At 44.7% G+C, this 144179-nt stretch overlaps 1 protein-coding gene and 2 long non-coding RNA genes across 4 annotated transcripts; 1 reads left to right on the top strand and 2 right to left on the bottom strand.

The window, feature by feature from the left end:
• Positions 1–39757: 39757 nt before the first annotated feature.
• Positions 39758–45887, bottom strand: LOC143688164 (uncharacterized). The gene is made up of 3 exons (XR_013177861.1): positions 45492–45887; positions 40115–40187; positions 39758–39856 (listed from the first exon to the last, which is right to left on the bottom strand). It is a non-coding gene; the product is annotated as an uncharacterized LOC143688164 (long non-coding RNA).
• Positions 45888–47681: 1794 nt separating this feature from the next.
• LOC143677134 (uncharacterized) lies at positions 47682–68155 on the bottom strand. Its single transcript, XR_013172399.1, has 3 exons — positions 67169–68155; positions 53829–55163; positions 47682–51280 (listed from the first exon to the last, which is right to left on the bottom strand). It is a non-coding gene; the product is annotated as an uncharacterized LOC143677134 (long non-coding RNA).
• On the top strand, positions 65809–113186 carry JCAD (junctional cadherin 5 associated). Of its 2 annotated transcripts, XR_013172396.1 has the most exons (5): positions 65809–65872; positions 81472–81809; positions 98930–102543; positions 108092–108262; positions 109164–113186. XR_013172396.1 is itself a non-coding variant. In XM_077152756.1 (4 exons), exons 2-4 carry the CDS (start codon positions 81529–81531, stop codon positions 108124–108126), a joined length of 3930 nt encoding a protein of 1309 aa, XP_077008871.1. In that variant the 5' UTR covers positions 65809–65872; positions 81472–81528; the 3' UTR covers positions 108127–113175. The 2 variants fall into 2 exon arrangements, 1 of the variants encoding a protein (XP_077008871.1); XM_077152756.1 differs by having other exon boundaries at positions 108092–113175.
• Positions 113187–144179: the final 30993 nt, after the last annotated feature.

Below are 144179 nucleotides of genomic sequence, written 5' to 3'. Positions count from 1 at the left end.
AAAATACCATGGACTCCTACCACCCACTCATGCATGCCAGTAATAACTGTTATTAGACAAAATTAGTATCTCTTCAGGTTTTATAGAGTTTTCAAAGTTAAAGAGCACCTTTGCATCTCATATTTAGTTGATTCTAAGGTATATAATTTCTTACATTTTAACATTTCTGAAATCTATGTGCATCTTACAATCAGTGTTTTGCAATCACTATGGCCAAGGCAGCAGGTGTTACCTAGTTGTCATTGCCAAAGTTTTAAAAATGCCAGCATCAAAATCCACAGAATGGGTGGCAGCAGCCTGGAAAAATCAGGGGCAATAGCAGAGCATTCTTATAACCCTGGGGACCAAATCTTTTGGGGAGGAGGAAAAGGAAGGAAATGTGGTGAATAAAATTGATTTGGCAATTTTTAAAGTGGAAATCAAGAGAAGGATAACTCTAAATAATTGCAAAGCTGGTTTAATTGATCAGCATCAATAGCTTTTAGCTCTTTGATGAATTCTTTTAAGAGATGTGTCATCATTAAAACTCTTCATGGCACAGAGAGGTTTATGTAGAACACTGCAGAGACCAGCAACTCTGAGTTAAAAAACGATTCAGAAGAGTCATACTGTGAATGTGAAAATGTTTCCATTTATTTCTCTTATATTTTCCTTTATATATGTATAAAAGTGATATATGATAAAGCCTATATCCAAATAAGACTAAAACAGCTCTTTCAAAATGCTCTACACAAAAATTCTACCTGATAAGAAAACATCGTCTTGCAGCTTTTCTTTCTTAGAAAGGGTTTGTTTTACAATGACTCTCAAATCACTAAAGGTGATGCGGCATTTTGTCATTGCCAGGTAGAGGACACTGCCCTTTTGTGTGCCCCCCTGTTCCCACTTTTGACGTGATATGGATTCTTTCTTGGGAGGGATCCAGCAGGAATGGTATTGGTTTCCTTCTGCTTTGGTAGGTTGACTCAGTTCTGACCAGAGATCATTCCTTACTTTTCTGTCTTGGAACATGCACAGTAGCTATCCACAGCAGGATCTGGGTTGATAAGCATTTATAATATCCCTCTGCCTTGTGAGAAGCCCGGCTCTGTGATGCACTTGTGACAAATAGGCCAATGTACAAAACAAATGCCAGTGTTCACAGTGCAGCCTGGGAAATGCACATCAGGAATGTCAAGCAGCTCATTTCTCAGCCAGCAGCCTTGAGACATGCAGAGAAAGTGTGATGGGATATGTTGTAAAGTGCGTAGGAAGCAAGCTTAGTGGGTCCATAGCTACCCTTCAAAAGTTCTGCCTGGGTGCTTGCAAAAGTTCTTACTACACAGTGCATGTGGCAGGATTTGATTGTAGCCACAATATGCGACCCTTATATTCCCTTGGTGGAAGAGGGGGAAAGCACTGACATCTTACCATTTTGGGCTATCATATAGCCATTTTCCTCCCCAACAGCCACCCACTTCCTTTATTGGGAATTACGTCCTCCTGTTGAGGGTTGTCTTGATGAGAAGGCCATCCTGATTCCTGCTTCCCTCTGCCTCTCCGCACTGTGGAAGCCAAGAGGACCAAATACCAGATATTTCCTCTATCTGTCTCTGGCTCCAGTCAGATTGGGTGGGCCAGTGACCTAAGCTTGACCAATGAGATACTTGCACTTGGGACTTTGGATTTTGTGCAAGTGACCCGGGGGAGTTTCAGAGGTTAATTTATCTCAGTAGAGCCTGTCATGGTGTCTTTTTTTTTTCGTACTTTCCAATTTCAATACTTACTACAAAACTACAGTAATCAAACCAGCACAGCACCAATACAATGACAGACATATAGACCAATGAAATCAAATTGAGAGCCCAGAAATAAACTGTCACATCTATGGCCAATTGTTTTCTGGTTTTTTTTTTTTTGGTAAAATGTTTTTATTGACAAATCTTCACACACATACAGTCCATACATGATGTACAATCAATGGATCACAATATCATCACACTGTTGTGTATTCATCACCATGATTACTTTTAGAACATTTGCATCACTCCAGAAAAAGAAATAAAAAGAAAAACATACATCTCATACCCCTTGCCCCTCCTTCTCACTGACCCACTAGTATCTCAATCTACCCAATTTATTTTACTCCTTATCCCCCCTATTGTTTATTTATTTTTTATCCATATATTTTTAGCCATTTATCCATACCCTGGATAAAAGGGATCATCAGACACGAGGTTTTCACAATCACACAGTCACATTGTAAACGTTATATCTTCATACAATCATCTTCAAGAATCAAGGCTACTGGAACACAGCTCAACAGTTTCGGGTACTTCCCTCCAGCCACTTCAATATACCATAAACTAAAAAAGGATCTCTATATAATGCATAAGAATAACCTCCAGGATAACCTCTCAACTCTGTTTGAAATCTCCCAGCCACTGAAACTTTATTTTGTCTCACTTCTCTCTTCCTCATTTTGGTCAAGAAGGCTGTCATCATGTCTTGGGTGATGCTGTTTCTACAAGGCCATCCATTTGTTCTGTGCATCATGAACCTTCCGTGCAGTCCTTCCTTGGTTCTCGCTGTTCCAAACCTGTTCTTTTAACTTTCCATCAATTCTTAGAGCCCCAAATACTACCTCTTAAATCCCCTTTGCTTCAAAGAGCCACAGCTAATTTCTGTAATTTGATACCAAGAACCCTGGACTGATTCAATGGTATCTCTTATGGGCCAAGTGGTACCAAAAAGGAGAGAGGCTACAGATTTTTTCCCCCCAGATTGTCCTCTTTTGTGTCATTAGAGGGAAGAGATGAAAGAATTGAATCTTTCTCTGAAGGTGTTTCATCTAATGTACGGTAGTCCTACCAAAGGTAGGGGGTAATAGATAGGACCTTTAATGGATTCCCCAGGAATTAGTTGCTCATATGTGCTACAGAAGCTTAGCAAAAGAATCAAGGCTAAGAACATAGACATGTCTATGTTCAATAGCTTCCATTTTGGCACTTTGAGTACTAAAGGAGTGAAAGACTGGTTAAATATTTTAAAACTAAAGTTCCTTTCATAATTTTGTACATATCTTGCTAGACCAAGAACCTTAAAAAAATAAAAATACATTTTTTTCTTGGAAGCAATTCAAGGAGGCATGCAACCCAGAAGAAGGCCATGTGGTATCGTGTGCTTTAAAAGAAAAACATTTTTTTATTGTGAAATATGGCATATATGCAGAAAACTGATAAATTTCAAAGTATACTTTAACAAGTAGTTATAGGGAAAATTTCCAAGTATAGTATGGGTCACAGTTCCACAATTTAAGTATTTGCTTCTGGCAGTTCTAATATAGTAGAAACTAAAAAGAAATTATCTATATAATGATTCATCAGTCGTAATCATTCGTTACATCCTAACATCTCTGTGACAACTCCTCCCTTTCATTATCATTCTCTCAATCTTCAGGGACATTTGGGCAATGGCTACTCTAACTCTTTCATGTTGAAAAAGGATGTTAACATTATGGGATGGGGGAAGCAACTGGTTGATGTTCTGTGAAAGACTAGTACCTCTAAGTTTCAGAACTTATCTGGCATAGGAGCAATCTGGAGGCTTTAAGTTTCTGAAAAATAAACCTAATAAGTAAAAATGTTATAGAGTCTTAGATAGAGCCCTTGGTACTCTTTAGGGTTTTCAGGGATACTGTTGGTTGGGACTTGACATACCATGGCAATTTGCAATATCTGGCTGAAGCTTGCTTAAGAATAACCTCCAAAATAGCCTCTCAGCTCTATTTGAACTCCCTTAGCCACTGAAACCTTATTTTGTTATGTTTCTTTCCCCCCTTTTGTTCAGGAAGCCATTCCCAATCTCATCATGCCAGGACCAGGGTCGTCGCACATTGCCAAGGAGTCTTACATCCCTGAAAGTCATATCCCATGTGTGGTGTAGGGAGGGTAATGAGTTTATTTGCAGGGTTTGGCTTAGAGAGAGAGAGAGGCCACATCTGAGCAACAAAAGAGATTCTCTGGGGGTGACTCTTAGGTGTGTTTATAAGCAGGCTTAGCTGCACCATTACACTTTTTTTTTTTGTATGGGCAGGCACCAGGAATCGGGTCTCTGGTTTAGCAGATGAGAACTCCACCACTGTGCTACCGTTGCACTGCCCTGCACCATTACAGAAATAAGTTTCATAAGGGCCAGCCTCAAGATCAAGGGCTTGGTTTATTAAATTTGGTGTTCCCAATGCTTGAGAGAATATCAGGAATTTCCCAGGTGGGGAAGTTTAATAATTCCATACTTTTTCTCCAGTCCTTCAAGGGACTTTGCAAATAGTTTTTTATTATCTGCCCCAAATACTCTGGAATGTATCATGGTATTACTTTACGCTATACCCAATCACCAGATCTCTTCCCTATTGTAGGCTCTAAGTACTTAGGCCATTTAAATAAACTAGCCAGACAGGTTACATTAGATAGTGTGCTGCAGAAAATTTAAATTTTAGCGACAAAGTAAGCATCTCTTCCTTTGGTCTCATACAGAAGTTGAAATTTCAAAATAAAGACAATATCATCCTTTTCCCTGTGTTCTGATTTACCTTAGTCCCACCAGATCAGCTTCATTCATACCTCTAATTGAAGCCTAATCAGTTTTTCATCTTCTTTAACCGCTGCTAAATGGAGTAACGCTGACATTCAGAGCTGCAGGCCTCTAACTCTGAGTCTCAGGTGTCATACAGGTACCCATAGATCCAGGAACTACCAAGCTATACACAAAGAGCACAGTATCTCAGAATTTAGAAATCAATTAAAACTCAAGAATAAATGTGACTGCTATAAGAGCTTACAATCTAGGCCCCAATTTTCTTACAAGTATTTTCTAAATGAGATCAGACAATATTTATTCTTTTGTTTCTGGCTTATTTTGCTCAGCATAATGTCTTTAAGGCTTTTTCACTTCATTGCATTCGGCTTCATTCTTTTCTGCAGCTGCATAATATTCTATCATATGTATACATTACAGCTTGCCCTTCCACTCACCAGTTGATGCACCCTTCAGCCTCCTCCATCCATTGGCTATAATGAATAATGGTACCATAAACATCAGTGTGAAAATGTCTATTTGTGTCCCTGCTTTCAGTTCCTCTGAGTATATTCATAGTAATGGGGTTGCCTAATTGTATGTCAACCCTATATTTAGCCTCCTGTGGATCTGCTACCTTACGCTCAAGAGGGGTGTATATGTGCTTTTTTGTGGTTTTCAAAAACTCTGCCTCTGATGATTAAATCATCCTGGGTTTTCATTTCACATTTAATGGAAACAGGCAGAATAGAAGTGGCAATGAATGGCAGATCAGAGAAGAAATATTGGTATATGTCAGTTTCTAAAGTTGACTTATTTGGCACCCTGGGGACAGGTGAATGGAGCTATATCCAAAAAAGGCAGTTTATTTATCCATAAATAAAGATTCAGAAGTGTTAGTTTCTGAAGGTGGTTTTAGAGACTCCCAGCAGAACTGCCCTTGATGTATAGTGCTACATGGGTGAGCATACAGGGGTGGGGGTGCAAGGAGGGGTCTATTGTCGTGATGTCTTTTTTTAAAAAACATTTTTTGTGAAATATAACATATATACCACAACAAATTTCAACATACATTGGACAAGTACTTATAGAACACATTTCAAAGTCTGATATGGGTTATAGTTCCACAATTTTAAGTTTTTCTTTCTACCTGCTCCAAGACACTGGAGACTAAAAAAAATATCAATATAATGATTCAGCAGTCATGCTCATTTGTTAAATCCTATCTTCTCTGTTAAAATTCCTCCTTCTCCTGTGATCCTTCTCCCAATCTTTAAGGATATTTGGACTATGCCCATTCTAACTTTTTCATGTTGGAAAGGACTATTGACCATACGGGATGGGCGATGGAAGTAATTGATGTTCTTAGAGAGACTGGCACCTCTGGGTTTCAGGACTTGTCTGGCCTAGAAACCATCTGGAGGGTGTAGATTTTTGGTAAGTAATCTTAGTGCATGAAACTTTGTACACTCTCAAATAAAGCCTGAGGTGTTCTTTAGGATTAACAGGAATGGTGTCAGTTGGAGTTTGGCAAACTATGATATTTAGTAATATATAGCTGAAGCTTGCATAAGGGTAACCTTCAGAATAGCCTCTCAACTTTATTCGAAGTCCTTAACCACTGATACCTTATTTGTTAGATTTCTTTTCTCCCTTTCAGTCAGGAAGGCATTGTCGATCCCACATTGCCAGGGAGACACAGCCCTGGATGTCATTTCCATGTAAGGGGCAAGGTAATGATTTTCCTAGCAGAGTTGAGCTTAGAGAGAGAGAAGCCACATCTGAGCAATAAAAGAGGTATTCTGGAAGTAACTCAGGTATAACAATAGGTAGGCTTAGTTTTTCCGCTATAGAGATAAGCTTGTCATGGTTTCTTAGAGCCCCAATGCACATGCTTCTCCAATTAGGGGCTGTTCCTCCTGTGGAAATTAGACTTCTGAATCCCCAGTAGAAAAATCCAAAATATATGTTATTCTTTCTATGGGAGTGATGTATTTGACTGAGTGGGCATACTTTTTATGCAGTTGGCCAGGCTTAGCAATACTAGTTAGTAGTCTCTGGAACACTCAGCAGGTGTTAGCACTGCGGTACCATCCAGGGAAGTCCAACATGCCACCATCCTCCTCCTTCTTCCTGGTATTATAAGAAATGAGTGTGAAAGAAATTGCCTAGTAACTCTTGCTGTAAAATTGGGCAGGAGAAAGTAAGGAAAAGGTGCCATGTTCACTTGCCCAGTGGTGAATTTTTCTATCAGTTGTACATTAGGTAAGGGAAGATTAAAAGTAAATATGTCCAAAAAAGAGATAAAATCATAAAAGAAATGGAATTTAATGGCAAGCATCACAGATGAAAAGTAAGGCTAAGGTAGACAGTTTCTGGGCAGCACTTCTGAGTTCCACAGTTAGAGATTTATTTTGAAATGAAACATGAGACCTTAAACCTTATTTCATTTTGGGAAGGGTTACCAACTGGACAAAAACAAGATCTGTCATAGTGTGAAGTAGGAGAGATGGCGAGGAGTTGGAGAACCCAGTCAGGAAAGGGATAAGCTACCCTGATGGTAGGTGGAAAAATGTCAAAGACAGATGTAATCTCCTTCCGCTTTTGGTCTAGAGCTGTGGTGGGTGAACTCAGCAGGCATCGGTGCTCTCAGAGGGCCAGTTAAAACCCAGACTGCTGGGCTCCAACCTAGGAGTTTCTGATTCAGTCAGCCTGGGTTGGGCTCCAGAATTTGCATTACTAACAGGTTCACTGGTGAGGCTGCTGCTGCTTGTCCAGAACTACACTCTGAGAACCACTATTCCAGAATATTTATGGGTTAACGCAGAGTGTGGATGGAATATGGAGTCTCATGATAGCCAGTGTTTGTAAGTGCCCAGTTCTCTCTTAACACCTGGTTTGCAAATGCAAACTTACTTAAGGTCATCCTTGGGCTCAACCTCAGAGAAACTCTCTGGGTAAATCTTGGATGAAAGGAAGTCAATAATCCATCTTAACTGTGTAGAACATTTTCCTTCCCTTGGACAATCTTTCCTCAAATAGGAGATATTAGCAGGACCTTTCTCCTAGAGACTAGAGGGACACTTCAGAAGAAGAGTCCAGGCAAAGTTATCCTTGGGATTCAGTAAAGATTGGGAACTTTGGCTCCAAGAGCTGAGATTGTACAATAGTTCTTATAATTCAGGTCAATACTGGTATCAGCAAGGTACTGACAATATTCATCTTTTGAGTCTCAAATTTCTGCTCTTTGACACGCTTCTCTAGCCTGCCCTGGCTGGCTGCTGGTGGGGTCACTGTGTAGTCGTGTTATCTGGTTCTTGTTAGTTTACTTGGGCTGGTTTATGAGTTCTTCTCATGAACTGCTCAGGGATTTCTGCTTCCCAGAGAATTAAGCGAGATGTTGTGGCCTGGAAACAATGGAGGAATTTGTGTGTGGACATCTGTTTTCAACTGTTTTGTTCCAAGAGGACCCCTTGACCCCAAAGAGCTTTTCCGTATTTGGGTTAGAGCCATTATTTACCATATTAAAAATTAACACTGAAAAAAAGTTAAATGTTGATTCATTTAAAATAGCTACAATAATACATGCTATATTTTAACATATTTTAATAAAATAACTACATTTTCAAAACCAAACTGTGAGAAGAGTGTGGTGTCATTTTACATTTTTGCAAACCTTTTTAATGTCTGGCTTAAGGATAGCTGGATACAGTAGTTGAAAAATGGAGGGGCACAGTACTGACCTTTTCAGATAAGCATAGATCTTCTTCTTTGTTAGTATATCAAAACTCAACAAGTGGTAATTTCTTAAAGGTTAGTTGCAACGTGAAATCCAAAACCATATCAATGAACTACTCATACCTTGTTACATTATAATCCGTTGGTCTTTCTTGCACTTTGGATGGATCTTTTTCCATACTCATTGTTTGAGATGTAACAAAATTAAGAATATTTACTGCTTCATCTATGGTGTTCTTAAGCAACTTTTTTTTTTCTTCAGCTCTGAGTGTATTGTGATGACAAACATAATGGCTACTAATAGTTTGGTGCTTCTGCTTTATCTTATGCTAAAACACTGTCAGTTTTACCCACCACTGATTTTGCATAATCACTGTGAATGTCAACACAGTGAAAATGGCAAATAACGTGTTAGTATCTTCAAGAGGATAGTTTTGGATTATGGACACCCTGAAAAGGGGTAAAGGACTCCAGAAGCTTGTGGACCACAGTTTAAGATCCACTAATTTTAGGAGAAGGAAGTAACAGCTACATCCTAAATTTTATCTTGCTGACTTTCTGATCCTTTCACCTTTCATCTTTCAGTGTGATCGTTACAGAAAATCCCAAGATCATATTAAAACTCTTCTAATTTATTCACGATATTGAATTACAAGGCAAAACAAATCACCAAAAAAAGAGTAAAATCTCTTAAGTGTAGTAAAAATAGTAATTAGCAACCTGATGGGGAATTACCCTCCTGGCAGTCAGATAATGATCTACAGAATTCTCTAGTACACACAGAAAACTATAGACATAAATTTATTGTGCTTACAGGAACTATTATGAGAAAGTCAAGGAAAAGCAATGGGATGCAATGTTGTCAATCAATTTTTTTGTTTTTGTTTGGTGGAAGTGCCAGGCATAACTGAGAGGTCTGAAAACTGCGTGGTGCTGGGAGCTGAGGCACAGGAGGGTCAAGCACAGAGCTAGGGGTTGGGGAGGCTCTCTTGGAGAAGCCCTTACCCTCTCCCCTCTAACCTAGCCAAATTCTGTGCTGGGTTCCTCTCCAGACTCTATGATCTACATGCTGACTTAGGAAAGACTGGAAGGTAGTAGAGCTTTGTACCTGCTTCCTACTTACTCCTCTCTGCATCCTACCTGATCCTAAACCTTTCTCTTCACCTGGCTTCAGAGACTCGGAACCCCTCCTTTTGTCTCCTTGTTCTCCAGACCCCTGACTATGTGAATATATACTGAGTAGCCCCAGGCTTGGCTTGGGTTTTCAGGTTCCCAGACCCTTTGTTCACTCTTTTCCCCTCATAAATGTGGTCTTTGGTCTCAGATTTGAATTGGAACCTGGCATTTCATTGGTCTTGGCCCTGAAATCAGACTCTCTGGACTGTGGGTTGCTTCAGTACAAATGCCCTGACAACACCACAGGTTACTTACAATAAAAACCTTCCAGTACTAAAGGGATTCGTTTGGAGCCTAAATATACCAAGAGCCCCATGCTGTGGCCCAAGGGTGGCGGTGTGTGCCTCCATTGCACCAAGGGTGCTATTTGGCAGCATCTTCTCCGAGAGTATTGACGCGTTCATGCTGTCAATATTCAGAATCAGGGAAACTGAGGCTGTCTAGTCCAGTTTCCCATCAGCCTTGTCCCAGTCTGAACAGAAGTGACCGCCAGGTCCTTTCTGAAGAACCAGCTCAGTGTTTGGGCCCTCAGGCAAAGCCTGGAGTGAGTGTGAGAGAGTGAGTCAGCAGCTAAGAGGGAATTTCTTTAGAAATGAAAGAATTACTCAGACGGAAGCATGACCAGCCAGCAACTTGTGAAGGAATCCGAGATTGCGGGATGAAGCTCCATGGCAGCTGAGACTGTTTCCCCTTACCCCCACCCCAGTTTGTCCATTGGCCTCCCCACTGACGAGCATCTGGAAGGTGTGAAGCTCTGGTGAGCAGATGGATGAATTAATGGATCATCTGGAGAAGAGCAAGAAGATCTTTGGGTGTGAGAGAGATGGAATTCCTGTCTCTCCAGAGCTTCTTCTCATCAGCTTGGATCTGAGGTGTGGAACATGACTGATGGTGCTTCCGGGCATTGAGGATGGCTCCCACCCCTTGAAGGCAGGCAGGGGGCAGGAGGGAGGCAGACATCCCAGGACGGGTGAGGTGGCAGTGCTTCGATGACAGGTTCTCTGGAATAGTTTCTTTGTTTATTCCTTTTGTTATCTGAAAGCCTCTAATTTTATATCCCAGCTCTATTGCAGTTGTGTTGTAGGAGATGCACAGAAGCTGTTCGTGTTCACAGTTGGGCCAGAGCTTGAAAGAAAAAACAGATCCTTCAGAGGCTGGCCTAAAATAGCCCTAAAGGAAGATGGATTTCAAGATTACAAGAACCCATCTGTCCTTCTTTGGAGAGTCTTACCTCATCGATTCAGTTTCTTGAAGAAAGCCTAAGTTTTGCCATCCTTGACCAACCAAGCCTTGTTACTTTTTATGGCTCAGCAGGAAATGGAGCATCTGAGTGAATTCAGTGTGGTGTCTATCAGGCATGTACCTGTCTTTGACTCTCCCACTAAATCTGACTGCAGTAAATCAGGGGGCTTCCCCACTAGATCACCAACCTCAGGGTGGTGGTGAAGGAGAAGGAGCCACCCAAGTGGCAGAAGCAAACGCCTTCAGCAGCTTTGGAAACATATCGTACACATGTGTCCTATTTGATGCCCATGTTGCTGGGTGGCCACACTAACAAACAGCCTCAAGGGCATTCTGACCTCCGCCAGCTTATACTCAACTTAAAAACCATCCAGCTGGTCCTTCAGCAAACAGGCATTTTTCAAGTAAGTGGACTCCACGCTGGAAAGGTGGAGCTCTCCCTGTGGGCCAACTGAAACAGCCACAAGGAACTCTAAAGCTAATCCAGTTCTGTAGTCGGGTCTCTGCATTGATATATCTGCAGAGGCAGCCTGAATTTTGATAACTCTGAGAAATTGGTGGGTGTGACTGGTATTTAAAAACATTTTTTTATTTGGCAACTTAGGAAATAATACTATGCTTTAAGTTTTTATATCAGATTTAATTAGAAACAAATTTCATACCACATTCTTCTGCTTGATCTTACCCCCAGACTTCCATTTGTACATTTTTTTGTATTTCCTCAAAGGCACCTATAACTTCCCAACACAATAGAAGTATCCTTTGGGAGTAAAGAATTTAAGATCTGGAATTAGAGAGACCGTTCAAGCCTAGCTTTCACCGTTTGTGCCATGTCTTAGGCAGGTTTCACAACCACCCCAGGCCTTGTGTCCCCATCTGGAAAATGGGAAAGGTTGTCCCACCTCACAGAGGAGAGGGGGCGCGGCGAGACCACCCATGGAGTGCACCTAGCCAGGTGCCTGGCCCATGGGGAGGATGAGATAATGACGAACTTTGCTTTTGAAAATAATGTATTATTCATTTGTGTCGTTACATGTTTTCGCTTTAAAATGTATGGCTCCATTATCAGAGCAGGTGACAGAATGTGCCATGCCCTGTGTCCCTCCCCTGGTCCCTGGCCTCCCTCCCCCACCTCAGGGTCTCATGCTCCAGGCAGCCCCTTTGTGGGACCCCACGTGGGCCGTCGGAGGTGGGTTTGGCAGAGGGCTCTGTGCCCACGGGCAGGGGCAGGTCCTGGGTGGGCCCTCCTGTGGAATGCACCCTCTGCCCTGCTCCTCGGAGCACCTTGCCTTATACAGTTGGCCTTGAGTCCTTTAAAATCAGGCAGTCGAGAAGGACAGCAGGACGCAGGCTGTCTCCACGCAGCCACGCCTGGTGCTGCGTAGTGCTGGCTACTTCCACTCCTGGCCTCCCCCTGCGACGCAGGGACAGCCCAGGGGACATCCTGAAGCAAGCGGACTCGCCCTGGGGCCATTGTGTCCTTGTTCTGAACTCTGGCCAGCAGCAAGCGCTCAGACCTTCCTGCAGGACCCCACGGGGTAACAGCGCGTCCTGGGACCTGGGCACCGTGGTGGCTTGCTGTCCCGGCCCCTGGTCCTGCCGGCCGGGCTGTCCACGGAGGCTTCTCAGGAGGCCTGGTCCCCAGGGCAGGGACCGACTGATCACGGCTCGACCCGCGGCCTTCATGAGCGCTGGGGCCGGCTGTCCCCGAGCTGGGCTCCTCCAGCGGGGCCTCAGAGCACAGGCACAGAGGGGAGAGGGCGCCAGGCTGGCTCCCCACTTTGATTGGTTTCTAGAAGCTGAATATAAGATTATTTTTTTCCTGAAGAAAACCAGGCTTCTGCTTGAAAAGTGGGAACAATCAGGCTGAGACATGTTAATAGCGTCATAACTTTAAGGTCAAGAGCGTAATAATGGAAACATGCCATTGTTAAAAGATGTGAGTGTGCGTGGAGTGCGCATGTGTGTGTGTTGTGGGTATGTGGTATGTGTGTGTATGGCGTTTGTGTGTGCATGTGTGTGGTGTGTGTATATGTGTTGTATGTACGTGGTGAGTGTGTGGTATGTGTGTGTGGTGTATGGGGTGTATATGTGTGGTGTGTTTGGTGTGTTTATGTGGGGGGCTGTGTGGTATTTATGTGTGTTGGTGTTTGTGTGTGGGGTGTGCTAATATCTCTTGTGTGTGATGTGTGTGCATATGGTGTTTGTGTGTATATGGTATGTTTATATGGTGCTTGTGTGTGTGATGTTTATGTGTGTGGGTGTTGTGCTTGTATGTGGCATGTGTGTGATGGTGTATATGTGTGGAGTGTGTGTGGTGTGTTTGCTGTGTGTGTATGTGGTGTTTGTGTATTGGTGTGTATATGTGTGCTTTTTGTGGTATGTGTATGTAGTGTGTGGTATTTCTGTATATGTGTTGTACGTATGTGCTGTGTGTGTGATATGTGTTTGTGTTGTGTGTGGTGTTTGTGTGTAGGTGTGATATGTGTGTGTTGTATGTATATGTTTTGGGTGTGGTGTGTATGGTGTTTATGTGTGTGTGATATGTGATGTGTGTGTGGTATCTGTGTGGTATGTGTGGCATGTGTGGTTTTTGTGTGTCTGTGATATGTGATGTGTGTGATATGTGTGACATTTGTGTGTGTGTGATGCTTGTGTGTGTGGTGTTTGTGCACAGTGTGTGTGGTGTACATATATGTTGTGCGTATGTGGTGTCTGTGTGGTATATGTGTGTAGTGTGTGTGGTATTTGTGTGTGTGATATGTGATGTGTGTGGTGTCTGTGTGTGTGCTGTGTACATGTGTCATGTGTATGTGGTGTCTGTGTGATGTGTGTGTGGTGTTTGTGTGTGTATGTTATGTGTGTGTGATCTTTGCATGTGTGGTGTATGTGTGGCATAAATGTGTGTATGTGATGTTTGTGTAGTGTATGTGATGTGTGTGTGGTGTTTGTGTATGTGTGTGTATGTGATGTGTGTGTGGTGTTTGTATATGTGTGCATATGTGATGTGTGTGTGGTGTTTGTGTGTGTGGTGTTTGTGCACAGTGTGTGTGGTGTACATATATGTTGTGCATATGTGGTGTCTGTGTGGTATATGTGTGTAGTGTGTGTGGTATTTGTGTGTGTGATATGTGATGTGTGTAATATGTGATGTGTGTAATATGTGATGTGTGTGGTGTCTGTGTGTGTGCTGTGTACATGTGTCATGTGTATGTGGTGTCTGTGTGATGTGTGTGTGGTGTTTGTGTGTGTGTGTGTATGTGATGTGTGTGTGGTGTTTGTATATGTGTGCATATGTGATGTGTGTGTGGTGTTTGTGTGTGTGTGTGATATGTGATGTGTGTGTGGTGTCTGTGTGTGTGTGGTGCTGGTGTGTGCGTGGTGTGATGCGCTTGGCTTTGTCCAGAAGGTTATTCCCGGAGGTTCCTAACGCAGCCCCGCACCCCTCTGTCCACCCCGCCTCTGCGGCCGGCCAGCCTTGCTCACAGCTCCAGCGTCTGGCACCTGTGCACCTTGGCTCTCGGCTTAGCGTTGTAGAGAGAGGCAAGTCTGCCCTGAGAAGGGAAGATGCCAGCTGTATTCCGCACTTCAAAAGCAGACCAGCATTTCCTGAGTTCCACAATGTGAGGCCCCACCTTTTTCCTGGCCTGAGTGTTTCCTCCTTTCTCTCAAGTGTCCAGAGGCTTAAGTTGAACTGTCTCCACTTAAACCTCTTCAGTAGTGGCCTGGTTCGCACTCCTGTCCAACTCCTTGGCCTCCCCAGCTTTCACTGCTCCCAGACCTGGGAGGGTCCCCCGAATGTTAAGGACAATTACCATCGGAACTTAGGGCATTTGTGTATATATGTAGTATGTATGTGCTGTGTGTGATATGTGTTTGTGTTGTGTGTGGTGTTTGTGTGTAGGTGTTATATGTGTGTGAGTTGCATGTCTATGTGTTGTGGGTATGGTGTGTGTAGGGTCTCTAGACTAGTCCTCCCCATGTCTGCCTGGGGTCAGCTGAGCATTCTGTGACTAGTTTGTCTGCAGAGAGCATTTGTGCTGTGGCAGAATCCTGAGGCCAACAGCTAGAATAGTCATTGTTAAATCCCCTTCTGTTGGGGACACAGCACTAGCACAAGGACACTAGGACAGGGGTCTGTGAGTAGGCTCACTCAGCAGTGAACTGTCTCTTTGCTTCCTGCCCTGGCAGATTTCCATCCAGGGTAATTTTTTTTTTTTTTTTTTAATATGGCTCTCTTGCTTTTCACTTTCTAGCTCACACAAATATGCAGTTTAAGGAAGCAAATGTGCAGTAATAGAAAGGACATCAGATTTTAAGTCAGAGAAGCTGGGCTCAAATGCTAGTCATGCCACTAGTTAATATATATATTTTTAATTATTATTATTATTTTCATCTTTTTCTCTATATTAACATTCTATATCTTTTTCTGTTGTTTTGCTAGTTCTTTTCCTAAATCGATGCAAATGTACTAAGAAATGATGATCATACATCTATGTGATGATGTTAAGAATTACTGATTGCATATGCAGGTAATTTTCAAAGCAGGAAAATAGGCAGAAGATGTTTCGTATGTACTTAGAGTCCAAGGGCATTACTGCTGAACCTGCACTAAAAAATCTCAGGAACAAAGTCACAGCAACTCCAAAACATACAAAATAAATGATTTATACCAAAACTGGAGGTGGGAGGCATGCTTTCTTTTTGGTCTCCTCCCTCCCTTAACACTGGACTTACTCCTAGGCTGTAATATGCACTGAGTGCTAAATATGCCGAATGCCAGGCTAAGCATTCTGTGTGTGCCTTTTCATTGAATGTTCAGGACAAGATCCATGATATAGGATGGCTAGCATCACCATTTTTTCAGATGAAAAAACTGAACTGAGGTTCAGACAGGTTAAGTCCATTGACTAAAGTCACGCAACTGGTTAACTGAGCTTCAATCTGGGTGTGTCTCCAAAACCAGTGTATTATAATTCTCTCCAGGACAGTAAGACTGCAGGACCTAGAAGTCAACACTGGAGAAGGAGGTCTACACAGCGAATCCCACCATTCTACCTGCCTTCCCTGGGACAATGCGTCTAATCGTGGTGTGCAGGATTATTGGCAGGGTTCTTGGTGATAGCCATAGCTGGGCTTTGGGATGCCCATAGAAAAGCCCCTGAGACTGTATGCCACAATTTTGTGACTACATCTGGTGTGTTTTAATTGGGGGAAAGGAGGCATTACTTCAGTGATTCTCAAAGGTGACCCCAAAATCTTAAGGACAATTACCATTCGAACTTAGGGTCCCATCAACTTACCACCTTGCCTGAGTCTCTTTTAGGATTTTTTTGGGTCCCTTTGTCCATCCTGCCACCCACCTCATTTTGTTTAATTTATAGGCATCCCATCAGGACTGATTTGATGGTGATGTAAGGTAGGCGACAGCACATTTACTCCTGGCTTATTCATGTGGGCAGAGCTGCCTGGTTGCCATGTTTCTCCTGATGTGTCACCAAAAACTCAGTGGATTCTGGACCACCTCTGAGTGGAGACCACTAGGCACAAAGCCTTAAGGGCTCTTTGACAGCCCATCTAGAGGTTATTTACAATAAAGTAGGTGTGTCTGGTTTACAGGGCGAAGGGCTACTGGTCCAGCATGTCAGTTGAGCCAGTGGTCCTGCCTCCCTCTGCTGGCCTGGCCCCTCTTTCAGGCAGGGTCCTGAACTTGAGGAGTCCACCAGTGACAAGACTGATGCCATCCTGCTGAGCAGACAGGAAGCAGGAGAGGGCAGAAGTAGAGGAAGACCTGGTCCTTCTCATTTATTTCCTGAAATAAGAGGTGAGAGATGAATTCTTACCTGGAGCAGACCTACACAAGTCACTTTGGGCAGGATTGAGGACTCCAGAGATGCAATCCCCAGACACCAAATGCTCCAAAATTATAAATAGATTTCCTCCGACTACCTCTCATGTCCTAAAGAAAGACCTCTGAATTATGGATAGTCACAAACATCCTGGAACCAGGTTCTTATGAACCAAGTTAAGGGAAACCTTGACTAAAACCTGGGCTTTCACTCCCCAAGATCTCTTTCTTTTTTTCTGGAACTATCCAAAGAGCCATGAAATCTGCAATCAATTTTCCATTTCTCTTTAACTGAGAAAAACTGGGCTGAATACTTGAGGAATAAAGTTCCCTTCACTAATTTCTTCCTTCTTTCCCATCCCCATCTCCAACCTGAAAATAGCCTTCCTTTGGTCGATTAAGGCCACTTCTCAACAATTACCAAAATATAGACAGTTTGTTCTTTTGCTCAACTTGTCTGCTTATATCTGAAATTCAGTGAGAGCTGATTTTTCAGGCAGCATTTGGTTAACACTGGGTAAATATATCAGAAAGTCCTTTAGTGGCCTAGAGTAGCAGAATTATTGGTTTGCTTAAAACTAAAAAAATTATTTTAGCCTGAGCTCCTTGAAATCCTTTTGGAACAAGGCAGGTAGAGGTAACAAAGGCTGTGCAACCTGGCTCATAATAGGAAGTGGGTCCTGTTCCAGAAATGGGCTAGGAGGTGGGTCTAGAAGCCTTGGGCCGCTGGCCCCAGCACCCACTAAGCCATGGGTCCTAGGGTACACTGCTGTTGTGTTTACTGTTTGGATGCAAGCAGGAAGATCCTGGGAAAAGATCTGATCTTAAAAACAATCCTTGCTCTGAACCACAAGTTTTCAAAGTTATCAAGCATAAGATAGAGTTCAAATAAAATACTCCAACTGTGGTAGCTCGGAGATATGTACCCTAGGAAAAAAACATGTTCTAAATCTTAATCCATTCCTGTGGGTGTGAATGCGTTGTCAATAGGACTTTTTGATGAGGTTACTTCAGGTAAGATGTGGCCTAAATGAATCGGGATAGATTTTATCCTATTATTAGAGGCCTTATAGAGAAGGCCAAAGAGAGAGAAAGCGACGGGGAGCAGCCAGAAGCTGGAAGTCAATGGAAACCAGAAGAGAAAAGAAAAGATGCCACCATATGCATTGCCGTGAAAAGCCAAGGAACCCCAGAGATTGCCAACCAGCCAGAAGATACCATCCCAGGGAGAAAGCCAGCCTTCTAGCCTCTGAAACTGTGAACTGATAGATTTCTGTTGATAAGCCAACCCATGGTGTGGTTATGTGTTTTGGCAGTCAGAAAACTGAAACACCAACTTCTTGATCTTGCCTTCCAGAAGAACCGTGATTCAGAGATGAAAAAAGGTATTGCTTTTATAGAGCCAGAAGGGAGATACAGGACCTCGTGGTGGGTAAGCATGGAACCTTCAGAAACAGACTGCTGGGCCTCCACCCTAGTTCTGTACCTTGCTAGACATGTGACCTTGAGCAAGTGACTTAATCTCAGTTGCTTTGTCTGTAATATGCAGATGACAGTGATAGTAACCTGCCTCATGGTGTTGTCATGAGGATCAAATGAATTAATATGTAACATATTTTATATAAAAGTGAGTCACATTGGCTTGTGGTAAGCACAAGATTAGCTAGTTATGGCAGCTGCCATTATCGCCACTTGTAGCTATGAAAAACACCTTCTTAATTCTGTCGCAGACCAGAGGCTGAATTGCTAGACATATAAGTGGTCAGAAAGTCCCATTTTCCTTTCTCCATTCTGTGTAAAAGACTGTTTCTCCTCATTGTAAAGGCCTCTAAGAAAGGAAAGTCCACCAGTTCCCCAGTTACCTGATTTGCAACAATCCTTCTAGTCAGAAATTTTTCTTTATAAGTAAATGAAACTTTCCTCTTGAAATTGAAACCATTTCCTCTCCTTTAAGCCCCTGTATGATAGCAAAGCACTTTTCTCCTTAGAATAACTTTCCTCTGTGTTCTATTAGATCTCTTTTTTGGCTTTTCTTCTCCTGAAAAAAATGGAAATTATTTAACTTTTTCTCTGGTGTTCACTTCTATTACCTACTCAAATTGTTCTGGCCTCCTTGGGTGTTTTTTTTTTTTTTTTTTATGTCTCCCAAAAAAAGCAAAGCCAAAACTGAAATTAGGACAAGTTTTTCTGATGCCACAGAGATAGAAGAGGTTACTTCTAATATTACCCTTTCCATTCCTATTCAGTCTTGGTATCCTCCTTGTTTACTTGGCTATAGTCAAAGATACTAATCAATGGTTTCCATTTCTCAACCAAGGGCCCATATTTGACCACCTTCAGTGTCTTATCTTCTACTTATCATTCACCTTTTCCAGATCTTGTGCTCTGTTTGAGCCTGTCCGAGGTGCTATCCCACTTCCAACTTTGGATTCATACTTAAATCTAATGAGTAAGAAGATGAGTTCCTTGAGGCAGAACATTCGATACTCTATCTTGGTCCTCTGCATGATGCCTGGCCCAGGGTAGCTTCTCCAAGTGCACTGTTAGACAAATGTTCTAAGTCACCTCTAGCAATATTAAGTAGCTTCAGGACTAGGGTAGGCCCTAAAGTGACATTCTTTGATAGGCTTCCTCTCTCTCCTTTTCCCGCAAGGTCATGGCTATACAATGTGTCTGACTGTGACTTCTCCCAAGTGGAAATGTGGTTCTTAGAGTTTTAACCTCAATGGTATTTTATCTTAGAGTTGGAAATTCTCAAGAAGCACTTGCAAAGCCTCACAAAAGAAAAACTTGATGTACTTAGGGTCTACATACCTTTCTGGTGATGTCTTTGAAAAGACATGGAGGAAAAAAGTGGGGCATTGTGAAATCAAACCAACAATTACAGTGTCTTCTAACTCCAAACTGGTTGGGAATTGTTGATTCAAGGCACACTTTCACAATCTGGAACACTGTCTGGGAGTAGTGCTGTTCAAAGAGTGCCTTCCTAAGAGGCACTCCTTATACAGTCACTTGCTAAATATCCACAAATCAGATTTATTTCCATCACTCCCATTTGTGTACCCTCCACCCTAGTTGGCTTGGGTTCCTCCCTGCTCCCCATTTAGTCTTATTTCTGTGGCTTGCTTGTGTTGATTCCTTGCCACGAATGCTCTGCCCCTTCTCCATTCTTGTGGCTTCTTTTGCAACATCTAATCTACCCTGATTGCTCCTTTCTCACTGTGATTATTCTCTCCTTATTCATATTTGTCTTTCCAGTGACACAGCTTTTAGGGTAAACCAGCCCTTAGTGTCTGGCCAGTGTGATATAAAAGAAAGAGCTCTATACCGGTGGATTTCCAAGCCAGCCAATCCCAGAGTCACCTAGGTCATTATTGAAAAGATCTACTGAATTGAAATCTCTGGGGGTCAGGCCCAAGCATCTGCATTAAAAAAAAGAAAAGATTCCAGGAGGTAAATCAGATGATAGATCAAGACTGAAGACTACCAATACAATCTGAGAAGAGTTTGTATCAAGTCAGGTTCTCAGTACTTAAGTGGTAGAGTTGCTAAGACTTGGGCTTGCTTGCATGAACCCCAGAAGTCCTTCTTCCTAAGAGGCACTCCTCAAGTACATGCCACTGATGTCTGTAGGAACATTTGACTATTCAGACACTGTATACATTGAGATACTGGGTTTTTGTTCATCAGAGGCATTTAAGTATTTGCTTACTTTTATATCCTGCATCACATTCATCTCTGAACTGAATTCTACCACTCTTACTAGTGAATCAATTTTGCATTGAGATAAATAAGGCTTTGCTTGGCAATTATCATTTCCCATTACTTCTGGTTTTCAAGAAGCCTCTGCCTTGGCCAATGTACAGGGAAAATTGTATTCAGCTTGGTGCTTAGTGATGGTTATTTCCAGAAAGGACAGCCCCAGTCACTCTCGTCACCACACTCATCACACTTTTCCAGGCAGTTCATTCAGGTACAATCTAGGCTGTGGGTGCCAACCTTTAGATCTCACAGTCAGCTCTGCTCTGGCATTTGCTTGTGACCCTACTAATTTGTGTCCAGAATGTCCGTTCAGCTTCTAATGCTTGGCTGTTGACTGTGCTTTCATATGTGCATGTGACACATTTTCCCAAATCTGAAGGCATCAAATTCCACCTCTCATGTACTAACCACTTGTTTTATATTGAATTACCTGAGTGATGTGCTCTCAATATCAATACAAGTATTTGCTGAGAAACTAATATGTGTAGGGCAATGCACTGGGTGGGCATTGGGGTTTCAAAGATGAATAAGATAAGGTCCTGGCTATGGGGAGGACTAGACTCTGATGGGAGGACAGAACACCATTCATAAAAAAACAATTTACAAAACCAGGCAGCAGATACCCCGTGTCAGATGAATGACCCAGGCACTAACTGCCCTCAGGCTTGGGAGGAAGGCTTGGGAGGAAGGCTTGGCCACTGAGGACCTGGAAACTTCATAGGGACCTACTATAGCACAGGTCGTAGCATATTGCTAGTGGCCAGTGGATACCTGTCACATGAATAAATGAATGGATGATGGTAAGATATGAATTGTGCCTTGTAATACAGGGACAGTCTAGCCAAAAAAATAAACACACACACCAACATGCACATACACACACACACATTAGGATTCTAAACCAAAGAAGGATGGGTCTGTTTTATTAGGGAATAATGCAAGTGAGAAATTTGGGAGAAGGCACCCTTTTGATTATAATTCATCTTTGTATTGTCGGGGGGCAGTTATTTATTGAGGAGTAGCTCAATTAATAGTACTTAGTAAATATTGTTTATCTTTGGTATATAGAGAAAACGCTCACTTTGTAAATTCATTGACTTGCACATAGGAGGGAGACAAGAGAGATGATTGTTCAATCAGCTGAACTATGTATAGTAATTACCTGATTTATTTTGTCATCAACTAATTTACATTTTGCCTTCTTCCTAAACAGATTTGATGTCAAATAATTTACAAGACTAAATATTGGAAGCGACATATAAAGGGAGTGAGGGACAGGGCAGGAAAAAAAAAACAAACTAAAAGTCTTCTTGCATCTTGGGCTAAAAAGAAATCAGATTGATTACTCAGCACACTGAAAGTCAAAGAAGTTTGTAGAAGAAGAATGAAAAACCTTTCTCTTGGTCCTACCTTCTGAAGGAACTTTTGTCATGGGGCCATTTCTAACTTTGGCCCAAGAGTTACTTGTTACTTTTCATGTTTTACTATTGGTAACACGTTTACAACCAGGGAGACAGCGAACTTGTCATGTGCCAGTCACAAACACGCTTCCTCATGTCATTGTTTGAAAAGCCTGCAACTGCCCTGTGAGCAGGACCCACTATTGCCCCTCTCTTGCAGGCAGGCTTCCTAAAAGCCTTAACAAGATCCTTAACAAGAACAGATCTGCTGTTGGGCTGGGAATCAACATGAAGGAAATGAGCAGGCTCAGCTGACAGGAAGATTGCCCAATGACAGATAAGAAGTTCCTGTTTCAGAGACAACTTTTATCTAGAGAGGGAACCAGGCACAGAGGGCCGCGTTTTGCCAAAGCAGCCAAGGAAGACTTCTGGGGAGGTCTTGAGACTGAACGAGGGAAAGAACCATCTTCTGGTCATTGGAGCCATTTGGGGCTCATTTGTGTTGATCAGCTATTGTGTTAGGGTTCTCCAGAGAAATAGAACCAGCAGGATAGGCATAAAATATATGTAAGTACTAAGAGGCTTACTAAAGGAATTGGCTCACACAGCCGTGGGAATTGGCAAGCCCAAATTCCGTAGGCCAGACCACAAGTTGGAAACTTGATGTTGATGAAGATTTCCCCAGGAAAAGCTGACTAAATAGAAGTAAAAACTCTTCTTTCTGACTGCTGAAATCATCCACCCTCCCTATAAGGCCTTTACCTGACTGGATGAGATTTCTCTCATTGCTGAAGACAATCTGCTTTGTTGGCTGTAGATATAATCAGCCAAAGATGCAATCAATTGACTGATAATTTAAATCCATGAAATGCCCTCAGTAATAATCAGGTCAGTGCTTGCTTAACCAAACAACTGGACACCATAACCTAACCAAGCTGACACATGAAATTAACCATTTTAGTTATTTAGAAACAATCATGGTGTGGAAGCCAAAGCACTAGGGCTAGAATCAAAGAAGATTATGAGTGCAGCTTTACCGTTGCCTGCTCTGTCATTTTGAGTAGGTTACGTAACCTCTCTTTGCTTCAGTTTCTTCACCTGCTTATTATGGCAGGAAAGGAGCTCCACCTTCTATCATGCTGACTCCATGGGGACAGATGTGAATGTGTCCATAAAATGTTGAAAATAAAAGCTACAATATATTATTTAGTCCAAATTTAAAATATTAGGTGTTTTTCCTGTTTCTACTCAGGTCCTATGACTCGCTAAAACTCTGTATTACCCAGCACTTTAGTATTTCCCATTTTATTCACATTAATACTATTCTATGACCTTCATGTCCCCTTCAAAGTGTCCCCAAATCTTGGCAATTGACTGCCTCTCAGCCCTGCATTTCCTCTTCTCATCATTCCTTATGCTACCCTAGATTGGAAAGAAAAAGAACATAATATTTCACTCCTCCCATCTACTTCCAGTTTGTCCGTAGGCATTGAGGATTTTCAGATGTCTGTGATCACAAGTTTGACATATTATCTAACTCTGCTCTTTTCATTTATTTAACACTGCCGTAATCATTTCTCAAGTTACTACACTGCCTTCATAATTATCTCTGTTATTGGTTGTAAACTATTCCATGGGGTAATGCATAATGATGAAAACCATAATTTTCTTACATTTGGACATTCCGATTTATTTTAGTAAATAATGCCATAATGAATATCTTTGTGACATAGCTTTTGTTTTGTTGTTTGGTTGGGTTTTGTTTTTCTTTTTAGCTAGAGGAAAAAGTGTTTACAATTTTTTTTCCCCCTAAAAGCCAGGCAATTTTTTTTTAATTCCCTAAAGCTGACTATTTATCAGCCTTCACGGACCCATCTTTGCTTTATCGTGCTTTAGCCCTCATGGAATCTTCTGGTCAGTGAGGCGAGGATTTAGCTGCTGTTTCTAATCATGACTTTTCCTGTCAATGAGTCTCTTTTGAACGTTGTTTCTTGTTCTCTGAAAAGGCCAGAAGAGTTACGTAGATGGCTTGATAACACTTGCCTCATTGTAATCAACTTTGTAGACAGTGATCTTGTCCAAAGCAGTAAGAAGAATTCTACTCAACAGGACAAAGGCTCTGCCCCGAGAATCCAACCTTCAGCCTGTGGGCGGGTGGTGAGTTTGCCCTGGAGCTGAAGTGGTATAGAGTGCTGTGCCAGTGTCCCTTCAGGAAAATGAGAACCACCCTAAGCATTTAAAACGGAGGAAATGTAATGCAGGGAATTAGTTACACAGATGATGGAAAGGTAGAGACACCAAGTGAGGAAGGTGAAACACCTGGGAGATCTGAAGTACAGGGACCTGCTCCTGCTTCTTGGCTGAAAGATAAAGAGTCAGAGTCCCAGGTGAAAGAGGACCCCTGGGGTCCTGTCCTGGCAGAAATGACATCACAGAGGTGAGGGGTAACCCTGCTGGAGATGATAGCTGAGGCAGAGAAAGGGGGGTGAAGTACCCTGGCTTCTCCCTACCTCCTACCTTTCAGTCTCCTGTGGTACCTCCCATTGGCTGAACTCAGCTGGAAACCAGCTGACACAGAGCCTGTAAAACACAACTATCAGAGGTGAGACCCCTACTCTCTCCCCTACACTCACCCCCATCCTCCCCATCTCTGGGATACCCAGTAAAGTAGGGAGAGTGAGGAGTGAGTTCAAGGGCAAATGAGTGGAGGGTCAATACAGAATCACACTTCTAAGTGCTCATTCAAAATAGCATGGGGGCAAGAAAGCCCAGGGAGCAAAATGTTTTAGCTTAAAGTACCCATGTCAGCCATATACATCTGAGTTCTTAGTCGCAAATAGTACATCTAGCTGCTGTTAGCAAAAAATAATATATTAAAGGGTATCGTCAGCTCATAGAATCTCTGAGAGACCACACACAGGCATGGGAGCTCCACAACCAGCAGCAAAAGAAACATTATACCCCAGGCCCCTGTAGCAGATTCTCCAAGCAAAGGAAGAACATTCACGAGATGCTGGGTGGCCACAATATGATCAATATTCAAATCACCCACATCACTTTTAATCTTTGTTTGCACAAAGTGTGACCCATTGTTGTCATACTTGTAACCATTAAAGAGAATAGGAATCAGGAGAGGTGGTCCTTCTGCTGGCAGGCAGAGTGCAATGCCAGTGTCCCTTGCCATGCAAGGGTTGGCTCCTTTTATACTGGGAGCCTTATATTGATTGGCTTAAATCTGATGGGGGCAAATCTGTATTCTGTAGTCCAGTGAGATAATCTAGACTATTTCCAGAAATAGAAGGGTATCCTGGGACATCTGACCCCCTTCCTACACAATGCCAGACCCTTCAACAACCCTGAGAGAACTCAAGTTATTAGAGAGTTGATCTTTTTCTAACTGCCATTGAAGTATATTTCTGCAATGAGTCTCTTCTCCAAATTCAAAATTAGATGACCAACTAAGCCTGGGATTTGTAGAAGTCAGCCCCACCCAAGGCTAAAGTTAAAGGGATAAGGCCAGGGTCAACCCTGGGAAAGACATTTTAAGAAAGCTTAGTTTACAGAGAATATCAGGCAACACTTTCATTCATTTCCTTTGAGTTTACCATCTGATAGAGTAAGGCTGATTGAGATACTTTTGTAATAATCATTAATGGAGTACCCCTTATATGTCTTTCACTGTTTTAGGTGCTGGGGATAAAAAAATTAATAAGATATGATTCTTACTCTCAAGAAATTCACATTCTAGCAAAAAAGGCAGGCCCATAAAGAGATAAGTAGGTATAACTGAGGCAAGAATACTAGGGGAGAATGAACGAAACATGATGAGAACCTGCAGGAGGGGTAACTACCTCTGCTTGGGGAGCACAGGGGGTGGGGGTGGGGGCGCCAGGGAGGCTTCCACTTGAGAGACCAATTGGATGGACACACCTGCAGTAGGTTGTGGGGTTGAGGCTAGGCAAGCTGGGTCAGACTGGGCAGGTGTGGAGGCTACATGGGCACAGGAGTTCTCTCATGGGTACAGGAGGTTCTCTGGTGAAGGAATAAAGACGTTGGAGATGTAAGATCTGAATATGGGGTTGGTGGTATAAGAGGATGTTTCTTCCATAGTATGTTCTTTAGGGCTATTGAAAAAGCCTCCTCGTTCCTTTCTTCCACTCTTTTAAAAACACAAACAGTGCAAAACAAAAAAGAATCCCCAAACCCTCTATAGCTGGGGTTGGCAAAATTTCCTGTAAAGAACCAGGTAGTAAACAGTAGGCTTCACGACCCATACATACAGTCTTCATTGCAACTACTCAACTTGGCCATGTAGTGCAAAACCAGCATAGACCATGCATAAACGAATGAGCATGGCTGTGTGCCAATAAAACTTTTTTTTTTATGAACACCATCAGTGGGATGTTTTAGCCCAAGGTTTGCAGGCCCCTGTTCTACAGGATCAAATGGGAAAACAGAGCCATCACCTACCCTTTAGATTCCCAGATGCTTTCCTGAGTGCACATTTTGAGTTTGCACAAGCGTAGGTGGGTATAAGGAGCCACTGGGCAGCTCAGAAGACAGTGCACAAAGGGGAAGCCACTGCTAGCTCTGTGGAGGCAAGGAACCAACATTCAAAGGGCAGTCCCACTCATTCTTCCTCACTGAGTGCCTCCTGGCTGCTTTCTGCTGTCTCAACTGTGGCCCTGAGCAGAAGGCCTGCATTGCTGCCAGCTGCTGCCAGGCAGGAGCTGTATTTCATCCCCGAAGTGACTGTGCACATGATAATTTATATTTTGGCATAAAAGCACCCTGAGCCTCTTTGACATAAACTGAGTTATGACCCTGATTAATAGGAGTTCTGCTGAGTTTTTCCAAAAGTGGAGTTCAACCTCTTTGGCGTCCATAAGAGGTTGGCCATAACAGGCTGTTGGACATTTCAGCGGCTCTAGTTTTTGCTGTCGATTCTGCGTGCAATAAATTATTCTCCTCCTCCAAGTCCAAAGGCAACATTTGTATTTGCCAAAACACTATAGAGGAGGACCTGCAAAAGGAAGACCTCCAAAAGGCTGAGGCCCAGCTTTTGTTCTGTAAGTTGTTTAGGAGATGAGGACCACCCAGCCCGGCTGATTCTTCACAATAGTCCAGACCCAACTCGCCTGTAACTTCATATGCATCTGCCAACCGAGGCTTTGTTTTCACCCAAAAGATTTTATTTGGTTACACTCTATGGTATTTCTGTTGTTGTTTTTAAGTCCCCAAAGGTCCACTTTATGGAGCAAAGCTATCCACAGGTGTAACTGTTTGCTGCCCAGGGGCCTGGGGCTCCACCAGCCTGTTGGCCAGGTCACTGCTGGGCCTCCCTTTGGATGATATGTGACAGGACATTCCAGGATCTCTGTTTTTTAGAGAAGATGTAAGTGTCTTATCTAACTCCTTTGGAATTTTCCATGGTTATTTTACATGTAGCTCAGGAAAAGTTGGTTGGAGGGTTCTCATCTCCCCTAGCTCTTACAGCAGCCTGGAGGAGCTCATTTTGCTGGAGGTGGATGTGCACGTTTGCCCGTCAACGTACCTCATTTCCATCTCTCCTTCCTACTGCCTAGAAATCTGGTTGTTAAAATAATACACAGCCTCTTTTCAGAGCTCCAACTTACAGCAGCTGTCTGAGGCAGATTTGGGATTGAAGGAACTTGCTGCCGATGAATCCAAGCTGCTTTTCAAACACTCAATTTTAGATTCTCATGAAGAAATCAAGAAAACAGGGCTTTCATCAGGTAAACAGCTTCTTTTTCATTGTTTTGTTGGAAAGATGGGTAAGAAAGCAGTGTCAGTAGGAATTAGAAGGAGCCAGCTGCTTCCTAGCTCCTTACCCTTGAAAAGGGCTTGCATCTGTTTCTGTAATAGGGGAAGAAAATGATGAAACAAGAATCCCATGGATAGAAAACTGCAGTGGCAATTTGCTGTTCGTAGAGAAAGAGCTGGGTGTTGGAGAAAGGTTTGCTTTGGTAGAGCCACCAAACTGCATTGTGTTGTGCCCAGGTTACAGAGATATGAACCCACTGCCTGGCTGGTTTTAGTCACTGTCTAGTGTAGTAGCCCTGAGGTTGGGCATGTAACCAGCTCACACAGGATCAGTTCCCAGGGTGATCTGATTGAATAAAACTAAACTCGTTCTCTTTCCCTTGCCACTTTCTCTTCAGATAATTGGGTGCTACGATATATATTCTATTTTTAGACTTTTGTGTAATACAGCTCGAGTAGTCTCATATTTTTACATCTTTTACTCATGTGTTTCTCTAGTGATAGATCATTAAAGATTTGTCTTAAATCTTTATGTAAAATGTGCTAAAATTTTTTTTTGAACAGTGATACTTTCGCCTCCCTAAATAAAACGGCAAACCGTTTACAGAATGAACCATTTTTTTTCTGAAAAACCTGATGTTACTCTGGGTCTTTCATCATTTGTGCAATTTCTTTTTGCAAACATTTGTGCCTACGAAATCTTTCAGTATATCTCGTCCTGGCTGGATCAGGCATTTATTTGTCAATTCCATAACTCTGTCTCTCCTTCTCTCCCCAGAAATCATTATTTCACCTTTAAAGCTTTCATTTCAAGGGAATTTTATTCCTATTTGATGGTGTAGCCAAATCAGTCAATCAAGCAATCCATCAACCAAACATTTATTCAGGTTCATTCCATATGTTCAGCTTTGGAGTAGTCACTGGGGTGGGGAAGCTGCCCCAAAGAGTACGAATAGTGTCCCTGGTCTTTAGGAGTTTGCCATGTGTCTTGCGTCCTGCCTATTCCCTTAACCACCAAACATTATCCGAGGGTACAAAACGAGCAGGTAAAGTCAATCTTCAGCAGACAGGGAAAGTCGAAGTTCTATTAGAGCCCCCGTTTGCTGGGCACTCACGCTGCATCAGGTGCTAAGCTGAGCGCCTGGCCAACACCCTTTACTTGCCCCGCTGCCTTCATTTTATGCAGGAGGAAATTATAGGGGGGCCGAGTGCCAGCTACGCCTGCTGGTCAGTGGTCGGTGCAGCGCCCAAGCCCTCACCTGGACGGCCTCAGGAGTTGTACCTGGACATGCCCCCAGGCTGGGCCTGAAGGGTGGTCTGGCTTCCAATGGCCAGGATGAGCAGCTTTGCAGGCCTGTGGGCACTGCCGGGGGAGGGCCGGGGCCAGGCTGTATCTGGGGGACATGGCAGCAGAGTGACGCGAGGGGAGGCAGGAGTGGGTGTGGGGAGAGGGGGCCATGGGGGTGGGCTCCAGGGGATGCCACCATGGTTTCCAGAGGAGGAGCAACAAGAGGCAAGTGGGGAGAGGTCTGCGTGCCACTGCCCAGGGCCCTCTCCTGCTCCTGCCAGAAGGCCTTGTCCCCAGAGAGCTCCCAGGCCCATGCCTACTGGTCCGGGGCTCTGCCCAGGGTCACCCCAGCAGAGAGCCTCTCCTACAGCCTCCTCTTCAAGGCATACCCACAAGACCCATTGCTCACTTTTTATTCTCATTATTTGGGTTTATTTTTTTATTGTAGCAACATATACATAACCAAAAAAAACCCCTACATTTTAGCCATTTTTATGTGTACACTTCAGACACATTAATTACCTTTTTTAAAAAATTATTTATGTATTTATTAAACATAACAACATACAAACACAAACATTCTTACCATATGATTATTCCATTCTTGATATGTTATCAGTAACTCACAATATCATCACACAGTTGTCTATTCATCATCATGATCATTTCTTAGGACATTTGCATCAATTCAGAACATTAATTACTTTTATAATATCATGCCACCAGCACCACCATCTATTACCAAAACTTTTCCATTTCCCAAAACAAAAACTCTGACCCCGTTAAGTAATAACTTCCATCTCCTCTCCCAGTCCCTGTAATATACCTTCTGTCTCTAAGAATTTGCTGATTCTAGATATTTCATACATAGAGAATCATATCCAGACAATAAAGAGGGCGTTATTTGTCCTTTTGTGTTTAGCTTATTTTACTTTACATTATGTTTTCAAGGTCCTTCCATGTTATCACATGTATCAGAACTTCACTTTTTTTTTATGGTTAAATAATATTCATTGTATGTACATTCCACATTTAGCTTAACCATTCTTCTGTTGGTAGATACTTCGGCTGCTTTCACCTTTTGGCAATTGTGAGTAATGCTGTTAAGAACACTGGTGTGCAAATCTGTCTGAGTCCCTGCTTTCAATTCTTTGGGGTATATACCTAAGAGTGGGATTGCTATGTCATATGATAGTTATGTATTTAACTTTTTGAGGACTGCCAACATGTTTTCCACAGGAGCTGCATCGTTTAAAAATTCTCACCAGCGGAGCATGAGGTTTCCTATTCCTCCACATCCTTGGCCACACTTGTATTTTTCACTTTTTAAAAAAACAGCTACTCTGTTGGGTGTGAAGTGATATCTCATTGTGTTTGGCATTTCCCTAGTGGCTAATGATGTTGCACATCTTTTCATTTGCTTTTTTGGCTTTATATTTCTTTATATATAAGTTCTATGACTTATGACTAACTGTCACATTATATCTTACTCTTCTTCTATGATTATGTATTTTTATTAGATTACATTTTTTTTTATTTATTTGCCATCTATTTCCTCCTATGATTATGTAATCTTCATGAGGACAGGGACATTGTCGTTTTGTTCATTCTTGTGTCTCAATACCTCAGACAGTATTTGGCATTGAAGGCCTAGCAAATATATATATATATAGGCAGAATAATTGAAGAGCAAATTAGGATTTTCTCCCTAGGTTCTGGGCCTAGGGTCCTCCCTGCTCCGCAAGTGAATTAACAGGGGTTGATTCCCAAGCATTGCAAGGGGAGCCATACAGCTGGTCCATACGTCAGCCCCTGACCTCCTTCCCCATCCCCAGATGCTGCTGCTAAGGCAAATGGACTGTATTGCCCTTCCCCCATCCATCCACCCCTTGGACTGTGGGGAGAAAAGCTGAAGCACAAAAGCTTTTTATTGAAATAATCTACGTTTGAGGTAATGAGAGGTAGGCCTAAGTCTAGTGGGAGGACAGATATGAGGGAGGAACAGACACTAGGCAGATACTGAAGGAAAAATCAATGAGACAAGGTGGACTGGCTGAGATAATTTAAAGATTTTCAAATTCCATGGAAGCCTGGGAAAATGATGGCACCATTAACAAAGATAGGGAAGTTGTGAGAAACAGACCATTTGAAGTTTTGTTTCCTCTTGAGTTTGAGAAGACAACAAGAGATCTGCCTATATGCGCCCAGTGGGGAGGCAGCAGCTCCTCCCTGGAGCTTGAAGGGAGGATAGGACTTGAGATCCTGGTCAAGGGAAGCCTTAAGGAGACAGAGTGGGAAACCAAACACTGAAGGACTTCCATGCTTAGGGGTTGGCTAGAAGAGGAGGAGTACATGAAGGAAACAGAGGCAAGTGGAAAGGGGTATAGTCTCTAAACCAGAGGAAGGAGGTGTTGGAGCACAAAGCAGAGAGAATAGGTGAGCTAGGGCACAGACAAAATAGAGAACAAGGGAAAAAAGGAGAAAATGAGGAGGAGAATGAAGGGCTTGGGAAGAGAGGAAAGCAGTGGGAGGGTGTCACAGAATACTTTCCTTCTGTTCAGAAGATTGAATAAGAGAAAATGAGAAGGAGGAAGGGAGACAGAAAGAGCATTTAAGAACCAACAAGACTGTCATTCCATTCTACTTCTCCTCACCTTGAATGCTGAGTTGAAATCAGGCAATTGTCTTGCCAGTGAACCTTCTTACTCTGCCCCCTTGCCATCTCCTGATATGTCCTACAACTAGCCTTGCACTTTACCACCTGACAGCCATGGCTCTCTGAGTGGAAGGTCGTTGGTGAGGTCCAGGCTTTCACCTGGAAAGGTGTAATGCTCTTCCCTCCATACAGCTAGGCTTTGAAGCCTAACTTGGCCTCTTGGTCATATTGTGTGAAATTCTGCTGGGCTAGTCAGTCTCCTCCCCTGCTTTGTGAAGTTGGCTAGGGAAGGGCCTCCATGAATACAGATGGGAAGTCTATTAAGATAACTGAGCACAGGGCAAGTGAGAGAGGCAGCCTGTGAAAGAGTGAGAATGCACAGAGGCAATGAGACAGGGAGGGCAGATCCAGCTGATGTCAGTTCACCTGGCAAGGTGGCCAAAGATTCCAAGCTCCACTGCACAAAGCTCAGGACAGAAAACAGGTTCTTCCCCAAATGTTCATGGTGGAACCTGTCTATGGTAACTTGCTAAAAGCATATAGAGTTATGCGTTTTTTTCTTTTAATGTTGCGTCCATAAGGAACCCTTGAACTTTGTTGGGCATTTCCTCTCCCATTGAAGCCCAGGCTGAAATGTGAGTTAATGAAGAGGGCGTTTGTTAACTAGGCTATTACCTTGACTTGAGGAAGAACACTTAGTGGCCACCTACCCAGATTTTCCCACTGAAACGTCCTCCCGTAGACTCAGTTAAAACTCTAGTGAGGGGCAATTGGTACCTCCTGCTGTGGCCACCAAGCCCAGTGCTCATGAGTGTTGGGGACAACGGGAAACCTCCCTGACAGCCTCTCCCTCTAGTAGTATTGTATTGTCCTCCTCCTGTAGTCTTTCCCTCTGATGGAATTTTCATCTTCCCATTGCAAAGCCGTGCTCCCCAGTCATAAGGCAGGATGCTTGTGCTCCTCCAACTCTGAGCTTGAATAAGGAGAACGCTGTGAGAGCCAACATCACTGTTCTGACACCCTGACAGCCACCCCCGAAACTCTGCTACTTGTCACAAGACAGAGCTCACACCATATTTCTGGAACAACCCATTGACTAAGGGCATTCCAGAAAGTGGCCGCACGAGTTAAATGTTACCCACAGTTAGCAGGACCAGCCACAGATGCAATCACCATCAGCCTTTGTCTTCTCACTGCCCTTTTCAATATCAGCCACGTAGGGATTTTTAAAAATTATTTTCAGGTGGAAGCCCCTCAAACAAAACAAAAACAAAAACGTTGCCAATAGGGTTGGAGTCAGCAGTACAGGGCAAGATAGGTCCACATTTAAGTGGACGGATTTAGGAATAAAATTGACCCTGTTGGTTCTCCAGCCACCTCTTACTAACATGTCGCTTAACCTCTCTAGGCTTCAGTTTCCAGATCCATCAAACAGAAGTAATAAAAGCTCCTAGCTTATGAGAATGTTGTGACAATGACTTGAGCTAATATTTGCAAAGCCCTTAGCACATTCATTCAGTGTTAACCGTCATTATCACAGGCAGCATGTGACTAATAGGCTGAGCCACCACTTTCCCCAGGACCTTCACTTTTACCCAGGATGATCCCACTCTCCTGCCACTTTAAACATAAGATGCTGTCTTAATGAAGTTACTCCCCTGCTCGAAAATCTGTGACAGAATCAAGCCCAACCTCCTTCACCATGATGTCTGAAGCCTCACAGAGGGGCTTCACTCTCCCTGCCCACCCTTCTCCACTCCAGGATGCCTGAAATTATTTCCTTTTTCCTTAGCAAGCCTTTAGGCAGGCCTCTGTGAATTAGCTTAGGAGTTTCCTTGTCGCTAATGTCCTTTGGTCCCCATCTCTGCCTTCAGGCTAGTTCCAATGAAAACTGATTCCATGCTGGAGCTAATTTCTTTGGGTGTATTCCTACAATACTTTCTTCATGCCTTTATCATAGCACCTACCACATTCACTCTGTTATGTTTTCTATGTGGCAAACTCCTTGTAAACTGAAACCTCATACTGTTCATTTTTATACGTCCTATAGTCATGTCCAAGTTATTTTATTCATAAGTAAACAGCAGGAAAGGTCAATCTAATTGAATTGGAAAAGTTGACTATTAAATGTTTTTTTTGTCAATAAGACATTATTGTGCAATGGAGAGGCAGCTTGTATGGGATCAGAAGGACCGGCTAAAAGTATATACATATAGGAATGTGTCTGTGTCCACATAATACACATATGCATAGTGGCACACACACACACGCACATAGAGAGACACCTTAAGTCTTCTCATCTATAAAATTAGCTCTATGACATTTGAAGCTACTTCTAGCTCTAAATCTATGAACCTGAGTTACCAGTCTTTACCTCCTTACAACACACCTTTAAATATTATTATAACACAAGCCCCACCAGGGCTCTACCACCGAAAGCCATAAGAACTTGAGCAGGTGAGTGGCAAGTGAGGGGTCAGACACCAGCCTCCTCTGGCTCTTGCTGGCCTTTTCCCTGTCAAAGCCAGAGTGGAGTCTCCTCTTCATCCTTCTTCTGAAGTCAGAATGTCTAAGGTTTCCTGCTCTTTATTGTTCCATGTCTCCTGAGTATTAGGATCTTGCCCTCAGAAAACACCCCATAAATGCCCCTTCACTGAAACAAAATAAAGCTAAAATAAGACTATGAATATGTTAATGACAGGACGCTGTTTAAAAAAACAAAGTAGCAATTTCCACTGAGAATCACAAACTCCCCATACAGTAGAATACATTTAGATTTTTCATTATATAAGCATTTCTCATATAGCATTTTTCATAGCTCTCATCATTATTTAAAAGTATATGTATTTTGGTATGTTTATTATACCTTTTCCTTTAAAATGCAGTCTCCATGAAGTCAGGGACTATTTTTCTTTTTCTTTTTCTTTTGTATTTATTGCTGTTTCCCTAGTACAGAGCCTGGTACATAGTAGATGCTCAACAAATAATGCTGAAGAGAACTATGATTTATATCAAGAAAATTGGTTCTAATTAAGCTCTACTAGAAAAGAAAATAATTTAATGGTGAAGAAAGCTCATTCAAAAAAAAGGGGGGGATAAGAGTAATGGGAGATTTTCCCCTGATTTGTTTAGAAGAAAATGGAATGAGACAGAAAATGATAAGTTGAGAATCCCTTAAAGACTTTAGAAATGATTAATTTAGACCTTTCTTTTAGAGTCGTGTTTATGTTTCAAAGGTAGGTGGTAAGACGAGTTGGGGATAGGTTTAGGTTTCATTTTCCCCACTTTTAAAGAATTTTCTTTAAAGGGGAAAACCACTAAATAGAAAGACTGAAAATTTAGAGGAAATCTGTGGAGTAGATAATAGAAACAGCAGAGGATAAACTAAAAATCCCCAAAGACAATGCAGCGATCCTGGCAGAAAAGTAAATAGGCATGGGATTCAGAGGCTGTCGGGAAAATCAAGTGAAGGAAACAGTGAAAAAATTGAAGAAAATCACATTGCTCACATTGCTAAGAAAAGAACCACAGTCCAATTCAGCTTGGCAGCCTGGCAGCATACGTTCCAAAGGTCTGAAGGAAACAAAGTGATTTGGAGGGATGTAGCAAGTGAACCAAATAAGGGAGAAGTGGGTGGAATTTGAAGATTGAAGCTTTCATGATGACAAGTTAGTGGCCAGTAACAACTTCTGAATGGTGCTTACAGAACATAAAAGTCATGCTAGAGACTAAAGAGACTTTTAGATATAAAGTGATAGGACAGAGGCATGCACAGTTACATAAGAATTAAAGCATCAGAGGACACTTGTCATGTAGAAAATTTTAGAAACAAATTAGAATTCATTCATTTTCTTTCTTTTCACACGTATTCACCATCAACTGGCACTGGGAATACAAGGGTGAAGGAATCAGGTCAAACACAGTCCCTGTGTTCTTTGAGTTTACGGGTGAATTAAGCAGACAAACTCATTGGAGAAAACATAATTTTGAAGTCATGGAAATGCTCTGGAGAGAAGGACTTTGTGATAAAGAATGAATGAAAGAGGCACCACAAAGGATCCAAAGTGGTGGGGAGGGGCAGGCCACGGTGGCTCAGCAGGCAAGAATGCTTGTCTGCCATGCCAGAGGACCCGGGTTCGATTCCCGGTGCCTGCCCATGTAAAAAAAATAAAATAAAAAAACAAAGTGGTGGGGAGAGGTTTGGATGTCAGGAAGGCTTTCCAGGAAGCAGGGCATTGTTGAGAGTAGAGGAGGGCAGGAGCGGCTAGAGGAGAAGGAGGGGCGAAGGATGGAAGAATCTTTCCAGATAGAGGGAGCAGCGCATGCCAAATCTTTCTCAGGAAACAAAAGGAAGCCCAGAGAAGAGGAGAACAGAGGGTGGGAAGCAGGGAAGTGACTACACCTGGAGGGAACTATGGGTCAACCCAACAGCCCTGAGGGCCACTGGATCAATATTTGGGTTTTTATCCAAGAAGAAATAGGTTATCCTGGGGTGCTTCCATTCCTGGCTCATAGGTGAAATGAGATGCAGCCAGTTCCTGGATACTCCAGATAACTGAAACTCATTCATTTTGGGTCCCAGAATGTTTTTGGTTTTCACATAAGGTCTAGACGAGACTGGCTCATTTTCCCTCTGTCTCTTTCTGAAGCCTCTTTCCCTGAACTCTTAACATTTTTTGTTGGTCCAAAGCATCACATACTATATACTTGAGGTATAAAGGCTATTTGTCTGTATACTCAGTAATCCTACACCATTTTGCTTTTTTGAGTTCTGATCTGTTTCAAACTTTTCATTTCTGAGCTGTTGTCATTGTACCTACCTCCCATTCTAATTGGCTGCTTCCACTCTGTTGTGGGGTGAAAAATCAGATGACTAAATTAACAGGCTTCCCAACTCATGGGGCTTGGTGACAATTGCTCATGGACACCTGGCTGCCTTCTGGGAGTCCTCTTAGTACTCACCAGTGCACCAGATGATTGAGCTGGTGGCACTGAGTTGCAATTGTTATCTTAGAACTGTACTGTCCAGTATGATAACTCCTAGCTCCCATGTGGCTACTTAAATTAAAATTAAATAAAGTTAAAAATCCAATTCCTTTGTCTCACTAGTTACTTTTCAAGTGCTTGAGGCCACGAGTGGCTAGTGGCTACCATAGCAGATGGTGCAGATCAGAATATATTTATTATTGCAGAATGTTCTACTGGATAGTACTGGCTGGAAATATTGGTGAACAGCATCAACAAAATGATCTACATTTTTGTCATGAATATTGTTAAACATCTGTTTGACAGCTTCTCTTGGCATGCATCAAATTCAGAACTGGATGTGGCCTCCCTTGTTCCTCTAAGCTTACAAAAATACCTCTTGTAAATTATTCTGCTTAGAATGGTTACAATTGCTGAAATGCTATTGAAGAAATACTCAGAGATTTGCTATTTCCAGCAGAGAAATGGATTCAAAGCTAATTAAAATGCTGCATTTGTGTGGGGATTGAAGCATATCCCCTACAAGGGCATGCTCGAGTCTTAATCCATGGCCCTGTGGGTGTGAATAGGAAAGTTCCATGTGTAAATAGGACCTTTGAAGATGTTATTGGTTAAGGCGTACCCAAAATGAAAGAAGGTGGGCCTTAACACAGTATGACTGAAGTCCTAATATGAAAAGGAAATTGGACACAGAGAGGAGGCCAAAGTGAGCAGCCAGAAGCTTAAAGTCAACAGAACCCAGAAGAGAAAGGAAAAGATACTGCTGTGCATTGACATGTGATAGAAAAGTCAAGGAAGTCCAAAGATCAGTATCTTCTGGTCAGCCAGAAGACACCGAACCCAGTGGGAAAACACCTTCTAGTCGCTTAATCTATGAGTCAGTTAATTCCTGTTTTTAAGCCAACCCATAACATGGTATTTGTATTTGTTTTAGCAGCCAGGAAATTAAAACAAGTTGCTTGCTGGAAAATCTAGGCTCTTGCTTGAGTCTTTTTTCCACATGTCTCCAAATAAATACAAGTCACATACATGTCATGCAGCCTAATAATCTACTGAGAAATTTCATGACATGGGTGAGCCGTGTCTTCTCATATTTCAATCTCAGAAGACCAGGTACATTTAGGAACTGGAGACCTTGCTGCAGATGCTCATTAAAAAAAAAAAAAATTCAGCTCAGTGAACTGATGAGCTAGTTATCCTATGTTCTGAGCTCAGAATAGAAAATGAAGAAGAAACAGAAGATATTTCAGCTGAATGTTATATAAAAGTCATGTCAAGGGATGATGAATAATGCATTACCAATTCCTTGATTTTCCTTATATACTAGCTTGAGAATGTGATCTGTGCCTATAAGTTTTCATAATAATAACAATAATGATAGCACTTTTACATGATTGCTAACCCCTGTAACAACTCTACAAGGTAGGTGGTATTTTCCACATCTCACAGATGAGGAAACGGAGGCACAGGGAGGTGGGGCTCTACCGCGGGAGCTCAGCTCTAGGCAGACCTGACTTTGTGTTGCACCCACGGTGCAGCACATCCTGACATCCCTCTCCAGATCCGCACCCGTGCTTCCCACCCTGTGGCTGTGGCAGAAGGTGGTGAAGGGGGTCAGAAAGACAAAGTCAGGCAGTGGAACTGGGAGAGGACACTTTCATCACCTAGGTTGGTAGTGTGTTTCCAACAGCATCTCCACACACACAGCTCCTCTGAGATTGCTTGAGCAGCCTATATGGAGTGAACTTTTTATTTTTACTGATAATGATAAAACACAGTGGAACACAGATTTTTTTTCTGACTGTTATGGTCAACTGCCATTGACACAAGTTTCCAAGAGAAGTTTCATGTTAGTGAGAAATGAATAAATAAGCAAGTAGAAACAAACAAATGAGCCGAAAGCCTGCAAAAGTCAGTAGGATGAAAATGAACACCTTGTCTCATCCTAATTTGGTCATTTTCATTACCCCTCCTCTATGAATAAAGTGCTGTCCCGGTAAGACTAGGGTTATAGGGTACTGTAAGCTTCCTTCCCTGCTGAACCTTGGCTGCTAACCTAAGTATTTCCTGGGTGCCCCTCATGTGGCAGGCACTCAAGATTTAAAGACAAGCAAGATGCAGTCTTTGTTTGTAAGGAGCCTGTAGTTCAGTATGAGACAACAACAGATAAGCACATCATTAAAACATAAGAAGATAGAAGCCATGATACTGGGTTGTGTTGTGTATGAATCAATAGAGGACTAAATGCATATTTGCAACCATAATGCTATGTTATAGCAGGTCTTGGGGAGATGCAGGCTTAGAAATGGATGGAATGGCAGTGGGCAGTCTATTATTGCATGGAGCTGAAGCAATTCAGGCACGGTGTCTGGGACACTGTTATTGAAACCACAGGGCCACTGGTAAGACTGGCCCACAAATTTAATTTAGAACACTAGGTTAGCAAGCCATGATTCACCCAGGTATAGAATCATATTTAATTGTTGACTATGCAATATATATCAGCAAAACTGAACAGAAATGGAAAAATGGATTAGGGATCAGAAAATAACTTCAAGGGATGAGGGCCATTGGACTCCCCAGAAGAGGCAAACTTGGGGACCTCCAGGCCAATGCAGGGTGATTTAACATCCAGAGGCAAAATGTGGGGGGCGCTGGGCCAGGCAAGGACCCAGAGTTCTAGAGCAGCAGAGAAAGGGCATAAAGTTTATCCTGAGGCCACAGGGAGTACTAGGGAAAAGACTGAAGAAGAAATGCTGAAATGGACTCAGGACCATACCCCAGTTGATGGTGCACCAGCCCAAATCCACCCGTGATTGAAATCTGAATCTCTTGGCCCAACAATATCCTACTCAGACAATTTGAATGGGACTAATTTCTGATGAGAACTAAATGTCCTCCGTTGCACTCCCATTAGGGAAGAATTTGTGTGCTAGTTCAGAGAGAATGTGGGAGGAGGAAAAGATGGCAAACTACCCCACACTTGGCAGGATTACAGAGAGAGACACTCGGGCAGAAGATTGGTTAATGAAAATGACAGGGAGTGAGTGGGCTAAATCTGTGAGGTACGTGGGAAAGAAAGAAAAGAAGGTAGGAGCAGGTGGCTGGTTTTGACAAAGGCCAAGAATGGTGCCTCCATTTAAAACAGGTGAAGAACCTGTTTCTTCCCAGAAGGCCACCATTCAGCTCCCCCAAAATAATGAAAGGGAGAGTGCGAGCAATGGTAGGCTCCTCTGCTTTCACAAGAAGGTGAATTGAAGTGCTATTCCATTTAGCCTAGCAACCCCCAGGGCCTGTGCGTCAGACTCACCCACCTTTGTGATCCTGATATTTCATAGTAACCCTCCTGTAAATAGTTGAATTTTCATCTTGACTTCAGGAGCAGTAATGACAAAGCAGGAAGGCATGTTTCTGATGACTTCCTATGACAACCCAAAAAGAGAGATTGCATTATTTCCTTTCATATGGCATCAACCATCATATACTAAGTCCTTGTAACACCTACCAAAATGCTGTGCATTAAAGGCAGGCTCCTATGATGGCCCCAACCTCTTACTAGCAGATTGTCAAGTTCTTAGGCAAGGAGCTAATTACTATAGGCAATAGTCAATAAGCCAAGGTATTCTACACAAAGAGTTAGTAGAGTTTACCTTGGAGATTTGTCCTGCAAGAACTTTTACCTGAAAATCCTTGCTGAATCTTCAAGCTGCAACTCTAAGCTGGTGGTTCCTTGGGGCTCCCTGGGCTTCAGTGCTGCAAAACAGAGTTTAAGCTTCAACATCAGGGTGCTGATCTGATAATACAAGAGGCTACATGCAAGGGGGGCTAGATTTCAGAAGGTATTTGCTGAAGCTCAGGAATGGAAGGCACTGAGCAATTCTATTAGCAGACAATGGATGCAGCAAACTACCCACTCTTTCTCTATTCACCTAAGGCCTTATGACTGCTTTATACCTCCCCACAGGCAGCACGTACAATTTCACTAAAATGCCAATTCTAAGTCACCCCAATTTGCAGAAGTGTGCATATGAGGAAAACAAAGGACTTGTAAGCAACACAAATAAGAGTACCCAGAGAGAGTTGTTATGGAATCAGTTGGCCATTGGATCTACACAGAAAAATTAGATGATTAATGGCTTTATCCAAATTTAAACCATGTCCATTGCACATAGCCCCTTTGTTATAGCCAGAAATATATTCTCTTGTTACTCGGTCTTGATGTCTACCTAGATTACAACTCTTTCACACCCCAAACTTTGAAAGTGCAGTGGACTCAACACCCTCTCAACACTCAACACTTTACATATCTGCAAATTTTGAACACTCCCTATAGTACAGACTTTCCATTAACTTTTAATTTATCTAAAACTCTAATTTTCTATCCAAAATCCTTAACTTCCTTAAAGCATTTTGTATTCTTTTCACTTTCAAATCTGCACAACTAGTTGGCTTTCTTTTTTGGGACCTATCCCTACAAAGAAACAATTTATTTTTCTATAAGAGCTCACAACAATCATTGAGCAGAAAAAGGACAAAACCTGAGTTGAACTGTGGATGCTAAGCAGTGACTTAGGCTCATTCTCTAGCTCAGTGTCTTGCTCTCACCCCAAACATTGCACTCGCAGCATTCTAATCTGAGCCTCAGCAGAAGGACAAAGTATTACATGGCCCAGGCTTGGTGGTGGTGGTGGTGGTGGTGTGGCTCATAAATGGTCAAAACTAGGGGCAAAAAGCTGCAAATGCAGCATCTAGCACACTGGCTCTGGCATCATATCTGCCCTCCTCTTTCTGCCAGCAGGGAAGAGAGTAATTTTTCTTGACACCTCTAGGACACAGTGATAATAAGGCATTCGTCATGGGGTCATGTCATACACAGCATTGTGCTTTGTGCTCTGTGCTCTGCGACAAGGCTCTGACCGGGATGTTATCCACAAACACAGGCGTCTCTGAGGAAGGCCACCAGGTGTTTCCCCCGTGGGGGTAAGCAAAGAACCACACTTTGGTTGCTGGCTCTGGTTGGCAGATCTGTGGGTTGTGAACTGTCCCGACCGCTCTGGCAGCTCCCACCTGCTTTGCTTTGCCTGTCACCCTTTGCCAGCAGCTGCGGGTTGGCACTGACATTCCAATAATTGTCATCAGCCCACCCTGCTTATGGCCTTATTGAGTCTCCATCTGTGACAACCCTCTGCCCATCCGGTTTCCGTCTCTCACCCTTCTGCCTCCTCCCAGAGTGCACACTGTGGGCTCCTTGATTTTAGACCTTAGGTAGATTCACTTGAGAGAACTTGAATAGAACTTAAAACATAATTTTAAATTAGATTTCTATGAGGAAATCCAAAAGGTTGATAAAACCATCTTTTCACATCTTTCCACCCCCCTAACTCCTACGTCCCTCCAAGAATATCTGACGTCAGCTCCCATGTGTTAGCACCACTTATCTTTAACCACAGACCCATCCCTGTTTTTGACAGAAACTTCCTTTAAAGATAAATTTATACAGTAATTCCCTTATGCTATTAGGGTCTTATCCAGAATCACATCTATTTTTGAGGTTTTTTTCTTAGCTCTGTTTAGTGATCTTTGAATTATGCCAAACAACTGTCAAAAATCATATTGCAGAGCTTCTCACAAATGCACCAGCAAGTTTTCTTTAAGTCACCATATTGTTACTCCTCCAGGATTTTAGTGACTTTATTTAGCCATGAAGGGTAAGCTGTGCCTATGCATCTGTAGTCTAAATAAGTCAGTTGGCCCGAAAGGAAAAGAATGAGCTTGGCCAGTCCTGCTAAGTGCGTTCAGAGCAAACTCGGACACTGCTCTGTGTTTGCTGAGGCTTTGTCTATATCAGAATGACATTTCTAATCTTGCCATGTGGTTTGGCTCCAATCCCCCACCCCCCCAGCCCCGGTTTATTTATCAGTAGGATGTGAATTAAGCAGGGGCTAATAAGCAGCTCATAAGCCCACTGGGTACAGTGGTACAGTGACTTGATCTTCAGTTTCCAAAGTCCTGCTTGTCATGGTCTGATTGGACCTTTGATTGAGTATGGTAGGAGAAGGAGAGGTAGACAAGGATGAGATGCAGAATGTTCACATTTTCTTCTCTTAACCACCTCTACCCACCTCTTCCCTGGGGTTTGCCATCACTTTGTGAATATATTTTCTCCTAAAGCATTCATCAAGCACCCAGCAAGTAAGTGGGTAGTGCCCAGGAAAAGAGTTGGATCCTGATGCTTTATGTGTTAACTATCTGGTACTCTTGGGGTATTTTTAATGTCATAAGCTTACAAGGAATCAACATTGCTGGGCTCAGCAGCCTTTTGGATTTTTTTTTTTATAATAACCCTAAATTAAAGATGAGAGCATTTACTTAAATAAGTTTTCATTCGGTTGAGAAGGATAATATCAACACGTTCTCTAGTTGTTGATGAAAGTTAACCAGGTTGTCGACCCTTGATGTTAGCAGGGACATAAATATTCCTTATGGCCATTTTCAAAAACATAATTGGAAACAAAACAAATCAGTCATTTTGAAATTATTTTAAAACAGTCATGTGTTTGTTCACATATTTGTGAATAGCTTCTAGACAGCAGAGTTGAAGAGTGTGAGTGTTTGTGCACTGCGTGTGCTTTAAAAACCTCAAAACACAGAGACGCCTTGCTGTTCACTAGACATCTGGCATCTGCTGCTCTCTTCCAAGTGATTAACTCATTCACAATGACTTCTTGCCTTTTTGGAATCATCAGGCAGTATCACTTGCCACAAGAACGATGGCAGCCCTCCTACGTTCTACGAAACAATTATCTAGTGAATTCAAGATATTTTTAGGTATTTCCAAAGGGGTTTCCAAAGAGGTCATCCAACATTTCTGTCCACAGACAGCCATTAGTAGCAACTAAGAAAGTATAGAAGAAGCAGCCACATTTCACACCAATGATCTCTGATGTTCCTCTGAGATTTGGCAGATGGAGGCACAGCAGTAGTTTCAGGAGTGGCTGCCAAACAGGGCAACCAGACCAAGCAGGGAAAGAAGAGGTGCTGCTCAAAATGCTGGAAGATAGATGCTCCTCTCTCAGCTCCTGCTTTCTCTCAGGTAGCCATTAGCTGATGGCACTGCAATTCAGTGCTGCTGGCCAGATGAGGGCTGTCAGAGCCAGGAGGTCCATCCTCACCACCAAGAAATGAAAGCACAGAGAGGAATGTGCCTCCACCAAGGCCATGGAATGGATTGCAGGAGATGCTGGCCTTGAATTCCGGTTTTTTGTCTCCTAGCCCAGTGCTCATCCCACCACTCAACCAATGTATTGTTTCCACTACAGAACCTCAAGGGGACGGTAAGTCCTTTTGCCATCCTTGGCTTCTAAAATCTGACCAGATGAGGGAAAGTAAAACTTCTCCAATGTGGTCAATGAGCATTATTTTGTACATAGTCTCCTTCCTTGGGATATAGACAGATTGTCTGTGTTGTGTCTTCTTTCCTTTCCATAACAAGGCCTTGAAGCCAAATGGACTTCATCCAGTTCCTGCCTCTGGGTCACTGTGTTTCTGAACCTTATTATTTTTAAGAGAGAAAGAGACTGAAATTGAACTGGGGTCTTTATCTTCCTATCTCCTAAACTATTTGATTTAAAATCTGAAAACTGAGCTGGCAGATCTTCCCACTTGCTTTAAGTAAACAGATGAACCATGGGGTGGAGCCATAGGCAAGAGTGAAAGTTCTTCCAGCTTTCTCTGAGGACAAGGACAAGGACTTTGAGAATGGTGGTGTGTTCTGGAACTCCTAAGAGTGACTTTTCATCCTGAACTTCCTATGGGGAGCATAAGTGCCCTGTGTTGTTCTAAATCTAATTGTCTGTCTTTGGGAGTTGGAAGCTGCATTGATTGTCAAACTGCCTATTTATAATTTTCACACCCAGCCTACTCTGCCTTTTTCTTCCAGACCCACTCTCCACCATCACCGATTTGGAGCAAAAACTGACTAAAGTCCAGTGAGGTGCCTGGCACTGTGCCAATGGAAAGAATAAATAACATACTCCGCCTCTGCTCTTTTCCCTTCCCAGGCTTAGATTGAGTCAGGCAGTTTTGTTGCTGACAAAATGATATTGAGGAATATGGCTTCAGTCTACTGGCTAAGTGGGCTTGCTAATACCTTGCCCCTAAAATAAACATATTTTCCTAGCCATTGACAGTATGGTTGATCAACCACCTTGAGAATGGGCCAAACATGTGTGCTGACTGGTAGGTTCAGAGGAAGGGTGGGAGGTGCTGGTTGAGTGTGTCCTGGTTGAGTGTGCCCAGTTCCTCTTCCATCCTGGGCAACTAGACGTGACTTCTCATCGGCAGCGCTGCACAGGGATGGGGTGGTTGTGGTAGTGGGGAGACGGGGAAATGAAGGTGAAGGGGCAGAGAAGGCTTGGGGCATTATTCTATGTCATCAGTGGGGAATAAGGCTCTCCTCCATCAAGGTGTGCCTAAGGTACCCCAGGTTATGGAGCTGTCATGTGAGACAATCAAGTTTCCCACCCAAGGTCCCGGGCCCCAAGCCTGGGGTTCATTTCCCTATACTAATCATCCTGCTATTCTGACCGGTTGTAGCAGGAGTTCTTCAGCAAGAATTAAAAATCCACCAAAACCAAGAAATTTGCACTATGCTTCAAAAAGAGAGAGAAATACCAGACCCCTTTTAGGAAATTATCTCTGACTTCCTGGGATTGATCTGATTTCTTTGCTTTTAAGAAGTATGTGAACATTTTCAAATCATACCTCTCAAATTCAAATGAGTTCAGATATCATGGTCCACAAATGCTGGATGGGTGTCCCTTCCTCTCTTCATTCAGTACATAATCTATTGGAAATAACGTGGCTACAAAAGTGAAGCTACCTTTTTGTCAGTTGGAACAAAGCATTGAACTATCTTTTTCAATATTGGATTGGATTTCCATGCAGGCAGTAACTACTCACTGAATTTGTGACGTGGCTCTCAGCAGGCAGAATTCACTATTGAAAATTCAAAGCTAAGATGACTGGCAGGGTCCAAACCTAGATAGAACTTCTCACCTTAGGCTTACCAATTTCATCTCCCAGGCAGCTGCAAACAGAAACAGCTCTCGATTAGATGGCCCAATGCAGTTCATTTCTAACTCAGTAGTAGATTCTATTTTCTGCCCTGTTGGTATGGCGCATTCTTTGGTTTAATGCCTTGTCCAGCCAACGTGCCTTTTGTACTGATTTGTCTGCCAAGACTTTGGAGGGGAAAAGTTCACTCTACAAAAGGAGGCCAGACAAAAAGTAGACTTTGTTTCAAGCTGTTTCCCCGGACAGTTAATTTTTAGGGCACTTTGTACATGTAATTTTTCCTTGAGAAAAATCTTTTTTAATATATAATTTAGTACTCTGTGTTATTTTTTGGAGACAATTTAATGCTAAAAATATTTCTAAATTTCCCATTTTTCCCAGGAGATACAGAATTTTCTTAGCGTTGTCTTAACCCATCCAATCTGTCATGTCATTTCCATTTTTAACCCATAAAACGAATTCATTTAAACAAACAGACTTTCTAAAGGAAGTATTGGATCAGTCTTAGAACTTGACTAAACAGAACTCTCTATGATGTCATAGATTCCTGCTGTGCAGATAAGCAGGACGTGTGGTTGGAACCCCATGCACTGGACAGCATCACCATTAATCAATGGGCACTCTTAAGTAGAGCAAGGGGGCCAGGTCATCAGGATGCTAGAGATTACAGCTTTGGGGCCTCTTTGCCTCTTCAGTGTCAGCCCATCACTCCACAACTCATATTGCCCCTCACTTGGAAGCCAGACTTGAAACCCATACCACATAATATCATCTTTTCTCTCTAACTAGGTGGCAAATTGATTGAAAGCAGGAGCCATGACTTGTATTCATTACAGAATCCTTGGGCGAGGAGGAATCTTATAGTAAGGACTAATTGACCAATGTAGAAATGCCTTTGCAATGTAAAGACCAATGGAAGGTCACATAAAAATAATGGTAAAGAAAGCAGATGGTCCATGCAGAAGAGGGCCTCAATATGTGCCCATTCTATAGTGAATCAATTTATTTGGCCCTTGCATATCCCCTGATCTGTTTAACACCAAATGTAAAAATTGAGCTTTTGTTTATGAAGAAACCAAAAGATTAAAACAAAAATGGCTCTATTTCTGGATGAAAAGAGAATAGTGAATAGCAGGATGCCAACTGTTTTCATAATCAGGATTGTTACTTTATTTTTGTGGGGGTAAGATACAAGGCCAAACCAATGTGATCACTGTGTGAAAATATGACAAAGAATGAACACAAGTTAGGTGATTGTGATGATTTCTAGAAAACAAGTAATTGCTACATTTTGTATTAATTCAATTTCTTTTACCTCCTCACCTCCTGAGTAAAGAAGTTTTCAGATTCTTTAAAATTGCTTCCCCCTTTGTGTGTTTTCTTTCCTATGACTTATATGCCTGAGTTTCAATTCTGACTCTTGACTGACCTATCCTAGGGCTGATAGACAGAAGTTTCACTTCATTCACATGTAAAATTAAGGATTCAGTTATTTAGAAAAAGATTTGCTAAATCAATAAATAAACATTTAAACTTCACTATTAAAGTTCTACTAGTTGTCTCTAGACCCCATATTCTGAGGTATACAAAAAACTCTGCTGTTTCCATTGAGTAGAGCCGAATACCCACAAATATGTTTATTTATTGTCTTTATAAATAAATAAACATTTTATAAACCTTAAAATGATTTACAGTCATGTAAAAGATGATTAAAACATCTTTTATCAAAATACTTTCATTAGTAGATCCACACAAACATACATATTCAGAAAATCTGATATGGGTTGCTTGTAATGGTTAATTTCATTTGTCAGCTTGGCTGGGGTATAGTGTCCAGTTATTGGCCAAACAAACACTGGCCTGATTGTTTCTGTGAGGGTATATCATAGATGGATTGAAATTGTCAATCAGTTGATTACATCTATGATTGATTGCGTCTACACTAAATAAAGGAGATGGCCTTCAGCAATGAGAGGTGTCTCCTGATCCAATAAGCTGAAGGTCTGAAAGCAAGAACTGAGGATTTTAGAAGTCAGAAAGAAAAATTTCTGCCTCTTCTTAAGCCAGCCACCTTACCCAAGGGATCACAATTTCACCTTCATTTGAGTTTCCAGCTTGTGACCTGCCATATAGAGTTTGAATGTGCCAATTCCCATGGACAAAGGAGCCAATTCTTATAATAAGTTTCTTAATATTTAAATATAACTATAAATTATCTCCTGTTGGTTTTATTTCTCTGGAGAATCCTGACATACAAATTTTGGTACTGAGAGTGGGTACTGCTATTACAAATCCCTAACAATGTGGAACAGGTTTTAGAATTGGGCAATGGGTAGAGGTTGGAAGAATTTTGAGGCACTTGATAGAAAAGGCTTTGATTGCTTTGAAGAGACAATCATTAGAGATATGGATGTTAAAGCTGCTTCTGAAGACTATAGAAGAAAATGATGAATGTGTTATTGGAAACTTGGAAGGACGGTAATCATTGTTATAAAGTGGCAGAGAACTTGGCAAATTTGTGTTCTGATGTCAGATTGAAAGCAAAACTTGTAAGTGATAACTATGGGCATTTAGTTGAAGAGCTTTCCAAGATAAACATGAAAGGGATGGCCTGGTTTCTCCTTGTGGCTTATAGTAAAAAGAAAGAGGAAAGGAATAGGCTGAAAACTAAACTGTTAAGCACAATGGAACCAGCATTTGATGATCTGAAAAATTCTCAGCCTATCCAGATAGTGTGCTCTGAGACTAGAGCCAGAAGCAGCAAGCAATAACAGTGTCCTCCTTTAACTTCCAGGAAGTGAGTCCCCAGAGAACAGGGCTCCATGTGAGGTTGTTAACAGAACAACCCTTTGCTAAGGAGGGTTTCGTTGAACATGGATCCAGTCAGCCATTCCAGAGGAAGTCAGGATTGGAAATACTGTTATTCAGATAGGCTCAGTGAAAGTCCTTCTTTCTGGTTGGGACCCCCTCAAACTGCATGCAAAGCCAACAAGTGTTTTGCAAAATTTGTACGAATGGAAGCAATGCCAACTTGGACTGAAAGGGACAGAAAAGGGGAAAATTGAAGAAAGAGTGACTTCAAGGGCAGAAACATGGAGGCAGAGGTCTGGACCATAAAGATCTTCTCAGGCCAAGAAAGAGGGCCCACCCACAAATTTGGAAAGGGAGCTCTACCCCTGCACTTGAGGGGACTAGGTCTTCTGCCACTATGTTTGGGGTGAGTTAGGTCACCACCCCAATGCATAGAGATAAGTTTTATATCCCAATTTTTGGGCAATGGAGACTGCCATTGCAGTGCTCAGAGAGGGTGGAGCTGAAGCTTTAGCATTTGGGGAGGGCATGGCCACTGTGTGAGTGCTTGGAACAGCCTCTCCAGCTAGCCCAGAGGATGAATTATCAAACCACAGGTGACTGTCAGATCTTGAGATCTAATGGGCTTTGCTCTGCTGGGTTTTAGTCTTGCTTAGGACCCACAACTCTGCTTTACTTCCAATTTCTCCCTTCTGGAATGGAAATGTCTACCCTATTCCTGTCCTAAAATTGTGTTTTGGAAGCAGATAACCTGTTCTCTAGGTTTCACAGGTCCAGCAGATGGGGAGGAATTTTGCCCCAGAATGGACCCCACCCATAACTGATTTTAAAGAGATCTGGACTTAGAGTTGTTAGGGAAATGGCTTGAGACTATTGCGATATAAGAATAAAGTGAATGTAATATTTAAAAAAATTGTTATGAAAAATATCCACTTTCAGTCCAACCATATTATACAATCAATGGCCCACAATATCATCATATGGTTGTGTATTCTTTACCATGACCATTTTTAGAACATTTACATCATTTCAGAAAAAGAAAAAAAGAACTCTTTACATTCCATACCCCTTACCCCTCCTTCTCATTGATACACAGTATTTCAGTCTACCCAATTTATTTTACCCCTTTCTCGCATATTTATTTATTTATTCTCCTTTTTTTTTTTAACTCATTTGTTCATACCCTGGATAAAAGGAGCCTCAGAAACAAGGTTTTCACAATCACACGGTCACATTGTAAAAGTCATATAGTTACACAGTCGTCTTCAAGAATCTAGGCTGCTGGGGGCGGGCTACAGTGGCTCAGCGGCAGAGTTCTCGCCTTCTATGCCCGAGATCTGGGTTCGATTTCTGGTGCCTGCCCATGTTAAAAAAAAACAAAGCAAAAGAATCAAAGCTGCTGGAACACAGTTTAACAGTTTCAGGTACTTCCCTCCAGCCACGCCAATACACCATAAACTAAAAGGGATATCTCTATAATGCATAAGAATAACCTCTAGGATAACCTCTCGACTCTGTTTGAAATCTCTAAGGTGAATGCATTTTGCAGGTGGAAAGAACATGCATTTTGGGAGTCCAGAGGGCAAATTTAGACATGTTCTTAATCTTTATCTATGTTTCTGTGGGTGTGAACCCACTGTAAGTAGGATCACTTGAAGATATTATTTTTAGCATGGCCCAACTAAATGAGGTTGGGTCTTAATCCAGATGATTGGAGTCCTTTATAAATAGAAGAAATCCAGATAGTCAGAGGAAGCCACAGGGAGGAGCTGGAATTCCCCATCAATGGAACCTGGAAGAGAAGAGAGGATATGGACATATAATGGGAAAGCCATGGAACCCAAGGATTGCTGGTCAACCAGCACACTACTGCCCTGGGAAAACACAAACCTCCCCAACCATATGCCAAAAAACTCCCCTTGCTTAAGCCAGCCCAATATGTGGTTCTGTCCTAGTAACCTGGAAAACACAAGCAATAACTATTTACAGAAATATTCCTTTAGAAAATGATTTTTGTTGGGGGAGAAAGGACACTTGAGAGACTTGACTTCCAATTCCAGCTCCATCACTTCATAGTTGTCTGACCTGGACAAGTCATTTGCTTCATCTGTAATGACTTTCAAGCATTTTTCCAGTTCTGGAAAACTCTACTTTTGTAAAATAGGAGATTGTTTCTTCCTCCTTCTTATGTTTAACATAAGAGATCAAATGGGGACAGGGAGACTATACTTGGAAAACCCTGGAAATTTGCGTTATTTGGTCATAAATCAGCTGCATCATCTTTAAAATATTTTGAAATGGATTTCATATCAATTGATCAGAGAAGCCATTTTCTTTTTTGCAGTTTGTGATATTTATTAATAGTGAGCTGTCATAGTCTTTTCATGCCAAAATTTTTACAAAAGAATCCATATCCTAAGGTATTCAAGTAAGTGAGAGCTTTTCTTAGCACTACCTGAGAAGTGACTGTATTTTCCATCCTACAGGAAGCTGGATTTGACAGCTAATGAATGTTTTGTTCTAAAACTACCATCTGTTCGAAGGCAGTTTTTGAGATTTATATCATCACCAGTATGTATGCAATATAAAAATACATTTTCATTTTTATATATGAAGAAGGTAAAGGCACAATTATACATAGACTTAAAAGATTTAATATTTAAACAAATGTGGCTCAGTTTAAATTTTAGCAATTTAAGAAATTCAGAATACTCTCTGACCGTGTAACGATACATGCATTTGATATCTGCAAAAACTGAAAGAATTTTTTAAGGCAACAGAATTGTAGGCGATGCTGGAGGTGATAGTACCGCACACAGTGTCCACACAAGTCTTCTAATTCCAGTAGCTGCTCGGCACCAGACGGGTATTCTCTCCTCAGGGGCATGTCTCAACAACACTGGTTTATTTTCTAGTTAGAGGCAGGCTGGTACCACTGGAAGTGTTGCTTGAGTAATAACCTACTTGAAGGATAAACAAAAGTTCACAGTATTTGAAAATGAACTAGCACATTCTAAAATTGAAAAAGAAAGTCAACCCTTCTCTCAAGTTAGGAACCTTATGATTTAAAACTCGGAAACTCTCAGCAGTCATGAGAAGGAAGGATGTGTATATAGAGAGAGAACGTTGCTTCCACCAGAGAGAAACAGAGATAAAAGACACACAGGCATGTTATATGGGAATTTTAATTTTGTGCATGATTGTTCTATAAATCCACAACTTCTCTAATACGGAAAAAGAAAGGAAGGAAGGAAGGAAGGAAGGAAGGGAGGGAGGGAGGGAGGAAGGAAGAAAGGAAAGAGAGAGAGAGAGAAACAGACTCCTGCTGACATTTGAATCCCTGGTTTGTTTCAACACCATGCTTCACTTCATCTAACTAGTTCAACCATTTCTTCAATTTGGTACTCCAGTTAAATCTCCCTACATGACCAAGCTAGTTCAAACTGGGTTTCTGTCATTTTCAACCACACGAGGCCTGACTGATGTTTAAATAACTAAATACATGGGGGTGCGAGGGTGGTTCAGTGGTAGAATTCTCACCAGCCATGCAGGAGACCTGGGTTCGATTCCCAGTCCCATGCACTTCCCAAAAAAAACAAAGAAAGAAAAAACAAGCAAACAAAAAATCAACAATTAGTGCTGCAATAAGGGATACACACATGGAGAAAGGGTGAAATGTGAACCCAGGCATATAGCAAAAGAAAAAATATGTATTATATATATCTATATTATATATATCTCCTTACCCTTTGTCCTACTTCTCTATTCCTTATTCTCCAGTTAATCTGGTAACAATACACAGTTAAGAGCACACTAAGTGCCAAGGATGTCTTATACTGCCAGGGTAACACAGATACACTTTTCACTGGGACCTTGGGAGGCATTTGCCTTAATTTGAGAGCCAATTGGTAGTGGGTAGTGAAGAGATCTGGGCCAGGGCAAGACATGTCTCATCGTTCCTTAAGTCAGATTTGGTATCAAACACCTGGTACAACTCTTAAGAACAGCTGGCCCTAGTGAAAAAAAGAGAATTTGTTTCCCTAAGCAGAGGACAAGTCTTGGTAGATGCCTAGTCTCCCACAGGAGAGGAGCTTAGGAAGCCAATTAAGCAGCAGACATTCTGGATGAGAAGATGCTGGCCAAGCCATAAGGGGACATTTATAGGAGAACGTCGAGCATGCGCAAGCCTATGGCATAATGCTGGGTGTTGACTCCCGGAGCTGGAAGTGAACAGGGCCCAAGAGGGTCCGCTTGGGAGAGAAGAGATGAGGGAGAACATTCTAGATAGGGAAATACCCTGCAGAAAGCCTGAAAGGAGGAGCAGGTCGAGAGAGGTGGGGACATCCTACAGAGGAGGGGGTGGCGGTGTGATAATCTCTGAAGTTTCTGATTAGGAGTTTAAATGTAAGAAGAATGTGCTTTAGGGAACTGAATTTGACATAGGCTTTACCATGGATTTCCAAACAGCAGAGCGATGTGATCCAAAGAAGATTTTTGTAAGATTGTTCTTTGCACTGTGTGAAGGAAATCTGAGAGAAGAGAGAAAGGCCAATGGCAGAGCCCCAGATGGGAGACGGTTGCCAACATTGCGGGAATGTATTGGAAGGGGTAGATTGAAAAGGATACAAAGACAGGCCTTGATGACTTCCTGCTGGGAAGAGGGTAAGACTCAAGTTGACTCAAAGGAACAGAGAGGAGAATCATTTTAGGCAGTTATTGAAAGGTGGGGAGGAGGGAAGAGGTAGAGGGAAAACTGAGACTGAATCTTTCAGAAGAAAAATGCAAGTGATGCTTTGAAACTTGGTAAATCTCCTAAGACGAAAGTTTCCAAATGGGGAAAGAACCTCCTCCTCCCCTCTGCCTCCTCCACTGACTGTTAGAGCAGACCATGGGGCAGAAAGAACACTGGCTTACTCTAGGAAATAGGTAAGCAGCTCAAGTCAGGTAACTTATTAAGGAAACCACTTTATAGATTTTCTGCCGAGAGATTTATATGGAGATTCTTTTTCATTCTTGCTTTCTGTTTGTGGGGAGGGCTTGTTTGAATAGTTAAATCAATGATGAATAATGACAATTGAGAATAATTGAGCAAGTAAGACCAGAGCTAAAAATGTATTCTGAAAATCTGCAGAAACTGTTCAGTTTTGAACAGGGGAGACACATCTGAAATCCTAGTGACTGGTTTGTATAAGTTCTGAGTTACGAATGCATGGATTGGACCTATTGATCACAGGTCCATTACGCAGTCCCCCCATGGGGGAGCTCTCTCACTCACTGCCCTGTACTCTTTGAATGGAGATGGCCATTTTCTGTATCAGGTGACCCAGCTGATCAGAGCCTGGTGAATGACCTGACCCAAGAGGTTTGGCAAGGAAGCTCTGCACAGAGAGAGACCATGGTGATTAGCTAGGCTAATCCGGTTCTTTCTCTTGGAAACGTTGCTTCCTACAAACTCAAAGAACCCATTTAAAAGAGTCATATGTCCATCACTCCAAAGTTCAAGTTTACCTTTTTTGGTTCTGCTCCCCATTAGCCAGCAGCTCCCATATGACTATTCTTCTTGACTTTCTAACAAGGTAGGGCAGATCCCCTGACCAGCTCAGGTAGGCTGAATTTCACTCAGGTAGGCTGTAACTGCCTTACCAGAGTTGGACAAGTAGAGACCGAAACCAAATCTGTGGGGCCCTCGTGTCCACCACTCATTCTCCCCATCTCCAGAACATCAATAACACCCCCAACTGCAAGGGTATGGAAAAGAAGATGGCAATGACAGGGACGTCACTGTGACCCTGACTGTCCTTTACCAATGTATTTAAGAACAACAGCCTTCTCTCATTAAGTTTGCCAGCATCAGGGGTTCCAACACTCCTAAGTGTCACAAGGTGCTATCTGTGCTACTGTGGCAGCACCGACAGGTCTAGCTCTGGAGAGGAGTTTGCTATTGTCCCATGGCTTTTTCATGTAAGAGCATAGAGGCGGGGGGTTGAGGGGCTGCCACCACCAATCATTAGAGAAGTGACTTCTCTGATGGATGTTTCAAGATCCAGCTCTTTCCAATTATTGCAGATGTAAGTTACTGGTCTTGCTGTCAGGTCAGAGCAATCAGCTTTTTCATCCAATGCAGTAAGCCCAGAAATTGTAGCATTTGTCCAGCTGTCTGGGCACCCAAGCCTCTGCTTCCATCATCTTCACAGGCCTGCAGGGTGAATTGCCTGGTTTGTACTAAGTGGCAGTCCTGTGATGCTGCTGTATTTTTTAATAAAATGAAACTCTTCCTCCTGTCCCCTAGAGAGTGCAAAGTGCCTTCTTGACTCAGGCTTTAGCTTTCTACAATTTCAATTAGTGTCTGGGTGTCGTGTGGGTGCAGCAGTTTCAAGGTGAGATGCCTGCAGAGCAGCTCTGTGAGATATGTCAGGAAATAGTCACTTGCACATAGTTTGGCTGGCAAGGGGGAGCCTCTGGGATTTCAGAGGAAACACCATACCTCATCCTGTGTGACTAAATTATAAAAAACATGGGAAAGTAAATTTCATTTCTCAATCCCTGGCCAAGTGTTCAGGCAGTTAAGTTCACAGATACCACACTTATGCACAGGACCAGTTTGTAAAAGCAGTCTACATCCTTGAGTTGCTACTGGACACAGAGAGTTCTGGAAGCTCTTCCTCCTTTTGCCCAAGGAGGCAAGTTTCTTTGGGCCTGTGGCCCACTCAAGGCAGGCTTGATATGCTCTGTGATTCCAAATGTCTTGATAATTTTTTCCAAGTTCAAGCAAATACAAGTCCATGTTTTCTGGCTGCTATTCTGGACCAATGAGTTCTGCTGGGAATGTGTCTTCTCCTCTCCCTGAAAAAAACATCAAAAATGAATAAAAACAGGGGCCTGAGCAATCTGACCTTCCCAGCTTGTTCTCTCCAGCTTGTAGTATGTCTTTTGTTTCCTTCTACCCTTGACCAGTGTGATGACTTTGCTCTCATGCTGACTCTCATGCCTGTGATGTCATGGATAACAGACTGTCTGGCTGTCCCAACACACCAGAGTTTAATTTAGATTCTCTAATGATTGGCGATGGCATGCTATCCAGGCGATATTGCACAGCCTTATATTGTGCTAAATGCACACAGAAAGCCCTTCATAATTTCATCACAAAATTAGGAAAGGAATGACCTGACAGCCACTGGATGCCAACCCTCACTGAAGAGGTCACCACATTTTCATATCTGGCTGTGCGTGGTCCACAGCCCTGGAGGACCAGGACTTTGAAACTCAGCTTCGGCTGTGGTTACTGCAACCAACAAATACCTTGTACACTGCGACTATTTTGAAAACCTTAATATTCTAGCTTTCCGGAAAGAAATAACTCTGTCAGATTTCTGTGTAGGCACCAAATAGCTAAAAAACATTCTCTGTACCATATTTATACTTTAGAAGTGAAAACATGTCTGCCCCGGCAGGGTTTAGGCTAACTGCGCTTGTCATCTCACTCTAGAACATTCAGAACAAATGGCAACGCTTGCAAGTAAGTGCTACCATCTAATTAAGGTACAGTCATGGCAGGCTGTGGAAAGCTGAGCAGACACAAATCCATGACAATTTCTTTGCTTTTGACCCTAATTCTTCCAATGGACTTTTTATTCTCCTTTTGCAGCTATTAGTTTAAAGAAAAACAAAACTCTAATTTTGAATGTGTTTTTCCCCTTCTCACTCACGTCACATTTTTCCAGTGTGTGCTGTTCCACATTCTGACAGCATAGTTCTGACAGGTTGGCATCGACTAGTGTTTGCTGTTAGGCATTTCTGATGTGACATTGGCTTCCCTTCATGCAAAAAAATTTTTCCAAAATGAATGTAGGTTGTTAGGGTAAAACTTCTGATCAAAACCTAACATATTTGGAGCAAACGTTGGTGCCTCTATCTCCTTAGCTAACCAGTGGCTCATTTATTACACAACAATTGTCCATTGTCATTAATATGGACACAAATGTTGTCAATTAGGCCATTCCATGGATTGGGATAAAATGTCACCAGTTTGGCAGGCTTACTGAGGAGCACATGCTATTTCTAAAGAACCTACTCCAAACATATTGGAAACAACATGAACAGTGTGTGTGAGGGAACTCCTTCATGGTCTCAGAGGAGAGCTATGATCGCACTGGATTCTCCATTACCAAGGCACACACATTCTCTTAAGAGAATAGGACCACCCCAATGCATTCCATTCTCAATTCCAAGGCCTTTTTCCTCATGGAAGAATAAGAAGGCTCCTAGAAGTCCATAGACATTTCTTATTTGTGTAATCAGAATCTATTTGAAACCATTAAAAACTAGTTTGATGTTGGGATGGAAAAGAGGGGTCCGAATTGCTTAAAATAAGCAGTTTTTTCTTCTTGTATGGGAAAACAATTATTTGTTGGGATGGAATAGAGAAAGTAAAGGAGATGGTGGGTATGCTACTGGCAGCATATGCCCCATAACCTTCCCCACTTACCACCCTGCTCTGTGAATTGTCTTCATGCCCTTCTCCACCGTTTCTGGATTTTCTTTCCATGTGGGGACCTCTGGCAGCTGGAGGTAAATACACCTGCATATCCTGCTGCCTTGCCCTGGAACAGTGGCCATTGCATGTTTGGGTGGGTGCCGAGTTGTGAAAGCCAGCGCTAGCCCTGCTGTCACCATCTGATTTGGGCTGTGATATTATCACCTTGTGAACATAAGGAGGCGAATCTCAGAGAGCCAGGCTAGGTTTTTGGGACCTCCAGGCAGAGAATTTGGATCAAGGTACATAGAGAGTACGTGAAGTTGAAATTGCTAAGACTTTCCATGAATGTATAATATAGTCACATTATTTTCTGCTTGACCAGTTGTCTGCTTGGCATTCTCTCAGTGAAATTTGGAAGAAAAGGGTGAAAGACAGGGGAGTAATTTCCTGTCCACAGGTATAATACATGTTAATATCTAATGAAGCACAATGCATGCCAATATCTAAAGATAGAGCCATGAAAATATATCATGCTTCCATATGCCTCAAAGAACTGCTTCCTGATTGAATACCAGATTGTTATTTTATCCATGGCATATATTTTATGATTTCCAACACAATTGTTCTTTTCCACTGGGCACAAACTACTCTTCTAAACCCTGAAATCCAATGCTTTTACTGCTCTGTTGCATACATATATGTATGCACACACATATACACACATACACACACACAGCCATATACTCAGATCCAGCCCTAACTAAGACTTCATATTTTACGTTCAATAAATAGTTTCTCTTTAAAATGCTGTCTTAGAATCTTGTGCTATCTTGACTCACTCCATGGCAGGTTGAAGGTAGCTCTAAATATGCATTCTTAGATGGCATCTTGACTAAACTCTTTATGATATTCCAGTAGCTTAAAGATGCTCTCATTCTTTGTTTTAACCTGAAATGCACATGCTCTTTTCAATAGCCTTCTTTTTTCTTTTTGTCTGAAAGAAAGAGAAAGAGAGAGAGAAGCAACAGTCTTGCTTTCCAACCCAGAGTCTATGTAGAAGGTTCCTTCCTAGAACTTGTGAATCCTCTGTTATCTCTGTAACACTTTTTCCACCAAAAGCAAATGAATATGGAAATAGTTTCCTGCCTTCTCAACAAAGGAGGGAACTGTGCTCCTAAGTTATATTTAGTCACCAGAAATTGAAAATCCTAATAGCTCCCGTGTGCAGAGGGCTCTGATGTGCCAGGTGCTTTGCATTTCTCTGTGAACTCACACGTGAACCCCACAAACGGTGCAGTCATAAAGACAGCTCACACTGATGGGATGTGCATGTGGTACTGACTGCTTCCAAGCAATATCGCATTTAACCTTCATAACTGGACTTTGGGTTGTAATTGTACAAGGAATCAGAGGCTCAGAGAACAGAAGTGCTGTGCCCAAGGACACACAATAAATGGCAGGAATAGGAAGCAAAAGAAATCTGATTCCAAAGCCTGTGTGCTCTTCCTCCAGCTTATTTTACCTCCTGACGAGCACTTTCCCATGAATTCATTCAGTTCCCTAAATGTGGCAGCAAATTGCTTTGTAGTTCATGAGATCTACGGAGCAAGTGAACAGGTGTTTCTAAGAAAACATGGTTAGTATCAAATTATGTCAGGGTTGGTCACAAGCTGTGGCTCTTGATCTCTGGTGCATGTAAGAATTAGGGGAACATGTCTGAAACGCAGATATCTAGGCCCCACTTCTAGGTTTCTAGCCAGTCACTGGCTAACAGCTAAGTTTGTTTTCCAAATGGTCAATAAATTTACTGATTCATACTTTAGTAGATTGAGACTATGCCATTTCTAGTTCTAATGGTTTATTTCATGAATGGAAGTTGTCACCAAATCTCTTGCTATTAAGAAATTTACAATCTGGCATGGCGCATGAGGTCTTTACGCTTATAGGTATGTGGCAAGATGACCTTATTTTGAGATATTAGTAGAAATAGTATCTAACATGGCATGAAACTTGAAATAAATCTTTAACCTTGAAAATAGGAAATTTAAATGAGTATACTTTACTGAGTAGTAGAGTTGATTACAAATGAAAGATGTTTTGTGGCCTTTGATTTAAATGCCAGGTGAGTTCTTATGATATCAGCCTCTGGCCAAAAGCCTCTATGAGGAAGAGGAGAGTCTTGTTTTCCCAAAGAAATGATGTACAGAAGACTGTGGCTTCTCTCTCTCTTTCTCTTTCTTTCTTTCAGACAAAAAGACAAAAGAAGGCTATTCGAAAGAGCATGTGCATTTCAGGTTAAAACAAAGAGTGAGAGCATCATTAAGCTACTGGAATATCATAAAGAGTTCAGTCAAGATGCCATCTAAGGACAGATATTTAGAGCTACCTTCAACCTGCCATGGGGATACTTTTTAATTTTAATTATATTGGTGTTTCAACTTGATTTGTTAGTAAATCCACCTTTTAACCTTTTTTTTGCACGGTTCTGGCACCGGGAATTGAACCCGGGTCTCTGGCATGGCAGGTGAGAACTCTGCCTGCTGAGTCACCGTGGCCCACACTTAACTTATTGAAATATTACCTTAAAAATACAATTATAAGGCTTTAACATTTTCCATCAGATGGCTGAAAATCAGATTTACCATCCTGCAATTGCTTCAGAATTAGAACATTTTTGAATTCATCTTCTTCAGGCTGACATATCATCATTTCCCATGTTTTATTACCCTGTTTACATCGCGGTTAATTAAGAAAGTTGGTAAATGTTAGAAACTAATACCCAAACAGTGAGGCCCATACTTATTGTGAAGTAGCAGCAAAGGACTAACAAGGGGAAGTGCTCCACATTTTAAAATTAATCTTGCAATATATAAAATCCATCATAACCCCTTATTCAGAAAGAAAAAGCTGTGCCTTCTCATTAAATAAACAGGTGGCCCCTCACGGTGGAGAGGGCAGTTTTCTCTGGAAAAGTAGCCATTTTGTTTATGAATAGCATCAGTTCCAAGAACTCTACTATCAAGGCTCCAGTGTGTGTGTCATGCAGAGAGGAGAAAAAAGAGGATTGGATTTAATCCTACATCTGTGACTAGTTATGGTAACCTCCAGGTCTTTGGTGGTTTCAGCAAAAGATCTAATACACATTCCAGGCATCAAAAACTATAAGGGAAACTGTACAAATATTTAAACAAAGAATTAATGCTTTCACTAGTTTGAGAAAATGAAAAAGTACACGCAGTTCCCCACTGACTTGGAAGCTACCTTCAATTCATCCTTTCACTCGGCCGTGGCTGAGCTTCCACGTGGGGACAGAGGCTCTTCTGGTGGCTTGGGTGGAAATGTGGAGTCCTGCTGACCCTTATCAGTGCTGATTTGGAAAATGCACCAAGTTCTCTGGGGAGGTGGGAGGGGGCAAAGGAAACATGGCAACCGTTATGTAGGAGCTTAAAAAAACTAACAAATTTTTCCAGCTAGATGAGACGCTGGGTTTAGGCTTTCTTAATATTTTTCAACTGTTGCTGATGAAAAGTTGACTTTCACTTGACTTAATTCCTCATCTCCGACTCATATTTCATGGTAATTAGCTGTCTTCCTGCAAACCACTAATTATTCTCTTTGGTCTCTTTTGTTCACATGTTTTGATTTTATTTGCTATTAGAAAATTTAATTTTTGATGAATTAAGCAAAACTCACAAATAGCATGAAATCTTCTTGATAAACACATCATCCAGGTACTTAAGAGGCAAACAAATAGAGTTTTAGGACAATAAGTAGTGTTTAATGTCGAACATAGAAAAAGCAGAAATAAGACCCCAACAGACTTAAAACAAATAGACAAGAATTCAAGAAAATCCAGACAGTTTCTTTAAGTGTGAGCCATTTTGTGTCTTCTTCCTTTGGTAACCCTTGGACCTCAGCTGATATTCTTTCGATCCCACTCAGTTGATGAGGATTTATAACTCAGCATTTCCACAGTGTGAGTTTAAGTGGCCAGTTTTACTTGAGAGATATAAAACAATTCAAGCCAAAAGATAGTGTGTCATCTACCTTTTTAAAGGTATGATGACGGGTTGCAATAGACAGAGGGAAGGGCAGTGCCTTCCACCAAGGAGCTCAGCACCTATTTGCAGAACTGAATATGTATGTCAATAAAGCAAATCCAAGGTAGCCCGTGGATTATTAGTCTTCCACAAGAAGTATAAATAAAATGCTATGGAAGTTTTATAGAGTCAGAGAAATAAAGATCAGGAAACGTCTTTTATGGTAGATTTACGTTCTCTTCAACACTCAACTAGACTAACTTCAAAAATACACAGCCCTGTTAATAAATTCCACCCTAATGTACACGGGAGAACGTAAGTCAGGAGCCTGGCACGTAAGCATTAAATAAATTAGAAAGTTAAGTTGTCATCTCCTCCAATTACCTTGGAGAAATTTTGTGTTGCTTGCCATCGCTAACGTTGGAAGCCTGCTATGTTATTCTCTCTGCATATGGATGCATTTCCTTGCAATTAATGTTAGTTCCCATTTAAAAAAATAAAATGTTACATAGCGTTAAATAAAATGCTCTGGTTAGTTTTGCTTGATTTTTGATTAGCCAGTGGGTGATGGCGAGAGAGGTGGCCCGGGCTGTCCATGTCTGAACCTCCCCCTTGCTGGCCAGATGCATGTCTTCTAGAAGCAGCATTGGCATCTACTTTGTGCCAGGGGGAACCCAGCCAGCCACCCCCCAGGAGGGCAGCTTTACTCCAGGATTTTCCTTATGAGTTAGTCAAAGTGTTGTACACTGCAGGCCAGGGAGACGCTTGTGCCATTCTGGTGACCACTGGTAAACAGCCACCTTTTGCTATGGGTGTTTGGTGATAGGGCTGGGGAGAGAAGCAGAAGGACTGTTTGTCATTAGTATGCGGCATTATGGGGAAGAAGCTAACAAAGAAAGAGCAAATAATTAGGAAATGATTTTGCTTTGTGCAATAACCATCCAGATTCAGTCTCCTAAGAATGAAGGTATATGATTGAAAAATATTTGCTCTGCTCTATTTTAATGCCCAGGGTTGCAAGTTTTCCGTTCAGGTCAGTGTCAAAAACACTGTCAATAGTCAACATGCAACGCACTTTGTTCTTTATTCACAAGGGGCATTGCTGTGCTATTCCTCTTCGTTATCATACCATGATGCTGATGGCTACCGCCTTTTGAACGTTTATTACCAGCCAACCATTCTGTTAGGTTCTTGACACATATTATTTCTATCTCCTGTGCTTTAGTCCTGCATCTTAACTTCAGCGCATGTAAGTATCACCTGGGCATTTACTTAGAGTGCAGATTCAGGTTCTCAGCTACAGGAATTGGAGATTCTGATTCTGAACATCATAAGGAGACCCATGAATCTGGCTTTCAACCAACTCCCCAACCGAGGCTGATGTAGGTGATCCAACAAGACACAGGGTTCTAGCTTGTGTTAAAAATAAGGTTGCGGTATTCATCATGCGAAGCATGTCAATATATAAGCATTAGAGATGTTTGCAGAAATTACAAAAATAGGCCAAAAAATCTAAATACAAGTTTAATTGACACCTGTTGACATAAAACTCTTTCTAGCTTTTGTATAGCTATTATCTTCTGACTTTCTTGAACAAACCAATGAGGGTGGCTTCAAAGTTTCCTAGAACATCAATGCTTTAAAAATGACAACAGATAGTGTTTTAAAGACTAAGGAAAACATCAAAGAACATCTTATTCAGTTCAAGGAAATCTTATATTAGGTCATCAGAGAGGAACTCTAGCTCAGGGAGGGATGAGGGTTATTCCAGGTCCTTCAGAAGGCAATAGATTAAAGAACCAAGGGCTTTATCTCTCTCTCTTTTTTAAAATTTCTTAAGCAGGCCATGAAGCCTTCTTTCTCTGGTCATTACACATCTCCTCTGATGACTCATTCATCCAAGTTCCTTCCTGAGTCTGTGAAATCCCTTCTCCAGGATCAGAGGAAAGTGGGTCCATTTGGGTGCCCAGGGCCGGACTCCCACACAGGCTCCCGGGACAGGGTGAGATTTCCACCAGCATCATGTAAAAATGATGATAAATCACATTCTGTATTTTGCATCATAGAAACAAATAACAGCTTTTTCCCCCTGTGTTGAAATATTCCAAAATCAAGTAGGTACGAGAAAGAGACTGAAGCTGCAAGAAAGTAGCATAGCTGGGATTAGGAGAAGAAAAGCATTTTTTCTTATGGTTGAAATAAAACCTAAACAGGTGCTTTCTGAGTTACAAAGACCAGACATGAAAAATGTCCTCTTTTCTATAAACATAATTACATGTATATGTTTATATGTAAGTGTGCTTAGATGTATATACATATATGTATGCATGGACAAGTATTGTAATACATAACAAATCATCTAAAACCATATTACTGTGTGTACATATATATATTTTTATATATAGTTGCTTTCTCACATCATCTTGTGTCTATGTCTTCGGAGACCAGTGTGAGAAGTTAACTTGGTGGATTTTCCTCACCACCTTTTCCTTTTATTTCAGGAAATGCCATGCTCCCCTTTATATCTCTCTTCCTCCATTTATAATTCAGGAAACCACCTGCTCATATTCATGTATCTTTAAACCTTGCCCTCTTTCCTCTTCGTAATTCTTCTCCCACATCTTCAGAAAAATCTCCCACCTTTCTCCCTGCTATCCCCTCCTACCTGACCCCACCCCCACCCCGCCATTGCCCCATCCTCCTTTCTTTATTCTCTACTTGTTTTGCAATGGCTTTCACTATGATTGGAAAACCTCAAAGCAGGGTGAGTGAGATCCAATACTGGAAAGAGGGAAGCCACACATTTTGAAATGAGGTCAACATGAGAAAGAGCCAGTGTTCAACAGCCACCAGAAAAACTCTGCAATAGCGAAGTCTTCATCTTCAGAATCCCCAGGCTCTCTTTCTCCTTGCCCTGCCCTAATTGAATCTGCTCTTATCGACCTCTCTGTTAAAACATAATTTCTTATTAAACTTTATTTTATTTGATTCAGCTTGGTTCCGGGTATTGCCACAATATTTTTCACAGCAATTTACACAGCATTTCAGCTACGTTATAAAACTTTCCGGGGTTGACCCAGAAACCCAACAAAATAACAGTGTTCTATGGAGAAACATGTTCTAGTCTCAAGAAACCGGCTGATAAATGATCTTGGGGAACATTTGGCTCTGTGTGTCTGCACAGATCTCAGCGCATATGGGGACCCCATGACAACAAAAAGGGATTTCACTGAGTTGACAAATTGAAGAGAAACAGGAACTCTAGATGTCACTGCAGCGATCCATCCTTGAAAGATGCTTTGATGATAAGTAGCAGTGTCTCCACTATTAATGGCTCTGACGCCTCAGAAAAGCCTCCTGCATTTCATTTTCCTTTTGCTTTTTTTTCATCTTATTCCCCAGTCTGCACTAGTAGCGCAAGTACTCCTGGTAGTTTTCTGACATTTTCTGCATTCTCAAAATGTGCCAAGGACTGCATAGGTGCTGAAAGCCACGCTCTTGTTTAATTCTCATGATATTTCCTATGGAGTGGGTATCAGCATTAACCATTAACCTCGTTTTATTAGAGAGGAGCTCGAGCGAAAAGAATGAAAATGACTTCTAGAAAGTGGCAGAAGCAGCCAAGAATGACACGCAAGCGGCCAAGAATGGCACGCAAGCGACCAGATCATGAGCACCTGGCCATGCTGCCCACCCACCCCCACCTGATCTCTCCACCTGCCCTGTCCATAGCGCACAATGCAGCACTTATTTATATCCTCCATTCTTTTCCAAAAAATAGTGTACTTGGCCTTTTTTGCTCTGTTAGACTGCACAGGACCTTTACTCAATGGGCCAAAGCAAAGGTCTCAGGTCAGATTTTGCAGCCTCCTGGGTAAGTGCTTCCCTGAGACCCAATCTCCTTATCTGTAAATTGGCATCCAGTTCCTAGGACTGTAGTGAGGATTAAAAGAGCTATAGAGTACATGGAGGCTGGAAATCTTTAGGCATTATTAGTACCAAGGCAGCTATCAGTCCCAAGTCCACGCTGTGGCTAAATGTTTTTGCAAAAAACCTCTTAGGTAAGATAACTAGTTGGTTCTGCCATCCATTTCGGCCTTGGTGGACTTGATTTAGCCAACCCCCTTTTGCAACTCCCCAACTCATCAGCAAAGTGTAATGCTGTATCTCATCTCTCTGTTATCCCAATGTCAAGAACTTCTGTCCCAAGCAAATCAGGCAGCAGCATAGTATTTCCACCTCTCCCCTGCTGCAAGGGAACTGGAGTGGCTCAGTACTCAGGCAATGTTCTTGCTTGTTTGAACTGCCCCACCGGCCTCCTCCTACTCTGGGCCTCAGTGTGCTCATCTGTTACCTGTGAGGACCAACTGACCTCTCAGGTCCCTTATGGCTCTAGGGCTACGTCTCTTAGGAACCCCCCCTCCCTTTTCGAAAGAAGCAAATCCCAAACACTAAGCTGTCCTCCCTGTTTTCATTGCATCCATGGGTGTTTGTGTAAGTGTGATTGTGTGAAGTGTTGTGTTTATGTTTATATCTGTTTGTATATGAGCGTCTTTATGTGTGCGCGTGAGACTGTAGATAATTGTGCATTTGAGTTGTATGTTGTGTATATCTATGTAAGTTTCTGTGTGTGCGTGTTGCATCTGTGTGCGGCTGTTTCTGTTTGTAAACGTGGACATTCGTACTGGGTTGGAGAGGCCCAAATCCAAGAGACAGAAAAGAGAAGGAAGAGTGGCCAGCCCACCTGCGCCTCCCGCACCACCCCGCGAGGCAAACCAGTCGCTGCAGATCCCCCGCCGCCCTCCCGCCGAGAGTGCAGAGCACGCGGCGGGGTGGGCGGGGCATCGCGGGAGTGGGCGGGGCACGGCAGGGCGGGGCGAGGCGAGGGGCGGGGCGGCGGGGGAAGCTCCGGGCATGCTCCGCAGCGGCTGCGGCGGGCGGGGCTGGTCGCGCTGGTCCCGGGCCGGCCGGAGCGGCGGCGGCGGCGGCGGCGGCGGCGGCGGTGGCGGCGCTGGGCAGCATGAGGGAGCCGCTCGGTGAGTCCCAGCGTCTCTCTCCGCTCCTGACCCCCAGCCTCCGTGGGACCCGGCCCCCCGGCGCTTGGCGGACCGCGCCCCATCTCCTGCGCGCTCCCCTAACTTCTACGCCCGGGGTTGCGCTCCTTAGCCCGCCTGCCCCGGCGTTCGGGGTGCCGGGATCCCCGAGGGCGCCCCTCCCGGAGCGCCGCGCGGTGCCGGGGCCCGCAGCCGGCCGCAGTGGGCCCGCAGCCTTGCGGTAGGGAAACGCCTGCCGTGCTGGAGGGGAGACCCCGGCCCTCAGGTGCCCCGCCCGGGGCGCGGGATTTCCCGGCTGCGCGGCGTCCCGGGCCCCCACGATCCGGCTCGCGGGCAGCGGCTGGCGTTGACGCTCGCGTCGCCCTCCGCGAGGGGAGGGCCCCGGGGCGGGGGGCGCCCGCTCCCCTCTAGGGGTTGCTCCCCGCCACCACCACCACCACCAGCGCCGGGGTCCACCCACCTCCTCCGTACCCGCACGCCCCGGCTTCGTGGGGACGTTCGCGCCGCTGTCCCGGGCTGGACATCTGTCCCCGGAGCCACTCCTCAGAGTTCCCCGGGCCCCCTGGTGTCCACGACGCCGGGCCGGAGCCCGGACCTGCCCGCGGGACGTTGGGCCCTTCGCCCGGGCGGGCCCGTGGGTGGCCGCGACCCGGGACGGGCTGGGTGGGGGCGGTCACCCCCGGGACGGGTCAGGGCTGGGATTAGGGCGCTAATCGCGGCTGTGCTTCCAGCAAGTGCCCCGGCAGCAGGGCCCCGGCTGTTTGTGATTGTTTAAATTTAAAAAGGGTGGGAGGAAGGAAAGAGCCCCCGCCTGGGAGTGCCGTAAATCCCGTTAGGCGGTTCCTTTATGGGATTTGGAGCCCGCCGGGCTCTCCGCGCTCGAATCTCCCAGCCGGTCTCGGTTCCCCCCTCGCCGCATCGGATTTGCGGGGTCTTCCTCGGCACCCCCAGTCCAAAGCGCGGCCCGCGCCCCTAATCACCCGCGAGCGATGCCGAGCAGGGGGGATGGAAGAGAAGCCCTGGTTTTCCTTTACTGAAGAAAAAATAAAATCGAGAACTTGGCGGCAGCGTCACCTGGGCATGCCCTGATCCCGGCTCCCGCGCACCCTCCAGGAGAGGAGGGCCCGGGCGGGTTGGTTTAGGGGGTCTCCACCCCCCACCGCCGCCCGCCAGGCGGTCGCCCACTCCCACGCCCTGCCGCAGCCCCCTCACCTAGGCGGTTTTTTCTGTCGGTGACTGTTGAATGTGATGTTCCTTATACCCTGAGTTTTCCCCTACCTTGGTTTTTGTCTTTTCCCATTTGAAGAGAATAGGCATCCCAGGGGTTGGGGTGAGGACTGGAAGATGCGGGCTTGGGAGGGCTATAGGAGCCAGGCAAGAAGTGCTCTGGCAGCAGTAGTAGACGTCCATACCCAGTAGTCACAGCTGTCCAGGAAAACTTCAGAAAAGCGTTGCCTTCTATCACAGTTTAAGAGGCCGTCCAGCAAGGCAAACGTGTTTTTTTTTTTTTTCCTTTTTTTTCAAATCATACGCAGATTCTGTTCCACTTAGGTGGGTTTGCATGTGAAATTGGGAATTTGATAGATTCATTAGATTTTCCATAATGTCCTTTGGGTTCAGATGTACTTATTTACCTTAGAATTAGATGTCTAGTTCTTAGCCACCAGCTGAGCAAGCTTCCTGAGGGCTCTGTCCCCTCTGCGCAGGCAGCACGCAGCAAACTGTTTGACTCTGACTGCAGTAGGCGAGCAAATATTTGTTGAACAGAGGCCTTTAATCTGCTGGGCCCTCCTCGGGCAAAACTTCACCCTCTGCTGCAGAGACTGGAAGGTCAGGCCCTTGGTGAGGCCCAAGAGATTTAGAGGGTTCGGGTGGGTGGAGGAAGCCTGTTTCAGAGCAGAAAATAGAAGTTTGTTTTTCCACCCCTTGGAACATAACTTAAAATGACTGTGTCCACTCGCTCGGGAGGACATGACAAGCTAATCAGAATTTATCTCATAACTCATCCCGGTGGTCAGATTCCAGTGGCTATGGGGGATTGTTCAGTAGCTAAAAAAAATTTAACTGGGGGTCAAGGTATACACAAGGAAAAGAAATGCCAATTTTTCAGTTAAATAAAAAAAAGCAAGTATGGCAAGATCCTTGGGGTCGAATTTTAAAAATTCAATTAAAAAATGACTCCTAGAAGTATTCTCAGTGGAGAAAGCCTAGGAGTGTGTGCAACCCCCACGTTCCCATTGTCCTCGCCGGAAGAGCCCTCTCTGGTCTGTCCTGCAGGAACCCAGAGTTTCTGTGCTGAGCGCTTGGCCAGCCTCCATACTAATTAATCTAGAGAGAGTTTAGAACACAGAGGGTTGAGATCGAAACAATTGTTCTGTTGTGGTTTTTATTTTGATAAGCAAAGCCCACGTCTCTGAAATCCTCTAGGCCTACTGCTGACCCCATTGCTTGCGTTGATATGGTTTTTAGCAGACGTTGTTTTTCACCATTTGGATGGAAAGGGTTATCTCACTCATTAAAACCTTGCCATTGTGCTTTGTTCCAAGGGCCTGCTGACTTAAAGAATGCAGGACCTACACCGGCTGAAGCCAGCAGCCAAGGAAGGGTAGACCATTCTTCCAATACTTTGACTTATCCTTCAAACACTAACTGTCCGTAAGAACACAGAATACCCCAAACTCAATGATCTTGCTTTGATTTTGCGGTATCATGTTTTCAATGTGGGCTATTACCCTAATTTTCTTTAACTAAATATATTTTCCACCAGCTTTCTATAGAGAGTGGGGACAGCTTGGCCAAAGTGGCAAAATTGTATTATTAGACTGATTATTATCCTTACAGCACACTGCTCCCTGGTAGTTTCTTTATGGCTTGTCTGTGAAGTATGTAAATGAAAGAATTTAGAGACTGTTTGGAAGAGAAAAGGTGTATTTCGTAAAAGGAAAAGGAAAAGAAAGCAAGTATATATGAATGGGTTGGAAGATTAGAAGCCAAACTTGCTGGTGGCTTGGCACAGCGGGGTTTCTAGGAACTTCTGCTTTTCACTTAAGTACTGAATTTTGCAATGTTTAATTTTGGAATAATTTATATGACTTTTGTAATTAGAAAACCAATAAGACTGTAAAAGTTACAGGAAATAATTTAAACTCGTAACAGTTTTATAAAGCCTTGGCTGTTTTATTCTAAGTGATTTAAAAGTAAAGACAAACCCACTATACATTTAATAGAGTATCTTAGGAATCATTACATGTGACATTTGACATATAGGATGATAGTGGAATAAAACTCAAACCTATTTTGAGTTTTACAGTTGTTTTTGCAAATAGCCCAGATTCCCAGATTTTAAAAATCCGATTCAATTCCAGCCCTTTCTTAATGACTTCTGATCTTTCAGAAATGTTAATAAGGTACTTAGGGTCTCATGAAAATGGGGTTAGGAAGCCAGAGCAATGATTATGTGGCCCGGAATCCAGAGGTGAAAGAGAAGGTAGAGAGTGTGTCTGTGTGTGCGCACGTGTGCGTGCATGCCTGTGCAAGATCACATATGGTGTGGGGACGAAGACAAAGAAGAGGAGTTAGAAGAGATAATGTTTGTGCGCACAGTTAACGTGCGTAATATTTGGCACCTTTTTCCCCACCTCTCCCTTTGAATCTTTGCCTTCACACTGCTCCAACCTGGCAATTTAGCGTTTGAAGGTCTTTGTGATCTTAAACATGTTTTCTCTCTTTTTAAAAAAAATCTTTTTTGTTGAAACCTAACTCAGTGGTAGCCACCTTACTAAAATGATTGCTTCACAGATTCAATATGCTTTATTATGTCTTATGACATTTTTGTTTTCTGGGGGCACTAGTGAGCGGGTGCATATGCTGGGAATCGAACCTAGGCCTCCACCGTCTTAGGAGGTTTGGAGGCATTTTGGCTCTGGCAGAGCTGCTCAGTGGTACAGGAGCAGCAGTCTGTGGGAACTTACTGTCCCAGAGCTTCAACTGGAACTGTTGAGTTTCTTTATTTAATTATTAAGACTGAAAAGGGAAATGGCAAACCTATTGCTCATAATACAATACATAGTTCTGCCATGTAGAAAAAAAAAGGAGCTGTAGAGAGGATTAAAAATCCATGGATCAGTAGTTAGCAACGTGCTCCAGTCCTGGGCTGTTTATGTCTTGGCTATTTACCTCTTGTTTAAAGAAAGCACTTTGTTATATATTAATCATAACATTAGACCTAAAAGTTGTCAGTTGAAGAAATATTTATACTGAACTGCCAACAATTTGAGGGACCAATTACATCTTAAGTATGGAATGTCAGTGAATACCACTTAGAAGTTGGGCTTTTTTAAGGAGTAACAATGTCTAAGAAGACCTTTTGAATGCTGTTTGCAATCTTGTATTAGACTTTGTCAGCAGAAGGATGATCTCGGGCTTACTGGAAGCAGATTAAGATTCTCTGTAGCAGAGAAAATACGTGTGCTAATATGTAGGGCCTTATATAATTTACTGAATATTCTTTCCTTCAGTGTTTTCTCTGATTGTCACTGAGTCTTCTGAATATGTAATATATTTTCAAAAATACATTTTCCTAATGCTACTTAGTCAGCTTTTTCTTTCTTAAAAGGTTCTTTTCTGATGATGAAATAATACTGGGGTAAATCATATGGAATTGCCAGTATTTGACCATTTTGACCAGCGAAATGGCAACTTCATATCGTTTGAACTAATACATTTCATGGTAGAACTACCATAAAATATAGTCGAGTAACAAGGAAATGGAAGACTTAGTTCCGCACCTCTGTTTTGGTATGTGCCCTTTGGTGTTCTCCCCTCTGTGTGCATATGTATATAAATGAAGTTGAAATCCTACTGACTCTCAGGTTTGGGTCCTGTCTTTATTATTTAACACAGTATCGTGAGCATTTCCATGCACCGCCAGGTATTTGGAAACATGGTTTTGTACATGTATATCCCTATTATAGTCCACCATCTGGAGGCACTAGAATTTTTAACCATCACTTCAGTGGTCATTATCATAAATAAAACTTGGATGAGTATCCTTGTATAAAACTTTGTGTGCATCTCTGATTATTTCATTAGGGTAGATCCAAGAAGTAGGATTACTAGTTCATAGTTTCCTAATTTTGTAAAGTTTATTATGTACCATTTCATCACTTTTAAGAAAGGCAATGTCCATTTGCACACAAATTCCCGCTCGCATCCATACACCCCCAGATTGGAGGGAAGGTCCCTAGAGCTCACCCTGCCTACACACGCAGCACGCATTGTTCTCTAAAAACTCCCAGAATTCATACATGGATAGTGGTACATTGGTTATTTGGCTTTTTTTTTTTTTTATTACAAGTAAGGGTGAACATATTTTTCATATTTTTAATTGGGTATGTGTTTCCTTCCCTTATCTTAACTTCCTGTTTTAGGCAAATTTTAAAAAGGAAGAAAGTTCTTGTTGATTTAACGAACCTATTTTTTTATTTCACTATCTTAGGGAGCTTATAATTATAAGTAACAGAATAAAAACATTTTTTAAGGGGAAGAAAAAATGGTACCTGTTAAATCACATTCATTTGTTAATCTCAGGCCCTAATGAGAAGAGCATCCGTAATTAAAGCAATACCACCTCCACGATGATATCTCAAGGGCAGGGTGTTGGCCGGGTCTTACCTGTTTATATTCGCCAGCACAGAGCTCCGTGCCTGCTGGCCTGTTCCGTACAAAGCAAGTGTCTTGATCAATTTAAGTTGGAATAACTTGGGATGGAGGATTGCTAGCTGTGGCACTTCCCTGGCCTGACTCCCCTGCCCTGCAAACCTCTACCCCCTTCACAAACCGCCCCCCATGCCATCTTCTTCTTTAGTGTGTGGCCATGCGGCTCTCTCTTGGTCATCCTGGGCAGCTTGCTGATGAGGCCAAAGTCAGAGGTTCTGTCTGCTGTGACCTACTTATCTTTGTTCCCTGCCATGGCCACAGGCTGTGCTGTCTGCGGTGGCCAGCTGATTTGGAAGTGCCTGTTGTGCTCCCAGGGGAGAACAGGCTGGAGATTTCTAGATGGAGGAGGACCCTAGAGAACCAGGTTCATCCTTCTCATTTTACTCTTTCTGGAGAAGACTGAAGTCCAGAGAGGCTCTCTCCTTTCCTCTGGTTCAATTCCACATATATGTACTGAACAACATGGAGAAATACAAATTCACCCCTAAATGGGGTGAATGGGGGGCCGGGCGGGGGCGGGGGGCAACTTCATGCTTAAATGCTAATGGACCATTAACAGCTGCTCCCTAAATGATTCAGCCCTCCCATCTGAATAAAAGTGACAGGGCTAACATCCAAAGGTCTTAGAAACCAGAGACAGGGTAAGAGTACTTAATGACATCCCTCAGGTTCTTTGGAAGGGACAAATAATCTTTAATGAAAACCCATTTGACAGTGATTTTGGAAAAAAAAAGTGCCTTGGGTTAGTTCAATCAAAAGCAAATCACCTATCCTCTTTCAAACCATACTTATTTCAGATTTCTGTCTTTCTGTTAGCAAAGTGACCATTCCTGCCACCAAGGCTAAAATCCATTGTCATTCTTTCCTTAAAAATTACTCTTATTTTCCTCTTTCCTGCATCTCCTCTGCCCCTGCCCTCCTCGTACTGCTTGTCCTCCCTCTTGCCCTTGCCCAAGTCACCTTAGTCCTCATCTTGAAGCTGTCACACCCTGGTCCAGACCTTTTTTGTGGTTTCCCACAGTCTACTCAGATAAAATCCAAATTCTGTTAATGTTGCAGGTAAGAGGGGCTACTTCCATACAGATACTATTATTTTACTTTAGAATGCATTTTTTTTCCTGACTGTTGTTCATTCCCCTACCATAGATCATAGACACAGTCTGTTTGGATTTCAGTTTCACACAACAAATTTTTGTGGCCGCTCCGTGATACTGATGGGAAGTCTGAGAGCCAGCCCAATCACTGAGTTCTGCTGCGGGTCACAAAACAGTGGCATGGGATATTTGGGAACAAATCATATCGCTGAGCATTTAAAAATGAAAACTAGTGCTGCAATCAAAATGTTACAGTCCGTGAGGCATCCCCCTTTGTGTGTGCATGCACACACGTGCACATGTAGGCCAAGAGTCATCTAGAAGAGCCCTCCTGATCCCACAGAAAAAAGGAGATTTTTTTCCTTTTTAAACATTCAGTTTAAAAAAAAAATTTAATGCCACCGGCTTTCTGTCTTTTCTTGTTTATATTTATGTATTATTTGGTAAATTAGGAAATTGTCGTTGCACTTAAGGAAGGAAATGTAGATGGGTAGGCCTAAAACAGTAGCATGGGCATTGATGCTGGACAGATCTGTTTTGCCACTGACAAGCCATATAATCCTGGACTCAGCCTTAGTCTCCTCATCTGTAAAATGGGGACAGTCATAACTATTTCAGGAATTTTGCTGGGACTATAAAATGGAAAAGAGTATGCCAAGCGATTAGTATAGTGTCTGGCCCATTCCAGATGTCTGCCGTGGTGGTTCATGTGTTTTCATAGGGCAGGCTCTTGCGGTTTACATCGATTGTTTATTGGGAGATATTCTCGGAGAACAGAGACTCATGCCTCTACTGGAGAGGTGTTTTGAGCACTTCATAACCTAGTCAGGAGCATCTTCAAGGGGGCAAAAAAGGTAACGGTGGAATATAAACCTGGTCTTACCATGAATCAGTCAAGGAAACAGAAACCCTGGCCTGGAAAAATGTGGCTTTTCAGCTTTGTTATTCTCCTGCCCTCCTTCAAGCCACTTATATTAGAGACTGCATCTACTAGTCCTTGTTCCAGGTACCATTGCTTCCAGCTTCTGAAGATAGTGGTTTCCTCTCTGCACATCTGTGGGCCTTCACTTAGCAACTCCAGGACACAACTCCGGGTTCTGGCTTGCTTAGCATCTCAAGGAAAGGCATATGGTGATGTCTCCTGGGCTCTGTCCATGTCTAGGCATCTGCTCTCTCTGTTGGCAATCCAAGCATCTACAAATATCCATGTCTCTGCCAGCTCTGAAGCAACTGTTCTTCAAGCATTTGCATCTGTGTCAACTCTGAACTCTCTCCAAAATGTTTCCTCTTTTAAAGGACTCCAGTAAGCTAATCGGAACCCCACATTGAATGGATGGAGTCCCATCTCCATGTAATCAATAGGTCACGCCCACAATTGGGCAGGCCACATCTCCATGAAGATAATCTAATCAAACATATCCACCCTACAATATTGAATCAGGGCTAAAAGAGATGGCTATCCCACAAGATTGAATCAGGATTAAAACACAGCTTTTCTTGGGTATCAAAATCTTTCCTTTATGAAAGGATGATTTTTAGAAATCCTGTTTTTCTTCCTCCAATATACTGTCTTACAAAGTTTGTCTTCATCAGAAGGCTTTTGTTGCTCAACTGAACTCAAGTCGTGTTAAGCCAAAATAGGGAGATCATGGCTGTGGGTCAGGTGAGGAGTTTTCTGAATTGGTTGTTCGTGTAGTCCTGATTTCTCTAGTTAAACAACAGCGCCACACACACAGACCGACACTTACAGGTGACCAGAGGTGGGTGGGGGTGGGACGTGGGAAGTTAATGCTTACTGGGGACAACGTTTCTCTTTGGGACAATGAAAAGGTTAGTAATGGATGGTGGTGCTGGTGACCCAACACTGGGAATGCAATGAACTGTATACTTGGAAATGGCTAAAATGGGGGAAATCCTGTTGTAAATACATTACTATGACAAAAATTAAAAAATAAAAAACAGCAATGCCACAAAGACTAATGGCAATCACCATCATAACATCCCAGCAACTCCCACAGGCCACTTACTTCATGTAGATTGTTGCATACATCTTTGGAATAAGTAGTAGAGCCGCCCACTTTATAGATGAGAAAACTGAGGCTCAGAAGTAACTTGATAAAGGTGACCCTTCCAAGGAGAAGCAGACGTCTGGGTCTTTCTGTTTTCAAAGCCCATGTTATTTTTACTGCCTCCATCACCTCTCTCTATGCTATGCAGAACTTCCCCCTAAAAGGAGAAGAGGCAGTTTTGCATCTGCTGCCCAGAGAAATGGATCCATCAGGAGATGTCCCTTCCTTTTTAATAGGCTGTCCGTTTTTCTTGTAGCAGTGAAGTTTTTAAACTGCTTTTTGTACATTTTCACTTTGAAATGGTGAACTTACTCGAGGAATATGTGGGTCAGAGAATAGTAGGAAAATTTGAAGAGAAAAATAGTGAAATCAAAAGAAAAAAAAGTTGCCTTCTGGCTTTCTCAAACCAAAGAGAGAATCAAAGTGGCAGCATCGAAGATCCGCTTCATTTTGAGGGACCTGATGTTCCCCCTTCTGTTTTAGCGATGCTGGGTTTGTCTGTCCATCAGTAACAAGTGTCTGGAGACCCTTGGATGTGAGCCCCTGGTAGTTGTAAGCAGAGTAAGGTAAGAAGCAGAAGATGCTGCTTTCCCTTAAGGGGACTTAGTTCTTTTTTATCCTATACTCTCAGGTCAGGACTGGGAGAGTACTTTCAGTTTGTAGCTATGAATTTTCCTGGAATGTACATTTTGATATGATAAAGTGGCTGCTTTTGCTGTTGAGACCAAGGCAGGAATTTTTAGATCAAGGAGTTTCTCAGCTTGATAGAGTCTTTGAACTTGAAAACACATCCCAGGCCAACGTGCCCAGCATCCTGACAGCACAGGAGCAGCCTCCACATCAGATGGTATATCCCATCCGTGGGTCATGACATTAATTTAATGGGTGATGACCTGCATTTTTTAAAAAGGTGAAACAGAACAGAAAATATTATAGTGCCCTTTAAGACTTTCGGTTGATGTGTATGCATACACCCACAGTGGGTTGCTGTAAAACCAGATAAAGTTTAAAAGTCACAGTTACCTACCTTACCTGCTTAAGGACCTCCCAATAGGGAGCCCCCCACATTCAGAATCTGAGCTGTTAAAAGTGTCGGATCTTAAGTTGACCTTAAATGCATGAATGCAAAAGAAGATACTGCCCTTTATCAAAAGCAGGATCATTTGTCTCTAGTAGCTGTGTCCTTGCCCAGCCAATACCTGCAGTTGCTTCCTCACCTGAGATTATACCCAGGCATCTGCTCCACCTTGGCCAGTCTCCTGGATGTTCTGCCTGAGACAAGGGAACAGTAAAAATTCAAAGTGATGAAGGGGAAAAAATTTGTTTAATGAACTGGTGGCAAAATCTCACTTACGGGGTGATCTTCAGGAGGACGGACTGGTAGCCATCATCCCAAAGCCTCTGACCCTATGAGCCCGGGTGAGAGTCCCTTCTATGCCATCCCGTCTCATCGCTGTCACAGTGCTGTGATGTTGGAGACGTGGCCCCCATCTCTGATACACGCATAAGTTATGTGTTAATCACCTATTTTCCAGCTGTCTCCTCAACTGGACAATAGACTACTCCTTGCAAGGAATTGGTCATGTTCACTAGCGAACCTCAATGCCTGGCACGTTGTAAGTACTCAGGAAATGTGTTTTAACATTTTGGACTATATAAAATAGTATGTACTGTTTTAAGTGGCATGGATGGAGGTTGAAGTGCAAACCTCCTACGTTTGCAAAACGTAGGTGATATAAAGCCAGCCAGCCAGCGTGAATTTAGAAATCGAGAGTAACATACCTGAGGACACAAAAGGAATTCAGAGGTGGCCCATGCTGCACGTTGTAATGAATAACTAATGTGAAATCTTTCTACAAGGCAAGTTACCCTTCAAAGACAAACTTGAACCATTACAGCATAACATATCTATCTCTTCTGTCTGCAAGGTGATTTGCCCTTTTACACATGCTTTTTTTTGGGCCCTCAGAGCAGGCCTGTGAGACCAGAAGATAGTGGCAGCTCCATTTTGCAACTCAGGAGACTGAGGTTTGTCAAGACGGGTGACTTGTCCCAGGGACGAAAGCTAAGCCTGGGTATCTGCATTAGCCTGGGATTCAAACCCGGGACCACAACTGATACCATGCTGTTTTAACTGTACAGAGAACCTTTCCAGGTTGCGAAATCTAGTGTTGTAAACACATCAGTGATAACTTACATCTGTGTCAAATTTCAGAGCACACTTTGCTCTTACAACAGTGCTTGGAGTTGGTTAAAGTGGGAATTATGATTGGTTAGTGCTTTTTTTTTGTTTATCTTTTTTTTTCAATAGAGGAAGTATATAGGGTTACCAAAATATCTGCAGAAAATACAGAGTCCCTATCCTTATACCCTCTCTCACAGATAGAGTTTTCCCTATTAACATTTTACATTAGTGTGGTATCCTTGTTACAACTGACAGAAGAATATTTACTATATTAGTTGTACAATTAACTATAGGTCATAGTTTACATTAGGGTTCACTGCTTGTGTTATACAGTCGGGTGTTTTGCTTTTTAAATTTTGATTCTGCTAACATATATACAACCTAAAATTTTCCCCTTTTTACCATGTTCAAAACTAAAATTCAGTTGTATTAATTATGTTCACAATGTGCTGCCATCACCACGATCCATTACCAAAACTTGTTCATCTCCCTAAACAGAAACTTTGTACCATTTAAGCATTAACTCCCACTGCACATTCCCGCCCCAGCCCTGGTAACCTGCATTCCAGTTTCTGACTCTGACTTTGCTTATTCTACTGATTTGATACTACTGAGATCATACAGTATTTGTCCTGTTGTCCCTTGCTTATTTGATGGGGTGAGAATTATGTGCTATTGACTTAGAACGCAGGTATCTTGGGATGGGAAAGAAACTTTAAAAGGGCCACCCTTTTAATCAGGCAACTCATCAGGTGCCTGAGGCTCCACCCCAGCCTGGCAGCAGTTCCTCCCAGGAAGTGCTGTAACCACGTGCTCCCTCTCCTGGCAGCGTGTTCCATCTTAACTAGTTAAGGATGCTAATGAAAGCAAGCTGAACATGGTAAAGATTAGAAAAAGAGTTTGGCTGTCCAGAAAGTTGAATAAGGGGAGGTGGTTAAAGTTTCACATGGGAGTGGAAATGAGGCGGAAGCCCATCTCTGTGTTAGGTGAGAAGCTGAAGCATCTAGCTCAGAGGAAGGGACCCTTCTCTGCCCCTGCGGTGGAGGCTGGGAAACAATCATCTGGGTGGTCCGCCAGGGCTTGTGGTTTACCCCCCACCTCCTTTCTCTCTCTCCTGCCCAGCTCTCTGCACTGAATGCTGAAGGCAACCCGTCCATTTTTGCCTCCTACAAGCTGCCAGCCTCTGAGAGATGAAAACATGTTAGGAGCTCCCAGCAACCGAAACACTTTGGGTCTTGGTGTGATGGTTTTAACGGGCTTGAACCTTTTTTGAGAGGTGCTTACGGTTCTCCTAGGTTGTTTTGCTACCTGATAGTTTGCTCAATGTAATTTCCATGCAAACTTAGCCATAATGGGCCAACTTAACTAACCTTCATTGGAGAAAGACCCCAGTGCCACATGTTTTGTGAGGGTCATTTCTTCAGCAGCAACCATGGAGGCAGCACCAGCCGGCTGCCTGATGGACACTGGCCTGTGCCTCGGGAACTCGGACGGCCCGATTTGAGTGCAGTGTAATATTGCTTTTCTTTTAGAGAGCCTGAAGTACTGTGAGAGAGAGCCTGAGTGTTCTAAGACCTAACCTCTGACCTCAGTTATGGTGTGGACTGGATGTGTGACCCTGAGCCAGTGAGCTGGGCGATCCAGTCTGGGCTACCAGAATTTCGGTGCTGAGCCATTTCTTTACTTTGGGTATGATTGTACCCAAAGTGTATTTTAAGTGTCAGTTCTCTATCTCATGAATTCTTAATCATTCCTCAAAATCCGGCTCAAGTGTCAGTTTCTCTCATGTGTGCATTCATTGAACAGTTACTTATTGAGAACATGGTACATGCTAGATGCAGAGGACATAACAATGAACAAAACAAAGACCCAGCCCCCAAAGCACTTGCTTTTTCTTATTCTTAGAACACCGTGCACCTACCTCTTTGTAAGACTCAGTCACATGGAGCTTGTAACAGGACTTCTTTCCTTTGCTGGACCCAGCCCAGGGATTTGCTCAATTGAATAAAAGAGCCAGTGCTTGCTTCTCCAGTGCCTACATCCCTGTCTAAGTGAATGATGCAAGCCGTACAACTCCCAAAAGCACGTCTAGCAGGAGTGGCAGAGTTGCTGCAGAGATGTGTCTGTTAGCATATAGCTGCCAGAGCCTGTCTACCTTCCTTCACATCTAGGTGCATCATGGAAAGTTACAGACTTCCAGAGTTTGAGACGGTACGCATGACCATCTTTGTGGTATGAGAAGAGCGAGAATCTACACAATCAGCAGAACTGTGTCATGGCTGAGTCCGAGATCCCATCGAGAGGCAGCATATACTTCATTGTTTCACCTGTGCCCTGGCCCAGGCGTTTCCTGGCCATTGTCCCCGTGGCTACCATGGCTCTGTTTCCGTCCACCAGTGGAGAGTGGCTGGAACTGGCTGAGCCCTCTCAGCAGGGCTGGCTGTGTGTGCCCCTTGCCCAAGCCAGCGTCCCAGTGTCTGGGTAGGCTGGGCAAGGTTCTTTGTGACCGAAGTCTGTTTCACAACCAGTTGTCAAAGGGAAGACTGAAAAAGTGAAATTCTCTTGGGTAAAAGTCTACATGCCAGCCCCATGTCTTCACGTATGCACTCCTTAGAAGGTTCCTTCCATTTTTATTCTTTGTTGGTGCCGTGGCCTTTGGGTGATTTGCTCAGGGGAAAGTGGCTGCTGTGAAATGAATGCACCACGGCAGCTTTGGGGAGGGGACGCACTTGGCTACGCAGTGCCTAACTGTTCCTCAAGATCCACCAGGAAGAAATTTGATTATTCACAGTTCATGTGGAAAGGAGAACTTTCAGACTGCATGTATGTGGGATCAGGTACACAGGACTCCTGGGTGCTTTGCTTGTCTTCTCGTGATGTGCATAAAGACTTGCCATCTGTTTTCCAAGGCCGGTTCAGCCCCAGTGGGGCCAGTTCCCCCTAGTCCCCTCCAAAGTGCATCATGGCTAATGCTGATCCAAAGCTCACTCTGCCTTTTAGTACAGAAAAAGTAGCTACAAGATGAAAGCGGAGAAGTAGGAGAAGATGGCCCTCGATGTTGGTAGTTTCTCTTTTTAGAAACATGAAGTAGTAATTGCAGCTTCAGGGTCAGTATTTATTTTGTCCTCACTCCTTATGTTGTTTATAGATAAGTGGGCAGAGGGGACGGTGGACACTGTTCATTATATCATTGCTTAAACACTACTCGGGACCTTTCTAGATAACATTCACCAGGGGATGAGATCTGCAGGGTACCACCACACCCTGCGGAGCCGATGCTGGGTCTACGTAAATAAATCAGGGCATCTTGCCGAGGAGCGCAGTTGCCCATTTCGGTGGTCCGGGCCCTCTGCGTGTCTCCGCGGTCCGGACCCCTGCGTGTCTCCGCGGTCCCGACCCCTGCGTGCGTCCGCGGTCCGGGCCCCCTGCGTGTCTCCGCGGTCCGGACCCCTGCGTGTCTCCGCGGTCCCGACCCCTGCGTGTCTCCGCGGTCCGGGCCCCCTGCGTGTCTCCGCGGTCCCGACCCCTGCGTGTCTCCGCGGTCCGGGCCCCCTGCGTGTCTCCGCGGTCCCGACCCCCTGCGTGTCTCCGCGGTCCCGACCCCCTGCGTGTCTCCGCGGTCCCGACCCCTGCGTGCGTCCGCGGTCCGGGCCCCCTGCGTGTCTCCGCGGTCCCGACCCCTGCGTGTCTCCGCGGTCCCGACCCCCTGCGTGTCTCCGCGGTCCCGACCCCTGCGTGTCTCCGCGGTCCCGACCCCTGCGTGTCTCCGCGGTCCGGGCCCCCTGCGTGTCTCCGCGGTCCGGGCCCCCTGCGTGTCTCCGCGGTCCCGACCCCTGCGTGTCTCCGCGGTCCCGACCCCTGCGTGTCTCCGCGGTCCCGACCCCTGCGTGTCTCCGCGGTCCGGGCCCCCTGCGTGTCTCCGCGGTCCCGACCCCTGCGTGTCTCCGCGGTCCGGGCCCCCTGCGTGTCTCCGCGGTCCCGACCCCCTGCGTGTCTCCGCGGTCCGGACCCCTGCGTGTCTCCGCGGTCCCGACCCCTGCGTGCGTCCGCGGTCCGGGCCCCCTGCGTGTCTCCGCGGTCCGGGCCCCCTGCGTGTCTCCGCGGTCCGGGCCCCCTGCGTGCGTCCGCGGTCCGGGCCCCCTGCGTGTCTCCGCGGTCCCGACCCTCTGCGTGTCTCCGCGGTCCGGACCCCTGCGTGTCTCCGCGGTCCCGACCCTCTGCGTGTCTCCGCGGTCCGGACCCCTGCGTGTCTCCGCGGTCCCGACCCCTGCGTGCGTCCGCGGTCCGGGCCCCCTGCGTGTCTCCGCGGTCCGGGCCCCCTGCGTGTCTCCGCGGTCCCGACCCCCTGCGTGTCTCCGCGGTCCCGACCCCTGCGTGCGTCCGCGGTCCGGGCCCCCTGCGTGCGTGCTGTGCCCCCAGCCGTGGTCGGGGCGGGTGTGGGGAGGCAGGAGGCAGCTCCGAGGCCGCGGGGCAGCATGGCAGGCCCTCACGCGCAGCTCTCTGCTTTCCCCGCAGTGACGGGCCCCGCCAGCGCCATGTCTCTGCCGGCCCAGCTCTGAGAGACGGCGCACCATGTACAGCGTGGAAGACCTCCTGATTTCCCATGGATACAAAGTGTCACGGCCTCACCCGGCCCCCCACGAGGACGGCCACGAGCAGCACCTGCGTGGAAGGACGAGGCCTCGAGCTGGCCAGGGCGTGGTGAATGGGTATGAGACCGGCCCTGGCGAACGGGCTCAGGGTAAGAAGTCCCTGGGGCAGGGCCACGTGGGCGCGTCCGAGAGCAGCCGAGGTACCCCCAGAGGCCACCGGGAGCTCCCGAGTTCTGCTGCGTGGCAAGCATCGGAGATGGGGTGAGTTTCAGCGTCAGCCCGTCGCTTCCTTTTGGCATGGGTGCTTGGCCGTGGGTTCTGTAAGCAGATGCCTTCCTCTCGGTGTATTTGGCTGGGGCGAGGGGAGGAGGCCGTGGGGGTGAGGGACAAGGAGCTTCTCGTCGCCGAGGCACTTGGGATGTTCCAGCGACACAGCCTAGGCCTTTGACAGGTGGTGGTGAGTGGAGAGTTTTTGTAAGACTAGACACTCGATTTGCACATTGTGCTTCTCTGTTCCCTTGAACTCTCTTGGTATCATCTCAGGTAGGTGGCACTTAAAAACCGCATAAAAGCTGGTTCCTGTCATGCACATGTTCATAGTATATTAGGATTTTCTATTAATATGTTTTAATATTTTGTAGGTTGCGGGGAAGTTGAAAGGGGTCATGTATTCCCCTCCGTCTGTGAAGAAGAAAATCTTTCTTCTTGCTTATTTTATCATTCCATTGGCTACCACCCCATCTTTCTCTTTCACATACACTGGCCCCAGTGTGTGGATCCCCATCTGGGTACAGCTGCATCTGTGGGTGTTTCCTTACCGAGGGGGGAAAAAAAAAAAGGAAGAGAGAGAGAGGGAGAGGGTGGGTGGTTAAAAAAAGAGGGATTTAGGAGGCATCTGGCCACCAGGGCAGCCTAGGACAGGAGCCTTAAACTCTCATCAGAGCAAGTTGAGACTCGAGGAAACTTCCTCATCATTTCCTAAGATCGGGCTGGTGCTTTAAAGCTGTGCTGGGACTGGGCACAGTTTGGGGAAGACGGCCTGGGCAGGTGTGGGCCTTGCCGTTAACTGCAGAGCAGGCACGAGGTGGGTGAAAGGAAGCAGAGAAGCATTCGGCTCGCAGAAGGGGAGTGCGTCAAGTCCAGTGGTGGGCGCTGCTCTTCTCAGAAAGGGCCCTGCTTGCTGGGTGACAGCGTTTGGGCACAGTTGGGTAATATTTTGTTCACATAGCCCAGACATCCCGCCTTGTGGTTACTGAGTAAGCGTGACAGTGGCAGCCCACCATTCCACCCAGCGGTGCAGCGAAAGCAGATTCATGCAGCCGCGTCAGAGCCATGTCTCCAGCGAAGGGCCAGCCTTGTCACCGAGGGTGCCAGGTACAGGAGGAAACCCCAGATTGGAGAAGGGCTTGCAAGTGCTTTTATTTAACTGTACCCTTTGGAAGATGGGCCCCTGTGCACTGCTGTCTCAGGCTTCCCTTCTTGCCAGCCTTGTTGCCTGGCAAAGGAGCCTGCCCTTTCCGGGAGAGATTGCGCTGGGTGAGTTGCTGAGGATTGGGATGGGTTGATCACTACTGCACAGGCTTGGGGTGTTGCTGGTTTTATGCTAAGTGTGTCTGTTCCTCCCAACTTAGATTCCAGGGCACTGAGGTGGCACCTCATCTCCTGTTCCCTTTGTGTTTCCCATGGAGCTTGGTACAATACCAGGCACATGATGCTTGGTTCATCTGTGCTAACAGATACAATTAACTCTCCCCACCATCGTAACAAGTGTTGAAAGCAAAGTCTCCTTTCTAACAAGGCAAGACTATGGCTGTGGCACCCTCACCAATGTGCTGTGCCCGCCAGGTGGGTCTCCTTCAGCCTCAAAGGGCCAGAGCAGAGTTGGGTCCTAAAGTGGGTGTCAGCGGAGCCCCATTTAGAATTCCGTGCTGGCAGTGTGGCTCCTGGGCTCTCCCACAGTTTGCTGAGGACTTTCTAGCCCCTTGGGTGATAACTGGTGCCTGTGGACCCTGTGGCTGCCCCAACCAGCCCCTGTGGGTAGCCCTGATCAGATCTGCAGGAGTGTCAGGCTCCACACGCCATTTTGTAGCCTTGGGACGTCTTTGTTCAGGTGATGGAAGGTTGGACAGGTATGGCCTATTTCCCATGTGGCCAAGGTTGGCTGACAAGGGAGGCATATGTTAGCTTTGGAGCAGAAAGTTGCCCTGTAAGGAAGAAAGAGAAAACATACACGGTTGCAAAAATCTCCCATGCCTAAAGCCTTGGAGACCAGCTGTGTGACTTCCTGGGTTGAAATGAAAAGATGTTTTCTTTCTTTGGTAGCTGATAGAGAACTTAGCCTTGAGAAGACAGGAGGCAAATAGAGAGGTAGGCATGAAGGAGATTAATTTTTCCCCATCAGATAAAAAGTGATGTGGGAGGAAATAAGTAGGTGCTAATAGTTAACAGTTTAAATAGTAAAAAAAAGAAAGAAAGAAAAAAAAAAAAGGAAACGCAACAGTGCTGTGACTTACATGATTCTGCAGTCCCTCAACCCGGCGTCTCATTCTGTCCTGTCCCACGGGATCCCTTTGCTGGTTGGTGGGGGGTGGGCCCTGGGAAGAATCATGGGGTCTCCGCATGCTGCAGTTTTCAGGGGATCAAGGTCTGCTGATGGTTTACCCTCAAACTTTAAGGCAGTCCTTAGCATTCCCCAGATTTCTTGGGAAGAAAGATAACCAGGGCAAAACATAGGTCGTTTTGTTTCTCCTGGTAGGACGGCTGAGACCTCAGCATGGCAGTCTTGGCATTTTAGAGATGGAGAGCTCGAGGCTCTGAGAATGCACGTGAGACCAGCCATAGGCCACGCAGTGAGGCAGGGTGGAGGAGTCTGGCTCTCTGGCCAGAAGCTTTAGGCCGCCATGGGGTGCTCCTGCGAGAGCCCCTTCCAGCGGGAAATGGTGGTTAGCATGCAGAGTTCCTTACCATAGTCTTGGGCAGGATGCTCGCTCTCACTCTTTGTCTGGGTCCCTCCCTCCCCTGGCACACGTGTGTGTAAGGCAGCACTGGGAGCACAGCTGAGTCCTCTTCCTGTCTGGGGGAGCTGTGGAAGGAATCCATCCTGTCTTCCCTAAATGAGAGAAAAGTGCATGGTGCTGCTTTGAATCCACTGCTGAGTGCTGTGCAGCAGGAAATTGACATTGTCCATAGCCTGGGGCTTCACTGGGCCACTGGTAAGAGTGACCCGGGCAATAATTAGCATCATCTTAGAACTGAAGTTTCTTATTTAAGGACCAGTTACATCTAGTAAAACTTCAAAAAGAAAGAAAGAGAGGGAGAGAGGGAAGAAAGGAAGACAACTATGGACCCGTGACTAAATTGCAGACGTGAAGAATGCTTGTTCCACGACTTATTGAAGAAGCTGTGCTTTGGCTATCATTAGATCAAGTAATACTGAGCCCCAAGATGGGAAGAGGGGGCAGTTCTGGGCTGAGGAGGGGTAAAAGAGCAAGTAACGTGCAGTGCTCTTAGGCTCATATTGTGGAAACAGGCCCAGGAGTCAATTCTCATTTGTCCAGTTTATTCAATTAATGATAGAAAGGAAATTGCATTAAAAAATTACCTATCAGTGTGTTGCATCATTGGTCTTATAGCTGAGAACTTTACGAGCTGGACTCTGTACCCTTAGTGTATACCTGCCTGGTTGGTGCCCTGATGTCTGCATGGCCACCCCAGCTCGTTGGCAGGGTATTATGGACTTCCCCTACCCCCAGACCCTGACCTACCCCTCCCATGCCCCTTACCGCCCTCAGTGTGCCAGCTACACTTGGCCATTTTCTGGGCCTCCCACTCACTGGCCCTACCTGAAAACTCCCATAGTGCTGCCCGCCCCTACCTCCCATTGGAAATCCCAACTTGCCCTCGTGAGCCCCTCTCAGTTCAACTTCTTTCTCAGGCTCCTCAGTTGAAGTTAATTACTCTGTCCTCTGCATCCTGCCAGCACCTTCTGCTGGCCCCAGGATTGTCAGCTTCCTGAAGATTCACACCATAACTAATTCACCTCTGACCCTGCTAATTCCTAACATGGAGTTTTGCATTTAGTAAATGCTCATCTTTTTAAAAAATAAATTCAGTAGGTCCAATTCAATGTGTATATGCCTAGGCAGTTATGTAAGTGCTGAGTACTTCAGAATACTGGGCTCAGATAGGATGGGAAGCAGAGATGGATTTGCTGGTGAGGCTCGTCCTGTCCCAGCCTGAGAAGAGTAGGGATTGGCTTCCTGCACTGGGCCCACTGGGTGGCTGTTGTCAGTGCTGCTGGCTTCTCTCCTGACATGCTAACTTTCAGGGGAGAAGAGAGTGATCAGGGGCTCAGCAAAGCTCCTAGGAGGTCCTGGTGTTAAGGTTTCCCTCCTTTGTGGGTTCCTTGGATACCAGAAACTGATAGCACCTGAATAAAAAGGGAGAGGTGGCTGCAAGGCTGTGGCAGGAGCCACACACAGGTCAGAAGTGATGGCTAACTGACCTCATTAGAAGATGGAGTAAGCGGTGGGAATGAGGGAGCTGGAGTCCCCTCGAGGTGGTTCCAGGTCTCAGTTGCTCCCCAGGGTGCTCATGCCATCCCTGTCACCATTCCCACGTGGCCACCTGTCTCTGCCTCTGCATGTCGGCACCGTTCTCTGCTGAACAGAGTTCACTCCACTCCATGTCCCAGTAAATTTGACTCCAGTGACTTCCATTCTGTCCTTGACTCTCTACAGTGGTTTGATTCCAGGGTTCCCTACTGACCACTGTTCTTGGCCCTTAGTTTAAATTTAAGAGAGAAAGAGGCGGGTAGATTTGGACAGTGAGAGGACACTCCTGGGACAGGGTGGGCAGGAGCACTCAAACCTGGGTGCTGACCCCTCCCTCATCGGGGGCTGTGGATAAGACCAGGGTCCAGGCCAGGGAAGCTGATTGTGTGCCCCAAAGCATGTCCTCTTCTCTTGTCACAGAAACTCTTCAACTTGGCCTATTTTCCTCTCTAAGTCATTTGCTTCGCAGAGAACTTGTTTAGAGGCTAAGCCTCTCCTAAATGGGCTCAGTAACAGATTGTGGTGATGAAACTGGCTGCAGGCTTTGCATGAAAGTCATTCATATGGTACAGAGAAAACGTAACACACAGACCATGCCACACGTCACTGCAGTATTTATAGGCCTGTAGTTAGAAAACCTTGAATGTCTGTACACCTTCAGTATTCTATGTATCAAATGATTCAAAGCTAGATTTTCATTGCTTCCCGATTTTTGCCATAAAACAGATACTTACAAAGTATAATTCATAGGTGACATCCCTGTCTTCCCTCTGGTAATATGAAAACGGATGCTTCTGAATGCTTATATTTAAATCTGCATTCAAAGATTGTAACGGGAAGTGTTCTTTTAGCTCATCAGCTTGAACTAAGTTTATCTATTGAGGTGCATGCTATCTTCTTCTCAGGCTCACTGGCCGACATGCACGCACATGGAGATTAAGGACCAAAAAGAGGAAGTGGGCAAGGAGAAAGCTAGGTATTAGCTGGACGTGGACAAAACTGCCTGCTCAAAAATGCAAATAGCTATATCCAAATAATCCTAAGCTAACATTAAAATACATAAAAGACTGTTATCGGGCAGTCAGGTTTCCTTCATGTGCTTCCTTTGAAATATTATAATCATAGGAAGTTGTAAAATAACTTAAAACAGAAATGGTTTGAATCTGAAAGTCACACCATAATAGGTTCTTCTGTGCTGAGCCCTGGGAATTCTGGTAAAATGTTTGCTATTTAGCCTTGAGAAACACCTGGAATTATGTCCTGTCCTCAGTGGTCATGACTTATTAGAGATGAAGCAGTGTAGGAAATCGCCGATGTGGCATGCTGGACCCTCATCTTGGGAGGTTTATGTTAGCTCAGGAGACTCCGTTCTAGATAGCGCCGCTGGGTATGGTCAACAGTTGATTTGCAGAGGCTTTTTTAGCTTCTCTCGAATCATATCCTTAGAACGGTTTTCAAAAAAAAAAGGAATGTTTCCAGCCTAACATCTGTTTCTATGTATCTCTTTCTCTTTTCAAAATTACAAATCCACAAACATTATTTGTCTTTTAGCTGCTTATATCCTGACTATTTAGGCATTGTTATGTTGACCTCTTCACAGGGAAGAGCATGCATTTCTTGAGCTTGTGTACTCCTGAACACACATGAAGATTCAGACCTGCTATTCCCTGAGGTCTCTTTATAAACCCCTCTTCGGAGATGCCTTATTCTTTGCTCCCAAGCCACGTAACCTTCGAAGGGCGCCTGGATATTGTTTTGGCTCCAGCACGTGCTGCTGCCTGGCTTTCCCATCACCATTTCTTCTCCTACCCAGGAGCAGGGCCCCTTCAAAGAGGAGACACAGAAGATAGGGCCAAGGAGGTGCCTATAGAGCTCAGGAGCAGACGCCAGCAGCTAGGGCTCCAGTTGTCGGAGGGCCATGTCATCGTCAGGAGTGCTGAGGTGTTGAGCTGCTTCTTTGGTTAGATAATTGGAATAGTCCAAAAGCTGAGTGAGAGACCTGGACGGAAGGACATGAAACATGGACTGAGAGAGATGCTGATTGGGTTTTCAGGTCCAGTCCCTTTGCTTCAAGGAGGACAATCCCTCAGAGTTCCTTATGAAGAACAAAGAGTTTAGGCCGCACATCTCGGGACACACAGATACGTTCCAGCTGTGGGAGCTTAGGGCTGCTGTTAGCTTTGGTGGGGCTTAGTACCCTTGTCATGCAGGGGAGAACATGGACTAGAGCTTCTCCAAGGTCTCTTTGAGCTCTCTGGTGTACTCTCCTAGTGGCTGCCTTCTTCCCCTTGATTATTCCAACTTAGCTTCTAAAGAACTGTGGCTGGCACAAAACACTCAGCATCTGCTCCTTGAATAAATGAATGAATGAATGCAGTTGAGGGTTCATCATTGAAACATGAAAGGGAATGGGGAAATTAGGGCTCGTTTATTCATTTCTGTGGTGGCAGTGTATGGCCAACACTAGTGAAAACAGAGTTGTGTCTTAACTATGATTCACAGCAGTTATGTTCTCTAAAGTTGCCACTGACACCAAATTAGCGAATCCTGACCCATCTTTCTTAGGAGAAGTGCAGGACTAGGGTCCTCTAAGCCCCTGGTCACAACATTTCCATCAGTCGATCAACATAAGCCCTTGTTTTTGTGTGTTCCTGTTTAAAGACACCTTATTTAACATACTAGTTGATTCATTAGCACCGATCTCACCGCCAGTAACACTAGAACTCAGGTCCGATAAAAGCCGGACTAACACGGACCAGCCCTCTTGGGCTTACCAGATGGCACCTCAGCACTACACTTGGGGGCCATTTTAAACAGCAAAATCAACAAAAAGCACTAACATTTGAAAAACAGGACACTAAATACACCATGGAAAGGACGGTTGTTTGCAGCACGAGAGTGAGAGCAAGAGGCCAAAGCTGGATTTTGTTCGACTTCAGCTGGGAGCGTGCATGTCTGGCGGCTTAAATTTTTCACCACTGTGCACAAGTCTGGAAAGGACCGTGAGAGCATGTCGTGTCGATCTGGGGATTACAAATGTATGTCAGCAAGTAGGTGTTTTCGCAAATAGGGAATCCACAAATAGTGAGAATCGTTTTTGATGGAAATCTGATATATCCTAATTAAAGAGAAAATATGAAAAGACTGAAGCATCTGCCTTACCTGTTGACTTTATGTGAGGCAGTGGATTGGAGCTTTTAATAAACTAAATAGCGATTTGTTCTACATCATCACTATGGAAATGGGTGTGGCTTTTTCCTTAGAGCATGTTATGACAGTTGGCTATTTCATCATTTCCTGTTATTTTGAAGTCTATTGATTACAACTCAGAAAAAGACAATACCGACCTAAAATAATCATCAGGTTAAAATAAACACTCAGGCCTTTGAGCTACCCTTGCCTTCCCTGGGTGGCGGGAGGAAAACTAGTTTTAAAATGTCCTCCTCCTCTGAATTTAAAGGCCCAGTTTATCTTGATTAGGTAAGTGATGGTAATACTAGCTGAGCGCAAGTGTTTCTTATGTTTCAGACACTGGGCTAAACAGTTTAAATATATTATCCCATTTAATCTCACCCAGCAGATGTGCAAAGGATAGGATGATTGCCTGCCCTTCAGCAGACGAAAAAGCAGAGGCAGAGGGAGGTTAGCAGGCTGCTGAAGGCACCTGATTAGAAAGCAGGGCTGTCAGCATTTAAACCGAGGCACCTGGCCCCAGCTGGGTACCCAGTCCCCTAACAGCTCTTTGATGTGAAGCCACAAGGCCCGCCCTTCAGTCCCGTGCTGGCCCCTGTGGGGTTGGCTACAGGGTCACTGGGTTCCCCCAGGCCCAGCCCCAGGCATCATCTTTTCATTCCACTTTTCTGAGTCTAAGACCTTCCTTCCTAAAGTGAGGAAATTAGTCAGAATATGATTAGTGGCTAGAGGAAATGAGGGCAGCTGGATGGGAGGCCCTGCATCTCGGGGGGGAACAGGCAGCAGGATGGGCCCCTCCTGTGACTGGGGCTTCACCTGGTAACTCGGCTAGGGGGACCTCTGTACCCCCTGGAGAAGACACTCCCTGCAGTTTGGTGTCCACTGGGCTGCAAGGCTGAGCAGCTCGTGGGGTCCCCCAGGTGACTCTGCCTGTGGGCAGGGAGTGTAATCTGTCCTTGGGTATGTGTGTGCAGAGGATGTTTGGGCACTTCCTTCTGGAGCCTCTGCTAGAAGAAGGGATCTAAAGTGTCTTCTCGCCTCTGAATTCAGCCACCCATGAGTTCTTGCCACTTGAATCAGTAAAATGGGCTCATGAATTCTTGCTGGTTGAATCAATAAAATGGGCCAGATTGGGGTGGAATTAAATTTAAATAACTGGTGGACTTGAGTCATTTGTGAGACTGGCTTTGTTCTCTCGTCAGTGCAGTTGTCGGAAGGATGTTGTTCAAGGTGACAGGGCTCATGTCCGCCAAGGATGGTTCAGTGCTCTAGGCGCCATCTGCCAGCTCCCACCTGCCATTCTCCGTGGGACTTTGTTTCTCTTCTTTACCTGCAGAACTCGGCCCTTCCTCTTTTCACACTTGTTCTTTGGCCCCCTCCTCCTTCTCTTTTGTTTTAGTTGTTCTTTATAGTTGAGTTAGTCAGTGGTCCATGTGGGCAAGACTTAACCTCAGTTAAGTTGTTTGCACTGATGAGAGAACAAAGGTTAGTGCAGTTAGTAATTTGTTAAAAATAAGCAACACCTCCAAGCCCCACTCCTTTAGGCAGGGCTTGGGCAAGCCTCTGACCTCACAGTAGGTATATAAAAGGTCTTACGAGACCAGGCAAAGTCTGTTAAAGTCCTAGCCCAAGGATGATTCAGGAAACTGCTGGCAACTACAGAATGGCAATTTGGGCCCATTTCTTTCCATTCAAGTATTAAAAATATTATGGTCCTGATGCAGAGCACCTTGACTGCGCAGTAGAGATCTCGACTTCCAAAGTGACTTTCCATTCTAAGCTAATCTTTGTAGTTCTGGGCTCAGGAGTCCAGAAGCCTCTGTTGTTGAGTAACTATGACTTCTGGTGCTTTTCTTCTGGTACGTAAGTAGGTGCTTTTCGCAGATGAGCCCCACTTTGCTATCACCATGCTCATTGATAACTCCAGTGCATTTGGATGGTTCTCCTGGTCCCATTGTTCAAGTGCCTGTATTTAGCATCATATACAAGTTCTAATAATTTTGCCTTCTCTTCCAGGCCCATTGTTACGTTTATTATCTTTTAAAATAACAAAAATGAATCTCCTGAACTAGTCTGCCAGGTACTGTATTTCAGTGGCAGCTGTGCTCTTTATCACGAATACCCATAAAAAGCAGGCCTGTAAAGTATTTTAGCCTGACCAGGCATTGGGGCATTTTCTTGCTGTCCCTTTGCCAGTGCAGCAGACTGTTCTTATTCAAATTGAACTTCACTCACTAGTGATACTTACCCATTATGTTTTCAGAACAGCTTTATCTCTTCCAGCTGGTCTTTAATTTCTGCTTTGATCTTAATCTTCTCTTGACCCCATATTTTCCCTTCCTGTATTAGCCTGTTTGTCACCCTGTTTCAGAGGGTTGTTTACCCAGTATCGTGTAGCGAATAGCCCAAGGCATGCTGAAAACTCTGATTGCAGGCCTCCAGGCAGAACCTTGCACATTCCAGTTGGCGAAGGTGGCAGCCCCATCACAAGGACATGTCAGACACCCAACACGGGGCCGCAGAATCTGAGTCACTTGGAAGAGATGCCCAGAGCGGGGCGGTGGCCAGAATAGGAGACGATGGTGTCTCGTGGAGGAGTGCGCTGTCCCTTAAGCAGTGCACGCGGCCTTCATGCTCAGATGATCCACCCGGGCTAGCCTGCCTGGTCCATCTGCCAGAGGCGGTGGCTTCTGCAGGGCCTCAGCTGTGGCAAAGGGCCCCGAACGGGGTTGGACGGCCATGGAGGGCGGCAGGCCTCTGTCAGACCAGCAGAGTCTCTAGTCAGGAAGAAATCCCCGGGGCTGGAGACCCCTTCGGGGGGCCTCCCACCCCCCATCCTGACCTCCAGGCTGGAGTGTAGCTGACTAGCCCTTTGGGCGCCCTTGGGAGGACCAGGTGCAGGAGGGGAGGGGTCACCCCAGTGAACCCCCCGCCGGGCGGCCAGGTGGGTGGAAGACCCTATGTTCCTATTAAACCCCACTCCTATGCGGTGCCCCCCGGGGGGAGGTTCAGTGCCAGGGTCCCACAGCCCCTGCCATCTGCTGAGAAGATAACCCTCCAGCCTGTGACTCAGTGATGTGAAGTTGTTCAGAGTGTTGCCCCGTTCTGAGTATGCTCTTATTTCTTTTAAAAGAAGGATAGTGTTTTTTCTCATGGTTGAAAATGGGTCATTTGAACTAACAGAATTCTCTCCTCATTTCAGTCGCAGTTAGCTTATTACATTCAGCAAGCAGATTTGTTAATTTCCCTTCAGCGTGTGGGTTTTCACATATTCATGTTTCAGATACTTAATAGTTTTTTTATCAGCTATTTTGTTGGCATCATCTCTCTTCTGTGGCAAGGCAGGGACCTGCTAGCTAGTGTAACTTCTACCTTGTCTGTGTCCTGTTCTCCTGGGAATTCTGCATCAACATACTGCTTGTCTCGTTGAACTTGTCAACACAGTTCTCTGGGCTATCACACTGCACTTGGCTTTCCTTATCTTTTTCCCACCGTGTTTTAATGTGTTCAGCATGTTTTTGTAAAGAGTCCCATTGTTCAGTTTTTTTCTTAAGTGTAAACACGACTAGTTTCATTTTTCTTTTTTAAAGAAAACATTTAATCTCGCCTTATAGCCTCAAAGGTATTACAAAATATTCTTGGTTTTGAAGCTGTCTGGGGAAGCGTGCATTTTAGCTGTCAGTGGATGTCATAAAGGAGAGTTTTACTGTAACTGCCCCCACCTGGGGCCTGTGCCTATCAGATCCTGGCTTATCTCAGCTACAAAGTAGATGTTTGCTAAATGAATACTTCCTACCTCTCTGAGTAATCGGGACTATGTTTTTTAATATTTAATTTTTCCCAGATAACCTTTATATTCCACAAATCAGTATAGTGTGCAAATAGAAAAAAACCTAATCCAAAATGTTCACCATTTTGTTGAGTTTTATATACGGTGGTTTTGACAAATTTAAGATAATAATGTAACATTTTTGGGTGGGGAAGTAGATTCACTGTAGAGAAAACTGAGCACATAACGTCTGGAGGAAAGGAGCCTTTTACAGTCTGTTTCTATTCTTGTCCTATTTATGTTATTTTTTATTTTTCCTCCAATTATGCCCATGGCACCTACCCTTTGGGATTTCAGCCTCTCTCCTCAGCACACCACATGCCTACTGTGAAACCAAAATACCGACAGAGAAAATGAGCATAAACCACATCGCCCTGTTTTTTCCAAAGTCTGGGATTCCAGAAAAATGTTTATAAGGCTGTAAGGAAGATTTTAATATAGCCCCATAATAGAGAAGACTTTCCTCCATCAGCTTAAGAAAAAGAGGCAAGAAAGCCTATTCTCTCCATAATCAGCCATGTACTACCAAAAGGTATCTTTTAGTCTCACTTTAGTTGTCTCTGACAACTGTAGTGTTTTATGGCCTTTCCCGAGTCTAAAGCCCTGCAGCCCAGCAGGTGCTGTGAACTTTTAAGCAGCTTGTTTTCTGCACTGTTCCCAGTCATAGGTGGGCATTGGCATCAGGGAGGGGCTACAAGGGTGAGGGGCTCCTAGGGTGAGGGGCTCCGAGGGGGGAGGGGCTCCGGGGGGGGAGGGGCTCTGGAGGGGTGGGGCTCCGGAGGGGAGGGGCAGCAGCTGCCCAGGCCATTCACCAGCCCACCTGGGGAGGAATGGCGTCCACAGGCGGCCAGCAGCACTGGCTTCCCGGATGACCAGCCTTCCTAGAAGCCCGTGGAGCAGTGCTCAGCAAAGCATTTGAAACCTCAACCTGCAAAACCTGAATTTACTGACAGGAGCAAGGAAGTCGTGACCCCCAGGCACCGCCTGTGTGGCCCCTCGGACAGGGCAGAAATGCAGATGCACTTTTGGGTTGCTCAGCAGCAGATGTTTTACCTCAAACTGATTTTAAATATTTTTACCTTTTCAATGCAGAAGTAAGATTTGCTTGAAATGCTACCTAATAAGTTATTGGGAGCGGGGGTGGTGGCAGGCACAGAGGAGAAAGAATTCCAGACACAACAGCAATAACAAAAATTTTGACCGCGGCTCCCACACGGCAGCAGCTTTCTGTCCTGCGTTGGAGACAGTCATTCAGCCAAATCCCCAACTGTCACTCCATCCGTAGGCCTTTTCCAGCTCTTCTTGCCCAGAAATTGTGGCCCTAGGTCCCTGCTCCCCTCTTCAGTCTACTAGACTGTGAACTGGAAGGTAGGCTGGGTTTTGGAAACCCTTTGAAACCACAAAATGTGGTTTACTGACACCTCGGCGCGCGCAAACAAATTAACCTTACTAATCTTCAAATATGTGTAGTATTAAAACAATGAGAAGGTACTTCACTTGTCTAATGAGGGCTAAAAAACAACTTGTAATAACCAGGACCGGGAACAGTTCAACATGACAAGCTCTCCTCGGTGCTGCAGGAGGGAGTATAAATTGGAATGACTTATCTAAGGTCGAATTCGGCAATATGTATAGAATAAATAACGACTCTGTGATATACTAATTCCTTTTCTAGGGATTGATTCTAAATAATCTGGGACATGCATAAATGTTTGTGAACAATACTGTTTATCCGAGTGTTTTGGAACAGAATCTGTTCCAACAGTGCCGTCTGGACAAATAAATCACGTGCTCAGTAGAGAAGACTGTTCATCCATTCAGTTCACGTCTTCCGAGGAATCTTTCACTCATGTGCAGAACTCAGTGATTGGGCTTTATGCCCACACTTCTTGGGTTGGAAGCCTTTGCCCACTATCTACAAGCTGTGTGACTTGGGAAAGGTTTTAGCTTTCTGTGGCGTAGGAAGAAAGAAACTGTTCCTCATTTTTCTTATGTGCAAAATGGGGGAAATAATGGTGGTTGTAAAATTTTCATGATGGTATTCAAATGAATACATACCAAATGGCATGCTCAGCCCAGTGCCTGACAAAGCATGAGTGCCTGGCAGTCACTTAGCTTCCATGCCTCCATTTCCTCATCTGTAAAATGGGATTGACAGTGGACATTGAGGAAGCTTAAATGACTTAAGGGACTGAAAGCATTAGAGTGGGTCTAGCTCAGGGTTAGTTAGTTCTACGTGACACGCCACCTGCTGCAGTGTTGGGAGGTACTCGCACAAAACCAGATCCCTGCCAGAACACCAGGGCCACTTAATAAGTACACATCCTCATACACAGGGCCTAGAAGATGATGCCAGAGTAAGACAACATGCGATTTTGGGTTTTTATACTTTCCAATGTTTTCCCTGATATTTTAATAAGGAATATATATTACTTTTTTTTGTATGCTGTATGGTAGGGGTCACATTTCATTCTTTTTCCATGTGAGTATCCCGTTATTGCAGCACCATTTGTTGATTCTTTTTTTGGAGGGGGTAAGTACACGGGCTGGAAATCAAATCCAGGTCTCCCACATGGCAAGCAAGAATTCTAACATTGAACCACACTTGCACCCCATATTTCTTTTATAATTTGAAAAACTACCACTAGTTTTAGGGGGTTGAAACATTTTCTGCCTAGCCCATCTTTAATCAAGAAAGTCGAGCCCCCCAAGCGTCCTCTCCACCTGTGGTTTTCCTGTTTAGTCCCTGTCCGTTGGAGGTGGTAGCTCAGCATTCAGCCTTAGATAATGGTGTGGTTCTGATACTTTCTTTGGTTGCTTCACAACAGTGATTCTGTACTCTGGATGTTGTGCTCAACTCATCTGGAGAAATTTCTAAATTTACCAGTGACCCAGGACTCTCTCTAGAGAGATTAAATCCAAACAGGTGGGGCTGGGATGTAGCCATTCAGGTTTTGTTAAAGGCTCACAGGTAATCCTGACACGCAGCCAGGTAGTGGACAGCTGCCTGGACCTAGGATGGCATTTGTCACCACCATCCTGCCTCGGAGAGAGTCCTGTCCCCTTGGAAAGAGCACCCCCCTCCCTCTGCATCAGTCTAAAAGTTGGTTCGAGCAGTATTTCCCAAATTGTCCAAAGATAAGAATCATTCAGTGTTTGTTAAAAGTACAGATTTCCCCCCCATTCAGCAACTGTTTAAAAAGCTGAAAAAGTGATCAAACTTCATTTAGAAATATGAATGAAGTTGATCTGGATAGGACTAAGGTAAATCAGAATACAGGGTAAAGGATGATACAGCCCATGCTTTCAAACTTCAACTTTTGGGTGAGACCAAAGAGAGAGATGTTTATTTGGTGCAAAATTTATATTTTGGGTAGCACATTACCTAATTTAACTTGTATGGGCAGTTTACTTGAACACCAGAAGTACGTGGAATCTTGAATAGGGCATGAGATCTTGTTGTTTGTACAGGTTAGTGTGATGCCTTGATATATCCCAGAGTAATTTGGGCAAAGAATAAAAAATTATTTGCAGAGTCCCCTTAGGGGGCTGGGGAGAAAGGAGGAAATGTTCAACTTCCCTATCTGGGGAATTCCTAATATTCTCGCAAGCAGTGGGAACAACAAATTCAATAGGCTGAGCTCTCAGTCTTGGCGCTCGTCCCTAGGAGGCTTATTCCTGCAAAGGACAGGCTAGGCGACTGATAATTAGGCCTAAGAGTCACCCCCAGAGAACCTCTTTTGTTGCTCAGATGTGGCCTCTCTCTAAGCCAACTGTGGCAGGTGAACTCACTGCCCTCCCTACTATGTGGCACATGACAACCAAGGGAATAAATCTCCCTGGCAATGTGGAACCTGACTCCCAGGGATGAACTGGGACCTGGCATCATGGGGATTAGAAAGCCTTCTGGACCAAAAGGGAAATGAGAGAAATGAGACAAAATAAAGTCTCGGTGGCTGAGAGATTTCAGAGTTGGGAGGTTATCCTGGAGGTTATATAGATATCACTTTTTAGTTTATGGTATATTTGAGTGGATAGAGGGAAGTAACTGAAACTATTGAACTGTGTTCCAGTAACCTTGATTCTTGAAGACAACTGTATAATTATATAACTTTTTACAACGTGACAGTGTGATTGTGAAAACCCTGTGTCTGAGGCTCCTTTTATCCAGGGTATGGACAGAGGAGTAAAAAAAAAGATAAAAAACAAATAAATAATAGGAGATAAGGGGTAAAAATTGAGTAGATTGAAATACTGTAGATCAGTGAGAGGGAGGGGTAAGGGGCAAGGAATGGATAAGTCCTTTTTTTTTAATTTCTTTTTCTGGAGTGATCCAAATGTTCTAAAAATAATCACGGTGAAGAATACACAGCTATGTGCTGGTATTGTGAACCATTGATTGTGTAATATGGTTGGTCTATATGTGTATGGATATTTCTCAATAAAAATATTTTTTAAATACAGGTTCCCAAGGCCCTAAAGCAGACCTATGGATCTGAATTTTTAAGGGAAAAGACTTTGTGATGTGTGTATTTAAGGAGCCTTCTGGATGGATCTCTCCCTCAGGGAAGTTTTGGAAATCTGCGAGAGAGTGGTTCTAGCTTAGCGGTGTTAAATACCCAGGGGGAGCCTTGAAAAACACTGCAGGCCAGGTCCCCTCTTTCCTTGGATGCAGCCCCAGGGTCAGGACTTTTAAAGACCCTCCCTTGATTCTACTATGTGGTTGCCACCAAGAATCACTGGCATCAGTGGTTCTCAAAGTACATCCTCATCAGCCTCACCAAAGAACTTGTTAGAAATGCACATTTTGAGCCCCCATGTGGGCCTCCTAAGCTAGGAACCTGGGAAGGCACCCAGCAGTCTGTGTTTTGGTAACCTTCTCGGTGATCCTGAAGCACAGTAATGTTTAAGAACCACTTCTGTAGAGCAGGTTCCACGCCCCACTCCCAGAGATTGTTCAACAGGTCTGGGCTGAGCCAGTGGAATCTAGACTTTCATCAGCACTCCTGCAGGTTTCAAGGCAGACAGTCCAAGACCACTGTGATGATTAGTTCTGGTTTCAGCCTGGCCAAGGGATGATGCCCAGTTGTCTGGTCAGGCAAGCACTGGCCTGACCTTTGCTGCAAGGATATTTCATGGCTGACTGATAAACTGGAAGGCTGATGTATTAAGTCATTAATCAGTTGATTGCATCTGTGGCTGATGACATCTGTGACCAGCTAAGGCATGTCTCCTACCAAGGAGCTAATCCAATCAGCTGAAGACTTTTAAGGAAGAAGAGGGACTCTTTTATTGCTTCTTCAGCCAGCGAGCCTCTCCTGGGGAGTTTGTGCAGACCCTTCATCAGAGCTGCCAGCTTCATAGCCTGCCCAGGGGATTTTGGACTCTTCCATTCCCTTAGTTGCATGAGATGCCATTATAAATCTCATATTTACAGACATCTCCTTGGTTCTGTTTCTCTAGAGAACCCTGACTGATACAACCACCACTTGAGCAGCATCACTTCAGGGCTTACCCTGTTCCTAATGTTGGGCATTTTAAAGTTTTCAGGGCCTTGATCCCTCTCAGGTACAGTGTCCCCTAGTTCCTGTGGTCAGCCTGATGTGCCACTGCTAGGCCCTCAGTCACAGAACATGGGCCTGTCTTCCAAACAAGGTTGTGGGTCATGTTTTCCTTCGCGTTGACAGGTACCGTGGGTGGGAGTACATTTGTAAAAGATTCTGATCCAAGTTTGACTTGAAGCTCCAGTCACAGAGGCAAAGAAGTATGTGTTTCTCCTGAGTGCTTCTTCCCTTTTTGTTTTGTAGATTTTATGATCAGGCACCATTCCTGCGGCCCTCCCAGTCCCGGTCTGGTGACGACCGAGCCTGGAGAAGAGGACAAGAGCCCGGTAGCTTTCTGGGTCCAGGTGCTCGAGAAGATCTGGTGGACAGGGGAGTAGTCCAAGCCCACGGCCTGCCTGTCCACTTGCGGGAAGGTCCACGGGAAGTCGGAGAAAGGACAGAGAATGTGATAAAGAAGGCGATTTTGGAGGAAGAGCTGAGAATGTCAAGCCCTGCCAGGTGGCAGAATGTAAGCCTTGAAAGCTGGAACCGGCCAAGGAAATTGGGGAGGCAGATGTCTGATGGCGATGGGGAGAAATTGTTTCAAGATCTGTACCCATACATCCAAGGAGAGCACGTCCTGAATTCTCATAACAAAGGGAAATCCCAGTCATTGCCTAGAGTTCTTTCCCCCGAGAGCCTGAGTTGTGTGGAAATACCCATTCCATTGAATGATGGACATTTGTCAGGCGTTCCAAAAACACCATTTTATCCTCCAAATTGTGTACCAAATTTGGAATCCACAAGGAACCCTGAGAAGGGTGGCTCCTTTGTCCCTTTGCCACGGCCTAAGTTTGGGAGACCCCTAAAGCCTCCATCTTACGAATCCCACCGACAGCCTAGGGGAGGAGTTGAGAGTGGCGAAGGTCAGGATGGCCAGCACACAGACCTTCATGTTAACTACTTGACCAAAACCAGTGACCCCAGGCATGACCTCTGGGTGTCAGACCCAGGTTTGGAGCCTCCAGTTTATGTGCCTCCGCCATCATACCGGTCACCTTCCCAGCACATCACCAACCCGTACCTGGAAGATGCAGTGCCTCGACAGCAGCCGCCGATGGAGAAGAGCACGAGCGGCCTCCAGCTTCCTTGTGGCTCCCTGGGAAGCAGGAGTGAATTTGGTGCCAGCCCACACTCCCCGGCAGGGCACTCCCCGCAGCCCCACCCCGCCATCGCCTACGGCAGCTCTGTCCAGTACATTCCTTTTGGCGATCCGCGGATACGCCACATTAAACTCGCTCAGCCCTTGGGCATCTGTGAAGAGGCAAACCCGTATGGGCAGTTGTATAGTTGTGTTCCTGCTGCACCCCAAGAACCAGCTGCTTATGGAAGTGGAGCCTTTTGGATGCCTGTGGCGGGGAGCAGGGGGGCCCCAGCAACGTCTGACCCCAGCCCCCCGTGGTTGCTGGGCCCCCTCCCCAGGCACGGAGAAAGTGACCACGGCTGTGTTGTGAGAGATCCACAGGCTGACACGAAAGGCAGCCGGCACGGCCACCCCGAGGGCCGCGTCTCTCCCCCCAGCCTGTGGGGTGAGCGGACCAGGGAAACCGTAACCCAGCTCAAGACGTCTGAAACCGAGAGTCAGGTCAAGAGACGTTCGAAGAAAAAAACTAACGAGACTATATTTTGTTTGGTTTCCATCCCGGTTAAATCAGAATCACATCTGCCAGATATAGATACGAATAACAATAACTTAAAACGGAGCTCTGATAAGCAGAACGGGTTTGATAAGAGTGCAGCTTTGCATGAACAGAGTCTGCTGAGCATGTCTTCCACCGACCTGGAGCTGCAGGCACTCACAGGAAGCATGGCTGGCAAAACAGAGTTACAAAAACACGATCCGGGGGAAACAGACGACCTCGGATTCATTCACCTTCCAGGGCCCCAAAAGCCCAAGCTTCCTGGCTCCGGGCCGGGGCACCAGCACAGAGATCAACAAACCCAAACCAGCTTCACTGAGGAGCCCAAAAGCTCACAGCCACAGCCTGGGCCACAGCCGGGAGACTCAGGTGACGCGGTGCCCACTCCCAGCTGTTTGGGCTCGACCATCTCTGAAGCTCAGAAGCCCCCAGCATTCACACCCAGTGACCCAAAACAGAGGCCAGGCACCCGTCAGTTGAAAGGTCACATGCACCTCAGCCTGTCCAGCAACAGTGCTTTCTCGAGGACTGCCCCCTGCCCGAATCGGGCACCCGTGCCTGGGACGTGCCCAGGGCAGCCCTGCCTGGAGGCAGAGAGACCTGCAGCTGATCACACGCCCAAGGGGGAGGTGGTAAAGGGTGCAGCGGCTGGGCCCTGCAACAGCAAACAGTTCTTTGGTCAGTTTCTTTTGAAACCAGTTAGTCGTCGTCCGTGGGATTTAATCAGTCAGTTGGAAAGTTTTAACAAGGAACTTCAGGAGGAGGAAGAAAGTAGCAGCAGCGGCAGCGGCAGTGAAGAAAGTGAGGCTGGATGGCAGGCAGAAAACTGCACCGACTCCGGACCAGAGAATTCTGGGCTCGGTGCAAGCAGCCAGGAAGTGAGAGTTGAACAAGGGACAAGGACGGTGGTGCCCGAGGAGCCTGGGTTTAGGTCAGGAAGAGTTAAAAGTAAGTCCGAGAGCTGGAGTGAGGAGCAGAAGCCGGGTGGGCCGTGTGCCTGGCCTGGGTCACTGGGTCCCCAGCAGGCGGAAGGGAGCAGGGGTGGATGTGGTGGGTTAGCAGGGGGAAGCGTGGTCATGGAGAAGAGGATCCAGGAGGTTGAGCGTAGAATAGACCAGCTGGCAGTCAGCCCAGGCCCTGTGAAAAGAATGACGGCGTTTCGATTAAGTGGCACAAAGCCAGCCCCCCCCTTCCATCCAGTGGAACAGAGGGAGTCACAGGAAAACCAGAAAGTCACCAGTGTTTTCAGTTCTGCAGTGCGAAGCCAAGGGGTCACCCCCTGGGTGACTGCTGGTGAGGAGCAGGGAACAGGGGTTCCCCTCTCCCTTGCTGACAAAGGCCGAGGCCTCTCGGCCCCTGACTTAAGGGCTGTGGGGCTGAATAGGGGTGAAGAGCTGCCCCCTGGTGAGCTGGCCCACTCTTTAGAAAAAGCAGGTGCAGTAGAAATACCCCCAAACGAGTCCCTCCAAGCCAGGGCTGCACGGATCCTGGGCATTGACGTGGCCGTGGAGTCCCTCCTGCCGGGCAGCAGCGGGAGTAGGCACGACCAGCCCCCAGCCCCCGATGCCGGCGCCCCCCAGCCAGACTTGCCTGGGGACAGCCCATCCCTAGGCTCGGCCTGCCCCGAGGAGCCCGCGGGGTCACGGGATGCCTTCTACAGCAGGAGAAAGTGCGGCTGGACCCAGAGCCCCCTCTTCGTCGGGGGCAGAGACGCCGAGCCCCCTAAGGGTGTGGATGGGGCCCTCGCGGGTGGACCGAGCCCCCCGGAGCTGGGGGACACGCGGCCGCCCTGCCGCACTACGCTCTTCCACCTGGTGGAGGGGAGCCCGGAGAGGAGGCCCAAGGGCGCCTCCAGGGCCATCGAGAGCTTGCAGGAGAAGCTGGCCTCCCCACCGCAGAGGGCCGCCCCCGACCGCATGATGCGCATGAAGGAGGTGAGCTCGGTGTCCCGGCTGCGACTGCTGGCCTCCCGGGGCGGGCCGGCAGAGGCGCAGAACCCCGTGGCGCAGGGCGGCGGCTGCGACCCCCCACAGAGAGGGCGGCGCCCAGACTGCGACCCCCCACAGAGAGGGCAGCGCCCAGACTGCGCACCGAAGGGCGTCGTCTCACGGGCAGAAAACGGCTGCCTGACCCCTCAGAGTGGAAGGAGGAGAGTTGAGCAAGACTTCTGGTGCCCAGGTGAGGAGGGTCGAGAGCAGAGTTTTCTATTCGTTTAGAATCCTTAGATGATACAAAGTACCAGGCAGGTGGGTGATGACCACTTGCAGATATGGAAAAAAATAAAGTTGAATTATTTTACCCAAAGATGCTTCATTTTGCAAAGATTCATCCAGACATTTCCTTTTAAAAAACTTAGAAGATCTTGTCATGTATTTAAGATTGCATATTTATAGAAATGATCTGTATTAACTTTTCAGACTTCCACTGTGAGGAGGGGAATCAGCTGGGTCTTCCCACATTGGTACAGGCCTGGATAGATAAACCTTTTTAGAGCCCACGGCATTTGTACTTTATTATATTACCCTAAAACAATAGGCATTCACTCAGATAACCCTCATAGCCCTGTATTGAGTTAATAAGAAGAGGCAAACCAGGAGGAGGGAAACAGTGCCTGTGTCATACGGTCTTATATTCACACCACAGAATATCTTTCCTCCCCCATGTGTATCTGGCTCCACTATCACACCCTTTAGGAACCATGAAAAGGTTTAGTGGATAAAATGAACAGTTGGCAAGTACCCCATTCCAGGTAATTCGGTACCAGCTGAGCCTTGCCCAGTGTTCTGTGCTTCTGTGGTTGCATGGAAGCGAGACTCTTGGCTTTCGCATCCTGAGTGCCCCACCCTCTCACCTGCACGTGCTTCTGGAACCTTCTCTGATCCACAGAACCACTTGGAGGTTTCCCGGGGAAGTAACTGCTTTTCCCCAAAAGCTTTGATACCAGCAGGCTGGAGAGCGAGGCCTCATGGCATCTGTTTCAGTTACTGGCAACAATTAGTCAGTTGTTGATCCCTGAAGTTCTTAGAGGAAGGGTTGAGCCATCCAAAGGTCCACATTGTAACCATAGACTGGAAGGAACGTGAGTCGTTTAGTCCAGACCTTTTTGCAGTCCGGAAAAACCTGTACCCCCTGAGCTGCGGGCTACAGTGCTGCCCCCAGGGTCCCTTCCACCTCCTGAGAAGGCCTGCCCTTTTCATTGTACTGTCCCCAACATCTTTGTTTTCTATCATGAAATCTAAGGATTAAAATGCAGATGGAAAAGAGCAGTTGTTGTTACAGCTGGAAAAATCCAGAAAAGCTACTTGGGCATTTTAAAAATTCTCCCACTGATGTAGTTTGCTTCTTAGGAGCGTAAGTCACACTTCCTCTGTTCCTTACACAAAATACATTATTGAAATAATACATTTGTAGGGCCCTCTTGGATCTTGTTATATTGACAAATTTGCTCTTTGCTGAGAAAGAAAATCCTAAGAATGTGTCATCGTTAGGGACAGTTGTCAACTTGGCCAATTGTGGTACCTGTTCATCTGATTGGGCAAGCGCTGGCCTGTCTGTTGCAATGAGGACATTTCATAGGATTAGGTCATGATCACATCAGCTACATCCACAGCTGATTCCATTTGTAATCAGCCAAGGGGGAGTGTCTTCTGCAATTAGTGATGCTAAATCCAATCATGGGAAGCCTTTTAAGGAGGACTCAGAGGAGACAGTTGCATTCCTGCTTTGGCTGGTGAGCCTCTCCTGTGGAGTTCATCCAGGCCATCTCGGCTTTGCAGCCTGCCCTGTGGATTTTGGACTCTGCGTTCCTACGGTCACGTGAGACACTTTCATAAATTTTATATTTGCAAGTGTTCCCTGTTGATTCTGTTTCTCTAGAGAACCCTAACTAATACAGAATGGGAATCCTTTGCCGTTACAGTGGAAAAGCATCCCATGATCCATTTGTAGGGCTGTGGGATTTATTTAAGCTCAAGTATGATCTGCCCCTACCCGCAAAAGGTATATTGTGCTCACTCATATCGAAATGCTAGTTGAAACTCAGTGGGTTCTGTACTGAATTTCCTCATCTATCAAATGATGGTAATTATATCAGTTCTACCCCCTTCCCAAGAATTGTAAGGATTTTTTTTAAGATGATGAAATCCTTTTCTGATGATAGTAAGAAAAAAGAAGAGACAGTGTGCATATAGTTCCATGTCTTAGTCTCTGGCCATATGTATAATACAGAATTACTAGTTCAGTAAAACGCTCCTTCGATTTTTGACTTGACGTTTGGGCATGGAATGGTGTTGGGTGGGTATCCAAAAACAGCCAGGTAATACAAATTTTAATTTTAGCTAACCATTAAAAACAATTCCCCCACTGTTGTTAACCAGCAGAAATCTCATTTTTTTTCTCTCCTCACTGATGCATTTAAAACACATTAAAAGGTCCAAAAACCTGAGTGTGGAGAGCTGCCTACATTGGCGGTTTCCCCTGGTGTTCCCAAATAATCAAGCAGCCAGGCTGCCAGTGCTCAGCTACCTGACCCCTTTCAGTAGTCAAAACTCATCATTTTGAAAGAAACACGGGTCATAGGATTGAGGTAGTAAAACTTTTAATATACGTGACCTTCTCTACTCACGGTTGCCTCACAGTTAGGATAAAGCCTTGTTGCTTTGCTTTGCAGCTGGTGCACTTTTGGACTTTGTTTTCCTTTGGATATATTTTATCCTTTTAAATACAAGACCCCTCATCTCCTCCCCACTTCACTCTCTCCCCCTTATGCCCGAAGGTGCTGGGACCACTTTCTTGCCCTCAGATTCCTGGCCCCTTCAATCCAGAGTGTTCTGAAACTGTCAGAAACAAGACACACCCTGCAGTTGTGTGTTTCCACCTGCCCCGCCCCCCAGCACACCCCCTTCCAGAACTTGAACATCTCTGTTATGTCTCAGTACCCATCACATTATGCTAAGTGTCCTTAACGTCAGATTACAGGTGCTTATTGCAGCCAGCATCTTTTTTGAGGTCTTTTGGGGGCTCTTGCTAAGAAGTCAGCAGCTCAAAACTAATCCAGGTCACAGGATCCCAACTCAGCTGGATGGATTATGTTCCAAGTCAGAAGTGTGATCACAGGCCCTGCCCAGCTCTGTGGCATGCCCTTCTGTGTGAGTACAAGAAGAGGGCGAGGACGGATGGACTGCTGCAGCCCAAAGTGGGGAAGTCAGGCAAGGGCCAGTGACGCAAGTCATGCCAGAGGAAGGCTGGGCATTAGCTAAGCTTCAGCGTCGCTAGCTTTCAGGGGCACTGCCACCTGAAACACCCACCACGGCCAGCCCGAGTGGGATGTCCTCAGTTGAAATACAGCCCGCAAAGTCAGGATTCTAAATATTTAGGGTGATACTCTTTCTCCCCAACCCTCACTGTCCAGTAGAATAGCCCTGTGTTACATGGGGGTACCAAGCCCTCGAACTGTGGCTAGTCCAAACTGAGCTGTGCTGTGTGACATACACACCCCATTTCAAAGACTGAGTGCAAAAAGAAAAATCATCTAAACTATTTAAATTTTTGTACTGAGTATATGTTGAAAGGATAATATTTTGGTTATATATATATGGTTAAATAAAATGTATTAAAATTAATTTCACCTGTTCCTTTTCTACTTGTTTTAATGTGGCTACTAGAAATTTAAAATAACACAGGTGGCTCTCATTATATTTCCCTGGGGCCGAGACCCTCCAGGCTGTGAAGACGGCGCCCCTTGTCCTACACAATTCCTGCCACAGTGCCTGCCGTGGCCGTCACCCGTGGCAGCAGGTGTGTCCTGTGCTCCCGGTGCACCCAGCACTGGGGTGAGCCCTGCAGCATCCCTATAATTTGGGGCTCAGTAGATGCTCAACTTCTCCCAGGACTTCAACTAGCTGAACGCTTTGACCGTCACGCATTCCTGTCCATTAGTGACCAGCCTCCTTGTTCTCAGTGGAGAAATGACCATCTTTGCTCCCCGACGGTCCTTCTCAGAATCACACCACGAGGCTCATTTAGCACAAAAATGAAGTCCTCAGCTGTCACTGCCCCCTGAGGCCTTGAATGTTGCAAAGTGGGACATGTCGAGGCAGGCTAGCGCATTGGAGCTCGCTGCCCTTTAGCAGGGACACGCGCCCGGTGCGGTGAACCATATTTGAAGAAGGACACATGGCTTTCCCTCAGTGTGGAGACTGCTGGTCTCAGCCTGCCAGGGCTGCGCTAACAGATACCTCACAGTGTGTTGGGCTGAACAACGGGAATTTGTCTCGTGGTTTTGGAGGCTAGAAACCAAAGTATAGATCTCGATAGGCCGAGCTTTCCCCCCGAGTATGTAGCATTCTGGCGCCGGCCTGCCGCAGTCTGTGGCTTGGCTGACCTGCATCTCTGCCTCTGTCCCATGGCTTCTGCTCCTGGCTCCTGCTTCTGCTCAGTCATCTGTCTTCTCGATGTCCCCTTCTGATAGGGACCCCAGTCTTATGTAGTAAGGCCCACCTGGTTCAGTCTGGCTTCATCCAAATAGGACCTTTGAAGATCCTGTTCACAGATGAACCCACCCCTTAGCTGCTCAGAACCTCCTCAGAGGTCCTATGCACAGATGGGGTCACACCCACGGGAAGAGCACCGAGTGAGACTGAACATGTTCTTTGTGGGGGCCCCGATTCAGTCCCCAACACCCTCTAACTCAGAGTGCTCTAAGCTTAGTCGTCACAGAAATGTATTCTAGCTAAAGCGATAAGGCCTATGGAGAGGAGGGAGGCACTTTTTACCACTGCTACATTAATTGCAACCTACGTGATCTTCACGACACAAAATTGTGCTGATGGGTTTGAAAGTAGACTGGTAGCTTTTTCCAACTCTAAAACTAGGTGCCATCCTTCCAGAGTTCTGAAATACTTTCTCTTTAGAGATTAGGGCACCTTTCAGCTGCAGTGGCAGGTGATTTCTGACCAAAAGAGAAATGAGTGAGCCTCAGGTCTGCCTTACCCCTGAGACCTGTGGATCCAGAGGTAGCCAAACTTAGCAATACCCATCTGAGCCTCTAGTGGCAATCTAGGATTATTGCTTTCCTGGATGGTGCCCCATTTTGGAAGTCCAGGTCATTTGGGCACAGGTGAGAATTTCCAGTGTGGACTGTCAGTGGTTCGGTGTGGCGGCTGGCCTCAGACACACACGTGTCTACGGAGGCCTCAAGGCTTGTGCTTACAGGCCTGTGTCCAGCCCTGAGGCCAGTTTGCTGCCTGGGGGTGGCCAGAGATGGGGCCTCTGGTTGCCTGCCAAGCAGCCAGGATTTCAGGGTCTCCCCAGCCCCTCAGGGGACAGCGCGAGATCATAGAGATGGACATTCTAAAGCAACTTGTCAACTCAAGTTGTAATTTGCACATACACAAGTGCACACACACATTCCTTCTTAGTATCCACCATTCACCTCACTGCGGTTTACAAACACTGCCTGTGAAGGTGAATATATTCCACTATGACTAATGTAGGGCTTCAAAATATTAAGCAACTTTGCATTTTCTCCATGTTTGGGTCATGATCATCCATATTCCCCAAACAGCCTTGGGGTGGGCAGTTCCTGCTCCTTAGTGGAAACGAAGATTGTTGAAATGTCGAGGAATGAACTTTTATATGTGGATTTTGCACCATGATATATTTATTTATGGTCTGAAGATTAAGCAGAAAAATATATCACTAATTATCTTTCTTCTTCTTTTTGCAGATTCGTATGATCCTAGCAGAGTGGAAAGGGTGTGATGAAATGCAGCAAAGCTCTGCATTTGCTAACTTAATATTCTTTTATTTGAGGATACCTTCCCAACAGGCCCGCTTATAAGTTGGAAACTGCTGGGTTTCAGCATATCAATACATCCTTTTCACCGTCACACAGAAGGTAGTAATTCGTCTGAGTTGCTTTGTGGAGATCAAGCAGTAGTCACTTAGAAATCATCTGTTTCTGTAGCATGAAGATTTAATACCTATATTTAGAAAACTGTTTTCATAGAAACTCTCCTGGATGATGGATTTGGCAAAGTTGTTAAATAGTTGGGTATCGGTCTGGTTCTGAGTGAAAATTGAAACATGGAAGATGTAGTGGAATAACTTTGAAGGACCTGTGAGTGCCATAACCGTCCCTTCTGCATCTCCGCGGCCTGCGTGGGACGTGGGCAAAGGCTGTGGCCGTGTCTCAGCACTTTGAATTTAGGCAGAGTGTGGAATAAATAGACACAGTTGATCCATTTCAGTTTGGCCTTCTGCTGCTGGAAGTAAATTTGTGTTTGAATAACTTGCCATCAGAGAATAAAAGCAATAGCTCTTAAGTTGCTAAAAGATTAAAATGTGTACTATAATGTACCAGGAGTATTCTTAATCTGGGAATGAAATACTTTGATCATTTGCAAACATACGTTGTCTGCTTTGCACTCAGTATTATCTATTTTTATTTTCTGTATGGATGTTTAGAAAGTTTATATGAAAAAAAATAATTGCTGGTTTAAAAGAAACCATTTTAGCAAAGTAACTATATTTCTTTTTACAAAAAATGCTATTTTTCTATGATGTAAACAATTGTTAGGTGGCAGATTTTTAAGGAAGTATTATTTTATTTAAAAGAGTTTGTATCCCTTTGTGTGAAAGGAACCCAAAGAAGGGTTCACATTTGCTTTAAAGCATTTGCTATGTTCCTTTCCCATTTACAGCACTGCTACTTTTATTTTATTGTAGAAAGAAATGTCTATATATACATATTACAGGGTTAATAAAATAAACTTTAAACGAAGATTTTTTCTTTACAGATAAAGCTGTAAGATTATATTTGAAAACAACCTTCTCAGAACCAGCCAACATCCTTACAACGGTTTTTGCTGCCATAGTGACTAGAATTACCAAAACGTAGTTTCAGCTTTGTACTTCTGGGGTGATCTGCCCCGAGACTGTACTGTCCCCCCAACCCCTGCCCTGCCCTTTAAAGAAATATGTATTTTTATCTAGAATGTTCCTTGAATAAGTCTCTGCATATTTTTAAAAAGTGTTTGGCGCATTATTTGTATATGCTATTACGAAAGTCCTCTAAGGCCTTTGTACTCTACTGTGCTTAATGCCACATTAACCTACTGTGCTTAATGCCACATTAACCTACACGAAGATTTTTCATTTATATGCATTTGTCCATTCTTTCTAACTAAGGTGTTCTTATTAGCTAATGCTTCCTAATATCTTGTCAAGTTTCAGTAATGCCACCTGGCCCTCCTTCCTTCCTCTTTTCCTTCCCCTCCTCTTTCCTTTCCTCCTTCCTTTCCTTCTCTTGTTCTCTCTCTTTTGAGAAACCTCCTTCTCTGTTTTTAGACACTTCACATTCCTAAAGTGCAAACCGTTGGGTGGTCTGTGATTTGGCCCTACAACAGCTCTTCTCGGCTTTCACAGCCTGTTTTTATCTGTACCATATGATCTTATTTCACAAGAACTTCACATATTTTGGATTGTAATCAACAAAAGAGAATCCACCTAAATAATTCTGAAAAACCTTTTCAAATACCCTTCTCTGCAGTCCTGGTTCTGAAGTCACCTCTTTCTAGATATGGGCTCTCCTGAAAGGCCCCAGTAGCTCTGACTTTCACACCTGCAATAATCGGCCTGAGATTTCCAGGAAATGCTTAGTGGGGAAGATGTCACCGTGGGGTCGTTCTTCCCTCTTTAAGGTAAGGTATATGTACACATGCACACACACACGCATATACGTGCATATATATGCATGCATATACACACACATTTACATGCACACATACACATGCATATACATAAACACAAACACGCACCCATACACACACATATACATGCACAAGGTCATGAACTCTGTCCTGACATACTCTTAAATGTTGTCAATCCATCTAAAGACCTTTTTTAATCAAAGTAATTACATTTTAGTCTTACCTATCAAGAGTTAGAGAAGCATCTGTAAGAGAACATTTTGTTGCACCTTATGTATATCCCAAGCAAAGCACAATATGATGTCGCTCTGCTTTGTTTTATCCTAATGATTGTACCAGATCTGAATTGAGCTGACCTTACCAGAATTTATGCTTTTAACCTTACTTTCTGGATTCAAATCTCTGTATAAATCTTTTGAGAGAAAAGAAGTAACTTTTACATTTTAACTTTTAAAAATTTGACTTTTGAACTTGCATATTATGAGATAAAATTATTCCGTCTCTAATCGAAAGTAGCTTTTTTTCCAGAGGTTTTGAATGTTATGTTCATTATTCTTTTATTATTTCCATTTCTTATATATAGACAACTCTCCTTTATTTGTGACTGAAAAAAGTTTTTATATTTCATAATATTGTTTTGCTCATACATATGACTTGCTGTTGGTGTTTGATAATTTGGGACTTAAAAAAATAAATGAAGTTCCAATTTTAAACATTTGGACCAAAAAGTATATGAGGAATTCCATGTTAAATTTATTTGTATTTCTTGATTCACGAAAGAAGGGGAACGTGATGGTAGTTTGGCTGCAGTTGGCTGTCTTTGGAGAAAACTCCCAAACGATTGGAAACCACATCTCTGTCGTTATTTTCAACCTTATGTTTCTCCACATCCTATATACCTGCTGCCTCAAGGTGCAAGCAACCCCCGATTCGATCTCAGTGCTCTTTCCCATGGTGTTCAGAACTCTTTGGGCTTCTTTTTTTTAAAAGCCCGTCCTCGTGGGGCTACTTGTTTCCTTACCAGAACTGTAGGTGGAGATTTTCCTACACTTGGAAATTCTCTAAGCGGAAGTTTCTGTGTTTCATAAACCTGGACCTGGCAGTCAGGTTTAAACTCAGATGATTCTGAAACAAGCAGCAGAGCAACTTGTGCCAGCTGCAGCTTGATTTAGGGCTTCTGAAGGAAAAGGTTGGAGCAGGTCTGCTGCTGGAACATTCTCTCCACCTTTGGGCAGGGGGGCGGATGGAAGATGCCAGCCCATCCTTCCACCCTGCAGCCCCCGGGAGCACCTCTGCATGTCCTGGCCACTTTCTGTTGTTCAAAATGCTTCAGTGGTACACAATCAGGTATCACGTTAGCATCCATTGAAGAGTCACCGTGCAGCAGAATTCTCTCTCATAAGTATCTGAGGTCAGAGAAATGCTTCTGATTTGCTAAGTCCTTATGAGCATTTCCTTTAGCATTTGGGACCATTGTCTTGCCAGACCCCACCCCCCACCCCATGCTGGGAGGTGCAGCTTGAGAGATGGGCTTGGGGAGGGAAGTCCTTCTCCAGTCCTTCTCCACTGCAGGCCTGGGCAATTGGCACATTTTCTTTTCGTTTCGTTTTTAACTGCAGATTCTGTACATCTGTTTGTGGGAGGAGAGCTGCTACTCAGGACAAGATTTAAGAGCCACATTCCAAATGACCTTTAAGAGCCTGCACGGTGGGAGGTCCTAGCCCAGGGAGCGTGGGATGGCCCATGTGGGGACCCACCAAGCTAAGAACAGGGAAGATGATAGAATAACATTAATGGATGGGTGGCTCCCAGCCTGTGTTTGGTTGAAGAGAAGCCGAGGGGCTAAGCCTCTCCTTCACATGGGGAGGCCCTTAGCAACCTGCCTGCGGAAGCCGTCCTTGGACTGCTCATCAGGAGTGTGGGGGAAGTTCTCTCAGAGCGCGGCTGGACCTGAGTGCCCCTGCCACCGTTGTGTTTGTTAACCCAGCAGAGCACAGGGAGGGCCTTGTTCTGCGGACTCTGATAGATGACAGAGATGTGAACCCAAAGGCAAGTCCGGACTTTCCGGCCATAGCCCCAGTGCCTGGATTGGGAGGGAGCAGGATGTGCTAGCCCTAGGAGAACCCCCCTCCGGGGGAAGCCGTGCTGGGTCTTGCTGCCAAGCCAGAGAAGCAGCACTTCTTTCTCCCACCTCCCCTCACCCCTGAGCCACAGCCAGAGCGGAGATGTGTAACATACACTGTCACGGGGCAAGAGGGAGACAAAGGCAAGTTCAGGTTGAGAAGCATATGGCAGAAATTAGAAATGAAAACCACATGTCCCAGCCAGGGAGAAGAGCAGTAACCTACAGATTATAAAAATCAATGAAGTACTCTCCTCCTGGGGCAGCTGAAATTCTAGCCATCATTCGGGTCTGTCAGAGAAAATAAGCAGAAAGCATCTCCCCCCAAAAAAATCCTTTCTAAAATGTGGTGAAGACAAGGCACCATAACCCCATAAAAATGTGGGCACATCATGAATGCACACAAGAGGTAGAGAGGGTCCCAGGAAAGGGCGCAGGTGATGGCCTGTTGCCAGCGGCGGGTCATGGCCGCAGCTCAGTACAGGAGAGGGTGGCGATGAGAGGTGAGGGTGGGGAGCCGTGAGCAAGAGGAAGGTAGCAGCAGATGATGTATCAGCAAGACACGAATGGAAGTCTTCAAGGAGCTCTTTGTATTTCTCTGCACAATGTACATACTCTTGTGATTTCGGGGTGGCTGGCCTGCTCAGTAACACATGTTCCAAATAAAGATTTTGCATGAAAGTACCCATGTCCGTTCACTTTGGCCATCGGTACACGAACTGCCCTGTAACTTCTAAGGACTGGTCCCAGGAGGGGAGCAGGAGTGACCCAGGGAGAGGTGACCAGAAGATTCCAGCACCTCCTATCTCCACTGAGTCATTCTTGGGGATTAAAGCTCCTGGTCGTGTCTCCCTCAGAGGCTCACTGACATGATGGGACGAGGACAGGACTCAGCAGCCTGGCACACGTAGCCTCTCTGGCTTCTGTTTGCCCCTCTGCCTTGCTTACACTTGGAGTTTAAGAATCAAATATATATATATAAAATCCTCTGGCACATTGTGGTGTTCGATGCATGGGGAGTGACTAATCCTGCACCTTTGGAGAACTACTTGTTCTAGCAGCTCACAGACTTTCAAATATAAGCTCGGTCTTCATGTAGGGATCTGAGTGCTGGAAGCAGATTCTGCAGCCCACCACGCTCCCAGCTGGTGGTTCCTGGTAGTCAGACCAATAAACTTATACATCACTTTTGAATTTTAAAACTTGGTTCTTTTCAAGTGTGGCTGCCGCTTTCTGCGGGCTGTTTTCCTCATTTCTTAGAAGGTATCACACGTGAGGGTCTCTGATACCAGCGTTCCAGGGGCCTTCGAGTCGTCTGAAATTTCAGATCTCGTTAAGAAGTGGGCTTTAAAGTAAGGTCTGTTCCAGGTGGTTGTTTATCGAATCTGCAGATGACAGTGTAGCTGCACGAGACATCACTCGACTGCATTGCCACCATAAGAGCAGACGCACCAGCCAGGGAACCGGGAGCCCAAGTCCTGGCCTGGCCCGCCCTTAACTGCCCAACCGCCCCCCGCCCACCTCCCCGGGACGCTGCATTCTGTAAAGTGGAGAAGGCCATTGAACCCAATTAGCCAGCTTCTTCCAACTCTTAAGATTATATGACTATTTTCTGGCAAAGATGGGAGTCCACAGGGTCTTGGGTCCTGCCAGAAGAGTCTGAGAGTAAAGCAATTTGAAACCGCAGCTGTGCGTGCCCGCGGCAGGGTGGGCCCCTGCCATTCTTTGACCAGGGTGGTCCACTCCCCTGTGCCAGTAACTGATTGTGGCTCTCTCCCCATCCCCACTTCTGTGGGCCAGCGGGGAGACTGATGATTCTCCAACATTTTTTTTCCGGCAGGGTCAGGCACTGGTGTGTGTAGGAGCTGGGGAGGCAGCCCCCAGGTAGACTGTTCTCCCCATTTGGCTGTTGCACTTCCTTTTAAATGCACGTGAGTTCAGCGATGGTGGTGCCTTGCCAGCCAGGTCAGCCTTTTCTGCTTGTGCCCCTCACCCACATCTTCCCCCCAGATGCTCAGCATGCATCTCACAGGCTGCAAATGCTCGCAGTCAGCCCACTGCTGAGCGCTTGGGGAGCACAGCTTCATGGAGACTTGGTGAGCCGTGGCCCTCAGCAGCACTGAGGCCCCAGCTTTGTTTCGGCTGGAGCCCAGGCCCTCTCTGAGTTGGAGGAAAATGCTCCAGACCATGCAGACATGCCATTTGCTGTTCCTTCTCTTGGCTGCCAACTTTTGTCCTGTGCTTCCTTTTGCACTGAAGTGAAGGTATTTAGACTCCACTTAATCCCACCTGGGTGTTTCTCAGGTTAGAATAGCAGGGTGGGCTTATGTGGAAATGAATCCAAATGTGCATTTGCCTGGAATTTCTTTTGAGTGTTTAACACCAAATATTCAACTTGGGGATGAAGAGAAGACCAGGATACAAGTATTGTTGAGCCTCTACTGTGCACGAGGTGTATAGTATGCGTTACCTCATTTAACACATGCCATTTTATGCTGTCCATCTCTGCTTACTGTGCGAGAGAATGATCCTCAGTCAGGAAATCCAAAGGCAATAGTCTTAAAATACTTGTTAGGATCAGGTCCAATTGCTTGTGTCAGAAAAATGAAAACACAGCAGTGGCTTAAACAAGATGGAACCTTATATCTCTCACCTTCATCTCTCACCTGTACAGAGGCAGGGAGTCCAGACCTAGTATGACAGCTCCAAGGGAATGTGGAAACCAGGCTCCTTGTATTTTTCTGTTCCAGCATCCTAGCACAATGGCTTCCATCCTCAAGGTCACCATATGTTCCAAGAAGGCTGCTAGAGAGCCAGCCACCTTTGACACTTTCCAGCTAGCTCACAGGAGGAAGAATTCTTCTCTTAGATGAGTTGTTTCCTTGAAACCCGCTGCTGGGGGAATCCTCTACTCTTGTACTTATAATCCATTGACTAGGACTTAACTAGCTGCAGGGCAGGCTGGAAAACAATCTGAGTAAAATCAAAGTGTTGTCATCAATAAAGAGAGTAACACTAGGTATTGATGGACCATCAGCAGCCACTAACACACTTAGCCGACCTGCAGGTATTAGCCCCAGGTCTGAGGAATGCCCACCAGGCAGCAGTGCAGTGCAGGGGCCACCCCAAACTCGCCACCCCAAAGAAAAGTGGAGTGTTGAGTAAACAATGCCTTCAGTCCCACTGGGGAACAGCCAGGAGGCCAGCAGAGCTGGCTGTAGGCAAATGCCTTTCCAGTGCCCTTGCACCGTCTGCGGGGGGAAGCCCTCACTTTCCTGGGAGATGCACCTTCCAGGGAAGGCTGTGGCCTTGGCCCTGTGGTTGCCCTTGGAGTTGACAGCAGGGAAACCCAAGAGAGAGCAGAGCGGCTGGTGGAGGCGTCTCCACTCCAAGCCTGTGGGTTCTGAGGACCACAAGACTGGGTCACCCATGTCATCCTATGGAAGGAGCTGTCTGCACCGTGGGTCCCTGACCGTCTTCGTCTTCGGGAGAAAGCCTGCAGGGTGGGCAGGAGCAGGGGCGACTGTTGGTGAGTCTGGGGTGGAGGGAGCACTGGTGCACACAGCCCCTCCCTGTCACTGGGCAGTCCCTGGGAGGGACTGTCCTCCACGCCTTCTGCCAGGGATGGGCTCTTCAGCCTTGAAACTCCCACTGTGACCACAGAGCCACCAGACGCAAGTGCGGAGGCCTCTCCCCATCCCAGGCCCACCTGCAAAATGCCAGCCTTCCCAGTGAGTTATTTCTGCCAGTGTCCATTGCAGAGGAGCACTGCTAAGTCCTCTCTCTTAGCATTTTTATTTATAGAGGCATCTATTCACAAAGAAGATGCTCCCCAGGAAACCTTGTGACTAGAGGCAGTGATGTCACAGTAGCTACGAGAAAGTAGTCACAGAGGTCAGAGAAAGAAAGGCTGGTAGCAGGCAAAGGTCATGCAGTGTAAGTGAGCGTGACGCCACCTCTTCTGAAGGATGCTGGCGGGAGGAGAGCCAGGCTGAGCAAGGGGCCAGGAGTTCCTGGGGCGAGCTGGCAAGAGAAAGACTGTATTCCAACAAATCTATTAGACATGCCATGATTTGCTTCATCCCTCCCAAAAAATAAATAAAAAGTAACGCTGCCAGTGACATCATGATTACCTTGGATTATAAAGTGCCTTCCAGTGTCAGAGATGTCACGATGTAGAAGAGAAAACGTGTACATATATTAGTGCAACACAGGCCTGAAATTCATTCACCCCTGAACCACCCTTTTCCGCCGAGCTGGTGCGGAGCCGGGCTGGGCTGGTTCTGGAAGGACGGGGCCCAGGAGCTCCAGGACCCACACCCCAGGGGCCGGCGGCCACCCTGCAGGAGCCACAGGGGTCCCACCTGCACACTGGTGTCCCCACACCCGGAATTTATTAGAAGCGAGGGGGATGATTCCGAGGGTCTGGAGCAGGACCGGAAAAACTCTGTTTTTTAACCAGTACATCCAGTGATCCTGATGCAGGCAGTCCACATAGAACATTTTGAGAAATCCTTCTAGAGTCGTTCAGCCGGGAAGGTTTCCATAGACCAGACAGGCAGCATATCCTTCAGCCCTCATCCCTTCAATGTCCGCACACGCTGCCCCCTCCTGCTGGAGCCGCCTGTCTCTCGGCTCACCTGATGTCCGTTTGTCCCTCTGGGACGCAGCTGAAGGCTCTCGGTCTGCAGCAGCGCCGCCCAGCGCCCCCACCCCCCCCCATGGGGCTCGGAACCTCTGGGACCTGCTCTCACAGCTCCTCCTTCAGGGTGCGGTGGTGACTGTGATGAGGTGGAATTGTGTCCAGAGGTACCATCCCGTCCCTGACTAGATGACCGGATTGGCTTTTGCCTGTTTCCTGCCCCCACAGGCTTAATGCAGTTCCTGGCACAGAGCGGGTTCTCCGCCGACATCTGCTGTCCAGGCAGAACACAAAGGTTCAGGAGTGAAGGGGTGCTGGAGAACTAGAGCCTCCTTTTCATTTTGGTAGGGCAGGAAGTCAGTGCCATGGTCCACCCACCCCAAATTTAGAACAAATCTGGAAGTTTTTTCACCAAAATGTTAACAATGGTTATCTCTGGAATTGGGATTATGTGCATTTATTTGTATTTTCTTATTTGTTTGCTTGTTTATCTGTATTTTCTACTGGAAACAGCTATTACATATGAAAAAGAAGAAAGGGTTAAAAAAAGAGAGAGAGAAGGAAAAATAGAAAGTTGAACTGGATTCTAAAGGTGGTAGAGGGGCAGGATTTGCCCAGGTTAGGACAGGGAATTTAGGGTTCTAAATGGGGAGGGAGACTCAGGGTCTCCTTAGCAAGGCAGAGGAGCATCTCAGATGCCCAGGGAAGGTGAGCCAAGGACTGTGGGGGCAGGGCCCCGGAGAGGAGGTCTGTGACTTCCTGCACCCCCACCTGCTGTGGCCCCTCCCTGGACACAGCCTGGGCTGGGCTCTTGGCCATCTTGACAGGTGGGGGTTGGGGGTGGGTCAAAGGAAGGGTCCATTTATTGGGACGGCCAGTAGAGCACCCATCCCCTTCTGACCAATTCGCCTCCAAAGGGCCAGTCCCATTTACTTTCAAATATGACTGTATGTGTGAGTCAGCATACAATTCCTTGGAGGGCTCCATTCCTGTTTGTTAGTGCCTATGATTGTTTTATTGTGGGACAAGGCCTTTGATTGCAATTATAGATAAAATCCTGTTCTGGCTGATGTAACTGACCAAAACCCACTTTGAAACATAACCACTCAACGGAACTGCATAAATCATTGGTAGTAGATTATTTTCAGTCTTATTAGGAGAGAGGGTTTTTTTTTTTTTTTTAAAGGCCCCTTTCCATCAGCTGGAAGGTGTGGTAGTCAGCTTCCAAAATGGTGTCACGGCCCTCACCTCCAGGCAATCATGCCCTCCTGCCGCCCCTTCCTACTTTAAATAAACTTTGTAAACATGAGGACATTGCCAATATCATGGTGTCCAGAATGAAAGGTTCCCTCTTACTCTCTTGGATCACTCTCTCTGAGGGAAGCTGGCTGCCCTATCATGAAAACACCCAGCAGTCCTATGGAGGGGTGAGGCGCCTCCTGTGATAGCCAGCACCATCTTGGCCGCCATATGAGTGCACCACCTTGGAAACCTTCGGGTGTTAGCAGCCCAATGTCTTGAATGCTACCTCTCCAGATACCTTGGGACCACCAAGCCAAGACAATTCCAAATTTCTGCTCCACAGGAACTATGTGAAATAGTGAGTGCATATTGTTCCTTTAAATTGCTATGTTTGGGGGTAATTTGTCATAAAATAGAAAACTTATTCAAGGATTTTGACCCGAACCGGAGAACGGCTGTTTGAAAGCAAAAGGGAAATATGTGATTGCTATTGGGAAAAGAGGAAGAAATGTAAGGCTGAGAACTGGACAGATTCAGTTTGATAGCTTCATAATTTTGCCATAGGGTCTGCCCCTTTTGTCTTCAACTCTAGAAGAATAACAGAAGCTGTTACAGTTATTTCTGCCCTGAAAGCTGTGCATGCATGAACACTGAGCACTGTATTTGAGTCATACCGCAATTTACCACACCGCTTATATTGATATCTTAAAATGACTGCCAGTATAATAAAAATCTGTCCCTCTCAGGGGATTCTCTGTCAGAGTTATAATTGTGCCCATGTTACATCTATTTCAGATCCATCTCACATATATAAGGTTGTATATCACGAAGAAAAAGAGGCCACATTTTTTTAGAATTGTTATTTCATTTATGATAGATCCTTTTATTAAGTTTGGATACCTCCAACAGATGTCATCTATGAGAGTTTCAATTTTCTCTTAATCCAGAGAATTCTCCAGTCATAGAACCTGGCATCAACCCTGGCATCACATACCTAGGAGAGAAACATCTTGTGAAGTGTCTTCCCTGTAGCTTAAGAATCTCCACTGAGTCACTCACTTCCAGAGCTGAGCTTTGAGCTCAGAATCAGGGATCCCACAGAGGAGGCACCTCGACTGGCAACTTCAAAGAACTGTTGAGTTCCGCGTGGGTAAAGAAATTTCAGCCCAAGACATTGTACCAAGTCTCCGCTGAGTTGACTGACATAATTTTCATAGTTTTGTCCATTCTTGAGTGATGTCTCTAAGAAGTAGTACATTAGTTAGGGTTCTCTAGAGAAACAGAATCAACAGGGAACACTTGCAAATATAAAATTTACAAAAGTGTCTCACGTGACTGCGGGAACGCAGAGTCCAAAATCTGCAGGGCAGGCTGTGAAGCTGACGATTCCAATGGAGGGTCTGGACGAACTCCACAGGAGAGACTCACCAGCCAAAGCAGGAATAGCCTGTCTCTTATGAATCCTCCTTAAAAGGCTTCCGGTGATTAGATTAAGCATCACTCATTGCAGAAGACACTCCCCTTTGGCTGATTACAAATGGAATCAGCTGTGGATGCAGCTGACATGATCATGATTTAATTCTATAAAATGTCCTCATCGCAACAGACAGGCCAGCACTTGCCCAACCAGACAAACAGGTACCACAATTTGGCCAAGTTGACACATGAACCTGACCGTGACAAGTAGTAACTGGTCACTCTTCCAAGGCAGACACTTCAGTTCTTCAGTATGAAGCTGCAGCGTAACAATAAGGCACTCAGCAGAGAGGACACTCAGCCCCCCAGCATCTGTCTCCCCACATCTCTGTTTCCTTCCACCACTGATTATTTCAAAGGAATGCTAGGGTCTGAAGATGTGATTGTTTGGATTACCATCTAACAAACTTTTATTCTCCAATTCCTGCTCCTCACTCAGCAACCGTACTGAGGATAGAGTACCTATATCTTTGCCCTGTGACTTTTGGCTGGGCCTTGGGGCTTGCTTTGGCCAATGGTATGTAGCAGATGTGAGATAGCAAAGGCTTGTCCTCCTAAGTTTTCCCAATTGCCATGAGCAGAGCACATCCCAAGCAGCCCTTCATGCCAGAAGAAGGAGAGAAACCCAGAGGAGAGCCAACCTGAAGCCAACCTAATTCAAGTAGGGTTGCCCCAACTGAACCAATAGTATGTGAGTGAGAAACAAATGCTTATTGCGGTTTGTCCCTAAAATGTTTGTGATTATGTTACACAGCACTGCAACAGCAATAGCTGCTGAGATGTGGGCTAAGTAATTAACAATTGCAATCACATGCAACTATATTTATGGGGAGACATGGATGCATTTATAATATTCGTGAATTTTATGATTTGCAAATGCATCAAGTCAGGACCTTTAGAAATGTGAAGACTCTCCCAGAGAAGGCATGTGTTCAAGGGCTTGTCCCTCAGCCCCCTGACCTTGGGCCTCTACTGAAAACAGCAGTGCTAGAACAGCCCAGGCTTCAGCCTTGGGATGTCTTACCACTCACCTCCACCTCCCTTTATACCTGCAGGTCAAATTGAACTCAGACTTTTCCTTCTATATTTCCGAGGATAAAACTCATTAGGGGCCTCCTTTGCTTTTTTGGGAAATTCAAATGCTTTTCTAAAAATCCTAACATGAGGGCGGGCCACGGTGGCTCAGTGGCAGAGTTCTCACCTGCCATGCCGGACACCCGGGTTCGATTCCCGGTGCCTGCCCATGCCAAAAAAAAATCCTGACATGAGTTGGTACTTCAGTCCTCTGTGTGCAGACTGAGTTATTCTGGAAATAGACTTGGGTTCTAAAGGGATGGTGAGAATAGAAAAAATACTTGGGGGGTGTTCTAGTTTGCTAGCTGCTGGAATGCAATATACCAGAAACAGAATGGCTTTTAAATAGGGGAATTTAATCACATGCTAGTTTTCAGTTCTAAGGCCGAGAAAATGTCCCAATTAAAACAAGTCTATAGAAGTGTACTATCTAAGGCATCCAGGGAAAGATACCTTGGTTCAAGAAAGCCAATGAAGTTCAAGGTTTCTGTCTGAAGTGGAAGGGTACATGGTGAACACAGTCAGAGTTTCTCCCTCATCTGAAAAGACACATGGTAAACACGGTCAGGGTTCCTCTCTCATCTGGGAGGGCACATGGCCAGCATGGCGTCACTGCTAGCTTCTTCTCCTGGCTTCCTGTTTCATGAAGCTCCCCAGGAGGTATTTTCCTTCTTCATCTCCAAAGGTCGCTGGCTGGTGGACTCTGCTTCTCGTGGCTGTGTCGTTCTACCCTCCTCTGTCTGAATCTTTCTCTGAATGTCTTTCATTCTCCAAAATGTTTCCTCTTTTATAGGACTCCAGAAACTTCTCAAAACCCACCCAAATGGGTGCAGACATGTCATCACCTAATCCAGTTTAACAACCACTCTTGACTAAATCACATCATCCAGGGAAATGATCTGATTACAGTTTCAAACATACACTATTGAATAGGGATTATTCTGCCTTCATGAAATGGGATTTTGATTAAAACATGCTTTTCTAGGGTCCAGACATCCTTTCAAACCAGCACAGGGGGTGTGGAATCCAAGTTGAAAATCCAGTCAAATGCCAACACTTGTCATTAGCTGTTGGGGTAAATGGCTGGGGGATGACAGACTGCAGCAAAAGGTGTCCGCGTCCAGGTAAGCCAGCTGGAGGTTGACGGGCCCCGTCCGCACACAGGCTCAGTGGGGCCTGACCGCGCTGGGCGCCGGCTGCTGCTGGTTGGCGGAGAGGCCCCTGGGGAGTGGCCCGTTCCTGAGCTCCTTCTGCCGCTCACCGGAACAGACGGGGCGCGGCACGTTGCGCCTCCCGGGCAGAGCAGGCGCCCGGCGGGCCTTCCAGCGCTAGAGGGCAGCCTAGGTGCGCGCCGCGGCCGACGGCGGCCGCGGTGGCTCTCAGGTCCTCTTGCGGGCAGAGCCTGCGACTTGCCTCTGATAGATCCGGGTTGCGGCATCTAGCCCCAGCGGGCCCGGGAGGAAAAGCTTTTCAGGGGTTCTGCTCCCGGGCCCCTACTTCATTTGCAAAAATGTGCAGATAATTCACATGCCCTTTGCGGAAGCAGCGGTGGGCCTTAGAGACTCGTCGGTCTGTAGGTCAGAGCTTTGTCACTTTCTGTGTGACCTGGGCATGTCACCCGTGAAACAGCGGGCTAAATAAGATGATGGTGTGAAGGGCTCCGCGTAGCACCTGGCGCTCGGCAGGTGTCCAGTCTACATGAAGAGGCAGTCGCTTTGGGGGGACTGGAGAAGAGGGCCCAGGTGGAGCCACCCCCACCCAGCTGGCAGGAATGCAGCAAAACACCCTTGTTGACACTGGGTGAGCCACATGGAGAGACCCCCAATCCCAGGCCAGTGATCCCCCAGGCTGGGCCATCTGTCCAGGTGTGGGTCCCGCAAGGGAAGGTGCTCACCCACCCACCCGACCTCAGCCCGGGAACAGCTGCCCTTGGGTCCAGCTCAGAACCTCATGGCTGGCTGGATGTCCTGTGAGTCCACACCCAGCTGGGGTGTGCCTGCAGCGGACCCTGGGGGAATTCTGAGAATCGGGAACAAAGTCTGCTTATTTAGCACAGTATCACCTGTTTTCAAATGAGCTCCGCCTCGGAAGCCTCAGAAACCCTTGAGGGCCATGAATGCCAAGTGTTTACAGGGTTACAATTCGTAGATTGTAGTGGGGCTGAATGAGGCTGGAGGGAAGGGAGCGTGTGTCCTGCCAGCGGCTGGAAGAGACTGCAGGGCCTGGAGTGTTGGAGCCCTGGGAAAAGCACTTAACCTCTTCATGGCCCCGACTCCCTGGCTCGGTCATTTTTGCCCCTTCCCTCCTTGCAGGACAGTTGTCAGAATAAATGCAGCAAGAACGCCTTGTGTGTAGCACCTACTGTTTACTCTCACGGGAGCCAGTTCTCCGAGGGCATACTGCCCTGCTGCCATCTCACCCACATCCTTCCAAGGATGGCTGTAAGGCGTCTTGAAGACAGCCGCAGGGTCTCCTCAGAGGACAAGGCAGGCGTGTTCAATCTGCAGTGTTGTAAAGACAGTGTCTCCAGGGCCCAAGGCTGGGCAAGCTCACTGCTCCTTATGAGAGGCTGGGGTTCCCTTAGCAGGGCTTCTCTCCTTTGCGGGTGGGCACGGCCTGGCCCTCCTCATGCTGCCTGGTGGGAAATGGGGTTTAGGGATCCAGGGCAAGAAAATTCTGATATTACCGTGAGAAATGAAGCCCTTCACCCTGACCCAGACATTTCATGCCGTCCGCCACCATCCACAGGACCGGGGCTCCCCTCTCAGACCCCTCATGGTTTATGCCGACCTTCAGCCAACGCTCCCGGACTCAGTTTTTGCAACCGCTTAGAGCCTTGCACGGCAGAGATTTTCACTCCTATTTTTCAGAAGAGGCAACAGAGGCTCAGGAAATGTAGGGGCATCCCCAAGGTCAGCTGATCTGATGGCAGAGGCGATGCCCAAATCCAGAAGATAAGTTCTATGTAACTCTAAACAGTACTCTCCCCAAATCTTTCTTCTCTTCCCCAATGTGGATGGACTAACTAGAATTTAACATGCTTTTTAAAATTAAAATAAAGTGTTTAAAATGAACGTTTTATTTCCCTCAGAGGAAACACGATAGTGATGGGATTTTGCTCTATTGCCCTTTTGCACTAAAAATACAGCGGGGGTGGGGTAGGGTGTTAGGTAGGGATTGGGGTGGGGAGTGGGGGGGTGGCCTCCAGCCGTTCATCCCTCATTGATTCCTGCAAGTAGGCAGCGGACAGGGGGAGGCAGGGCAGCCCCGCACCCACTCCTGGCAGAGTGGCCTCCAGGGGCACCCCTCAGGGAAGCTCTCAGGCAAGATGAAGCTGCATGGTTCTCTCCGCTACACAACTGGCTGCCCGCAAGGGGCCCTGGAAGTCCCCCTGCCTGAGTCCTGCGAGTATACTCGGGATGGGAAAGAGCATGGGCTGTGTCTGATGTGCTACTCCAAGAGGAAAGGGCTGCACCGCTCATATTTGCAGTTTTCTAATCAATGAAGGAATCAGCTCTTTGGGTCCCTGAGAGACAGCAGATGAAGCAGAGGCCAGGGGTGTTTCCTGGGCATGGCATCTGCTGGGAGGAGAGGGCAAATCCTAAAAGATCATCGGGCCTCAGACAGATACCTTGGAAGAAGACAGGGGGCCCAGGGAACGTGAGAGTCCAGCAAGGAAAAATGTGGAAGAATCTGATTTTCTCTTGATCAATCTTTGGTGTTTTTTTAATGAATGTAACCATTGAGGATTCTCTCAATTCAGGCTCCAAACAGAGTGTGTGCATATGCATGTGTGTGTGTGTGTGTGTGCCTGTGTGCATGCGTGTGTGTGCATATGCATGTGTGTGCCTGTGTGCATGCGTGTGTGTGCCTGTGTGCATGCATGCGTGTGTGTGCCTGTGTGCATATGCATGTGCGTGTGCACGCATGTGTGTGTGCCTGTGTGCATGCATGTGTGTGTGCCTGTGTGTGAAGAGCAGAGGAAGAAATGGGCAGGGCTGGCATGTGGTGTTAGGGGAGTAGCTCCAGGATTTCAGACAGAATAGAATTCATATCGTAGGGCCTGGTTCCAATTTTGCTTGTTGTTTATTGTTTGGGGCAGAGACATTTTTCAAATAACTCCCCAGTAATATGCCTGCAAGGACTGAGAACCGAAGCTCTCTTTTTATGCTGTCCGATATGGGAGCCACCAGCCACGTGTGGCTGCTGAGTCTTTGAAATGTGGCTGATTTGAACTGTGATGTCCTGTAAAGTGTAAAACACACCAATTTAAAGGCTTCATACCTCAAATGAATGTAAAACATCTTAGTCGTTTTCATATGGCATATTGAAATAATGTTTGGGATAGACTGTGCTAAATACATTATTATTAGAATTAATTTCACCTGTTTCTTTGGACTTTTTAAATGGCACTCCTAGAGAATTTGTCAAAAGGTAGCTTGTTTTTGTGGCTCACTTTATATTTCTACTGGACAGTGCTGCTGTACCATCCATTTCATATTTCAGAAGCAGAGAAGAGGGTAGATAGCTTGCCTGAGCCCACAAATCCCGTTAGAGGCAGCGCTGGCTCTAACTCCCCTCCCCGTGCCTGGCCAGCTGCCCATAGAAAGCCCAGCTCTTGAGAATTGTCCCTTAAAGCTTCTTCTGGAAGGAAGAAACATTTCTGTGTTCTTCATTCTGGCCCTGGGAGCTCCGGGCACAGCGCCTGGCATAGAGCAAGCCCTGACGCAGGCAGCAAAATTGATTAGTTCTGCTCTTCTGTGGACGCCAAGGCCTCGTCCCACAAAGCCTTTGCAATGCTGCCCCCTGCTGGCTGGTTACTGGAAGTGCTCGGTGAGCTCCTCAGAAGCAAGTTTGGGCGCTGTATTGTTTGTGTGCACACTGTGCATGTTGCGCATGCACTATCATGTGCACATGATATGTGTGCATGTGTTGTGTGTATGTGTCACGGGTCATGTCCTGTGTGCATGTGTCATGTGCACGTGTTGCCTGTGTGTCGTGTGTTGTGTGTGTGTTGCGCATTTGTTGTGTGGCTTGTGTGTGCATGTGTTGTTTGTGTGTTGTTTCTGTGTGTTGCATGTCAAGTTTTGTATGTATGTGTTGCATGTGAGTGTCAGGTTGTGTGTATGCATTGTGTGAGGGTATATTGCATATGCACAAATGTTTGTGTTTGTTGTGTGTGCTTGAATTGCCTATGTGTTGTCTGCTTGTGCTGTGTGCTGTGTGTCGTGTGCATGTGTTGTGTTGTTTGAGTACAGGTTGCATGTGCACATATGTGTATGTATACGAGTTGTCTGTATGTTGTGTGCATGTGCTGTATGCTGTGTCATGTGTTGTGTGTCCATGCATGTGTTGTATATGAGTGTTTTGTTGTTTGAGTGCATGTGTATACACATAAGTTTGTGTGTGTGAGTCTCCTGTGTGTTGTGTGTGCACTGTGGCTGTTAATGCATGTGCACAGGACCAGGCCTCCTTAACACTCCAAAGGCGACGGTGTCCCTCAGCTTAACTCCTTTCTCTCCACCACTGTCCCAGCAGATGCAGGTTCAAGCATCCTCTGGCAATTGTGGGAAGAGCCCCTGTTTACATATTGGGATCCCCAAACCTGTGAAGTTCTCGTTGCAGTGTCAGGTCTTCTGCACCAAGAAATTACTCTCACAAATGTACACAAACATCCTCTGCCAGGAGCAACAAATCCCAAGAAGGAGAACCTGAGTCAAGCCAGCCCTGGGGCTCTGGGTCCCCTGTGCTGCGGACATGGCCTGCTTTCAGGCTCTGGGGTGATGCTTCCTTGGCGCAGGTGGCATGAGCCACTGAGGACACAGAGGGAGCCCAGGGCTCCAGCAAGCAGCCCCGCGAAGTGCAGACAAGGAAAAACTGAAAACACATGTTTACTGGCTGAGCTTCCTGGGGCCAGGAGCAGGCACAGATACAGGCTGAGGGCGCTTGGTCTGCAGGCCAGAAGCTCAGGGCCAGCCCTGTATCCAGCGCCTGGAGGAGGCAGCAGGACCCAGCTCTGCCACAGTTTCCCTTCACCAGCTTTATTTTTTTAATAGTTATGTGCACGCACCATAAGACCCATCCTAAGTATGCAATCAACGGCTCCTGCTGTAATCACATAGTTACGCATTTGCCACCACAATCAATATGACAACAGTCCCATTTCTTACCCCTTCAAAATCCCATGCCCTTCCCTTATATCCCCCTGTTACTGACATTTAGCCTTCCTATAGTGCCTTTGTTACATTGGTGAAAGAATGCTACAATGTTACCGTTAACTATAGACATTATTGCATTAATTGTATTTTCCCCATATACCACCCCATTATTAACACCTTGAAATAGTAACATACAGTGTTCTAGTTCATGTAAAAACTTTCTTACATTTGTGCAATTAACCACCATCATTGTCTATTCTAGGTTTCACTAAGTTATGCAGTCTCAATTTTTATCCTCTAGCTTTCCTTCTGGTGACATACACAACCCTAATCCTCCTCTTTCAGCCATACTCACACTCAGCTTTGTTAATTACACTTAGGATATTGTGTTACCATCACACAACATTGTGCTAGCCATTTCCAAACCTTTATGATCAGCCTTATTGAACATTCTGTACTCTTTAAGCATCGATTGCCCAATCTCTGCCCTCTTTCTATATCCTGATAAACTGTGCTCTCCAATTTAACTCAGAGTTAGCTTACATTGGTTAATTCATATTACTGAGAACATACAGTATTTGTCCTTTTGTTTCTGGCTTATTTTGCTCAACATAATCCTTAACTACCTTTTTTTGAAAGTAAAATTAAATGACATTATCTCTAGAAACCACCTGGACAGGGTCAACCCACAAATTCACTATAAAAAAACTGTCTTCTTTCTCTGAGGGGCAGTTATTGCGGTTCCTGGATATGACTCTAATGACTGATCTACACAAGATCTTAAGCAAACCATGCCCCTTCCTTAGACTCTTCCCTGATCTAGAAAATGTCCCAGTTCTTCATGGGACAACAGGACCATCACTTGAGATCCTGGATGGCAGGGCTGCTTGGCCCTGGCTGGGGGTTCAGGAAGACGGAAGCCTGCAACCCATTGCAGAGCGGTCTCATCAGAATTTCCAGGCTGGGAAGAACTCTCCCAGGTGAGGACACTGTGCAGCCACAGCTGCTGCATGGGGACACCCTTTGTGTAGACCATGGCAGGCTCCACGGGAATGAGAAGTCACCTGGGTTATCAGCACATGGCGACCAGACTGTCCACCTGGAGAAGAAGACCACGAGCCAGCCGTTCGTAACCACAGGTGTGCCAGCCCAACCAGGCTTCCTGCGCTCACTCCATCTCTTCCCGAACACCTGGCTTGAGTGGAGCTCTTGTTCCCCTGCCCTCTTAGAGGTGTCCAGGAGCAGACAATGTGGACGAGAGGCCAGTTCCATGAAACTCTAAATAGGTGGGCCGCCACCTTACTTATTAACCTGAGTATAGGTTATATAGAGAAGCCTTGGCCGTGGGTTGAGTCGGGATCAGCTTTCCTCACAGGAAATGTAGGCCGTGGGGCCAGGACCTGCAGCCCTTGGTTTCTCTTTGGGCCTTTTTGTCCTGCTCTCTTCCTCTTCCTCACCTCTCATCTGTCCGCTGCCCCCTTTGGCCTTTGGTTAACGCTTTCCCAGCACTGCCCAAGAAGTGAGTAAGGGGAGGGGCTCATTTCTGCTCACTTCTCTAGCCCAGCCCAGGTACAGGTCTCAGGACTTTGCTTAGGTGCTTGGACTGAGAAAGGCAGGCCTTTGGGTCATACACACACAGCTCTGACTCCCAGGGAGAGGGTAGGAGAATAATTGCCCCAGCACAGAAGCTCTTCAGTGAAGTAGAGAAAATGCCAGTAGGCTCACTGTTGGGGTTCCCGCTGGTTGGGCTTCATGTCCCCTCAGTCCCCAGTGGTGCTTGTGAGGACCCCAAGGACCCACCAAGGATGAAAAACACTCCCCCTCTCCTCTCAGGGACCCCTGTATGCTAACAACCTAACTGTCACCTCCTCCAAGGAGAGCAGTCGTATATTTCAGTCTTTGGTCCAAAATCAAGAACACATTGAAAGTTTGGAGGGATCAAGCACAATCTACAGAGATTATTAAATAAACACTTTCATCCTTTTCTTTCTTTTTTTAAATTAATTTATTAATTAAAAACTAAAGAAACAAAATAAAACATCAACATACATAATAAGTAATTCACAATCTCATCACTTAATTGCATATTCATCATTTCTTAGAACATTTACATTAATTCAGAAAAAGAAATAAAAAGACGATAGAATAAGAAATAAAACAAACACAGGAAAGGAAAAAAAAAGATTATAGGTACCATACCCCTTACCCCTCGCTTTCATTGATCACTAGCATTTCAAACTAAATTTATTTTAGCATTTGTTCCCCCTATTATTTATTTTTATTCCATATGTTCTACTCCTTTGTGGACAAGATAGATAAAAGGAGCATCAGGCACAAGGTTTTCACAATCACACAGTCACATTGTGACAGCTGTATCATTATTCAATCTTCTTCCAGAAACATGGCTACTGGAACACAGCTCTACATTTTCAGGCAGTTCCCTCCAGCCTCTCCACTACATCTTGAATAACAAAATGATATCTACTTGATGTATAAGAATAACCTCCAGGATAACCTCTCGACTCTGTTCGGAATCTCTCAGCCATTGACACTTTGTCTCATTTCACTCTTCCCCCTTTTGGTGGAGAAGGTTTTCTCAATCCTTTGATGCTAAGTCTCAGCTCATTCTAGGGTTTTTCTCAATCCCTTGATGCTGAGTCTCAGCTCATTCCAAGATCTCTGTCCCACGTTGCCAGGAAGCTCCACACCCCTGGGAGTCATGTCCCACATAGAGAGGGGGTAGGGTGGTGAGACTGCTTGTTGTGTTGGCTGGAGAGAGAGGTCACATCTGAGCAACAAAAGAGGCTCTGTTGGGGGTGACTCTTAGGCCTAAATTTTAAGTAGACTTGACCTATCCTTTGCGGGGTTAAGTTTCATATGAACAAACCCCAAGACTCGGGGCTCAGCCTATAGCTTTGGTGGTCCACACCGCTTGTGAGAATATCAAGAATTCAACTTGGGGAAGTTGAATTTCTCCCCATTCTCACCATTCCCCGAAAGGGGCTCTGCAGATACTTTTCCACTCACTGATCAAATCACTCTGGGATTCATCGGGGCATCACTCTGGACAAACCAGCAAAATCTCATGTCCTACCTGAGATTCCAAGTACTTATTGTGTTCAATCAAACTATCTATATAACTTATATTAGGAAATGCACTAGTTAAAATATAAATTTTGCAACAAATAAACATTTTTTGCTTTAGTCTCACACATAAGGTGACATTTTAAAATGTTAATTACCATCTATTTTCAGCACCCTGCAATAATGACATTCCTTTGTTCTTCCTCATGCAAAAACATTTTTAAAATTGTATCTTGTACATTTCACTATTATTATACACTCTAGGCATTCCTAGATTATACCATCTCAATATTTAACATCTATCTTTCTTTCTGATTTCATTTATGTCCCCAGCCCTCCTCCCTCTATCATTCTCACATGCAGCTTCATTCAGTGTTTTAACATAATTGTATAACAGTTAGGTAGTATTTTGCTGTCCATTTCTGAGTTTTTGTATCCAGTCTTGTTGCACAGTCTGTATCTCTTCAGCTCCAATTACCCAATATCTTATCTTATTTCTATCTCCTGATGGTCTCTGTTACCAATGAAATATTCCAAGTTTATTCACTAATGTCAGTTCATATCAATGAGACCATACAGTATTTGTCCTTTAGTTTTGGCTAGTCTCACTCAGCATAATGTTCTCAAGGTCCATCCATGTTGTTACATACTTCATAAGTTTATTCTGTCTTAAAGCTGCATAATATTCCATCGTATGTATATACCACAGTTTGTTTAGCCACTCCTCTGTTGATGGACATTTTGGCTGTTTCTATTTCCTTGCAATTGTAAATAATGCTGCTATAAGCATTGGTGTGCAAATGTCCGTTTGTGTCTTTGCCCTTATGTCCTCTGAGTAGACACCTAACAATGGTATTGCTGGGTCATATGGCAATTGTGTAGGCTGTCTTTTTACTTTCTTGATGAAGTTCTTTGATGCACAAAACTGTTTAATTTTGAGGAGTTTCCATTTCTTTCTTTCTTTCTTCAGTGCTCTTGCTTTAGGTGTAAGGTCTATAAAACCACCTCCAATTATAAGATTTTAAGATATTTCCCTACATTTTCCTCTAACTGTTTTATGGTCTTAGACCTGATGTTTAGATCTTTGATCCATTTTGAGTTAACTTTTGTATAGGGTGTGAGATACGGGTCCTCTTTCATTCTTTTGCATATGGATATCCAGTTCTCTAGGCACCATTTATTGAAGAGACTGTTCTGTCCCAGGTGAGTTGGCTTGACTGCCTTATCAAAGATCAAATGTCCATAGATGAGAGGGTCTATATCTGAGCACTCTATTCGATTCCATTGGTCAATATATCTATCTTTTTGCCAGTACCATGCTGTTTTGACCACTGTGGCTTCATAATATGCCTTAAAGTCAGGCAGTGTGAGACCTCCAGCTTCGGTTTTTTTCCTCAAGATACTTTTAGCAATTCGGGGCACCCTGCCCTTCCAGATAAATTTGTTTATTGGTTTTTCTATTTCTGAAAAGTAAGTTTTGGAATTTTGATTGGTATTGCGTTGAATCTGTAAATCAATTTAGGTAGAATTGACATCTTAACTATATTTAGTCTTCCAATCCATGAACACGGTATGCCCTTCCATCTATTTAGGTCTTCTGTGATTTCTTTTAACAGTTTCTTGTAGTTTTCTTTGCATAGGTCTTTTGTCTCTTTAGTTAATTTATTCCTAAGTATTTTATTCTTTTAGTTGCAATTGGAAATGGAATTTGTTTCTTGATTTCCCCCTCAGATTGTTCATTACTAGTGTATAGAAACACTACAGATTTTTGAATGTTGATCTTGTAACCTGCCACTTTGCTGTACTCGTTTATTAGCTCTAGTAGTTTTGCTGTGGATTTTTCAGGGTTTTCAACATATAGTATCATATCATCTGCAAACAGTGAGAGTTTTACTTCTTCCTTTCCAATTTTGATGCCTTGTATTTCTTTTTCTTGTCTAATTGCTCTGGCTAGAACTTCCAACACAATGTTGAATAACAGTGGTGATAGTGGACATCCTTGTCTTGTTCCTGAACTTAGGGGGAGAGTTTTCAGTTTTTCCCATTGAGGATGATATTAGCTGTGGGTTTTTCATATATTCCCTTTATCATTTTAAGGAAATTCCCTTCTATTCCTATCCTTGGAAGTGTTTTCAACAGGAAAGAATGTTGAATTTTGTCAAATGCCTTCTCTGCATCAATTGAGATGATCATGTGATTTTTCTGCTTTGATTTGTTGATATGGTGTATTACATTAATTGATTTTCTTATGTTGAACCATCCTTGCATACCTGGGATGAATCCTACTTGGTCATGATGTATAATTCTTTTAATGTGTTACTGAATTCGATTTGCTAGAATTTTGTTGAGGATTTTTGCATCTATATTCATTAGAGAGATTGGTCTGTAGTTTTCTTTTTTTGTAATATCTTTGTCTGGTTTTGGTATGAAGGTGATGTTGGCTTCATAGAATGAATTAGGTAGCTTTCCCTCCACTTCAATTTTTTTGAAGAGTTTGAGCAGGGTTGGTACTAATTCTTTCTGGAATGTTTGGTAGAATTCACATGTGAAGCCGTCTGGTCCTGGACTTTTCTTTTTAGGAAGCTTTTTAATGACTGATTCAATTTCTTTACTTGTGATTGGTTTGTTGAGGTCATCTATTTCTTCTTGAGTCAAAGTTGGTTGTTCATGCCTTTCTAGGAAGTTGCCCATTTCATCTACATTGTTGTATTTATTAGCATAAACTTGTTCATAGTATCCTGTTATTACCTCCTTTATTTCTGTGGGGTCAGTGGTTATGTCTCCTCTTCCATTTCTGATCTTATTTATTTGCATCCTCTCTCTTCTTCTTTTTGTTAAGGGCCCATCAATCTTATTGATTTTCTCATAGAACCAGCTTCTGGTTTTATTGATTTTCTCAATTGTTTTCATGTTCTCAATTTCATTTATTTCTGCTCTAGTCTTTGTTATTTCTTTCCTTTTGCTTGCTTTGGAGTCAGTTTGCTGTTCTTTCTCCAGTTCTTCCAAGTGGACAGTTAATTCCTGAATTTTTGCCCTTTCTTCTTTTTTGATATAGGCATTTAGGGCAATAAATTTCCTTCTTAGCACTGCCTTTGCTGCATCCCATAAGTTTTGATATGTTGTGTTTTCATTTTCATTTGCCTCGAGATATTTACTGATTTCTCTTATAATTTCTTCCTTGACTCCCTGGTTGTTTAAGAGTGTGTTGTTGAGCCACCACATATTTGTGAATTTTTTGGTGCTCTGCCTATTATTGATTTCCAACTTCATTCCTTTATGATCTGAGAAAGTGTTTTGTATGATTTCAGTCTTTTTAAATTTGTTGAGACTTGCTTTGTGACCCAGCATATGGTCTATCTTTGAGAATGATCCATGAGCACTTGAGAAAAAGTGTATCCTGCTGTTGTGGGGTGTAATGTCCTATAATGTCTGTTAAGTCTAGCTCATTTATTATAATACTCAAATTCTCTGTTTCTTTATTTATCCTCTGTCTAGATGTTCTGTCCATTGACGAGAATGGGGAATTGAAGTCTCCAACTATTATGGTAGATGAGTCTATTTCCCTTTTCAGTGATTGCAGTGTTTGCCTCATGTATTTTGGGGCATTCTGGTTCAGTGCATAAATATTTATGATTGTTATATCTTCATGCTGAATTGTTCCTTTTATTAATACATAGTATCCTTCTTTGTCTCTTTTAACTGTTTTACATTTGAAGTCTAATTTGTTGGATATTAGTATAGCTACTCCTGCTCTTTTCTGGTTGTTATTTGCATGAACTATCTTTTCCCAACCTTTCATTTTCAGCCTATGTTTATCTTTGGGTCTAAGATGTGTTTCCTGTAGACAGCATATAGAAGGATCCTGTTTTTTAATCCATTCTGCCAGTCTATGTCTTTTGATTGGGGAGTTCAATCCATTAACATTTAGTGTTATTACTGTACAAGTAGTACTTTCTTCTGCCATCTTGCCCTTTGGATTTTATATGTCATATCTAATTTTACTTCTTTCTACACTCTTCTCCACACCTCTCTCTTCTGTCTTTTCGTATCTGTCTGTTGTGCTCCCTTTAGTATTTCTTGCAGAGCTGGTCTCTTGGTCACAAATTCTCTCAGTGATTTTTTGTCTGAAAGTGTTTTAATTTCTCCCTCATTTTTGAAGGAAAATTTTGCTGGGTATAGAATTCTTGGTTGGCAGTTTTTCTCTTTTAGTAATTTAAATATATCATCCCACTGTCTTCTCACCTCCATGGTTTCTGCTTGGAAATCTACACATTGTCTTATTGGGTTTCCCTGGTATGTGATGGATTGCTTTTCTCTTGCTGCTTTCAAGATCCTCTCTTTCTCTTGACCTCTGACATTCTGACTAGTAAGTGTCTTGGAGAACATCTATTTGGATCTATTCTCTTTGGGGTAAGCTGCAGTTCTTGGATCTGTAATTTTAGGTCTTTCATAAGAGTTGGGAAATTTTCAGTAGTTTTTCTCCTCCTTTTCCCTTCTCTTCTCCTTCTGGGACACCCACAACAGGTATATTTGTGCGCTTCATATTATCATTCAATTCCCTGAGTCCCTTCTCATATTTTTCCATTTTTTTCCCTATAGTTTCTGTTTCTTGTTGGATTTCAGATGTTCCATCTTCCAGTTCACTAATCCTAACCTCTGTCAGTTGAAATCTACCATCGTAGGTTTCCATTGTTTTTTTCATCTCTTCTACTGTACCTTTCATTCCAATAAGTTCTGTGATTTGTTTTTTCAGACTTTCCATTTCTTCTTTTTGTTCATTCCTTGCCTTCTTCATATACTCCCTCAATTCATTGATTTGGTTTTTGATGAGGTTTTCCATGTCTGTTCGTATATTCTGAATTAATTGTTTCAGCTCTTGTATCTTATTTGAACTATTGGTTTGTTCCTTTGACTGGGCCATATCTTCAATTTTCCTGGTGTGATTTGTTATTTTTTGCTGGCGTCTAGACATTTAATTACCTTAATTAGTTTATTCTGGAGATTGCTTTCACTTCTCTTACTTAGGGTTTTCTTGCTAGATGAATTTGTTGTCTATCTGTTCTTTGACCTTCAGTTCAGCTTTTTCTGGACCTCTAGCTTAGGTTTTGTTTAACAGAGGATAATTTTTCAGTTCTTGTTTCTTGCCCTGCTTGTATGGTGCCTTTTCCTTCCCCACCCTTAGGAGGGTCTACATAGGTATTATAGACTCCAGCCGGGTTTTCCCGGACTAAACTGGCCTATCAGGGGGAAGGAGCCACCTGCATCAGTTTTCCCTGAGGGTGAGACCCAGCATGTTGAAAGACTTTCCTGTGACGTCTCTGAGCTCTGTTTTTCTTATCCTGCCCAGTATGTGGTGCTTATCTGCCTGTGGGTCCCACCAGTAAAAGATGTTGCAGCACCTTTAACTTTGGCAGACTCTCCCTGCTGGGGCCATGGTGGAGACAGAGGAGAGGTTGTCGGCTGGTTTTATTGGCTTCAAATTGCCAAGCCCTGGGGTCTGAACTCCTTCAGGGAGGGATTCTACCTGAGTTGGGCTTCACCTCTCCCCTGGGGAAGGTACAGGTGGGAGACAGCCCTGAAAGCAGTCCGTTTCTGCCAGTGCCTGGGGCAGCTGCAACCTGAGAAGTCCCACCACTGAATCCAGAGGCAGCTAAGCCTCCACAGAAAGACAGCCACAGAAACCTCCGTTTCCTCCCCTTTCCTCTTTTTCCGTTAGCCCAATGAACGACCTCCACCTTGATCAGGTTCACCTGAGCTGGGAGCCTATTTTTAGTAGTCAGAATTTGTTAATTAATTCCACAATAGGTGTTTAATTGTGCTCAGTCCCTGCTGCTGGTAAATTTCCTTTCCTTTCCCCTCTGGGAAGCCGCCTGTGGGGGAGGGGCGCCGGGTGCCGGGCGCCATAGCTTGGAGAACTCATGGTTCTGGGGAGGCTCGCAGCCAGCCCAGCTGGTCCAGACTTGGGTATGCTGTGTGCCCGGTCACTGACGTGGCTCCGGGAGCTGTTCTGTACTGTTTCTGGTTATTTAGTAGTTGTTCTGGAGGACGAACTAAAACGCGCACATTGCTAAGCAGCCATCTTGGCCCCTCCTAATCTCATCCTTTTCTGAACGATGATTTGTCCTTCAGAATTTTGAATTTGTACTCCTAGTTTGAAAGATGGCTGGTTTCCCTCCCAGAACTCTCCCTCACTTCTTCCCGGGTAGATGACCACACAGCCAACAAAGCTGACACCTCCTGACTTTCTTTGTGGCTGGGTGTGGCCACTTAACCAGGTTCTCACCAATGAAATGTGGATGGAGGGAAATGTGCCATTTCTGCCTCATTTACCCGGGAAGGGATTTGCTGCCCTGGTCCCTCTCTTTTCCCTTCCTGGGACATGGTCATTACCTGGCTTCAGCCACAGAGCAAAGGTCAACACACAAGGAGACAGATGATGGAGTACAAGAAGGAAGACATCTGGGTCCTTGCCAGTAAGTGGCAAAGCTCTCATTTATCTAGGAGAGCCAGCCCAGCAATTTGTGGACTGTTACATGAAAGGGAAATAGACATCTGTCTTCCTTAAGGCACTGTTGTTTGGTTTCTTTGTTACAGCAGCCAAACCTTTACCCACCTACACTAGCTCGCTTGTAAGTTTCATGGCACTTATCCTCTATGTAGTGGTGCCATGCTGCACTTTGACTCTCAACTCCTACCTTCTTAGAATAGTCTTCTTGCTTCCCTGTTAACTAAAACAGCTGAAACTAACGACATGCAATATACCAGAAAGGGGTTGTCTGTTAAAGTGGGGATTTATTAATTTACAAGCTTGCAGTTCTGAGGTGGTGAAAATGTCCAAATCAAGGTATCAACTGGCAACACCTTATTCCTGAAGACACATTGCTAGGCACATGGTGACATCTCCTGGCCTCTCCCTTTTCTCCCAGTTTCCATTGCATCTAGGTTCTGGCTTCAGTGGCTTCCTCTCTGTTTCTGCAGTCTTTAGCTATTTTCTGTGTGTCCTTTCTCTCTCAGGTTCTTTGGCTTTTCTCTCTCAGCTTCTCTGCCACTTTAAACCAAGGAGCACCTTTCCTCCAGTTTGCCATGACACAGTCATCATTTCTTTCTCAGGTCTCATTAGAAGCACATTTAATATACATATTTCTATCAAAAGTTTCTTCAAAGCAATCTACACCTTTCCTATCAAGCATCTCACAATTCTTCCAGAATATTCCCCTTATCCATTTATAAAGCCATTCCAGCATTTTGGGTATTTACAATGTCAGTACAACTCTTTTCTGTTACCAAAGTCTGTTTTAGTTTGCTGAAGTTGCCAAAATGCAATATACCAGAAATGGGATGGCTTTTACAGTGAGGATTTATTAACCTACAAGCTTACAGTTCTGAGGCCAAAAAAATGTCAAATCAAGGCATCAGCTGGCACACTTTCTCTCTGAAAAGAGGCACCTGGTAACTTCTGCTGGCCTCTCTCTTCTCTCCTGGATTTTGTGGCTTCCATCTTCTGGCTTCAGTGGTTTCCTCTTTGTTTCTGTGGCTTCTCCCTGTTTTCTGTATGTCTTAGCTCTACTGGCTTTTCTCTCTCTCAGTTCCTCTGTGTACGTCTCTGATTTTTCACTTATAAAGGACTCCAGGAAGAGGATTAAGACCTCCTTAGGGTACACCTAAGCTGAAATAACCTAAGGAAAAGTCCCTCTGGACCCACTGGAATGGGTTAACTTTAAGAACATGATCTTTTCTGGGGTCCATTAAACCTCTAAACCCTCATATCGCCTCTGTTTTCAAACTGCCTTAAATTCTGAGACTTCCTTTAATCCCAGTGGAGGCAGAAGTTATGACAAGGGTGTAGTATCCTGTTTTGTGGTTAAGGCACAAAGCCGGACAAACTAAGGCAAAAATCATATGTAATCGATGTTATCCTTGAAAAGTCCTTTGGAAAGTCTCCCTGTAAAGAGCATTTCTTAATAAGCCCAACCCAGGCCAGTTTTCCATCCAGCCCAGATACACTGTTTAGATTGCATTCACAAGCTGCGAAGCAGAAAGAAACGTCTTGGAGTCATATGCAGTTTGGCCAGATGCTCACAACATAAGAGAGTCTTGGGCTCTGAACCAGACCAAGCAAATAGCAGAGTCTCATGCCCAGCTCACTCTTGGGCCATTTTGCCCCCCAGAGGACATTTGGCAATGTCCAGAGACATCTTTTTGATTGTCACAACTGGGGTGTGGATACTGCTGGCATCTGGTGGGTAGAGGCAGAGCTGCTGTGCCACATCTGACCATGAACAGGACAGTCCCCAACACAACGTCACAATGCACAGGAATGTCCCCAGCCTCAGATGTCACTAGTTCTGAGATTGAGAACCCTGCTCCAAGGCTTACCGAGAGGACTGGCAGGACAAATTGTTGTAAATGCACTTTCCAGAACTTTCTAGAAGTTAAATTATGCTGTTCCTTTGAGTCAATGCATTAAGGATGGCAAGATCCAGGATCCTTGGCAATTTCTTGATGCTTTAGTGTTTTAGAGACCAAAGACATCCTGTTTGGGTGATTATTTAAACCCTGGCCATTTCGGGAAGTTGCATCAATGACAATCACCGTGCTCTATCTTGCCTAATGTTTTGTTTTCTATGCGCCAGAGGCTCCTACTCTCTTGTTGAAAGGGCGCTCTGCAGATCTGCTGCCATCCTTGTCAGGTCCACATTCCACAACAATCAACCTCAAAGAGTCTCTTCTAAGTTCATCCTGTGATGCTTTAGAAACCCCACCTGGGGCTGGCCTCACAGCACTTGAAGCAGCTCCTCTTGCTTCTGGTGTCTGCTTCCAGCCTTGCCTGGTACATTAGCCCTCTGCTGTCCTAATCGGGGCTCCACTAGGTCATGGACGTACAGTATCTGGGATGAGGTCGTGAGAGTATCTGGAACAAGGGGGTTGGTGGTCCTTCCTGGGAAGCCCAAGGCAGCTGCCTATGGGGCGGCTCAAGTGGGCAGGCGTCAGCATGCGTTAGTGCCTGATGTCACCTCATCTCAAGTCTTGTGGGCAGCCCAGACCCCACCCTGGACAGCACATGAGCCCAGCAACTCACCTCCCACCATGACACAGTCATGCAAAGATGATCAAAAGAGCTACATTGCTTTGAGGTTCTCTTGCACTCTGGAAGTCGTGTCTGCTGCTTTACGTGCATTCCTCCCTTCACTCCCAGACACCTCCACTTACCTTTTCTAGGCATGGGGGAAGCAAGAGGACAAAGCCCAGAAAATTCCTTGCTCTCACAGGGGCTGTATTCTAGTGGGGGAAATAGACAAGCAAAATAAGTTAAATGTACAGTATTTTATTCAACAGCCATTGATCATAAGTAGCAAATTAGGGATAGAAGAGAACTTTCTTAATCTGCTAAAGGAAAGTTCTAAAAGAACCTATGGAGAATGTCCCACTCAATGATGAAATATCAAAAGCAAACCCTGAGATGAGAAAGGAAGCAGAGAGGTCTGCTTTCACCATTTCTATTACATCTGCTAGTGCAATAAGACGTGATGAAACAACACACAGGTAAATTTATAAGGAATAAAACTGTCATTTTGACGGGTGTTATGATTCTAAACATAGAAATACATTATTAGAATAAATGATCTTTCAAGGTCTCTAGCTGCAAGGTCAACATAAAAAAATCATTGCATTTATAGCAAAAAACAATTGTAAAATTAAATCTAAAATACCATTTACAATAACATTAAAAAGCCAAATATGTAGGAATAAAATCAGATGTGTTCAGGATCTCTACAGTGACAACTACAGAAATATTGATAGAATTGAAACAAAACTTGGATTTTACTATACAAGAGAAAAAGCCAACGATCGCAGAACAGAGCAAATATTCTATCTGATGCATCAGGCTTTGTGTATGTGTACGTGTTGTACGTTGTTCTCCAAGCAAGGTCCGGGAGTGGCAGTTTTTACATGACTGGGGACTTGCTAGAAATACAGATTCTTGGGCCCCACCCCAGCCCTGCTGAGGCAGAAATCCTGGGGATGGGGTCCGACAATTTGCATTTCAAAAAACCCTCCAGGTGATTCAGGGGCATACTTAAATTTAAGAGCCACTGCATAGCAAGTTCTCCCTGTCTTCTTGCTGAGCAGTAGCAGTTTTGTATGTAATTCATGCTTTTCAGTCATTGCAGGGGATGCCACGTGTCACCAGCTTTCTTAGAGTGTGATGATTGTTATATTGATTTCTGTGTGTCCCCACGTATTTATTGATTTTGCAAAACAATGTAAAAGACTTGTGAGCTCTATTGGCGAGCAGATCATAATATCTCAAGCAGGCTGTGTGTTCTTGGGTTGTAAAAACGCAGTGGGGCCATTTCAACCATCGGCCATTGACTTGTGAGACTGAGGGGTAACTTCAGCCCCACTGTGGGAGGCTCGCTCCCCTGTACTCATTGTCCAAAGAGGAAGGCAGTTCTGTCCTCCCACCAATGGCAGGCCTGCCTACCCCATGTTGCATCAAACAGGCAGAAAACTGGGATTTCACTGAACTTTCAAATGAGTTATTACAACTGTTTGGGGTCTGTCTGCTAAGAAGCATCTGTGTAATAAGGGTTTCTATATGAGGCAAAGTTGCTCTGAGACTTGCTTTTAGCATCACCTCGTAGGGAATTGGAGGGTCAGGCAACTCTCCGCCATCTTGAATTTCTTTCGAGGCTGCAGTCACCCAACAGGAAAGAACCCAAGGGCCAGTCAGGGCCTGAGCTTGATGACAGCACTAAATGTGGGGGTTTCTGGTCAGCTCCCTGAGGGCAAGAGGCAGCTTATTAAACAAAGCATGAGGGCAAAGCAAATTCTGGAAAGTATAGCCCAAGGATTCAGGCCAGCTGAATAGCCATGTGAAGATATCTTAAGGACCCACCGAAAGAAATCTAAACAGACATGCAAAGGATGACCAGGGGACTACTTTTGTCAAGGAAATTTTGGGTTTTATGTAATTTCACAAAAAAGGAGGATGACAAGGTAGCAAAAGAGTGATTGTTTTCATATATATTGACATTGTGTTTATTGACATGGTTTTTCTTTTGAGTTTTGGCCTTTATTGTCTGCAATTTAAAATTCTCCATTTCCAGGATAGTTGGAGATTATATACCAGTACGAATGGTTGAGAAAGATTTTAAGTCTTTTTGAATTATTGAGCTCATTCTAAAGTTATTCTGCCCCTTAGTTTCTGTCATTTTCTTATATGTCTGTTTCAGCAGGATACAAAATATAGCATGTGTAAGGAAAAAATAAAAACAGGGAAAAAATACCCCAAGTACAGTGTGATACTTATTTGTTAGATTGAGTGGGGAGAGGCCCAGAATTCCTTCCCCCTTGTGCTATTGTCTTAGTCCATCAGCTCAGAGCTAGACCTATCATAGTGGACAAAAGTTCTTCAGACTCCAAAGACTGATTATTCCAGGACAGTGACCTGTTCCATCCTGTGACTCACATTTTTTTTCAACTTTTTTTATTAATTAAAAAAATTAACCAACAAAACATTAAGAGATCATTCCATTCTACATATACAATCGGTAATTCTTAATATCATCACATAGTTGCATATTCATCATTTCTTAGAACATTTGCATCAATTTAGAAAAAGAAATAAAAAGACAATAGAAAAAGAAATAAAACAATAACAGAGAAAAAAAAGATTATACATACCATACCCCTTACCCCTCGCTTTCATTTACCACTAGCATTTCAAACTAAATTTATTTTAACATTTGTTCCCCCTATTATTTATTTTTATTCCATATGTTCTACTCTTCTGCTGATATAGTAGCTAAAAGGAGCATCAGACACAAGGTTTTCACATTCACAGAGTCTCATTGTGAAAGCTATATCATTGTTCAATCATCATCAAGAAACATGGCTACTGGAACACAGCTCTACATTTTCAGGCAGTTCCCTCCAGCCTCTCCACTACATCTTGAACAACAAGGTGATATCTACTTAATGCATAAGAATAACCTCCAGGATAACCTCTCAACTCTGTTTGGAATCTCTCAGCCATTGACACTTAGTCTCATTTCACTCTTCCCCCTTTGGTCGAGAAGGTTCTCTCAATCCCTTGATGTTAATTCTCAGCTCATTCTAGGGTTTTTCTCAGTCCCTTGATGCTGAGTCTCAGCTCATTCCAGGATCTCTGTCCCACGTTGCCAGGAAGGTCCACACCCCTGGGAGTCATGTCTCACGCAGAGAGGGGAAGGGTGGTGAGACTGCTCGTTGTGTTGGCTGGAGAGAGAGACCACATCTGAGCAACAAAAGAGGCTCTCTTGGGGATGACTCTTAGGCCTAAATTTTAAGTAGACTTGACCTATCCTTTGTGGGGTTAAGTTTCATGTGAACAAACCCCAAGCCTGGGGGCTCAGCCTATAGCTTTGGTTGTCCACACTGCTTGTGAGAATATCAAGAATTCAACTTGGGGAAGTTGAATTTCTCCCCACTCTCACCATTCCCCGAAGGGGGCTTGCAAATACTTTTCCAGTCACTGATCAAATCACTCTGGGATTCATCGGGGCATCACTCTGGACAAACCAACAAAATCTCATGTGCTACCTGAGATTCCAAGTACTTATGACAGTCAATCAAACTATCTACATGAGTTATATTAGGAAATGCTCTAGTCAAAATATAAATTTTGCAACAAATAAACATTTTTTGCTTTAGTCTCACACATAAGGTGACATTTTAAAGTATTAATTATCATCTATTTTCAGCACCCTGCAATAATGACATTCCTTTGTTCTTCCTCAGGCAAAAACATTTCTTAAATTTGTACATTGTACATTTCACTATTATTATACACTCTAGGCATTCCTAGATTATACCATCTCGATCTTTACCATCTATCTTTCTTTCTGATTTCATTTACATCCCCAGCCCTCCTCCCTCTATCATTCTCACATGCAGGTTCATTCAGTGTTTTAACATAATTACATTACTGTTAGGTAGTATTGTGCTGTCCATATCTGAGATTTTATATTCAGTCCTGTTGCACAATCTGTATCCCTTCAGCTCCAATCACCCAATATCTCACCCTATTTCTATCTCCTGATAGTCTCTGTTACCAAGGAAATATTCTAACTTTATTCACTAACATCAGTTCATGTCAGTGAGACCATACAGTATTTGTCCTTTTGTTTCTGGCTAATCACACTCAGCATAATGTCCTTAAGGTCCATTCATGTTGTTACATACTTCATAACTTTATTCTGTCTTACAGCTGCATAATATTCCATCTTATGTAAATGTCACAGTTTGTTTAGTCAACTGTCTGTTGATGGACATTTTGGCTGTTTCCATCACTTGGTAATTGTTAATAATGCTGCTATAAACATGTAAATGTCCATTTGTGTCTTTGGCCTTGTGACCTTTGAGTAGAGACAGCATATACATGGGTCCTGTCTTTTAAACCATTCTGCCAGACTATGTCTTCTGATTGGAGAGTTTAATCCATTAACATTCAGTGTTATTACTGTATGGGTAGTACTTTCTTCTACTATTTTGCCTTCTGGATTTTATATGTCATATCTAATTCTCCTTCCTTTTACCTTTACTCACAGTCTTCCTTTCTACACTCTTCTCCACACCTCTCTCTTCTGTCTTCGTATCTGTCTCTAGTGCTCCCTTTAGTATTTCTTGCAGAGCTGGTCTCTTGGTCACAAATTCTCTCAGTGATTTTTTGTCTGAAAATGTCTTCATTTCTCCCTCATTTTTGAAGGACAATTTTGCTGGATATAGAATTCTTGGTTGGCAGTTTTTCTCTTTTAATAATTTAAATATATTATCCCACTGTCTTCTCGCCTCCATGGTTTCTGCTGAGAGATCTGCTCATAGTCTTATTGGGCTTCCCTTGTATGTGATGGATTGCTTTTCTCTTGCTGCTTTCAAGATCCTTTCTTTCTCTTTGACCTGGGACATTCTGATTATTAAATGTCTTGGAGTATGTCTATTTGGATCTGTTCTCTTTGGGGTATGCTGTACTTCTTGGATCTGTAATTTTAAGTCTTTCATAAGAGTTGGGAAATTTTCAGTGATAATTTCCTCCATTAGTTTTTCTCCTCCTTTTCCATTCTCTTCTCTTTCTGGGACACCCACAACACGTATATTCATGTGCTTCATATTGTCTTTCAATTCTCTGAGTCCCTGCTCATATTTTTCCATTTTTTTTCCTATAGTTTCTGTTTCTTGTTGGATTTCAGATGTTCTGTCCTCCAGTTCATTAATCCTATGTTTTGCCTCTCGAAATCTACCATTGTAGGTTCCCATTGTTTTTT

Source organism: Tamandua tetradactyla, chromosome 1 (genome assembly GCF_023851605.1).
Source record: "Tamandua tetradactyla isolate mTamTet1 chromosome 1, mTamTet1.pri, whole genome shotgun sequence".
NCBI classification, from domain to species: Eukaryota; Metazoa; Chordata; class Mammalia; order Pilosa; family Myrmecophagidae; genus Tamandua; species Tamandua tetradactyla.
Note: the sequence above shows the minus strand (reverse complement) of the source record. Positions and strands in the feature narration are given on the sequence as shown.

Excerpts from the sequence above, each read along its gene's own strand:
- JCAD (XM_077152756.1), top strand. The coding sequence starts at position 81,529 with ATGTACAGCGTGGAAGACCTCCTGATTTCCCATGGATACAAAGTGTCA. Across the intron at positions 81,810-98,929 it reads TGGCAAGCATCGGAGATGGG|ATTTTATGATCAGGCACCAT; the intron begins GTGAGTTTCAGC and ends TTTGTTTTGTAG. Across the intron at positions 102,544-108,091 it reads GCAAGACTTCTGGTGCCCAG|ATTCGTATGATCCTAGCAGA; the intron begins GTGAGGAGGGTC and ends TTCTTTTTGCAG.